At 40.2% G+C, this 139859-nt stretch overlaps 5 protein-coding genes and 1 non-coding gene across 16 annotated transcripts; 1 reads left to right on the forward strand and 5 right to left on the reverse strand.

Annotated features, from left to right (window-relative positions):
• Positions 1–1953: 1953 nt before the first annotated feature.
• On the reverse strand, positions 1954–4957 carry RPS20 (ribosomal protein S20). The gene is made up of 4 exons (XM_027638920.1): positions 4849–4957; positions 3404–3503; positions 2604–2677; positions 1954–2177 (listed from the first exon to the last, which is right to left on the reverse strand). The coding sequence occupies exons 1-4, from the start codon at positions 4849–4851 to the stop codon at positions 1995–1997; spliced, it is 360 nt and encodes a 119-aa protein (XP_027494721.1). The 5' UTR covers positions 4852–4957; the 3' UTR covers positions 1954–1994.
• On the reverse strand, positions 2754–2818 carry LOC113945127. Its single transcript, XR_003526960.1, has one exon. It is a non-coding gene; the product is annotated as a small nucleolar RNA U54 (small nucleolar RNA).
• An 11888-nt stretch (positions 4958–16845) lies between the features above and the next one.
• MOS (MOS proto-oncogene, serine/threonine kinase) lies at positions 16846–24566 on the reverse strand. The gene has a single exon (XM_027638514.1). It carries the CDS (start codon positions 20385–20387, stop codon positions 19338–19340), a length of 1050 nt encoding a protein of 349 aa, XP_027494315.1. The 5' UTR covers positions 20388–24566; the 3' UTR covers positions 16846–19337.
• Positions 24567–24579: 13 nt separating this feature from the next.
• PLAG1 (PLAG1 zinc finger) lies at positions 24580–79997 on the reverse strand. Of its 4 annotated transcripts, none has more exons than XM_027638512.1 (5): positions 79794–79997; positions 39785–39884; positions 35578–35936; positions 33683–34993; positions 24580–32759 (listed from the first exon to the last, which is right to left on the reverse strand). In XM_027638512.1, the coding sequence occupies exons 3-4, from the start codon at positions 35817–35819 to the stop codon at positions 33730–33732; spliced, it is 1506 nt and encodes a 501-aa protein (XP_027494313.1). In that variant the 5' UTR covers positions 35820–35936; positions 39785–39884; positions 79794–79997; the 3' UTR covers positions 24580–32759; positions 33683–33729. The 4 variants fall into 4 exon arrangements, 3 of the variants coding, with proteins under 3 accessions (XP_027494313.1, XP_027494312.1, XP_027494314.1); XR_003526861.1 differs by having other exon boundaries at positions 24582–27279; positions 28437–34993; XM_027638511.1 differs by having other exon boundaries at positions 24581–34993.
• A 218-nt stretch (positions 79998–80215) lies between these two features.
• On the forward strand, positions 80216–85164 carry CHCHD7 (coiled-coil-helix-coiled-coil-helix domain containing 7). 6 transcript variants are annotated; one of them, XM_027638518.1, is made up of 5 exons: positions 80227–80345; positions 81067–81256; positions 83068–83139; positions 83708–83806; positions 84601–85164. In XM_027638518.1, the coding sequence occupies exons 3-5, from the start codon at positions 83086–83088 to the stop codon at positions 84700–84702; spliced, it is 255 nt and encodes an 84-aa protein (XP_027494319.1). In that variant the 5' UTR covers positions 80227–80345; positions 81067–81256; positions 83068–83085; the 3' UTR covers positions 84703–85164. The 6 variants fall into 6 exon arrangements, with proteins under 6 accessions (XP_027494316.1, XP_027494319.1, XP_027494318.1 ...); XM_027638515.1 differs by lacking the exon at positions 81067–81256 and having other exon boundaries at positions 80216–80345; XM_027638517.1 differs by lacking the exons at positions 80227–80345; positions 81067–81256 and adding an exon at positions 81263–81620.
• A 19352-nt stretch (positions 85165–104516) lies between these two features.
• SDR16C5 (short chain dehydrogenase/reductase family 16C member 5) lies at positions 104517–118668 on the reverse strand. Of its 3 annotated transcripts, none has more exons than XM_027638456.1 (7): positions 118546–118668; positions 115240–115583; positions 110752–110883; positions 109700–109799; positions 108604–108748; positions 107911–108039; positions 104517–107307 (listed from the first exon to the last, which is right to left on the reverse strand). In XM_027638456.1, the coding sequence occupies exons 2-7, from the start codon at positions 115558–115560 to the stop codon at positions 107214–107216; spliced, it is 921 nt and encodes a 306-aa protein (XP_027494257.1). In that variant the 5' UTR covers positions 115561–115583; positions 118546–118668; the 3' UTR covers positions 104517–107213. The 3 variants fall into 3 exon arrangements, with proteins under 3 accessions (XP_027494257.1, XP_027494258.1, XP_027494259.1); XM_027638457.1 differs by lacking the exon at positions 118546–118668 and adding an exon at positions 118411–118511; XM_027638458.1 differs by lacking the exon at positions 118546–118668 and adding an exon at positions 118380–118399.
• Positions 118669–139859: the final 21191 nt, after the last annotated feature.

Genomic DNA, 139859 nt, shown 5'->3' on the forward strand with positions numbered 1-139859 from the left:
CCGGGGGTTGAGGGGGGAGACGCGGGCACCGAAATGTTTCCATCCAAACGAGTTACATAAAGTTATTGTGGGTGTTACGTAAAACATTTCGACACTCCCGCGGTGTTGTCGTAAATCAAGCAGAAAACAAATAAATCCCGAAGCGCTCGGGTCAGGCAGAAGCCGTAAGTGGGACAGGTCAGGAGCTGCGAGCCGCAGGGAGCGAGAGATGAGCCGCGCTCCGTCCGGGACGGGACCTGCTCCCTTGCTGAAGGAATCCCGCGGCAGCCGCAGGTCCGTCACCTTCCACAGGCAAGCGGTCTGCTTTCCCGGTAACCCCTGGAAAGCCCGTCCCTTCATACAGTAGGCAGGCAGCAGTACCTCTGCACGGCACAAGCCCCAGATGCAAAGGTGAAGTTGCATTTGTGTTTAAGCTGGAGACAGGTGAAAAGAAAGATACGCACTCAAAAGACCGCAGAAAACTGTGGTCTTTGAAGTGCCATAGCTGCTCAAAGAATATAGGCTTTAGGTCGTTTAGGTATGTTTAAGAGGCACCACCCAAGTCAGAAGTACAGCGGGCTGTAACCCAATAGAAAGCTATTTCATAGCAAAAGGTTTTGACCAACAGGAAAGGCCAAAGACAGAACTGATGTTAAAGCCTGCCAGCTCTCCCTAGATCCATCGAAGTGCCTTCGGAAGGCTAAAGTTAAGCAGAGGGAAGACTACTTAGGTGAAAGTTAGCAGCTAATTGTACACAAAGCTCAGAGGGCTTCAGCAGTAACACTTCTCATCTGTTACTTGTTTGCTCATTTATCCCCACAGAGGACTCCATATAAACACAAATAATTTTAAAACTACAGCTAGAAGTATTTGTCAGGAAACTCATATTTGTAGCATATTACCAGAAATGGACTTCTAGGAAAACACAGGTGTTTGTCGTTTTGTTGTTTGGTTGGTTGGTTTTTTTTCCCCTCTGCTCATGCAGTTCTTCAGGATGTTTCCCAAGGAAGCAGGCTTGATGCAATCTTTACACATTAACTTAGTTTCTCACCTCTTCCTACCAAAGCTCTCAAGCCTTCTAACTAGATAGTTAGAATCTTTCTGAGGCTTTACATTTAATGAAATCGAAAGACCTGAATCCCTTGAGTAAGGAAGCTCAAGTTTTGGCCACTGTTTTAGGTCTTAGAAAATGTAAATAGGAGCTGAAACTACACATTTCCACTAAATTCATTTGAATTCAAATTCTTTCCTATGCTTGGAAGGAGAAACAGCAACCTTATCTTAAACGGATTAAAAGAAACTGTTCTCTTTTATTCAACTCTGGGATTTCTTTGCCTTGTTGGTTTAAGAATTAATCATACCTCCTTTACTTGAGAGCCCTAAGCAGCAGCACTGAAAATAGCTGTTTTGCTGCTTTACATATAAACCTTACTTTTAACATTAATAATCATACCTATGGAAATCTAAACCTGAAAAGACAACTAGAGCGTTTCACAGCTTAGTTTTGTGACTCTACATGCAAGTCTAAAGAATGAACTTGCTAAATTCAATGTATTCACCACAAATTATGAAGTTTTATGGGTAGAGTCCTCAGGATCCTTCAACTGTGACATACTTGGAAAAAAACAAAGCCAAGTAAGCTTAGTGTTAGTTCTGTCTTGCACAGCAAGAACCAAGAATTGAAAACTTAGTAATTTACCTAAACATCAATTTTAATGCTACTGCTTGTTTGGGTATAGACTAAGATTTCAGCCAAAGTTAAACCCTTCATGAAAAATATATTTTTAATAAGTGCTGCATGACCATACAGTCACCAACCTCCATGAAACCACGATGCCCACGTTTCATTTTCCTGATGTTTACAGATACCATATTGTTCTTTAAATATCACACAGCATTTTGATTATGATCTCTGTTGTCCTTCATGAAAATCACAGAGCTACTTTTCTACACACATATGAAAACAAACACTGATGAAAATTTGTAAATCAACTTTATTCAACAACGATGATCATCTAGGCATCGGCGATAGTAACTTCAACTTCTACACCTGGTTCAATGCTGATGGAAGTGATCTGCTTCACGATCTCAGAAGGGCTGTGTAAATCAATGAGCCGCTTATGGATACGCATTTGGAAACGATCCCAGGTCTTGGAACCTTCACCACAAGGTGTCTTCCTGGTAGTGATCCGCAGGGTCTGAAAAGTCAAACATGAGGTATTTAGCTGATGCAGAGAGAGGAGTAATCTAGAATCACATAAAATACAATCACCTAAATCATCTAAAAATACTGTACGGTATCTATGACTTTAGAAAGTTACCTCAAGTTAGAGTTAACTGATGTTAGCACTCCTTCCCCACATATATAATTTCATTTAAAAACCCCATTCATGATGAAAATAAATTGAACAGAAAAGCCCCTTCCACATTAAACATGTTTTGCACTAAACAGTTACCCTTAAGCATCAAAGCAACTTGTGAAATCGCTATCTGTTCACACTGGGTCAACACTCAGTGTAGTAGTACTGCTTTTCATCTCACCTTTTTTTTTTTTTTTGAAAAAGATGTTTCTGCATAGTTGCAGGAAAAAAACCAACTTTTAAGACAAGAAAAATGTTAAGTACCTTGGTGGGCATGCGAACAGGTCCCTTCACCTTAAGGTTCTTTTCCTTAGCACCTCTGATCAAGTCAGCACAGACTGGAAAAAGACAAAATAGCTCAGGTTTGTGACTATTTTACTTGCTTGTTTCCTTAAGTGAGTATTTCAAACGAGATGTTGGCTCAGAATAGCGTATTAAGTGATCACTGCCATTCATTTTAAGCATTATCCTCATAGCCAATACATACAAGTGGAAGTGTTATGCCTGGGTGAGCAAAATCAGGTTACAGCAGTAGGCAAAAGCCATTACTACAAGTTTAAACTGTATTTAAGCTGTTATCAGCCTGAAGATCCTGCTAACAGTGATTCTACAACATTTACATTATATGATTAAACACTGGCAAAGCCAGTTCCTAAACAAGAATAAATAATTTCTTAAAAGAATGTTATGCTAAACTCTCCATAACATGAGTGACAAAATATCGAGAAACTGGTGCCTTTCGGTTCTTATAAATTCAAAGAATAACAACTATTTGAAAATCCCCCATGAGAACTAAAGCGAAGAAGCTGCACTCTCTTACATTCGTCATGATGACATAAGTCTTCAGCAGGATAAACCCCCCCAAAACACTAGCTTTCATTAAGAATTAAATCAGAATTTACTTGTTAGTGTATGAAGCGCTTTGGGTTGACTCAGTGAGCCAAGCAGGCAAACGCTAACCTCTTTAATTACAACTGTTTTCAATACATTTATTTTGCAATGCGTTACGTGACATATTCATTACTTGACAAGCTACCCAAGTAAACAAAAAAAGTACTACTCACCCTTCTCCAGTGATTTTACATTGCGACTTGTCAAAGTAATTCTAATACGATGAATCGCTACCTCTTGTTCCACAGGTGCTTTGCCAGTATCTTTAAACGCCTAAAACATTGAAGTTACAAATATCAGACACTACAGTGAACACCAGCACTATCTACAGCCTCTTAAAAACAGACTTCAAGAGTGTAAAGAACAATTTTGCTATGGGACTACATTGTTCAACTCAGTAGAAGAGATATCTGAAGGGTAAGGTGGCACGGAAGAAGAATGGTGGTGGGAAGAGAACGAAAGAGCAAAGTTGTAACTCTAAGGAAAAGCCAGTTTTTAGTGACTAACTGCATCTCACGGTGGGAAGCTGCAAGCAAATCCCTCCCTGGTTTGCCTATATACAGCTAGCACAAACACTCCTTGTCCTCAAAAATACATTTGAGGCTCCGTGTATCTTACCATTTAACCTCACCACGAATTAAGTAGAAAAGACTTGATCAACAAAACTGCAACTCACACTGCAAGAACAAAAATGGGCACCTGGCCAGAAAAACTAATTCAGCCACTCAGGAAACTGATTTGAGAAGCTTATGCAATTAAGTGCTTGCAAATAATTGGGCATTAATGCAGGCTAAGTGAGCTGATGAAAACAGAAATAAAAATACGGAGAAAGAAAGATCTTGAAAAAACATGGATGATATATAAATATATATATGTAAAACTATATATATGAATAGCTAAAGGAGGGGTTGCCCAGAGGATGGAGTCAGGCTCTTCCCGGTGGTGCCAACCAATAAGACAAGAGACAACGGGCAGAAACTGATGCACAGGAAGTTCCACCTGAATATGAGGAAGAAACTTCTTTACTGTGCGGGTGACCGTACACTGCCCAGAGAGGTTGTGGAGACTCCCTCGCTGGAGACACTCAACAACCGTCAGGATGCAAACCTGCTCTAGGACGACCCTGCTCTAGGACGTGCTCTAGGACGACTCTGCTTAAGCAGAAAGGTTGGACCTGATGTCCCACTGTGGTCCCTTCCAATCTGACCGAGTCTGAAATATGGATGTCACACACCGATGAAGAGGCACGACCTGCCGCATTACAGACGCACACCCCCTCAACATGAGCTGACTCCGAGGCCACAGACACGAGGCCGTGTCAGCTCCGCTCCCGCCGCCTCCCCGGGGCGCCGCTCCCGACGGGAGTTCACGTGGCAGCTCCCGAAGCGAAAGGCACTCTCGGGCTCTCAGGCCGCCCTCCCTGCACGCCGGCCTGGGGTGGGCTCCGGGAGCCGCCCCAGCAGCCGGGGCCCTTCAGGCGCAGCGCCGCGCAGCTCTTTCCCCGGGCCGAGGGCCGGCCCGGCCCGGGCGGGCGCGGCGGCCACGCGGCGCTGCCGGAGCGGCGGCCCCTCTTCCTCTCCTCCTCCTTCCCCCTGTCCCCGACGCTCCTCCGCCTCACCATGGCGGCAGCGGAGCCTTCCTGACCGACTTATTCCCGGGCGCGGGGCGGCGCGGGGCCCAGCGAACAGCGGTGAGCCAGGAGGCGGCGGCGGGCGGCGCGGGGAGAGGCGGGCGCGGCGGCGGCGGGCGCTTATATAGCGGAGCGGCACCGCCTCCATCCGGGCGCCGCGGGACCTTTCACCCGCCCGCCGGGCACGGAAGCGCCGGGGCGGGGAGAGCGGGGTGGCTCGGCTTCCTGCGCCGATGGTCGCCCCGTGGGCTCGGCTGATGGCGCGTCGAGAGGGAGAGGGGCCCGGCGGCTGCAGTGCCCCCCACACTGGGCTCGGCCGCGCCCAGCGGGGCACAGCGCCCTCCCCGCTCGGGCCCCGTGAGCATCTTGCGCTCCTGCCTTTTACAGTGGATCTCGGCGCTCTGCTGGGGGGAGCACCGGGAGTTGACGCACAAGCGAGGCCTTATCGCTTCCGGGGATAGCGAGCACGCTCCCGTCTGAGCCTTTGGGTCTTGTTATTTTTCGTTCGTTACTGAAAGCGACAGCACGAGAGGACACAGTCTTAAGCAGCGCCAGGGGAGGTTTAGGTTAGACATCAGGAATTTCTTCATAGAAAGGATGACTAGACATTGGAATGGACTGCCCTGGGAGGTGGTAGAATCACCGTCCCTGGAGGTATTTAAGAAGAGACTGGACGTGGCACTCAGTGCCATGGTCTAATTGACATGATGGTGTTCGGTCATAGGTTGGAGTCAGTGATCTTGGAGGTGTTTTCCAACCCAGTTGATTCTATGATTCAGTGACTCGGTAAAGTGGTGCTGTGAGAGCAGAAGCTTTAAGTAAAAGTGATGGTTTCATTCATGCTTACGTTTAAGGACTTAAATGAATTTACTTATGAAAGTTCCATTATTTTTTGAGATTGGGTGTTGGAGGGATGTTTTTTTACTGAGCAGAGTCACTGATTTGGCCTGGACAGTGGTAACTGTCAGTCCCAAACCAAGTGTTTTGCTGATAATATGTCTCTTTCTAGTTACATCACTGGTGAACTGGAGAAACAGATATTGTAAAATTATGGCCTATAGTAAGGTCACTGTGATTATCTTTTAAAATTAATATTTTAATTCTAGTTTGGGATTTAGTCCAGGAATCATAGACATGGATAATGTAAGCAAAACTACTGCCACCTCTGGAAGCTCAGTGATTACTAGAGTTATTCAAAGAAACTTGCTTGGTGTTTTAATATGAGCTTACTTTCAGTGATCACACTATTCTTAATATATATTTTTCCTCGTAGCAAATACATTATAGGTCTTCATATTGTCCTTAAACCTCAGGTGATGGAATTAACTTTTATATGCCAGCTATTCCATTTTGATGCTCAGTTTTTAGGCTTGTTTGCACTTGGATTGTTTGTACTTGCTTTTTGAAATCTTCAGTTAACTAATAGCTTCTTTGAAAGGACTAGAGGCTATGTTCTGATAAAGCAGTTCCAATAAACATAGATACAGAAGTTGTCATCCTGTTGCTGCTTCCTGAAATGGAGTGATGTATTTTGCCAATGGAGATCAGTACTTGAAAAATGTTTTGATGATAGTCACGTTTCTTTGGTCTCTTCCTCCCTGCAATGAAAACAGCATTTGGTTCTGGTGGTTTGTTTTCTGAGCCATTTAACAATAATGTATATACTATTTTTGAACTCATGCATAAGGAACCCATGTTTACTCTGTTACCAGCTATTCCAACTACTTCCTGAGGAAGTTTTCCATCTATAAGTGTTTTATATCCATCACTCTTAAATACATGACCTCACACTGATCATGCTGAAACAATTTTCCAGCAATCCAGATGGTTCCCAACCAGCAGTCTTGCTACACTATTTACTTGGAGCTTTTATGAATGTTCTTAGTAAACTTTATTTCGAGATAAAATACTGAGTAGGTTGCTGCCAAGAACTAATTCCTGTGGGATTCAATTAGAAATATGTCTGACTGTGTCCTCATTGGTGACACAGACCTGCAACTTTAGTTTTAATTTGCTTACTACAAGCTGTATGTCCACAACTCTGCCAGTTTCCCTGTGTTCTACTGAACAAGTCAACGTGCAAATGTGTTACATCAACACTTTTCTGTTATTTACCAAATGTATGCTGTAATTGCATGAGGACAGAAAAGTCATTCCAAAAAGATACATTTTCCATACATTTAAGCTGTGTAATTTAAGTAAAATTTGCTCATTTATTTCTTGTTCCCGGATCAAGAAGATGGTTTATTGTTTGGAGTTTTTTTTCCGGAATTAAGGCGAGGTTGACCGTAAGTTCCTGAATTTGTTCCTTTCTTACTTATTTTTCTAGTATTGGCACAACCTCAGCTTGCTTTGAGATTTTTCTTTTTTCCTGAGCTTCCCCAGATTTCTCAGAGCTTATGGAAAATCCACATTAACAGCACACAAGTCTCCTTTGCCAGCTCTTAAAATTCTTGGATGGAAGCTATATAGAGCTGCTGATTTAAAAACCGCCTTACTTCTATTCCTATGTTTAAGGCTTTCCATGGCTATTGTTAGACTTTTCTGATATATGTTGTTTTTCTCCACAAATGTAGAACAGAAATTTATCTGAACATCCTGTTTTCTCTGAAATATGTGCTCCTTCATGCTATTCACATGAGTAAATAGCCATTCTAAATACTTTTTGCTTATCTTCTGAGTATTTTGCCATTCTTAGCTTCTGATTCATATTTTGTATTATGCCTGGTTTTCCTTTGGTTACATTCTGTTTTTAATGTAGGTTTTTCTCCCCAGCCAATGATAACTTTAGTAATGAGATTGTGTGATTCTGTGACTTACCCTGTTGGCCTGTGCTTTTTAGATGAAGCTTCCAGGAGTGTTTCCCTCGTGTCAAGTAATTAAGAGGATAAAAGATTAAGAAGCAAGACATGCTTTTAACATGATTTAGTAGTCTGTAGGAGAAACAATTTAATACCTAATTTAATTTTATCATGCAGATTATCATTCCATGTGCATTCATTATACTTTCTGACTTTTATTTTGGGTTCTACAGATTACTGGGGCTTTTTTTCTCCCTTCTTTTGACTAGTTTGTCCTTCAGAAGACCAGATCCTGGGATGAACCTATCTATGTGACAGAAGAGTTACCTGAGGGAACATGTGCCTATTGTCACTTAGCATCTTCTAAAGTATTGTAATAACTTAGTGACTTGAAGGCTTGTGTTGTCTTCTGGTGAATGTTGAACTGATGCATCTTTGGCTGGGTCAAAGGACAGGTGTATTCCTCAGGCTTTGCCATTTGGGTTGTGAACACCATTTATTCTTTTGAGTAGATTTATTGTACTTATTTCAAATAGGTAACCCATGAATGGTTTTGGTGGGGCTCACATTAGCTTCCTTAAGTCTGCTTTGTCATTTTTCATAGTGGTTATTTGATGTGGGCAGCTCCCTGGAAGCTGTCTTTGTTATGCCAGCTTAATACCTCTAGTATTAGCTTCCAGTAGTGATTAACATATTGCTAAATATTCCTATTTACTTGTAAATCACTTGCTTTTCCAAGGTCTTGGGGATCTGAACACACTTTTAAGGGTTTTGTTTGAGCTTCTGGTCATAAAATACCTGTGAAGCAGTATCATACCTGAGGCTTCTCAGGGAATCATCAGTAGGTGGTGGAGTGTCTAAACCAGTCAGGAGAAATCCAATGAAAGCTATTTTCAAACCTTTTAAGAAAGGCTACACCATCTGCTTGGTGCTAATTGTAGGTATCTGCTGATTATCTTTTGTTAAGTTACTCAGTTGTATCATGTCACAGAACTCTCCTCCAAGTTCTTTGCTGAGCAGTTAGCTTTATCTATACATTCCTCAGCTATTGGAACTTCATAAAACCCACTGAACTAAAAATACTCCCTTTTAAAAGATTGATTTGTGTAGATGGGTTGCTAATTGGCAGTAGTCTTTGCAGGTAGCAGGTGGATGGAGTGCACAGTGCATGAGCACCTGTCTGCAGCTGGAGTTCTCATATTGCACTTAGCCTGTCCATTTTACATTTTCTAAATTTTCATGCCAATTCTGGCATAAAGCTCAGCATATAAAAATGCAGCCCGCTCTTGAAATACTAGGCTCTCTTTACCTTAAAAGTTTCCCATGTAAGCATGGAAAACATGAACTAGGTCCATGACTTGGAAAAAGAGCATTTGTGCTTTGATGGAGTTCTTTACTGTTGACAAATGTTGCTGAAAATATTGATCATTAGGAGTCTTTTTTTTCAAGTGGGCAACTTGAACTTCATAGTTATAACCACAAGCTCCTTCCTTCTAAATATGTACTTTATGCCTGACAGATAATACATGTGGCTTCTAATATCACTGATGTGGTTAGAGCAAAATTTCTCCTTGGTCAGCCTGTTTTGCCTTATTCTTCTGACACAAATCAGAGTGGCAAACATACATAGCTGCTGATATGCTACAGCATTCTAGTGTCACCAAATCTGTGATACATCACTACAATATGTCTTCAGACCCCTGGGACTGAAACAGGATTGTCCATCTGTGCTGCTTTCAGGAGGAAATTATTTGAATTTGTCTTGCTCTGGTTCAGTCTTAAGATTTTTATTTTTTTTTCGAATTGATGATTTATGTCTTCTCTCCTTGTCTGGAAGAATGTTTGTTTCCTCTCCACTCCTTGCTCTGCAGATGTGATGCTTCTGTCAAATTTGTAATAATGAAAAATCTTTTTGCCGAGAATAACTGTGCAACTCACATAGTCTTGACAGCAACTAAGGTCATTTATTGATTAGCAACATGTAATTTGCTGGTAATCAGTGAACTATGCATGGTGGATCAGTATCAGCAATGCAACAGAAATCACATTACTAGAGGCTTACAAACTATTAGTAAACACCTACAAATTTCTTACATATCCTTCTACAACTGACCCCACTTACATATACACACATTTCTATATGCGCTTCCATGCAAGAAGTGTGGGTTACAAATGCACACTCCCACTCTGGGGAGCCTGTGCAGCTATTCCACATGCCAGCAAAAGTGTACTCTATGAGTTTCCATATGCACTCCTGAAAGGTGGGTCCCCACTGCTCTGCCTCATCCTGTCAGCCCCCCAGCCTGTACTGGGAGTGGCATGGCAGATACCATGTCCAATGGGGAGGATCTTGGAAGTGTTCACACCTGCTGCTCTGGTACTGCTCTCCCACCCCAAGGTTTCTGCCACTAACCACAGATTCTTGTGCTGCTTTTCATGCTGCTTTTCAGGCTAACTTTTCTTTTTTTTTTTTTTTTCTTCTCTCAAAAGGCTCTGTTATCTAATTCTCTGGTTACTGTTTAATTTGGGTGCTCATTGTCTTAAGCAAGCTTTGTTACTGCTAATTTCCTCTTAGTGTTATCAGGTTTGGGGCAAACATCCTCTCAAAACATGCCAATTTTGGGTACTCTGTTCACACACACTATTTACACTTACATTCCTACCATATCATCTGTTGTTATCCTGGCCAGGTTACCAAAAGGGGGCATGCAATTCCAGTACAAAAAAACCCCCAGCGTCAGCCCAGTGAAAGCAAAACTAGTGGACGTGCAAATAGAACTGTTTTTGCATCCAGTTTTCATTTTGGAAATCAATTCAGAAGACTTCATGTGTGGAAAGGTTAATCAAGTATAAAAAAATGAACTCTAAACTACACAATTCTCTCCAGATTTGTCCACTTGAGGCAGCACTGCTTGTCACTGTTTGTTGTAATCTCTTTTGCTTTGAAAAAACAGTTCAGGAAGACTGCAATAGTTTGTAGAATATGTTGAAGACTTGCTGCTACTCAGATAATATCCATGAGACTTGTTGAACATAGCAAGCTGTGTTAACAACAGAATTGGAAATGGCTTCCAGGACACAGGTTTGTTTGCTACTCTTACCTCATTGGCTTCTTTATGGATGCTTTGTATTCGTAGTGTTTAGGAACTAGTGGTGTATGCTGGTGCATACAAACTCTCACAGCACTGTGCTAGTAAAAACTTTGGAGTTGTCTTTTTTCCTTATGTCTGCCTACTGCAAAGACTTTGTGGGAAGCTGCCAGCAGCTGGATATTAGCATGTTTGGATGTTTGTCCTTGAGGAAGAAAATGTTTAACTTTACAGCAATTCTGTTTACCAGTATATGTAGCCCACATATATGTTTGCCTGTGCCTTCTGTCTACTGTTTTAGAGCCCAGTCATGAAGTCACTGATCATGCTTTTTGCATCCAAAGACCAGTTTAATATAATCTAATTCTTTGGCGAGACAGAGTAGTAGGGAATTGTTTCATGGTGCTTGTGCTGCTTCTCTATCATGCAGCAGGGATAATTTGAGGAATGGTCCTGACCTCACACTGCCTTATGACTAGAGGAAAAATTTCTCTTGAAATGGAATGCATCACTGCATCATGTGTAGGTTTTTTGTTCCTGAGAAGTTTTTCCTCATCTCCTTAAGATTAGTGTCCATTTCCTGATCCAACTGGTTTTCAGATGATGAAAGTTTCCAAGCACAAAATTTAGCAAATGCTTGCCACAGATGATGATGAGACTTAAAGCAAGAGTTGATCGCCATCTTCATGTTACAGTACAATTAGAGCAAGATATTAGTTGCAACTCACAATTTTATCTAGATTACATCCAGGTGTTGGACTTCTGTGGGACTTGTGAAAAGGTGCCCTTCCCAACCCTGGCATCAGTAAAGAAAGATTAAAGCCAATTCAGTAATGCTTCTGTTGTGATCTGACCCTCTATGACCCAGGCAAGTTAAATTACTCAAAGCCTGACAGAAACAGGAATAACAACATAGAACTTAGGACCTGGAACTAAAGGACATACTGTGGTGTTAAAGATGTGCTTTAGAAACAGGAGTTAGCCACTGAGGAAATCGTTACACTGTGATTGCTCAGAACAGCTGGTTAGATCCACACTGTAACATGAAAATGATCCAAGAGGCATTAAATATGAAGAAGTTTTGGTTTCAAAGAGTTTGCTAACTTCTCTAAAAGGCTAACATGGCAAAGTGGCAGCTGTGGCTTACTGCATAGGAGTTCTGAGGTTGTGGTAGGGGGGCAGGAGCAACAACAGTAGAGTCTGTAATGTCATCTCATGGAAGACCCAGAAGTTTTATTTAAGAGGACAACTTACTAGGAGAGTACAGCAAGTCTATTAAACTTGTCTTTCACCTAAATATATGTCAGAAGTTCCTACTGGTAATGAAAACCAGGCTTGTACATGTCCTTTCACACCAGACTATAAAACATCATTGTAAATGTGGAATAGGTTTTGGAAATTATATAAAACAGAAGTCTTTTTCCCTTGACACAATCACTTAAATGATGTAACAGCAATTATATGTAAATGCACACAATTGCACTTCCAACACTCCTACCTCTGTGCACAGTGAAAACCCTAGCAACAGGTTTTCCAGATGCAGATCAGGGGAAGCAGTATTGTCCACAGGCTTAAAACCAAGGAAAAAATAGTATTACCATTTAAGAGGGTTATGTTCAAGCATTCAGTTTTTAGGCAAATAAAAATAAGTATCGAGGTATACACAGAACGTGGGTTTGAGTATGGTAGCCATGCCTTTTGAAAAAATTCCAGAAATATCAATACTTGTAATTTTTTTCAGTATTATGGTCTCATGTTTTTCTTTTAAATACAAACCACACATGTTAAAAAATATTCTTTCATTATGTGAATGACTGTTGGAAGATGTTTCTGAGAGCACCCAGGAGGTACTTCATCCTATCAGTAAACCCTTACCACATCAGAGCAGGTATATTTCCTTTTTGAGAGTCCCTTGTGTATTCAGAGGAACAACTGATTCTCATATACTCTTGTTCCTGGTGTAAGGTAGAGCCAATAACTTTGTTCTGGCAGGCACAAATGCTTATGCTGATACCTAGGGATTGATTCTCATCTTTCCTAAACACAAACAAACAAAACAAAACAAAACCAACAATACACCTTTGATAAAGGAAGTGTAGCCTTTTACTCTTAAAATTTTCTGTATATAAAGGAAATTTCCACCGAAGAAATCTACTTTGGTAAGTCATTGGTGCTATTAAAGTGTAGCACTCTCAGGCAGTTTGGGGACAGGTAATGGTTTGCAGAACATTTAATTTAGACAGTGTTTCAAGAGCACTTGGGTTTTGGGAGGGCTGGGGCTAAGAGTAGAAGGTTATGCTTCTTTTAACTAAATGGTACTACTATGACCTGGCAGTAATGGGTGACCACTCTGAACTGAATCAGTGGCCTCGGCTAATTTTAAGCACTAGTTCGAGACCTTAGTTTAAGTCATACAGGGTTCTGACAGCCCAGTGGGCAGGTATCTCTAGCATACAACACAGAAAGTCATGTGCCAGAATAAAAGTTATTTTTCAGTGAGAGCTTCACTGATTCACAGGCTTGTAGCAAATAGGTTTGGGATTTGGGGTGTCTCCCCTCTCCCTGTTTCTGGCTTGACTCCTTTCTTTCTCCAGCCACCTCCCTTGTTGCCCTGTGCAAATGGCCCTTTTTCTGTGATTGGTCAGGTAGTGCTAATTTTTATGATCAGGACACTTTTTCAAATGCTGTTTGCAATTCAGTATACAACTTTTTAAACAAACTATGCAAGCATGAAAACATTTTTTAAAAAATCTAACATTTATTTCCTCTGAAAGTCAGCTTTTGGCAAAAAAGATTAATTAAACTTTAAGAATATCCTTTCTTCCCCTTTAAATCAGAAAACATCTACTAGCAATCATTTCAGTCTCAAAAGCTATACAAGGATTGATAACTTTAAGGGAAGTCTGGAGTTCTGTCACTTTCTTAACAAAGAGAAATCTCGGTGACATTCATCTACTGGCATGTCAGTGCAACAATACATTCCTTCAAAAGTTTTGCATGTGGCTTTTGTGTTATCTGTAAAACATTTTATTAGAACTGTTAGATAAGAGAAAAACGAGGATGTGGAAAAAGTATATGATATCTCCCTAAACTTCCTGTATTATATCATATATAGTATTAACTGCTATTAAAAAAAAAAACCAGCTTCCCTCGCCTATCAGTTCCCTTATTTACATTTATCTTTTTTTACAGTCTCTGTTCAGGTGCAACTTTCTTTACTTGTCTCTGGGACCAGCTTCATTTGTGCCATATCTGAATCAAAATCCTTTCCCCATTTTCACAGTAAGTGGTTGAGAAAAATACATGGCTTGAAAATAAAACTGATTTCCCCTCCACCCTTGTGGGGGGAGTAACTTGAAAAGAGCTAGACATTTACGTTTCCAATTTGCAGCCTACTTTGCTCTTTGTAGCCTGGCACATGTGCAGTAGAATATTTATTAAGTTATGAATTACCCTATTATCCCAGGTGCCCTGCAAAGGCAAATGCAATCACCTCCCTGCTCTGCTGAACACTTGAGCTATTGAACCTCAGGCTGGGTTGAGAGCAAAACTCAGCCTCACGCTTGGAGAAGTCCAGGGGCGGATGGTGGTTCCTCTACTGCCAAACTGTCCTGTGGCATCCTTAGCTGATGGCAGACTGGGATAGGTGCCAGTAGACTTTTTTGTTCCATTTTCTTTCTTTAACTGGTTTTAAGGCTTTTCATTTGACAGGCAGACAAATATTTGGCAGCTGGGTTAACTGAAGCATAGAAAGAGGCTCTTTGACTGCTTTATGAAGGTATTTGCAGCAGATAAATGGCTAAAATAAACAATATGTAAAATTTTCCACATACAGTTAATTTTAAAAAATAACCATTCATTTTCTGTCCCTGTTTTCATCTTTGTTCTAGTGGATGGATTCATGAACACAAATGCTAATGCTGCAAAAGTTGATATACAAGTCAAATAATAAGCATCCACGTGACTCCCACTGAATTTACAAATATTAGTGTTATATTGTGTAAAACAGTCTTTGTTTTCTTTGCTGCGGTATATCTTATTATATCTTATTATTTTTATTATTTGAAGATAGTGATGTTGTTACTGCTTTCTTTCTGGGTTGAGATAAAGCTTAATACTGAAAAAAAAAAAATAAAAAAATGTAGCCTTCAAGGAAAGAGGAACAAACAGCAGAACAAGCACGGACCAGGGTTACAGAAGCTTCTGGTTGATGGGAAGCCAGAAGCTCTGTAAAAGAGAAACAGATAAAGGTTCCCCACTTAATTATCAAATATGTTTACCTGCAGTACTCCACCCCACCTCCAAATAAAGAGAGTAGCATCAGAATTGTAGCTTATGCTTCTTTTTTCAAAACCTATTTTGAAATGTCTGTTGATATTTCTATTTGGGAACCAAAGACACTAAACCTTAAGAAAGAGCATGAAGATTAAGACAGAAGATAAAATTCCTGTAATCAACTTAATGGCCCTTTGCTGCACTCCTGGTCCAGTACAGCCATGACTTTCTTGTTCTGGCAGAGTCCTGAGCTGACCAGAGAGCTCCACATGTGTCTCACCAGGGCTGAGTGAACAGCGGGGAATAACCTCTTGTAGCAGCGCTCCAGAAGAGCTGGCAACACCCTCTGGAGTGCACCACAGATGCTGTTGGCCGCCTTTGCCACAAGGGCGCATTGCTTGCTCATGTTCAACCTGGTGTCTGCCAGCAGCTCCAGGTCTCTGCAAAGCTTCTTTCCAAGCGGTTGGCCCCCAGCCCCCTGCATCGGTTCCCATCAGCTGATTTCTCCAGCTTGGTAAGATCTCTCTGAACACCAGCACAACCATCCAAGGTATTGACTGCTCCATCCAATTCTGTATCAACTGCAAACTTGCAGAGGGTGCACCATCCCATCATCCAAGGCTTTAATGGAGGTGTTAACCTGCACTGTGTCCAGTATTGATCTCTGGGATACACCACTAGTGACTGGTCTCCCACTGGACTTCATGCCATTGATCACAACACACTGAGCCCAGCGGCTCAGCTAATTTTCAGTTTCCACTATCTAGTCAGTGCTTCATCAGTTTCTTTATGAGAATGTAATGGGAAACAGCATCAAAAACATCACTAAAATCAAGATAAGCAACAACTACTGCTCTCCAGTAGCCAGTAATCTCATTGCAGAAGGCTCCTAGGTTGATCAAACATGATTTCCTCTTTACAAATCCCCTGTGATCCCCCCCAAACACCTTTTTGTCCTTCATTTATTTGGCAGTGATTTCCAGAATGGTGCGTTCCACCAGTTTCCCAGGGATTTAGGTGAGGCTGACTGGCTTGTAATTTTCTACATCCTCCTTTTTGGCCATCTTGCAGTCATGAGTTAGATTTGTTTTCTTCCAGACCTCAGGAATCTCTCCTGACCACATGACCTTTCAAAGGTAGTCAAGAGTTGCCCCACAGTGACATTGGCAAGCTCTGTCAGCATTTGTGCGTGCATCCCATCAGGTCCTCTGAACTTCTGTAAGTCTTGATTAAATGTTCCCTAACCTCATCCTTCTTTACCAACAATAAGTCTTCCTTGCTTCAGACTACCCACTGATCTCTCAGCTCTTGCATATTTATTATTTACATTTGAGTTTAATCAGGAGCTTCTTTTTTATCCCTGGGGGCATCCTGCCACCTTTGCCTGATTTCCTGTTTATGGGGACTGAATCTTGAGCTTGTAAAAGGCAATCTTTGAAAACCAACCAGCTGTCCTTTGCCCCTCCTCTTCAGGATCATATCCCAAGGAAGTCTTTAAAAAATAAGTTTTCTGATTACATGATTGACATCTGTATAAGATACATTAGCAGATCCTATATTAAAGGAAATAACAGACTCATAGACCTGATGTGTTTAGAAGGAGTATTGCTTTGGCTGGAAGGAGTTGCACTTCACAATTGTGTAGGATTGTATTAGAATTCTTTAGGAGCACTGACAGCATGCAGATAAAGCACTGATTGATATGTTCCCTTAGGGTTTTCCAAAGGTATTTGAAAAATCCTTCACTGCAAACTTTTGAAAGGTATTAAGCAGCCACATTTAGGAGAGAAAATCCTGCACTGGATAAGTCAAAAGAGAGGCACGGGCATAAAAAGTAAAGTGTCAGTTCTCTCAGCTAGAGAAAGTGTCCACTGGTGTTTCAGGGGATCCTGTACTGCCCAGCACATCCATAAATGAAGTGCAAGAGAGTGACCCATAAGATAAACAAATTTGTTGATGGTGGAGTTATTTTGGACGTTAATTACAAGGGCCAGCTACAAACTGGCAGAAAGAAACTCAAGGTATATGCACATAAAGAGAGGCAAGCTCATCACATAGAACCAGGGATTCTGAGCTATTAGGGTTGAGATGTTTCTTGATTAGTATTAACTCAGAGCTCAATAGCAATCAAAAAACCCTCAAAACAAATCAAACCTTGAAGTTACTAAAACTAGAGACCATCATTATTATAACAGAGTATGATGTGTCTACATCTTGAATGCTGTGCAGAGTTCTCTCTCACTCGCTATCAAAAGAGAACCCTGAAAAATTGACAGAGACATCTGCAGAGCTGATTATACTTCAAGAGTGGGTCTTGGCCATCCAGTATCATTCTGTCAAGTACAACAGAGAATTTGAAGGGTGCTTGATTTTTCACAGAGACTCAAGTAGCACTTGCTGATGCTGAAGGATCATTAAGGAAAAAATAACAGTTTTCTAGCAGTATAAGCAACCAGCTACCTAGATTGGCAAAATAAATACAACACATAAGCATCTAGGAACTACTAACAAACTTCAATTCCATTTTTTATTATATACTTTTGAAAACTGGAGAACCACTTCTGTTTCAGGCTTGATGTTAAAATGAGGCATGTCAATTGGCTTTATCTAACATTTTATCTTAGATGCCCTCAGCTAATCATTTCAAAAGGTAACTGACTTATCATAATAACTTCTTTAAGATATCTTCTTTATTAAAATAAGTTATGCTACACACAAAAAAAAAGTTCTGGTTCTATAGCATAATTATTTTGACAGAGAAAACATGGGAGATATTTTCCAGGATTCACCTTAGGTTTTTTGATTCCAGCCAGCATTTTATAGTTCCGCTTAAGGGGGATGGAAGACCAAGAAATAGTTAAGCTTAGATATGCTTTATAAACCATTAATTTCAATTACCAACCCAAATACCATAAAGACCTACAGAATCATCTCAAATTCACATAGTTGCTCATTTCCAGGATTTCACGGGGCTAAGAACAGATGTGTGTCAGAAATCAGGAAACTGGCTCAATTCCTTGGGGATTTTTTTTTCCAGAATGGAAGCAAGGGGGAGGAAGGGTAAAGAAGAGAAACAATTTGACTGAAACATCACTCTTTCTCCTGTCTTAAAAAGAAGCAGAGTCTTTGAGCAGAATGGCAATATCAGCTACAGCAGTTGGCCTCTGATAAGGGCTCAGATGTACAATTATCAGTTCTGATAAATCATGGATCAGAGCTCTTTGTCATCTGCATTGCCTACAGCACTTCCTTTCCCAGACACATTACAGCCAGATTAGGAAAGATAGTAGATAAGACATAAGCAGTGCAGAGGATAGTTCAACAGCGAACACTCTGAGTACCAGCAGAGTATCATTATTACTGCTTTAAGCAAGCTTCCTTTACAGTACTTCCAGTATCTTGTCTAATACTGACCCATGCATTATGAAGCACAAATAATCCTCCCTTTACCAATAATTTTTCCCCGATTTTTTTATTTTTCTAACTCACCCTGTACCTCAAAAACTTGGTAACTTTCTGCTCTACACAAGATGCTCTTACAATGCTTCAGATATTAAAGTCTGCAGTGTCCCAGCTAGCAAGTTGCAACTAACACCTCCCTCGTAGCAGGGAGGTCTTATAAAAGTACAGGTTGTTAATGTATCTTCTTACTCTTGATAGCCTTAGACTGGCAAAAAGTTTCCTTATTTCAAGATGTATATCAGCAGTTCACATTTTCCATATCAAAAGCAGCATACTTACTGGAATTAAGTACATCCAAGAACAAGGGAAAAAAAACCCCACTGACACTCTGTATTTATTTTTCTGCATTCACTGATTTGCGATACATACTCATTCTTTGGTAAATAGAGAGGAAAAGCTCAAATGCACAACCCAAGCTAGTGAAGAACTACTCATATCTGACATTTTGAAAATACTGAAAGGTATTACATATAAAGAACCTTCCAAAAGCAGCTCCTTAGCCCCTTTTTTTCTACTTCACTTACTTAAAACCAACTATTTTTTTGCACATCACATTCCCCAGTTTCTCCCTGAGCAAGACAGCACACAACAGATCAGACTGAAGAAGTTGTATCTGCCAGCATCTTGATCTTGTGTCTATTCCCTCCCAAGGTAAAAGCCCACAGTTTTATTAAATCTCTTTATTTATAGTCTTCTTATATCAAAACAGTTTGGGTTTGTTTTTTTTTAGTACAAAAAAAACCAGCAACAAAACCTTTAGAAACACACAGGGGCTAAATTAATTATGTTCAGAGAAAGGGTTAAGGAAAAGAAAAGTTGACAAAATAAATTTAAAGTGTCCCGAGTTTTCCTAGAGATTCTGTTTGAGGGCCCTGAGGCTGGGAAGCAGCTGGGCTGCACTCAGGCGCTCCTCTACACTGGCCTTCCAGCAGCAGCTAATAATACTTTGGAGTTTCTGGCCCAGTGGTGACTCGTGGAAAATAGCAGCAGCCAGTGAAGGGCGTAAGTTGTAGGCTACCACAGCGTAGAGCACGTACTGCCGCTCTCCCAGGTAGGGCTGCTCCCGCATGACAATTTGCCAGAGCGTGATGGCAAACGAGTAGATGTCTGCTTTGGCAGTGACCCTCTCCCCCTTGAGGAGCTCAGGGGCACGGTGTGTGTATGTGCCCCCTTGCTGGCAAACATGGGGACTGTGGGACAAGCCCTCCTCCAGTTTCTGGGAGCACCCAAAGTCTCCAATCTTGCACACTCCCTGCTCAGTGATAAAGATGTTTGCAGGCTTCAGGTCCAAGTGCACAATGTCCTGTGAGTGGAGAAAGGCTAAGCCAGTCATGATGTCACAAGAATAGCACACAGTCTCTTCCATGCTCAGGGCCTTCCTTCCACATCCTCCTTCATCATCCTCACCCTGTCTCCACGCCTCACCAGTGCCATAAATCACATGGTGCAGGGTGATGCTGCCCACATACTCCATAATGATGGTGCCCAGGCTGTTCTCGCTGGCTGGGGCACACGTGCTGGCAGCCACCACACGTACCACATTATCATGCTGTAGCCAGGCTACGTTCAGCTCAGCCCAGAAGCTCTGTCGCGATGCCAGCCGGTTTTTGCTGCTTTTCTTCACCTGCTTTACAGCCACGGTTGTACCATGGTAGGTAGCTTTGTAGACAGAACCAAAGCCCCCAGAGCCTATGGGCTGCAGGAGGCAGAGTTGCTCCCAGTCAATAGAGCACCAGGCCAGGCGTGGAGGCAAGCGGCGAGTCCTGACTGAAGGAGTTCCCCCCAAAAAGCTTTTGCTGTCTTTGCCAGGGATAACTAAAGGGCTGCTGCAGGGACGCAAATCTGCAGAGGGGGAATACTCAAAAGAAAGAAAACAATTAAGAGGAATAGGTGATGGCATAATAAGATGGAGAAAACCAGAGGCAGTTAATAAGACAGAAGACTAGAAAAATTTCCCCAACAGAAAGGACTCTACAGTGCCTTCCAAAGCCTTTTATCCTCCCTTCACCATTCTCCCTCCCATTCCCAAATGAGCTGCATCTGTCTCAACTAGCTGAACCAAATCAGTCTCACCTGGAAACATTCTTCTCCAACCCTGAAGCAAATCTCTAGAAAGTCAAAGCAAGCGGATTTAAAGCTAAAAAGTTAATAACTCATAAGTATTTCACATCATTTCTAATCTCAAAAAGAAAGATGTTCTGCCCATTGAATGTCTCTAGCTAAATGCCCCAGGAGTTAATAATGCATTTCACCATGACTCCAGGCAGGAATGATCAGCATCAGGTGCATTAAACAGCTCAAAGTCTTTGTCAGTGGAAGTAAATGAAATGGTGAGTGCTAACGTTTGATGAGGCTACAGCAGGCATAACTAAATATAAATGTGTGTTTGTAGAAACCTACCCCTTCAACATGACTGGGACAAATGGACTGGTTTGGCTGCTCAGTTCTGCCCATGCAGGACAGCAACCTTAACAGCAGCATAAATACAAATGATTGCTCTGTATCATCCTTTGGATATAGTAACTAGAATTATATATAAGTATTTGGTAATCTTCCCATCACACCTCATGCAGAGGTGTGTATTTTATTTCTGGATCCTCCTTTGAAAACTTACTGCTGAATTTACAGAGCTGTTCTGGCAGAAATAAAAAAAAAAACAATATGTAATTTCGCCTTGGTGTTTCTTCACAGGGGCTTTTGGAATTTTGACCCTGCTTTCACATATTCACAGTGGTCATTCTAACTGCCATAGTGTTTGGTACCTGCTGTACTGCCCAGGGATCAGAGCACACTTATGGAACCTATACAGCTAACGGCTTTTGAATATTCCAGTAAGTAACTTTCTGTACATGTTGACAAGCATCTTGGAAAGACTGGGCCTCATTTCCCACCTCCTCACCCTTCAGAACCTTCCTCTGGATGTCAGCTTTGTTGGTGTGGATTCTGCCATGGGACCTCAAAGACTGGCAGTGCCTGTTTCTCCAGAGTTTACCTCTGGGCAGTACTGGCTCTGCAGGCAGTTCCTGCAGAGTCTTCCTGGTGTTTTCTGTTCTCTTTCTTTTGCTTCTGTGGATAAGATGCAGCACAGGTCACCGAGGGAGGTTTCAGGGGTACTCAGAACATGTGCAAGTAGAACTGGAGTGTTCTCCACCTTGAGATGGATTCAGTTGCTCACCTCAAGAGGCAAACCTGATGTCCAAAAGGCATCTTCTGATCCTACTTGAACTCTAGAGGGTGAATTCATTCCGTAGTAAATCAGTGATGGAGATGTGCCCCAGTACTGACACTATCAGTAGAAATTTGTCACAGCAATTCACAGGGAAGCAAGCCTGGATCAGAGATGAGTATGAATGGGAAATTTGGGTTATCACCTGGCAGTGTGTGAGACAGACAGGCAGTGAAAGAACTGACAAACAGGTGCTAACAGAAGTTGTTACCAAGGGAGAGTGCAAAGACTTAAGCATGGCAAAAGGCCTCTCAGTGGCCCTGGGTATGACAGTTCCTGCAGATGAGACTGGTTGATAGCACAAGGCTCTTCTTTCCTGGCCCCTCCCAGAAGAGACTCTAACAGTTCAAGAGGCCCCTGGACCCCTCAGGTGCTATCAAACCCTGTGAGCTTTCTTTGTACAGTACAAGCCAGCCAGGTAATATACCCTGTTGCTGCCTGCTCCTTGGAGCAGCTCTCTGGTTTGAAGCACTGCTCAACATCAGTTACACAGGGTTGTTTGGGGGTGGGGGGAGGACCAGAGGATCTTTAGTGTATTTACTTTCCTTTTCTGAGCAGCACTGTGACATTATACTTGTAAATAAAAGTCTTCACTTCCAGTCTTTGCAGAGAATGTTTTCTATGCAGGTGAGCTGTGATGGAAACAAAAAGCTGCAGAAAGCTGATGAAACTACATGGAAGACAGGAAAGATTTTTATGCCTCTTTTCTGAGTACTATTAGGGCTCCAATTCTTCAATGGGCTTCTCTGCCAAATAGCATATAAAAGCACCAGAAAGACATTTCTGCTCTGAATTCTCCAAGAACTTAAGCCTGTTTTCACCAGGTTAAGCTGGCAGTGAAGTTCAAAGGGCAAGTTGGTTGTGGGAGAGGCACAGGTAGAAGGATGCGTGGATGAAGAGACCTGTTAAGCTGACAACTATAGCAGCATATCTGATGATTCAGAATGCTATAGAACACAGCAGTAAAATCTATGTTCATAAAACAGAGGGTTAGAATTAGGGTTGTTTCCAAATTTCTTTGATTGAAATCTCATTCAGAAGGGTATACCAGACCTTCCATATTACTATTTCCAAACTTTATGTCCACTTCTTTCAGTTGTCCCTTTGTTGATAATCTTCCTGTTACCCTTTTCTGCTAGAAACCTTTCTGTTTTGCCCCTGTCATGGCAGACACGTTGTATTGTTCTCAGGGAATAAACTGAATTTTTGAACAGGAACTGTCTTAATGTAACTTACTGTCTTGTCTCAGACTTATTGCTGTGGACCAAAGCAAGGGAACATCCAGTGTCTTTCAATGTGAACACAATTAAATCAGATCAAAATGCAAAGAGGCTTTTATTAAGAATAAAGATTATTTTCCTCTAATCCATTAATGACTTGGCCCAGTGACATCACAGGAGGTACAACTGCTGTATGACATCCTTGCCATGCTTCACAGCCTCGTTTAGCTCCAGCATTACCACAGGCTGGAGTAGGGAAACACAGCAAGGCCTAGGGAGCCAGCTGCTGGGGACAAGGTGCCCCTTCCCTACCAGCCAAGAGCTCTTCCCCAGGAACCCACAGCAACCTCCAACCACACTGTTTCCACTGCACTGCTATTTCCACAAGGAAAAAGGAAGCTGTAGGAACCAGAAGTCACCAGCAGAAAATGCAACAGGAACTTTTACAAGTGACAAGAGGGAAACACACAGTCTGTGTCCCATGGGCTGCAATATGTCACAACTACAATAACGTGCAGCAGCGATGATTTTGTTCCAAGCTTGTGTATTTCTGCAAGTAAAACATACCTGTGCATCCAGTGCTGCAATAGCTGCCCAGCCTAATCTGTGCTTCTGGCTGAGAAGGTATACAGAATCAGTCTCGCTCAGTTCCTCCATTTATATTTCACTTGTTTATCAGGAATATAGAAACTCTTTGTTTGCTGTCGTTAGTTACTACTACTGTTTGTCCGGTCATTGGACAGGAGAAGTCAGGCCCAATACCAAGGGCTCTTTTTAAAGGGCTGATATGGATGTAACACAGGACACATACCAAAAACCAGAGTTTCATTTTGATCGAGGTGCATTACTCTTGTGGTTAACAGCCAAAGTTTTGTCTAAAACAGGTGAAGGACAGAACTGGGAATTGGAACTGTTTTCAGAGAGTTCAGGAGTATATATCCTTCTCCATAATCATTACTTTATTTTTTTGTACATTTGGTTGGTGTACCATATAACAAACCCATGAAGGCTTGGCCGTCCAGAGGCTCCTAAGAACTGCTTTACAATACACTGTGTTTCTAATAAGGTACTTTGTAATCTTGCTAAAGGAGACAAATGTAGCTCCTCAGGACTTAAATTACAGTCCTACTCAAAGCAAGACAGTTCCTTTGCCTGTGCCTTCATGACTTCTGAGAGGTTTTCTTCTCTGTTTCAAATAAAAGTTTTCTTTTTCCTCCATTTACTGTCACTCCCTGTGACCTCAGTTTGGGATTTGATGATGAACGTACAATCTCCTTACACACACAGTGTTTCATGGTCCAAGCGCTGCTTCCAGTCACAACTCATAGATCTCAAACGATATTCAGAGTTGCCTGAAAGGAGTTCTGATATTATCAATTGCACAGGTGTAAGTGATACCATTATCTGAAACCAGTCCCTACAAGGCTTTCTCTGAAGATAGGCCACTGATTAACCACTTTTTTTTTGTTTTTTTTTTTTTTTTAAACACTAAAAACACAAACCAGAAAAGAATTGAGTTCATGTTTCAGAGTTTGGCTGTTTTGGTGAGACAAATGACACCTTGGAACAGCAAATATAAGCAGGTTTTCCTTAAAGCAGTGAGAAGTAAACCCAAATGCAAAGAAAAAACACATCTGCAAGAGCTGTGATGTTATTATACTGCTGAGACATAATAATAATAAATATTTTAAAAGGTTAAACCCTAGTTTATAAATAATAAGATCAAGTTTCAAACACACATTGCCAAACAGCTGCTTGATGCTTTTTTTCCTTCACAGAAAGGTTACTCCATGCATTCAAGAACATGAAGCAAAGGCTCTCCTTACCTGAACACACTGAGGTTTTAACTGGAGACACTGGCAAGGCAGGTGAGGTTTCACAGATAATTTACTGGGGCCTCAGTGACCAAAGTGGATCAGGGATAACAATCTGGGATCTGCTGCTGTAGATTAATATCACAGTTTCAAAAGAGTACCTTGCAAGAAGCTAAGAGAATCTAAACTTAGGGATACAGACAATGAAATGTGACATACAGGCTGTCACCCACAGCAATATTTTCTGGCCATGCAAAGACAGACACCTATGCTGGCAAGTTGACTGTTGTCATGTGGCAGGCAATTTCAGTATTTTCAGCCAAATGGTCCAAGATGGGTTTTGCAGTCTTGCCCCTTGGAGCAAAGCTGACTTTGCTGGGTCACAGGGAGATGCCAAATATAGTAGTGGAATATGGGACTTGTAGCTTAAGGACTACAAAACAGCTTCAGTGCTTAATGAGAAAAATTAATCACATACAGCAAAGGGCCCAAGGAGGTAATGTTAGTGCTAGTCTAGTGCTGGGAGGCTGCTGCCTTCCCAGGTACATAGATCTAATGCTGATGCCTAGGACTGATGCATAAAGGGGTCAGTCTCTCCCAGTAGCTTGCACAATCCCATTAACACAGATCATGCCCAGCCCTGTGACTGTATATTAAATACACTGCCATAGCAAATGTCGTGGTTTCCTGCAAATACCACCTCTTTGCAGAGTTGTAGAGGGGAAAGGGCAAGAGGATCAGCCAAATTTGGTGGCTCTGAAATGATGGCCTGGCTACTCTGGTGGGCCATAGCAAATTCTCAGAGGCTGCTGTAAGTTAAAGGGTTTTAAACCTGACTGATTAAAATGGGTTATACAGTTCAAGTACATTGTTGCAATTCATAAATTTTCATCAGTGAGTAAGCAGAAGCTTCTTGTAAAAATACTGAAGAAAAATACGCCTAAACTGAAGAGAAGAGAGCACATTAAACTATGGGACAACCCTGTAATACTTTATTGGCATAAGGAGCCAGACAGTGACGAAATAAGAGGAGACAATTTTCAGGTGAGGACAGACTTCAGAAAGTTTGCGAGTTTAGTCTGTATTTATTTGTCATGAATGTTTGATATTTGATATTCCTATGTTACATCTCAGACATTGCTCACTTATGGCATGCCCCTTAATCATACAGAGCCTGTATTTTTATTTTCAATGTAAGTACTTGTGAGGGAACTTAAGGATCTACCCATGACCATGTGTGAAACAGTTTAATATAAAAGCCAGTAAGCCAGTTGAGTTTAATTTCAGAGGCACAGCCTACAGAACTTTTCTGCTGAAATTGTATCTAGTACTACACAAGGACAGCTGACAAACACCTTTCTCGTGGGAGTCTGTGCACCCCTTAGATAAATTGCTGTCTCTCATAGATTAATCAAGTATTTGGAAGAAACTCTTCCAGCTTGCATGGGAAACCACACACTGTGTTAACTAGGGGATACTTTAACAAACAGCAGGATTCACTTTGGACTTGTAAAACACAAACACTTAAAACATTTTGAAGTAAGCCAAAACAAAATAATTTATCAAGTTTTTCATCTTACATTGATACTTTCCCATGCATACATTCATACATATCCACATGTACACACAAATGTAGATATATATATACACACACACACATACATACACAAAAGTTGAAGCAGCGTACTGATTTTGAGAGGCTATGACTATTCAGGTTCTCTGTGTTACTTAACACACATCAAGCAGCGATCTGACTGATTTATATGAAAATCACACTAAGTCATTCTTCTTTTTACATTGCACTTCGGTGCAACAGTAAGAATCAGTCCCACGGGTAAACTATCAAGGGATCAATTCAAATGATTTCCAGCTCAGCCATAGACTGCATTACCATAGTCATGTTTTCAGACTGCTCAGCCAATAGCTGATGTCTCTTCAGCTCTATCTGAGGCAAACTAGCTTTATAGCTGATGGGTTTATGATACAAGTATATCTGAACAAGACAAGGTTGTGCAATGATGACACTGAAGAACTGCTCATTGTATTTTTTACAAATACTTACTCCTCTGAAAATGTTAATTTCCTAAGGACACACAGGTCATTACAACAAATAAACAGAATTATATAAAGATAAAAATACCAGGCAAAATGTTACACCTTTATTAGGAGTGGAGAAAGTTTATACTGAATTACCTGGGACATAGCACATAAGCAGGAACTTGAAATCTCACGCAGCAGTTAATCTTCCAATACACTTCTCAAACTATTAATTCAGACAAAATTTTGCAATAGAGTTTATCTTGCTGTGCTACTTGCTGCCTGTTTGTGATCACCAACCCTTGCTGTGCCAACTACGGCAGCTGCCACTTTGTAAAACTTACTTTCTATCCGATTTAATACAATGTTTTGATTTGAAAAGCGGGGAAGCCAACAGCATGTAGCTGCTTAGTTCTTGCTAGTTCAGCAGTAGCTCTGCGTCACAGTTTTGGATTTCTCTGTCAAGAAACAGTCTTTATCCTAGGGCATGCTTATCTGTGGGAAGGAAAAGAAGGCATGAAAAGTGAGGGAGAGTGAAGGGGAAAACTAGCATAGTCTTACTCTTCCACTCCTGAAGGACTGTGAGACAGGTATAGAGGATACTGAAGGACCATTGTTCTGTACTTTCTTATGCGAGTTTTGGAAAGGGGAGGTTACACAAAAGAAAGAAGGGAAGATGCCTGTGGCTCTGAATTTAACAAAGAAACTCTGGAAAGACTGCAGCAAGAGATCTCTGGATAACACAGATATCATCTGTGCAATCACATTCCACTTACTACAGGGGCTGACAGAGTTTCTAGAGGGTTTCCAGAGGCTGTCCATTTGGAAGGAGGACAGGTTAAATAGTAACGGTGGGTGAGACCAGCTATGATGGGATGGTTTTCTCTCGAGGGGTTGTGGGCGAGGGTGTGTGTGTTTGTGGGTGGCTATAAATGGTTTTGCAGAGCATTTATTAACGCAGAGCATCTGTAGAGCTCTTGACCCTCAATATAACAAGGCCAACCCTCTCAAACAAGTTAGAAACCTGTGGTACAGAAGTAATAAGTCAGCTCAGAGGAAAGGGGTAGGTAGGGATTACAAGAAAGGAAAGACGTCTGCATATGGAGAAGGTAAAAGCCAACAACTCTCTCTACAATCATTTCTCTCATACTGGGTTACAGCAACAAATCTAAAAAGTCAAGACTTAAAAAAGAGGGGAACTCAAAAGCAGGGAAACACAGACAAGGCTGAAGATGTTAACAAAATATGTTCCAAAAAGCAATGAAATGTGAAATGCTAGTCTTTTACTTTCCTGTCAGACAGTCTACGCTAGGGAACAACGGCACGGAATGAGCAGAGAGGCAACTTTCTGCAGTTGTGTGCAGGCTGCTTGTCTGGCTGCGAGGCACCTCTTCCCCCACGCATTACAGTCTGACTTCTTCGGCACTGTCATGGGCAGATGGGAGAACTATGGGATCAAAGCAAGGGAGTTTCTCCTGGAAATATTGCAGAGAGAAACCCTCTGGCATGCTTAGCACATGCCACATCCTTAAAGTCTGTCCTGTAAACCATAACAATCGATGTAAATGATTTGGATTAATCTGAAACAATAAGACAATCACTCACCTATGTCTCCCAAATGAGTGGTCCCACTACAGAAATCCCACACTCACCTTCCAGTGTCTCACAGCATTTCAAAGTGTAATTTGATGGCAAGTTCAATTGCTTCCTTCAGTTCAGATCTGTCTTGTCACAGACACAGTAGCATCATCCCATTTGTTCCTTGGTGAAATCATGAAACACGGATATTTGTGCTTTAATATTTTCTGAAAAACTGACATTTTACCAGTCATAAATTGGAAAGACAGTTCCGCTTTGCAAACTCAGAATAGCTACACCCAGCAAAACTGGATGTATTCTGTAATTACTTACTGTAATCCCAAACACGCAGATCAAGATTAACTATTGAAATGCCAGGCATAAGTTATTCATTAACTAAAACCATTCTGTAATTTTATTGATATATTTTGTGGAGTTCACATATTTTTGTACAGCAAACATAACACTGTAGGCCACAAGAAGCTGCAGCACTATTGTTTAATAGCAGCAAGGTATATTTTATAATCAGGGTATGTGGACAATAAATAGTCTGTTTCTTTGGATGTGAGTGTTTAAAATGAAGTTCTGCTGCAGCTTCATAATGTGATTGCTATTTTACAGAGCTTATACACAAAAATATATATGCAATCTTTTTGTCTATATTTTATACAAATACAACAGTAGTTTGTGAATACATTTTAAAGTACATATACATGATAAGCAACTCAATTTCCCATATCACAGGATAGCAAATTTTAAATGCAAGAAACATATACAAATTCAGTCTGGAATGCAGGGTTTTCTGTGTTCTTTTTTTTTTTCTCTATTTTTTGACTCAAAATTTTTATCATTAAAAACATTTTAGCAAACAAGTCCAAACAATTTTTCCCCTAGCTAAAAATATAATTTCAGCAATCTGACTCAGGTTAGGGTGTGTCATCATTCCCCAATATACTTTTCCCAGTTTTTGTCTAAAACCAAAGGCTTTTAATAATATATAGTATGTTCTTCACTCCACACCATATAAAAAGCCCGCATTTAACATTAACTAGCAGTCACCTATTTTTGTGAAAAAGAGCTAGGCTTGTCAGCGTTTAAATTTGCATGTCCAAAATTTTACTTTTGCAAGTGCATATGAATACATTGTGGTGTTGCACAAAGTTCATTAATGACAAATTAAGTCACAGTATAAAAATATATCATACAACTATAGGTCTAGTATAGTCCTCTTTTTCTATGGGTAAAAATACATCTGAATGAGACAGGGAGGTTTGTAGCACCATGAGAGGAGTTGTATCCCAAGTTACATTAGCAGCATGATCCAATATAACAATATTGCAGGAGTGTTTCTGAGGAGATAAACATTCACTCTGGTTCAACTGTACCACTGAAGCTTATACTGAAAAGTGTTTACATATGATTAGCAATAGTTCTGTGTCACTTCCAGGGCTAGATAACTGTTATCAAAAGACACTGCCTTCCAACAAAAGTAAGACACCCTTATTGCATAAAAGCTTTGGGACTACCCAAACACATTTTGAACTACTGTGGCATTACTTGTAAGTTGAGCATGATGCTAAGTAAGCTGTGGTTTTAACTGTACACTGGGAGGATGCAGGATGGGCAGCTAAGCCTATAAGGTTTACTACATACCAGAGAAGTACATATATTTCAGAGGCTTATCTATAGACTGAGAAGAATACAGGAGAAGCTGCTAAACCAGTGTATGAGACAGACATAACAAAGGATGCAATCCTGCTGCCCTTGACGTTTACGGATGCAGGATCAGGCCCTAAGTTAACTTCAGACAGCAGCATAGCAATGATAGGATATGATAAAAAAAATCTGTATCAAATACTGCATGTTAAACATTTTTGACATAGTTTACCATCCAGAACTCCAGAGGACACAGTTTGCAAACGGAGAGGACAAACTCCTATTTGTTTTTGACTGGTATTCAAAATGGCAGTAGAAGACAGTGTAGTTTGAAACATGTAAACCTAGTAAAAACCATTGTAAAACCCTTAAGAAAGACACACTGGTTCTGTGCAATATAGCAAATTGATAAGAAAACACTGTAAAAATGTACCTGTTTAAAATTACAATGTCTACCATTTTGTACACAAAGCATTATACCAAAGGCCTACATATATGTAATCTAATGGCACTTGAAACAAATTATAATAAAAGGTTTTATAATAAAAAGCATAACCTGTAAGAAATTTTCTTAAAAGGTTTAGGTTTTCTTTTTGAAAGTGCTATATCTTGTAATATGTGTAACATAGAGGTTGACCAAGCTTTATTTTAAAAAATATTGGCCTATAATACAAGTTTAGCTCACTAGGCAAATGATCCTGAAAATATGTACTCTTAACATTCATTATTAGCTTAATAAAGCAATCAGCTCTGGCTCATGTTTCAGTCAGTATATGGTTTTTAAAAACCGCTACTGCCAAATTAACAATAAATCACTCTATTCCACAATTTACTACTAAATAAAGCACAAGCAACAAGTACACAAAAATATATATATTTAAAAAAAAAAAAAAAAAAACAACAAAAACCAAAACCAAAACAACCTTACTAGAAGTTTAGAAGTTGCACAAAGAGTGGTGCATGATCAGCCAGCCCTCCCCCCTCCCACCAAGAATCCATCTGAAATAAAAAAACCAGAGTTTAAAAACTGATGGTTTAGTAGTGGCCAATATTGACTCTGCCTAAGTGATGCTCAAAAGCACTCGGTGGCGGTGGTATTGCTTACAGGGTCAGTCTGCTTCCACATTACCCTACATCCTAGTTCAGCTGCAAACATGCCGGGTGCATCCACCCACTGAAACCCTGACTGAATGAGGTTCAATATCTTGTCTGAGGTCCCTATTTCTCAAGTGAAATGTACATCTAACTCCAAAGGGAAATGTCAATCCCTTTTCAGGAAGCTAAGGCACAAATGAAGAAGTAGTAAGGGTTCTGGCTACACAGTAAGAAACAGGTGTTGGCAAAGTGTCTGTTGGGTTTTGTTTTCTAATGAAGTCTTTTGGCAACTGAGACTGATAAACAGTGGCTACAGATTGGAAATTTGTGAGCCAGAGGCTACCCAGGATGGGCAGTGCTGCCTGGTTGCACTGCTGGGCCAGCTGCAGGATGACAAGCACTTGCAGCTTTCCTCTACTGCAGGGAGAGTTGCAGATGCTTGGCTCCACACGGGACATAACCCACTGGGGGAATTAAGTCCATTTATCTTCATCTCAGATTGATTAAAAAGATTGAGAATAAACCCAAGTTTTTTCTAGATGCATTATAGTTGCTCATTTAGACTAAAGTTACATTCGGTTGCATTCACTTTGTGCTCTGTTCATGTTTTTTTTCTTTCCGTTAGAAAAGTGAAGGGAAAAAAAGCAATATTGAACAAATCATTCAACTAAAGATGTAAGTAAGTGAGCAATCTGTTTCACAGAAACCAGAAGAAGCAGTTGTGAAGCAGAGCTAAAAGCCCACTTTGAGATAACATGCTCCTAACCCCAAAATCTAGGAGTAGTTTGCAGAATTTCAAAAGGTATTTTCCTTATTAATACATCCTTATTTTAATGCCTTTGGAACACAAACACATTTATAAAAATGTTATCTTTCAGTAATAAAATTTAAATACACATATGTATAAAATAGTAAAACTACACCTGCATATTGCTCCTAGAATTAAAAAAAAACAGTAGGAGCTACTGATAAAACATCCGGAGCATGAGCTCCTTAAATGGGAGCAACTTTTGTTTCTGTGAAGTATATTTAGTTTAACCACTTAAAACCTTGTACGAATCCTCATTATTGTTTGAGAGATACTAATGTACTTGATTTCTATTTTTTAATTCCTTGTACAAAAATGACAAGGAAAATAATGTTATTGTTGAATTACAGCAAATCTAGTTTGCTCTTATGCATCACAGGGTTGGTTGTTTTTTTAGGTTTTTTTTTTTCCTCTTTTGGTTATTAGGGGTTGGGGAATAGAATATATTGCATTAGGTAAAAGTGGTGTAAGCAATATGCTTTTACTTCACTCCTAAGAGTCCTGTCTTTAAATCTTGGCAACGGGCAAAAAGTCCCTAACCAAGTACCCAGGTGTAGAAAGTGTGATTAACATCTAACTTGTTGCTTAGGAGGACATAACACACCATGTAACACAACTGAAAAGATCATTCCGATAAAAAAAAAATCCAAAACAAAAACCTGGTAGTTGCAAATTTACATTCACTCTCTGACTGCACACTAGTTTTTGAACTGAAAATAGATACACACTTTCTGGCTGGACTTGATCCACCCTTTGGTGGTGGCAGCTGGGAGAAGACTGATGCCTACAATGTGAATACACTACTGGAAGATTCCTATGCAGTACTCTTTCTATGCTACTAAAGAGAAAAATCAGCAAGTTAAGAATTAAAACAAAAACTGCGACAAAATATTCTGCATTACTACATTACAACACTTTTATATTTCAAGATCAGCCATTAATTTTGCCTGTTTCCCTATACCAGAGTCATAAAAGCACAACAACACAGTTCCAAATTCAACTTGAAACATTTGTCAACTAGGCAAGCAGAGATTCTCTGTTGAAATTCTATTCAGCCATAATTTTAGAGAAGTAATTTTTTTTTCTGTTATCCATAACAGGCCACAAAAATTTAAGCCAGAAAATGGCAAAATTCTTAACAACTTTTATAATGACTTCAATACAAGTCAAAATGCTGTATAAATGTACATGTGTATATATGGACTTCTATATATACACACACAAGTTTTCAGAAAAATCTGAATTCTATATTTATTTAAAAAATTTAGATTTGTCATTATAGAACAGGTCAGATGTGTCACCATTTGGGAAGAGGATTTGTTTGGAAATGGACTGGAGATTTTTTTTCCCAAATCTTCAGGAATATTTGTGATACATATTTTAACTGGATTATTTGCAAATAGTAAAATATATTAAAAGTTAAACGTGGCAGTTCTACCACTGACATCAACAAAATGGAATAACTGGTATGGTTAAAAAACTTCTAAAAAAAGGGATGAGTGTTGAGAGTTTGCTTGGGATGACTTTCTGCTGAACATTTTAAATGTGTAAATTGGCAGTGAATATGAAAACAATACAATGAGACTGTTTAAAAAAAAAAAACCAAAACAAAAACCAAAGTAAACACAGCTGAGAATAAACACTTTCAAAACATTTTAAAAAAGTTAATTTAAATTTCTTACTGGCTTCATGAGATTGGTACTGTACAAAAGCAGAGAATTTATAATGTCTTATAGTAGGCACTAAGTTAAAAATGGTCACCTAAGGCATTTCTACAAATAGACAGTAACAAGCCAGCTTTGTACATCCTATTGGAAAGCTTGATGAAATCGTGGTAGGGTGGTGGTTGTGCTTAGACTGCTTGTGAAAGCTGCTGATAATGAGTGCAGAGACCCAAGACCTATACTATTGCTAGGATCTTGTGGATCCTGGGTTTGTGGTGGAAGTTGAGTCATAGAAGAATGTGCCTCTTCTTGCGTATAACTCATTCCGAGGTTTCCCACTGAAACAGAAGGAGTATAGGGAGGGCCATTTACAGGTATGAAGTTGAACAGCTGAGAAAAGTCCAATGATGGGGCGTTTAGAGGTTCACTAATAGGAACAGAGCCCTTGGAAAGGGAAACTTCCCCAGACCCATCATCTAGTGGCCCTACTTGTGGATCCAGCCCTAGTTTTGATGAAGATGCTTGAGAATCCTGGGATGAAGAAGGCATACCACTTTGCAACTCCATTAAGTAACTTTCAATTTCCCCTTTCAATGGCTGTTCTTTTTCAGGCATAGAAATTGCGTATGAGGTAGTACCGAGCGGATATTTCAATGATAGCTGGTGAGAAGGGTGGACAGACTCCATATCTATTGGACAAGGCATTCCCAATGGTAACGATGTGGCAACCATTTGGTGTGCAGATGCAGAACTCTGCATGGACTGAATCTGAGTGTTGTAGAGATTTAATTGCAAAGTGTTTGTAAATGGCTTTGATGTCAGTTCACTGGAAGGTAAAGACATCACTGGAAGCAGCTCATCCTTAATAGGCACAGAAACATTGCAGGTAAAGGGATCTAGAAGGTCCATTGGCTCTGTTTTGACCTTCAGAAGTTCTTGGTTGTGACTTTTCTTCATGTGGCGTGTGAGGTGATCCTTCCGCCCAAATCTCTGTGCACAGTATTGACAGAGGAAGTCCTTTCTTCCAGTGTGCACTACCATGTGTCTGCGGACATCCTTTCGGGTGTAGAACCGACGATCACAGTGTTCACACTGGTGTTTTTTCTCCTTCACTCCACCCGATGACTTGCCTGCATGAGTTTTTAGGTGCTCCAGCAGCACTCCTGTGCTTTCAAAAGTCTGCAAACATACCTTACAGGTGAGGTCACCACTTGTTGCAGCATGCAAAGCCAGGTGACGTTTGAACCCAAGCTTGGTATTGTAGTTCTTTCCACATTCTTCACACTTAAAGGCCTCTTTGTTGGGATTGTGTGTATGTAGGTGATTCTTTAGGTGATCTTTTCGGTGAAACATTTTCTCACAATAATTACACTTGTGGGTTTTCTCAGGAGAATGAGTAGCCATATGCCTTTAAACACAGATATATTCTGTAAGTAATTATTTTGATCAAAAAACACGTGCTCATTTTTTAATGGCAGCTAAATACTACACTAAGGACTGCTTTGCAACAGAACCTTTTAACTGAAAGCATGACACTACAAAGACATTTCGACAAATTTAAATATAGCAAAACGCGAGCCATTTCTCTTAAATTGACACTTTAGTTTTGGTGGGTTTTAGCTACTGTAACAGGGGTATATGGGCAAGTATGAAAGTACTCGTGTAAAAGTCCATAGCCAAAGAACTTTCAGTCCATACTCTTTTTCTTGTGACAATTCCTTACACAAAGGAAAATTCTACGCTCATTAAAAACAAAACAAAACAAAAACAAACAGAAAACAAAAGCAGAAAACAAATTAAGAAACAAAATCAAAGACATTAGCTTGCAAACTTAGGTAATTTAGAATTCTAGAAACAATCCAATGGCTACTTTAATTAACACATCCTCTCTGCAATCAGCTGAAGGCGTACAGAAATATATACTTTTACACGGCTTAACACGGCCAACATAAAATAGATAATATAATCTGAAAGATAAATAGAGTTTAATACCTTAGTAATTTGTACTTAGAAACAAAGGCCTTGGTGCAGTCTTGTTGTGTGCACTTGTAGGGCCTCTCTCCTGTGTGAGAGTATGAGTGAACCTTTAATTTCTCAACACTGTTAAAGGCCTTGTCACACAGTTGGCAAGGAAAGTTTTTTCTTGGTTTGGTTTCACCACGCTTACGTTTCCCTGAAGGGACTTTCTGGGTATCTCTTACTTCTGACAAATCACCAGGAATGACAGTGGCCATCGCAGCCTAAACCAGGCCTTCTTGTTGGACACTTGGGAATTGCCCAACTCCACTAAATGATTTAGCTTTAGATGGCTTCTCAAGTTTCATGTGGTCGTAAAAGAAAGCAAAAGGGGACTGGAAAAAAAAAATAAGAAACAACTAGTTTGTAACTAAACTTAGATTTTGAAGTTTACTTGCTATGTGATGCTTCTGAATAAAACTTAAAAATAAAATTAGGTTCAGCTGGTCTAACGTAATACCTGCAGGTTTCTTTACACTATTTGCTGCAACTCTTAAAACGCATTGCTCAGGATGAACAGATCCACATATGCCCTGAAATCACACCTCACCTCTCCCTCAAACACTGATGGAGAACAGCAAAGTTTCTGTCAGATTAAGGGAGGCATGAGGCAAAGAACCTACCTACCCAGGCACCTTTTGGCAGCTTCGGATTTCAAAGGAATAACAGCCGCGCCTGTGGTGTTTATACAGACATCCGCACGCAGGCACACACCCATGCACGCAGCTATCAAAGTGAAAATCTGTAAGCCTCAAAATATTTGAAAACCTGCACAAAACACAGCAGTACCCATGCTGACAGTATGGGGGACAAAGCTTGTGTTCTCCCTCAGGCGTACCTCCCCCCTGTGATCACTGACATCTATGCACCCACTCTAGCAAAACGCACGCATTGCCAGTGATGGCTAATGCCAGGTGAAATGCTCCTGTTAACTTGCCCTCTGCAAACAGACTTGATGTATTGACAACAGAAATCCCATGGGTTAGAGATAGATTATCAGCCAGCACTGGAGACCCCCAACCTCTTCATGCTATCCTGCGAGACATGAGGGCTCTAAATGTTCTGACTCAGGCCAGCTCGGGATGGAAGCACCTAGTCCTGCCCCTGTGGCATGGCAAACTGTGAACTAAATCAGAGGTTTTCAGTATCAGGAGGTGCATGACGTGACCTTCGTGTCTGACTTGCGGGTAAACAGCTTTAAATTCATCATCTGGTATCATATAGTGGCAACTGGGCACCTGCCATCACAGGGCACTCAACAGCCCTCCTTTGTCAGCGGTGGCTGACAGCTTTTCCTCATCATCGGAGCACAACTGCTACTACAGATACCAAACCCCAGTGCTACCAGTTGTGGTAAGGGTGGAGCGCAAGGTCTGCAGCAGCAGGGGCAAGGAGGACAGCAGGAGGACAGCACTCAACGCAAGCGTTTGGCAGGGTTGGAAAGCCCCAAAATTTGGCCACTCTCCCTCAAAAGCGCCACCACCCACCCCCTGGCCCTGGTGTCAGGGCTGGCAGCTGCTGTCCACTCTGGTCTCTGCCGGGGCAGCTGCGCGAGAAGCGGCCGGGCTGGGCGGCACCAGGGCCAGGCCGCAGCCGGGCCAGGGCTCGGCAGCCAGGCACCGCCACAGCCCCCAGCAGCAGGGCTGGGGAAGCCGCAGCTGCTGGGACAGGTGGAGCTGGGCAGCTGGGAGCTGGGCAGGCACCATCAGGCTGCAGCTGCTCCAGCCCAGCGCCACCTCCCTGAAAAACAAACCGGGCTCTTCCCTGCTGGCAGCAAGGGAGGATGGATAGCTGGGAGGGAGCCTGGGCCTGGCTTAGCTGTCCTCTCTCCATTGCTGAGGCTCAGCAGAGATGGAGGGAGTCAACTGCTCAAGAGGGGAGTGGAGAGCAGCGCCCAGTTGCACAGGGGCAAAATTACAGAGTCGTTGCAAGAGCCCCAGCGTGGTCCTGGAAGAAAGCGAGAAGGAAGGAAAGCTTGTGTTTTCCTCAGTGCATGCCAGGACAGGAAGGCTGAAGGAGCAGGGAGAGGGAGAAAGGGATGTGCCTCTTTAATGTCTGCATTTTATGAAATCTTCAGACTGAGATCTCTACTGGAAATGTGTACACAGACTATGTCTTTATCTATGCCTTTTCTTCCCACCTCACTTAACTTTTCCCTTGTCTTTAGAAGAGGACAGAAGTACTGGCACACCAAAATGAAAATCTGCTTCCTTTCAACCCTGAAGTCCTTGAATGACAGGTTAAACTATGCTACCTTGTTTAAGTAAGTAGTTTTGTAAAACCACCTTTAATCCCTCAAATTTTATAAGGAAACACTAACCTCTTTAAAGATACCCAGTGACAGAAAAGGTGTTTCTTTAGGGACTTTTATGATTTCAGACTTGTCTCGGACCCATTCCCACTCGTGGGATGAAGTCTGGAGACATCAGTTCCATGAGTGGGAACATGCACAGGTCTTCAAAGTATCAGCTTAATTTTATTTTCTGTCTCATAATCAACTATCTAGTTCATAACTGAAAAAGTGAAACAGTTGTTTGGAGATTTGGCAGCAATAATTTTCTTCAATAAAAATAAATGAAGATCAGTTGCTAAATACTTCAATAAAGCCACCAATGTAATCAAAAGGAGGTTCTGATTCACATCAAAGTTGTGATATATTTGTGGACTGAAAGATACTTTTTTTTCAATATAAGCTTTAATTAGAATCCGGTAATAAAATTAATTTTGCTTTTCTGTTAACAAACACACTAGTCTTTAACACACATTGGCCTGAATGTAGAATGAAATTTTGTTTTAGCCTAATCTCTCCTGACCTATGAAATTCAGGAGGGAGAAAAAAATTCAACTCGATCTCCACTCACACAGGCTTTTTTTTATACCACGCAGGCACCTGTATGAGACCCACCACACAGAGCCAGCACAGCAGCCATGCCCTCACTGCATAGCTAGGGCACTTATAGCCTCAAGAGGGTTAAGAAGGTACTCTGGCTCCTTTTGCCTCCCTGCCAAATCCACACTGAGCCTGAGACAGGGCAGTCAGCATTTGCGTCAAAGGGCAAGGCAACTGCCTCCACAGGCAAGGCAACTGCCTCCCCTGCAGCAGCAGGGGAGCGTGGCTACTTTGACCATGCCGGATCCAGAACTCAGCAGCAAGTGGACTCTGTGCCCAGCCAGTGAAAAGGGAAGCAGGCACAGCAGGCAAGATACAGGCAGGGAGGATGAGCTGCTGCAGGGAGGGACAGTGGTCAGAACCAGGATGGGGCTGTGGGGCTAGGGAGGCACAGGGAATCCTGCACAGGGGTTGGAAATATCTAAGGACATGTGGATAGGGGTAAGCTGGTAATGCTGAGGGCTGGTAAGGAGGAATTTAACGTGCATCAAGCTGGGGAGATGCAGGATATTAGGCCACGCAGAAGGGTGATCTGCAGGGTCTGTTGTGAGGTCAAAAGCAGTGTTTGTTGTGGAACAGCATATTAAGCTTAACTCTTAAAATTAACAACTGACAACTTCTCACTTCTTTTCTCAATGCAAAGATCACACCTAAGGCTGGAAGCCATCCTATATTCAGGCCAATATAACATTTTGTTTTCTTCTCCAAAACTTCAGGTAACCTAGCTGCTGTACCAGAAGTAAGTCAGAACATTCACAGGGATGAAGAATTTGGGTTTTGTTCCTCTATGATCAAAATTAATTAAGCTGACTTTGAACTGTGTATAAGTGTCCTTAAAAATGCATCATTAGAACAAATATAGTGTGGATCCAATCTTTGACAATGACAGTGTTTTATTAAAAACCACGTATGCACTATTATCTCAGTACCATTTCTCAACAGTTGAAGCAATTAAAAACTTTAGTATTGATCTCTGAATAGCAAATAACCATTTTTTTTGGTGTGGATATACAGACTGAGCAATGGAGATAAAACTTTAAAAAACACTGATCCTCAAATATTAAATTTTTCAAAGACCAGCTGAAAGAATTTTATGAGTAATATTGCCTGTTTGTGCCTCAACATATTATCACTTAAAATCCCCATTCTTACTGGTGCTTTCACAACTGCAGGATGAATGATTATATGCAGTATCAAATAACAAACACATTACACAAAAGCTCATATATAATACTATTTTTAAATAAGCATATACTTAAAGAAGGATTAAAGCAGCCTCTGTTCAATGCACACCTGATGTTTGCCCACTAAAGTCCTCAGATTTTGCTCTTAACCAGTTCCGCTGACTCTTCTTGGAGGAAACCAGAATCCAGTACTTCCCATTTTTACTGGTCTGAAAAACAAAAGGAAGAATGGACTAGACTCCAGCGAAACCAGTATGTTCATAAAGGCTGGGATGTGACAAGACCAGGAATTGGAAGGAATCAGAAAGGAAAAGTTAAAAGGGATAGATCCAACCCATGCACAGAACATTATATACTGTTAATTATAAACTGTAGGAATCATTCTCGCGTTATCAGTAGCAATTATGCACTTCAATTTGCAGTATACTTACATCATTTCAACTAACGCTATGCTGGACAGTGACACATAAAGAGATAAAATTAGACAAAAGCAAAGGAGTTGTTGTCATGAAGTTAAAACAAAACAAAAATAATCCACAGACCACAAATAATTTAGAAGTAACAGCAAAAACCATAAAATGCTGGGCCCAGATTTGAGTTTCTTACTCAGAAAGGACTGAGTAAGAGAAGATTCTGGATTAGGCCCAACTTTACTAGAACCTAATGCCTTCATTCTGCTTAATTATACAGGAAATAGCAGCTTAAAATGTGACCTGCAAAGGAAAATAAAATTAATTTAAAAAATAATAATAAAACCTCTTAATGATGTACATGCTACAGGTAAATCCCCAGAGAGGGCAAGTCTAGGTATGCCTGAGCAAACCAAGAGGGCTTTTCTGGAATTTCCCTTACATCTCCCTTTTCCCTGCCACCATAATTTTGTAAATTTGCAGCTGGTCTTCCTTTTCTTCCTAGAAGGCCTCCTGAATGACACAGGTATACATGTTCAGTGCCTCATTGTAATGGGGAGGTTTATCCTGTCCAGCTCTTCCAGATATATAAGGGCGAAGCCCTATACAGTGCACATACCCCACGTGGCATAGCAGGCTGAAGTTATTTGGCAGGAGCCCCAGAGTAATGTAACATTTCCCCACAGACAAGCCATTTTCCCTTCTTGCTTCCCATTCATCCCAGAAAGCATTCTTCCTTTTGATACCAAGTTCAGCTTTGCACAGCCCCAGCCTCCTCTGTTGGTAAGAATGAACATGAGCAAACAGGTGTCCTTGAACACCTATTAATGTCAAAAGGGCTTCAGAGCGGCCGACTGAAGCTCTCTGAGAGCCAAGGAGCATTTATCCAGGGCTTTGCACACACAGGCAAGAGGTAGAAACAGCTCCAGTACCCAACGAAAAAGTGGAAGTTCTGTTTTCAACTAATAAGCACAACCCTCACCTCCTCTTTTGGGAGTCCCCAAATCACCTTGTTTAAGGGAGAAAATGCTGACCCCCCTCTCTCAGTAAGACCCTTATAAATCAGTTACCCTGCAGTGCCTATCTCAACACCTTCCACTATCACAGCAGAAAGGAAGAGCTTAATTCCCCAGATGTTTCTGCTAATGTAGTTCACAATAAGGAGACAATATTTAAGACAGCCACATAAATGTAATGCACTAAGTTCTCATGGAGAACACAATACAATTACACTATTTGTATTTACGGACTATTTCCTATTCAGGGAAAAAAAACACAATAAAAAACCCTGAGAAATCCTATCTAAAATATTATAAAGCCCTCTCAACAGCATTTAACATTTTCTCTTAAATGCTTATAGTCCTCAATGTTCACCATACATCTAAAGTTACTCTAGCAAAAAGCACAGGCTCTCAGAAAAAGGCCACTAGAGGCATGGAAAGACTATTGAATCACGGGAAACCAAAGCAATTGGAACAAATAAATAAGCAAGATAAACACCAGATGTAGCAAAAATGCTGAAGAGAATGAAGGAGGACAGTCAGGTACTCTTATTTATTACCTTACAAATACAGCAAAATCACAATGCAGAGGATCCAGATGAGAGCACTGCTATACCTACATTAGCTGGGATCTCAACTTCTACAAGACCATTAGTAGGTAAAGAGCTTAACAACATACACATAAAAGGGGATAAGTTTGTATGAACAATGAAAACATTTGCTACATTTGACAGGATTAAGTGAAAAGATAAAATAACATAATTCCTATGCTTTGCAGCAATAAATATGCTATTGGAGAAAAGATCTTTCCTTATGCACAGAATACACAAAAGTTGTCCACGATAATGCTCATTTTTAGACCACCTTTCTCAGAAGCTTTTGGTGTCAGAAAATCTCTGAGGCAGAATACTGGTCAAAGATGTACGATTCTCCTTGTAACTGCTTAGAGTCATATTGTTCTAAGCTTCTTCTCAATTATTAGATGAGGTAGGAAGAATTTTTAATTAATAACAAAACTCAAATTATTCTCCACATGAAGCGGAGAAGCATCACACTCTAAAATGCATTGTCACATGCACATACCCAAAGCTCACTTAGGTACTAGTAGCAAAATATGACTTCCATAATTTGTCAGAATTCTTAGAATTTACCAGAACTTCCAGTATCTGTGAGGCACTAATTTTGCTAACTTTCCAAACACCCAGATAATTCCAGGTTAGACAATATTTGAATTTCTACCATATAAGGAGTGAAAACAAAAAGCCCCAAAACCCTAATAAAGATAGATCATATAAAATATAAATATAAAATAATTTATTCTTTTTAATAATAAAAAGTAACCTTTTTTCAAAATTCACAGATCATATTTAAAAATCTGAGAAAATAGCTGCACTTGAAAATTTTTTAAAACATTTGATATCTCAGCTACAAGGATAATGAAGACATTACACAAATATAACCAATAAGCCTCCTCCTAACTTGCATATCATACATAAGAGTGTTCAAGCACAGTAAAGGAAAGCAAGTTTCATGGTTATTTTCTTTCAAAATAAAAGAGCAATAATGAGAACACAGTACTGAGAATGCAGTATCTGTCATTTTGCCTTTTATATAAAACAGCAAATCTAGTTTCAATTCCTGAAATCGATCAGTTTTAAACCAGAGGAAGGATCCTAGAAACATTAGAGTCATAATAATGGTGTAACTCAAAAGGATTTATTACAGTCATCCCAGGGTTTAAAAATTTCTTTAGGAAACAAAAAGAAAAGTGGTTACTTACCCTATGAAAACTGTGATTCTTTAAGAAGTGCTGTCCGCACAGATCCCAGGTGAGCACGTACTCACATGGACAGGATCAAGTCCTCTGAAGACATTATGTCCATCCAGGCAGTGGTGTAAGGCTAAGGACTCCCCAGCAGTGCCACACACACCATCGCACCCCACAACACGCTCTGCAGCAGCAACAGCTCCCACTCTGCTCTTCACTCACACCATGGGGCAAAAGCCAATCACAGACACCACTGCCATCACTGTGCTGCCTCGGGAAGTGGCAACCTCCCTCTTCTGTGGTTGCTGTAGTCCTGCTGCTCCCAAGCCTGTGCTCCCATCTCAGGGGGTCAGGTGCTGATGGGAATTGAGCTGGCAAGGTTTGTTGTGGCTGATGAAAAGTCACAGGAGAAAAACATGTGGGCAAAAGTTGATATCCTAGTTGGAAGTGTGGTGAGAGGTTTGGAAAGCTGAAACACAGACTGGCATTCTGGTTTAGGAAGAAGGATGAACAAATGCAGCCCAAGGCAGCAAGGAGTTGCTGCTGCTCAGGGTAGTAATGGAGCAAACAAAGCTCAGGATGCTCTAGTCTAACCTCGCTCAGGTTTGCCAACAGTAAAGAGTCATTTCAGAGTGAAGGACAATAGATGACTTGTGGTGCCTCTATTGCAAATGTACCTGGAAGAGCCACCATTACTGTAGCGTAAGTAATTTTCCTCTTTTCTGTATCAGGGGACTAATAGTCGAAAGAGTACTGACTAGCAGTCGCCTGACCACAAAAAGTACTGACGGATGACACCCGCTCTGTCTGAGCAGTCAGGGATAGCTGGGGGAGCTGAGTTGGTGAAAGAATCAGCAAGAGACAGCTGATTTAGCCACTTACTGTGGCTCAGAAGAGCCAAAGTGACAGACAGCACCTCCATTTACAGAGTGGCAGACTCTGGAACACGATGCCCAGAGAAGTCAGATGCCCCATCCCTGGGAGTGTTCAAGATCAGGTTGGATGGGGCTTTGAGCAACTAGTGGTCTAGTGGAAGGTGTCCCTGCCTGTGACATGAAAATTGGAATCAGATGATCTTCAACGTCCCTTCCAACCCAAACCAGTCTATGATTCCAACTACAAATCTCATCATGTTTGCCCCCTCAGTTGGGGCTGTTAAAATGATGCAAATGTTGCCAGAGCTCCTGAAGATGAAGGAATCTAACTTGCTCAGGAAACGGAAGGAGCACCATTTAGCCTCCTCTGGCTTTCCTTGTGCTGTGGACTTACACACAAGACTCTCACTAGGCAGTTCCACTCATGGAGATGCAGATTTAATCCTCCTTCCTTCAGACACCTCAGCTGATAAAGCTGTTGGAAGGGGTTGAGGGTATAAGTGGCAAAGTGCCTGCACTGCTCCAGGACAGCATGCTGGGACCTGCAGCCCTGCAAGGCTCAGACACTCTCCCTGGATCAACAAGGATCAACGTGCCTATTGCACACTTGTACAGACCTCAGAGAGAGAGCAGAAGGTCTGACTGGCTTTGTAGAAAAATACTAGACTTTTTGCAGCAGAAGCTTCACCCAAGAGTAGCTGCAGTTAGCAGAAGATCTAGTTGCCAATCCGTGAGTTTCAGAGGTCCCTCTTACAGAGAATTAACTTTCAGTAAGGGAAGATCTCAAATGGAGAAGCTGATCCTACCAATGGAAACAGTCAAACAGGTAAGAAAAATTTATGCTTAATTGGCAAAGATGTTGAAGCATTGGTGACTTCAGGGGTGCCTTTCTCCATGTAGAATTAAAATCAGTCTTCTGGCTGATGCAGGGGTCTACATCACTGTTTTTGCATGGCAGGCCATTTGATCTGCATCTATTTGAACGGCTTGTCACTCCTTAAAGGAGGCAGCCAGGGAAACCTGCTCACCTTTGTCCATGTTTAGAAGAAGAATCCTATCTTTGGCAGGAAGGTGCTGATCCTCCCCTACTTGTTCTTGTCTGGATGGGCCTGGAGAGGGAAGGGGACAACAAAAGGAGGTGTCCCTCTGTGGCCTGAATTCTCCTACATCTGTAAGCTCAAGTTGAGACATTGATGCTAGAGGACAGGAAGGAAGAAGAGTGGGCATTGCTGGGGTGAGGCAACCAGAAGGTGGGTTTGATCACAAAGTCTCCCTAGGCCAGGACGGGCTCACACCTACACTTTCACAAAGTGAAATTTAATTTTCCACCTGTTTTATTGTGTAATTTGGAAGAGATCTGAACAGCAAGCACCATGTACCGACGTGTTTCTACCCTAATCAATGAAGACGCCTGTCTACAAACACAGCACTGTCAAATGGCAGGAGGGACAGATCTTACCCCCAGAGCTCCCTGCCCCTTTTGCACGGCAGGCAGGGAGGGGGAGAGAGCTGGCAGGTACTCTACCTGACAGCAGCTGGGAACCAGCCAGGGGTTTACGGCTCCTCTCAGAAGCTGACAGAGAGATGTGAAAAGACAAAGGGGTCCAACACTGAGGCCCCAGGGGGATAAGATGTTACGGAGAGGTGAGTGATGCCACTTGGCCTTCTGCATTTTGAGACAAGAGTTATTGTAAATAACCACTCAAAGATGTAGGCAGTGGCCCTACTGTACAGCAGAGTTTCATGTAAGAACAGATAGTTAGCTGTTTGTTTTTTTAAACACATACAAGGTTGTATTTATCTTATCTTGAACTTCACAACTTCTTATAGCAGGCAGCTGAATTCAGAGAAATTCTGTTCCATGAATTCAAGCCCTAGCCTACAGCATAGAGGGGTGGCTGAGGAAGCGTGGTAGGACAGCGGTGAGAGCATGCACAGGCTGCAGGAAGACACAACCAAATCCAAGCATGCATCAGGAGAACTGCCTGTGAAAGGTGCTGCAGGAGAATGAAATGATGTGGGCAAAACAGTGAAAATATCTCTCCAGCGATCTTAGGTATAAACATAAGAATGACTTAGAGATAATAACACATAAGACTTCACCCCTCAGGGAAACAGCCTAACATCTAGAAAACAATGAAATCGCATAAGCACTAAAACTAAAACCAGGCAATCTTTGTATTCTACACATCACTAATAACTACTGTGTGCAGAGCGATGATTATGCTGCAAAGAATATTATACAGAAGGTAGAAAAATGTAAGATCCATCAATACAAAATTTTAATTAAGTCTTTGTTGGTTATTTTTGTTTGCTTTTTTTTAAACATCCACAAAACAGAGAAACCTACTGAAATTGCATAAAGGAAAAAAAATCCCAATCCTTTCAAATTAGTCTGAAAATTGGGTAGCAATGGAAACAAATCCATAAAATCATTAAACCCATTTCTTTTCTTGTGAGCAGTAAATACACAGATTCCACTAGGAAATGTCTGTTAAATATACATATCTTTTATTAATTAATAAAGCAAGCACTCGGAGGAAAAAATACACTAGGTTCCTGTGAGACAGCAACCATCATACAAAAATAGGTATTTCTATAGATTTGACTATTAAGTTCAACATGTTTTTTTTCATGATCATAAGACCATGCAATTCTTGAAATCTGTACTACAGTCATGAAATTTGGACAACCAGCCTTTTAAAGGAAAAAAAAATCACAATACCATCTAGCATCTCTTTGTGGGCTTTCCATGTTTCAGATTACCTAGGTGCACTTCAAATCTTGAGAGTTCAGTTTTGGTTACTAAATGTTCCAAAGGATTCCTGGTTAAATACTAAATTGAAGGAAACAAGAGCTGCCTAGAGTAAAACCATCTGATGATTGTGGTTTTATGGGCTTTTTAAGAATCTCTATGGCACTGCATTGATGTTTTTCTAAAAGCTTTGGAGAGGCTGTGATACAAATAACATTGTTACTGTAAATACTGTTAGAATTTTTTAAAACCTGCAAAAGTGTTCTCATGTGCTTCAGAATGACACCACGACCCCCACCCCTTCTCAAGAATAATCTGCATCCATTTTTAAAGTGATGATGCTTCCGTGAAAACAAATTTTGGTTACTATTTAATCTGCATATAGGACCATGTCATTTTTATAGTAAAGCCTAGTCAAAAGCAAATCCTACAGATGTACATGTAAGCACAAACACACAACCTTAAGGTGTATGCGAGATAATACACCAATATGATCAGGAATTACTTGATGTTTGTAAGTAACAATATTGTCCTTTGTCACAAGACACCTTAAGTAAGACTGGACGTGTGGGCTAGACTAGCGGTACATCTCGGCCAGTATTCCGTCTTCAGTAATAGCCAAAAGTTCAGAAGAGGTCACAGATGTGTGACAATTCTCACTGACACTCTTCTGACCACCAACTACTTTGATGTCAGGAACTTCCTGAATCATATGTTATTTCTGTCAGTTTAGCAACTTTCAGCACATCACCCTTCCAAGCAATAGTTCATGCTTCCCCTGGAAACCGTATCAGTTTATGATATCTACTGTATATGTTTGACAAGTCATCCCACAGGTCTCTCCACTACTGATGTCATGGAGAACCTCTTCTTTTTGAAGGCTCTGAATCTGCCTTTCCTCCTGTGCATGCTTTTGTTTTGAAAGGAAGTTGCCTTCATCTTCCTTCTCTGCAGATCTCCACGATATTGCTCTCAAGTCATTCTTATCCTAGACCAAAGTCCTAGTTTACAGAAATGTTCTTAAACGGAAGCCACTCCATCTAGCTCATCATCCTTGCCAACCTTCTCTAAGCCTCTTCTAGTTTTAATAAACCTTTGAAAGCTCCAGAAGTATACACAGCACTCAGAAGGCAACTGGACCATACACTCTCGTAATGACATTCTCAAACCTACTCTGAATTTCTTTACTCTGACATTTGAGTTGTGTTTTGGTGACCAATGAGCTCATGATCTCATAGGATCCCCAATCACAATCCCCAAATCTTACTCCTCAATGGTTATACCCAGCTCAAATTCATAACCTAATATATAATTGGGACTGTTCTGCCTAGTTATCCTTCTCAGTTATCCTCATTTATCTAAACTGAATTTTATCACCCATTTTGTTGCACAAACATCCTCAGGACTTTAACATCCTTCCATTGTTCTCCACAATGAACCTGAACACTTTAGCATGTACCATTTAAACAACATAATTAGGTTGCAGAGTATACAGAGGATATAAAGTTCTAAGTTTTGCTTTTTGAGACAGTCACCTAACTCAAACTGTAATTCAAGATGTTTTTAACAGTTTCAGCTATCAGTCAGGTAAATGGTTTCTGGTGCTCTAGTCCCACTAGCTAACACAAGCTCAAATAAGAGGGGCAAGGCAGTGGTTGAAAAAAAATCACAACACCACACAGAAGCTGCAAGGACTGTACTAGGACAAGGCCTTTCATGGGAGATAACTTCCTTCATGACGTTACACTAGATGGTTGGGAACAAAAAGACAACTCGTGAAGGACAGAAATAAAGTGACTGAGAGACAGGGTAGTCTCCCCAGTACATACACTGCATCCTGGCTGTAGGTGGTAGCTATGCAGTAGTCCAAACCCTGCAGTAGAAGCCCAGCCCTGCCCTGAGTCCCACTGCCTGAACAGCATCGCCTGGGTGCAATAGCTGTGACAGGGTTTAGCAGTGCTTCTTTCATAACCTCTGATTTTCATACTATTTATTGGAGCTATTAAAATTAAAATGCTGATTCTGGTTGCCCTGTTTCCTCTGCACCTTATCCCAGCCCTCATAAAAAGGCAACAAGTAAGAAAGAGTGTGCCCAATTTCCAAGCAGCCCCTAACTTCCACTACAGCCTAGAGTAAAGGAACTGCTGTTCTATGCGAAAAGAAAATACTTCATAAATTATTGTAGCTTTATAGTGAATAGAAAGTGTCACATTTAGCCATGACTGCTTTTGCTACTGCTACAGCTGTGATGTTGGATGATTGTATCAATGACCTGATGAGCTAAAACACAAAAGCCTTAGGGAAGGATAACTGAAGATGCAGAATATTTAGGATAACAACAAAGCAAATCCCTCTTCAAAGCTGTAATCAATGAGCCTTTCTGAAGCTGCACAGTAGAGACAACGAATGTATTTCTGACTCTTGTTCATGCACCAGCTTTGTCTACACAGTGATGTAAGCATACACCTAAAAGTCACTAGAGTGACTTCACAGAGTCCCTCACGCCATTTTGCTATGAAAACATCCTTGTGAATGAGTGCGTTTGTTCCCATCTCCCATTCAGTATGTTGAACATTCTGCTCCAGAGCACTGTGATGCTACACATGTCATTTTGGGATGCACATCTGAATCGATAAGAATTCTGATATTGATGCCAGATTAGCGAACAGCTAAAAGCAGTCCCGCATAACTTAGAGCTACATGACTGAACACAGTAGAGGGAGATAAGCCAGACAGTATCCAGAATAGTCACCTGGATTACAATATTTGGATTCAGGTGACCGGCAGCAACGACCGGATCAGTTTTAGGCAGCAAAGCCAGAACCTGCTAGAAGTCCACGCAGATTCTGCCCTGGAGCTGCACCAATGTAAAACCATTTTGGGCGCTCCTGTCAGCCCGATGAAATGTCATAACTGTGGTCACCAAACAACTCTAGTATTAAATCACAAGGTAATCACCTCATTACTGGTAGGGTAACACATCCAGGAAGGCTGATAGTAGCACATGGGGGTTTCTGAATGTCATGTCAAGGCAGAGCAATAGGGTTCCCTGTTCCCACAGGTTGTGAAACACATACCTGTTGCACTACTCTATCCCAGCTCCATCCCCCAAATGTACAAGCTTAAGACTTTGTCAACACACTGTCATATTCTTACACATCTTGCTGGACGCAGTTTATCACATTAAGCATTCACCAATACTAATAATGCACGATCTACGACAAAAGACCCACGTCCCGAAAAGTAATTTTTATTCTCCACAGACACCAGGACACTTATGAGCCCTCCTCTTTTTTTTAAAGCAACTTAGTAGACTCTGCTTCCCTGATTTTCAATCTTACATTAGGTAATGGGAGAAAAACACATGCAAGATGTTGCCTTAAACAGCTGCAGACTGCCAGCGCGACAGGCTTCCAGAAAGGTGGAAGGAAGATGGCGACAAAAAAGATGGAATAAAAATAGTCTTATGATGTATGGTATGCATCAATGTTTCATGTACGTTATGGGAAGAAATCCTGGAGGGCAGATGGAAACATGAAACGAAAATGCTTTTGTGAATCCTGTAGAATGTGTTTCTCTGAAAGTGTTCTCCAACAAGACGCTTGAGCTCCTTTTACGCTGTGGGAAAGTAGCTGTAGGCTAGCAAAAAATTTGCAATGGAAAAGATATGTTTAGTTTAATTTTATTTTTAAAAAGTTGTGAGGAGATGAGTTTTACAATAGTCACGTGTTCCATTTATTTTTCAGATGGGTGTTTAGTAAAATTGATTTATTTACTGATTTAGCTGACAGTGAATTTTTTTCAGTGAAAAATAATGACCTTAAAAACAAAGCAGGTCATGCACAGAGTGCTCCTCTAGATGATGTACACAAGAATCAGAAGAGTCAGGAAGCACTTCAGTTCAACTGACATAGTGGTCTCAATATGGAACATCTTCTATGTTTTGCAGGGTGTTGGAGACAAAATGCTTGAACCATGTTTTGTTACAACTGTTTATGTTTAGCACCTTTGTATTGCCTGTTTCTTGTCCCCTTCCAGAAATGCATAATCCATCACAATCTTCTGGGTATTCTCCAGGAAACCCTCCTTTCACCACTCTGCCTTTGCTGAGCTGACAATTTCAAGGTTCAGATCCACCTTTCACTTATCTTCAGAAATCTGATGGCTATCTTTTAGCTACTAATTCCCCTCTTCACATGGGCTGCAGCTTTTTTATGTGCTAAGAGAAATCAGAAAAAAAATAAAGATGTTACTACTCAACCCACTCATTACAAACTCTATTTTAATACTGCTAACTAGTTTCTTCCCTCATGACCACATTCAAATTCTTTTCTCCCAACTTTTCTTTTCACCGTGTGCCCTTCAAAACTGCAGGATGCCTTCCAAATTACTTCCACATATTACATATGCTGTTGTAGGTTTTTCTGGGACACACATAATGGGGTAAGTTGGTTGCTATTGTTTCAAAAATTGAAATGTCAGACACTGTTGGATAGGCATTTGGGGTTTTTTGTTTTGTTTTGTTTTAAAGAAAAAACTAGTAGGCATTACATATTTAATTGCATACATGCGCAACTAGCTGTCCTTGTCCTACAGGATATTACTCCCTAGAAAATTCCTGAGAGACTTAAGGATCTCACTTATAAAGACAACAGGCAAACTTGTGAAAATGCACTGCAGGGTTACCTACTGACAAGCTCATCCAGCAGTGCTAGCAGAGCATTTCTTTAAAGGGAAAAGAAACCCCAACAACCCAACACCTCCTTTACCTGCACTTTTTGCATCAAACCTCCCTCCCACACACTTTTTCATGCTTTTTATGGCTCCTAAAAATTACACAAAGCTAAGAAAATTCTGTAGACATTGTTAGATCTACACAAGCTCACTCTATTAAATAAAAGTTTTAGAACAGTAACACAGTTCAAAATTCTTTGTGTACTTCACCCTGAGTGAAGATTGAGCACACTAATGAAACTCCATGACAGCACAGCTTTATACTTAAGACTGCATTAAGATGTATAAACACTCTGAGCATGACTGAGGTCTGGAGCAGGGGGGCAGCATAACCAAAGCTGGGGAAGGCTGTGATTAGTGAGGAGGAAATGAGAGGAGATCAAATCAGCTGCGAAAGGAGGCAGAAAAGTGCAACTCATGTTTGGGACTTGGCACAGCAAAGAAATATATCATTAAAGCTTTAAAGTAAGACTGATGAGAAGATGATATTTCAGTGAGGGGAACAACAGCAAAGAAAAAAATGCAAAGGCATCAAAAAGTGTGATCAAGAGCTCTTGTATTTGTAGAGTCGGGTATTGGAGAAACTGAAGGATGTCACCTGGGCAGGGGTGTAGGCAGTGGCAGGAAGAAACACAGTCCTATATAACAACACCCACTCTCTATGTCTGTGCATGCCTTCGTACACATGGCTCCCTCCAGCCTTCAAACTATTTCCCCTTGCACCTACATGAGGAGCAGAGCTCCAGGGAGCGTGGATGTGAGCCATGCCATGGCTTCAGCTCAGCTAACACAGGCAGCTCCTTGCTGTGTCTAGCTGGGCTGGGCTGCTTCATGCCTTCCCCACAGCCCCAGGGATCTCCCAAAGGCAGGGAGCGAGCAGTGTGCTCCATGGTGACATCAGCACCAAGAGCAGGGTCACCGCTCTCCTCCTGGAGATTTCCAGCCAGGGTTTCCAAATAGGGCAAGGTAGGTACGGGACAGAGTTGCAAAGATCTGGACAGTGAAAACGACTGATTTGGGCAGAGAAGATAACTTGATGCTATTCCTCATGGAATGGGTCTTTTAAATTGAGGGTAGAGAGCGCAGAGAATGAGGGGAAGGAGAAGACATGGAGGTACCAGGTAGCTGACAGTGTAAAATTTCTGAAAAGTCCTTCAGTGCAGCTGGACTGATACGCAGGCAAGGTTAGCTGAGTAAAGACCAGGGATAGGGGTAGGGGATACTAACAGTAAAAGCTGATACTCTGGGTGATAGTGTAAAAGAAATGACAGGATGGAGGGACAGTAGCTGGAGTGCAGAAGTTTGGAGGTGGCCAGTGATGCACACAGTGCATCTGTGTGAATGAGGAGCCCACAGAAAATAAATAAAGTAGGAGTCTGATCTAAGTCTGAGAACAGCTAAGTTAAATGTCCAGGGAAAGTCTGCTACCTGAGAAAAAGTAGTTTAAACCCTCCTGTCAAGTTACTGTGCAATTGGGCATGCAATACTTACCAGACTAGTTTCCTCCTCCAGCCTCTGCAGGATCCTGTAGCCGTTTCTTGGGTATTGTTCACAGCTGATGAAACACAGAGCTTTGCAGCAGGCCCAGGTCCAGACAGACACTATGGTACGGGTGAGGTTATTGACCTTTTCTTGCCAGGTTTTTACCCAGTTACCTCAGGCTGTGGCATTGTGCACCATCCGAGAGAAAAAAAATAAATTGATGGTGGATTTGGTGGCAATGTCACTTGCAAAACCACAGCCCAGAGTACATATGAAGGCACTGATCAAGAATCCTGTTGTGTCTCTTTGTCTTCTGCTACATCTTTTGTGGTCCCTTCTGCTGATTCATCCCCAAGGCCAGGTCCAGGTGTGCCTTCTCTCTTTCACTTATGTGGGGAGTGACCTGTACCTGTCTATCCCATAACAATTCATATCTGAGTAGGGTCAGTCATATATGAACTGGAGGCCACCCAGAGCCTTGGCATACTCTTCAAAATTAATTGATTATTCCAAGCAACTTGCTTGCAACCTCCACCACAAAGAGCAGCCACTCTTGCCTACCTGTCAAAATGTGTGGAGCATCCCCTCAGGATGATCCTGGAGTAAAGAAGGACATGGGTAGTGAGCCAAGTAGGAATACAAACTCCAAATACAAACTCCAGTATATTATAAGCAATTAACCCAAAGAAACCTTAAAGTGGAAACTAACTCACCACAACAAGCATTTACTAAAGTAAATAGTCCTTCATGATGCAACATTGAGAATTAAGTTCAGCATGGACACATGATGCTGTAAAGGATCTGAAGTGTGTTCAAGGTAACATCCTACTGTGGACTAAGCCATAGTACATTGGGTTTACTAATTATTTCCCAGTAATCATCAGCCTACACATTCTTTCTCACTTCATCTATTTTAAAGTTCACAAAGGGACAATTCTACCTATTGTCTGCTTGAGTGAATCCTATGTTTCCATACTTCGAAAAACAAAATAGAAGTAAAGAACAGAAAGTGAAGTAAATTTTGCATGCAGTTTCTGTTTGTTAGGGAGAATCTCTTTTTCAACATACAGAAAGAATATCACGCATAATGTAAAGAAAAAAATTCCCCACAATAGGTTATTGCTTATCCTCTACCTTTAAGAGACTACTGCAGTAAATAATACAAACTGGTTCGTAGCAACTGTTTTCAAGCAGATCATCTCAAAGCCACTAAGATACCAAAAGAATGGGTCAGATGGATATATATATTTCAAATCTGCTAAGTCCTGGTCCCATCTCTCTCACATACCCCTCTGCAATTTTGAGCAAAAGCAGCTCACATCTAAGGCATCATATCAACATACACGTTTTTATCAACTTCCAAACTTTGCTTAGAAAAAGAAACAAAACTACTTAACCAAACCCAGCCTACCTCTCTGTCAAGTCTGCCATCCTCTTGCAACCTGACCCAACCACCCCTAGTTTCTAGAGTGCAGCCCTAGCCACTCTGGTCTTGCAGAGCCTCCACTGGCCATGAGCAGTTGCAGAGCCACACTCCTGCTTCCAAGGCTTCACTGCTCTAATGGCAAAACCTGAGGAATCACTTCGGCTCCTCGGTGAAAAAGCCTGTAGGTCACTGTGCACCACGAATCAAGTGTTGGAGCTTTCTGTTAGGTACACAGGCTGTTCGTTATTTACAAAGGCCTGGATGTTAAGAAGACACCACTACAAACAGGAGCAGTATTTATTTACAGATATCATTAGCAATTTACAAGAAAATATAATAAATGGGTCACACAGGAACAGCTGAAGCACCGGATCTTAACTTCAGTATTGCATCAAATGCTGTAAGAGAGCGACAGATCACTAATGCCAAGTTAGTAATTTTCAGTAACAGTTCTCATGGAATTTTTTCCTTCTAAATAATCAAAACAATTGGTCATTGGTCCTTATAAGGAAAAATGCCATACCAAACAGAATTTCATAAAATACAGCTGTTTTAACTTTACGGTTCCTTCCAGTGTATCTGCAGCACCTGAATTTTGGGGTTGCATTTTTATGTTTGATTGTTTAGGGGTTTTTTTTCTTAACAAGATAACAAGATAAAACTATTGACGTTATTGGCAGTAGAATTAACTTGTTCAGATGGTTTCATCTGTTCTTATGACAGAGAGAGATACTCAATAAAACCACAGTATAGCAAATTTTAAACTAATAAGCACCAAAACTTTATTTTTAAACAGCAAAGTACTAGCCTGTTGCTGCCAGAAGATAGCACATAATTAGACAGACAAGATTTACATAAATAACTGGATCATCCAGAATTAATATGATTTAAAGATGGCTTCAGGAAAAAATAATGCCAACCCTCTTTTTCCAGGGCAAAATACAAACCAGCACAGAGTTAAAAAAAAGAGGATCTTTTCCTTTGTATCTTAGGGCTATACCACCCCTTGAAGCATCTAATAGCACCTCATATTAAGACAAAATACAGGACTAGACAGAACAGTAGTCAGAATTCCTGAGTTGTATCAGATCTAGAGAGGATAACACTTTTGTGAACTCCAAACAGCAGCCTCCCATCTCTCCAGAGCATCTTTTGAAACATGCAGTTGAGTTTGCCTCGAGTATAGCAAAGTATATGTTTTAAGACCTCAGGCACTGGGATACCTGCCAAGTCACAACAAATATGTACACATAATCTAATCTACTTATATTTTGAGTGGAAACTCTGTGCCCTTCAGGTATATCCCTCAAGGCTACGAATAGTATGCTTGTCAGACAGGATGAAGTTTCCCTGTGTAAGTAATAACTGAGCTATTCTGGCATCTAACCACTCCTCCTGGCTTCATCCAAACCAAAGATCAGGGAGGGAGGAGTCATGAAGATGAGGGAGAGGAAGTTTGGAGATAGGGGCAAAATGAGATTAAGAAAGAAGAAACAGACAAATTAGAGGCCGATTAGGAACAACAAGGCTCTCTTAATAAAACAGGTATAAGAAAGTATTCTTTTCCATTCATCCCTCCCTTTATCTGGCAGATGACAAGTTGGTAAAAAATTCCTCAAAACAGAGAATGCCGTGAAGAGGAGAAGGAGGCCTAAAGAGTGAAATGAAGCCAAGCAGAGGCAAATCAGCAGTGTTAACAAATTACAAGGCAATGCTCGGTAGAGGATTTTTCACACCCTTGGTATGGTCGCTGTTTAGGAAAAAGTGGGTAGAAAGCAAGCCAGTAAAATCTTTGGGACCCTATAAGGGCTTCTACAACTAAGAACAAAATTAACAAAACAAAAACAGTTTAGAGTACAAACAAATATAAACAAATGGCCATATGTTGACAGCAAAAAGCACTTACTGCATTGTTTTCTGAAATTATGGAATATTACTATTTTTCTTTAAAAGCAGGTGACTATTGAGCTTGAAATTTCATATCACACTCGTTTCTATGGCCTATGAACCTTCTGTTAAGAAAAGCTAAACAAGTGGATAAATTTTAATAACAGATCTTTCCCATTTGGACTCTAAAAAAAAATTCACTGGCAGCCTTACTTCCTACCGCTAATCAATCTCTCAAAATATAATATTTATTAATCCTTTAAAACACTTGGTCTAATTGCACATGATAGTGGTCAGGTTTATCTGAAGCAATCTAGCATTTTCTAGTTTTTCTAGTATGTTCTACACTACCGATTTTAGCAGGTTTTTTTTTTCTTCTTCTTTACTTCTAACAGATAATGTTACAATGGCAAATTTCAAACTGCAACTGCCCTGATTACCCAAATCTGATTATCAGAGGGAGAGAAGAGAGATGCAGAAACTCATGCCCATGCCGTTTGTGTGTAACTGCACAAATGAGCAGCCTTTAAGAAAAAAGAAAAATGTGCAAATACGAAGTGCGGATTCATAACCAGCTAACGCTGACAGCAGCCTGACAGCACAGCACCCACCCCAGCTTTCTATCATTAAGAACACATGAAAGTGTAACACACAGAAACTTGGCTGTAGAAGTTACATTTCTTTCGTGCCTCCTATCATGTCTCAGAAATCTGCCAGAGTAAAGGAAGGTATGTATCCCCTTCTGCAGGAAGGGCTGGGAGCTCATCTTACTAACCCACACTTGTTACATATTATCAACTGCACACAATACACTTATTTATGACCTGTGGCGATGACAACCTTCCATCCCTCTCCCCTGACCCACCCAGCCCTGTCACTGTGCACAAGCTGCCACAAGCATCTCCTAACAAAAAGGGAACAAAATGGTTGAAAAGAGTTAGGTCTATGCAAACAAATGGCTAAGAAAAAAGATAGACTACAAAAACAGGTACAATGGCCTGATGATTTCAACATGCTTGTTTTTGAAATCGCTTGTTTCCTTACCAAAGCAGAGGTTGCTTTTGGAGGAGCCTCTATCCCGAATAAGAACATGAGAATGTATCAGACATTTACATTTTAATTTCTCATTGTTACCACAGTTGTCACCAAAACGTCAAGGTTTGTACGCAAAAGGCTGTACTTTGCTGTACTTGCCAAGACGAGGGCTGGTATTTCCCTTGAATTACCCACAAACTAGCACTGTGAGACATCACCTTTTCAAAACAAAACAGAACACAAAACAAAACACAGAAGAATCACTCAGTATATAGCTATGGTACAGATAATTGCTGTCAGTTAACCTCAAGGCCTGATCCTTCATCAGATTTGATATCTGCCTTGGCAAGCAACTTCAGCAGTTACCTTCTCATCTCTGGATCCAATCCCAAAAGCAAAGCAGCTATCTCCAGAACTAGATAATTCCACCCAAGCAAGTACTTTGTTTACTGGGTCAGCCACAGGCAGACGTGACCATGCTCAGCCAACAACCCAAGCTGGCCAGACACAAGCCACCTTCTTGATGGTGGCCAGGCTATGTGGCAAAAGCATCCATCAGCAGCTCAGAGGCAGGGGTTACAGATCTGGTACAGTGTCTTGGCTAATGCTTTAGGATTGGAGATGGACACATCTGTCCAGCTGTCATGCTGAAGAGAACACATGAGAGCACTCTGTTAGCAAGTCCAGAACTTAGTTATTTTCAGCATGCCCCCACGCTGAAACAGTTCAAGGTACAGTGCTTCTTCCTCCCTCCCTTTCCTTCTCACACCAGTGCTTGTCTGACCACACAGTATACCAGGCCAGAGACCTAAAACATTCATGTTAACCCTAAAGAGCTAAAACAGCCAAATTAACCCTACAGAAAAAATGTTAACCATTTCTGTGCAGTCTAAGTCTTTGGAGTGGCTTAGTGCCAGCACAAGAGGAGGCAAAGAAGAGCCACCTCATGAACACGGATGAGCAGTCTGGGATTCCCACATGCCTAGTCCCCCCTGCACTGACAGATTTCCCGTGGTCTCTTGGTACTAACTGTATTGAGTAGCCAGTCAGAGTCAGGAATAGCAGAAATTTCAGCATCCTTCTAGACAAGGGGATTTGGCACCATCTCTGCCTTGCAGACCCAACATCCAAGAAGAATCAACCTGGCAGAACTGAGCACAACAGACTAATGCAGTATCGTGACACTGTGAGAGGCTCTCACCTTAGCCAGGCTGATGAAAGGCACTAAACGACTAAGTTAATATTATTGGTGAGATGTCTCCTTGAATAAACTTGGTTCAAACTAAGCCTGCCAAACATCTACAATCATAACAGAGAAAGTACTGGGCAACTGTTGGAAATAACTATTCCTAGTAGAGTGAAAATAATGTAGAATTTTACAGTCCTCTGCACCAGAGATGGATGTCAACCACAAACAGCAACACAGGACCTTCTGAAAGGTGAATTTAAAAAAAAAATATATAATCTTTCTTATTGAAATACTATCTTCTGATTTCACAGTAAGCAAGGCTGTGATGATATGGAAGTCTCTCAGAACAGCATCAAATCCAAGTACAAACTTTTTGCCTCATTTCAATATTGAGGAAAGGTGGAGAAAAGTTATCTGGACATGCAATTAATGATGACAGCATAGCCTCTTGCTTGGAGCATGCTTTCCAAGAAAGAATGAAAACACAAAGGTAAAGAGAAAAAGCAAATAAAATGTTTCATGATTCTTAAAAGCTGAACCACATCAAACACTCAACTTTTCTTCACCATTACAAATAGTCTTTATACAAAAGAAGCACACCAGCTCTAGTCTCACTCAGTAAGAAATCTGCTATACTACCACCTGAGCAGTAGTTTGTTGAGCTGAGAAGAAAGGGGTTAGTTCAAGAATAGTACGGTAGGAAAAGCAGCAGATCAAGAGGAGATAACAACAGATTTCTTTCAGAAAAAGGTGGAAGGATTTTAGTTATGGACTTCTGCCAAGACTGGTCTTCAGTATTTTTTGATTCAACATTTTCATTTAGAATTTTTTTGACGTCTTTAAGTGAGCACTACTAAAATGCATAGAAAATATGAAACTAGAAGGTGGCAGAAGTACAGTGCAGACTGAAACAACATACAAGAAAAATGGTAACAAATCTTAAGGACAGAAATAGGATGAAAAGTAACAACAAAGAACAGAGTAACACACTTAGAGACTACTAGTTTCTGCTGAGAAGTGATGAACTGTTAGTTGGAAGCACCAGAAAAGGAAAAAAATTGTGTATAACCTTCCTATAAGCAGATAGTAAAAATCAATAAAACAAGTCGGTTCAGAAGAAAGAAAATATAATGACTGAAAAAAGCTATATTTTCAGAGCAGAAAGGGACATACAGATGCTACTACCAAGATCTTGCTGGGAACACTATGTATAAATTTAGTAATACAAATTCACAAAAAAAATTATCTGGGATAGCATAACAAAACACCTGACCAAAAAAAAAAAAAAAAAAAAGCCTACAGTTCTTAATAAGCACACCAAAGAGACAATCCACAGGGCTGGAGCAAATAATAAGTGTAAGCTTATCAAAAGTAAGTTTAGGCTGGAAATTAAAAGGTTTTCTAGACAACAAAACACTGGCTTTAAGTTTACATGGAAAAAACTTCACTAGTTCGCAAGTGGTTCTCTATAGGTTCACAGAGACAGACATGGTTTCTGTGACAGCAAGGCATCTGGCTCAGCCAGAGTGATTTGTTACAGTTCTGGGTGATTTGTTCCGGTTCGGGGTCCCTGAATATTCATCAAAACACAACGATGGTCCTAGTGGGCCAGAGCAAAAGTCCATCCAGCCCAGCAGCCTTGCTCCAATAACAGGCAACAGCAGATCATGAGGAAGACAAGTATGTAGTATTTTCGGGAATTTTACCATTTGTGATTTAGCGACTTACTGAGTTAGATAGATTTAATACCCCTCTTTCCCACTATTTTGGCAGCCCTCTCTTGTGCTCATGTAAGCCTTTGTACTGACAACATCCCATGGCAAGGAGTTCCACAGCTTAATTTCACATTTTATTAACAACTGCTTTCTTTTAGCTCGTTTTGAACCCATTTCCCACCATTTCTCTTTTCTCTTAGCTAATGATTTTGCTCCCCTTCATCCCATCAATGCCATTCATGGTTCCTTTATGATTCTGCCTATGATATGAAATCTCTATTTTCAGTACTCTCCCTTTTGTAGTCTCATTCCAGGCTGAAAAGTCTAAGCCAACTTAGGCCTTCCTTCTTCACATTCATCACCTTGTCCTGTATTTTTGCCATGCTACATATCTTTTGTACAGCACTGAGGAGACAGACACACCACAGATTGCTGCCTGTTTGATTTCTTTCCTAACAATTAATACCCAAAATCCATCAAAGTACTACAGTAAGCTTGATGTCTACACCAGGCAAGTCAGGATAAACTTGAATAACAACTGGGGGGTGGGAGGATACATGAACAAATACAACATATTGGTGAAGAGGCAACACAACTTGGAAAAAGAAGTCAAGCTCCACAAAGCAAGGGAGCTCTCTGAAGGAATCAATACACAGGTATGCCTGCACTGAAGTGGCTGGAGAGAGACAAAGTTGAACAGACTGGTAGCTACTGCTTCTTCCAATAAAAGGCTAGAGATACGAAATTAAATGAAAGGACACAGGCTTGAGAAGGAAATGTACCTGCTTTTCACACATTTCTGCTGCGTAACTCCTTGCAACAGATTTTAAAGACACTTTAAAATTTACAAAGGCTCAAGAGGTCACAGGAAAAAGTCATGGAAAAAGTCCAGTAAGGGTTGGTAAATACAAACCCATCGTGTTTGGCTCAGGAAGCCTTTGACAAGTGGATAATTGAAGATCAGGATAATACTCTAGGAAAGCCATCCCTACTCCTGTAACTTTCACAACACCTTCGGTTTTGCCAGTGTCAGAAACAGGCTTTGATATGCACACAACTATAATTATTCTTCCTAAATAAAATGCAAACACAGAATTTGATCAGCATTTATCAGGTTAAATAAAAGTGCTATCATCTCAGGCCTTGATGGGACTGCAAAGGCCCGTGGTAACAGTTCTCTTACAACTCTTGATTTAATAGCAGGACAATTCCTCTGTTAATGTACACAGGAACTGACATTGCTTTCACTTGGTACAAATATGAACTCAAATCCAGCATATTTTACTATTGGCAGAATTAGTAGGGTCACATTTCACCGTGCTGCCAAACACTTGCCATTATAAGACAAACTCCTCTATATAAGACAACTTTGCCAAACTGCCATTGTTTTGGCTGAAATTTTACAAATTAGTCTGCTACCCTGTTCTGTTTCTTCACTTTTTATTAATTTAAAACGGTGCAGCCATTTCAAAAACAAAGGTTAATATAAAATAGTTTTGTCTGGGTCAAAAGATTCTGGCAGACTTCTCCTACTTTTCCTTTTCCTAGTGTTTTGAACCCCTGTCCTTTGCGATGGAGACTTGAAATTAGACAGGGATAGTGGTAGAGCTGTCATTCCTGAGAACTCTACCCAAATTTAGCCAATTTTTGATTACTTATTCCACAAGCCCTTTAGTATTCAGAAATCAATGTTTTGAGTCAGAAAGCTGTCCTAGAAGGACTCTGATTCTATTAGAAATCTCTGTGTCATTTAAACTAAATGCTACAGAGAAGGTCATTAATTTTCTCGGTCCTTAGTGTGACTCTACAAGGAGTGATTTGCAGAAATACTTAGTGCCTGAAGCTGCATTGGGAGGCAGTGAAAGCTGCATTCTAAACAGATTATGAAGACAATGGTTTTGAAAAACTCAGCCTAGTAATCTCAGAACAGGTCCTTTCAAAAAATGCCAAAAAGTTTGATTCTTAAAAAAACAAGTCCAAGAAAAAAAGCCACAAGAGTAATTTACTTTATTCTCACTCTGCATTTTATCCTGTGCATGCAACACAGGCTCTCCTCCTTTGGTATCAAGGTGCTTTACAGTACAAGTATCATGATGCAGGTTGGGTAAGAGGTGTCTCTCTATCACAACAGTCAGAAACAACATACAAGCAGCTCAGTGTTTCACCAGGGTATGGACTGTGGCTGTAGGGCAGGTTTTCTGGCTGTAGGGCAGGTTTTCTCACAGTATCCAGAGCCTGAAGCAAAACATCAAACGTGCTAGAGAGCATACCAGAACTCTGTATAAATATGTTCCATTGTCAAAATCCATGCATAAGTTTCCAGCCAGAAAACTGGCTTATGAACTCCCATCTGCAGGATACATACAGCTCTGAGAACTAGCACCCCACTGGATATTTGCCTTCAGTGATTCAGGGCCTATAAAACAGGATAGCATAGGAATGCCCATGGCAATGACTGAGAGGAACATAGTTTGGCTTTGTGTAAATGAGGGACAGCTGAATTTACTATTTGATTTAAAAACAGTAGTGTCAGCCACTGTTGTTAAATTAACACACAAAATTAAACAGGGTGCATACATGCAACCACAAGTACTCAAACTGCATTTTTCCCTTTCTTTTCCACATGTCTTAGTTCTCCTCCTTCGAGTAACACTGTAAGCTTGTCAGGGGAAGGACAGATGCCTGCTGTGTTTTCCTTTACAGCCTCTAGTACACTGAATCCTAAAAATGGATGTTATTTTCTTCTTTCTAAGACATGAACAAAGCAACACAACTCCTAAAGCCTCCTTTAGTTCCATTTATTCTTACCCGGCCATCAGTGCTTAGAAACAAACATTCTTCCTGTCCACTGCTCTCCTGTGAAAGACCACAGTATCTATAGTTACTGGAGAGGAGTGCTTCAGTTATCTAGGCTCCAATCCTTCCCATGCTTCACTTTTCAGCTTGTCCCAGAAGGATCCTCTGCTTTCCTCTGCTTTCTCAGAGGATACCAGAACCAAGATTTCTCTCGTTCCAACAGCAGCTACTGAAATTCACTCTCATCACCAGGAAGCTCATCAATCTCTAAGAGAATCAAATACGAGGATCACATCTGAAACTGAAGAGCTGAAGAGTCACTTCTGATCAGCTTACAGCTTCCAGAACCTTGCCAGGCCTTCCCCAGTACAAGGAAAGAGGTGAGACTGCAACTCTAGCCCTAAGAAATGCTATCAAAGAACACAGGTTGAGCTTTTTTTTTTTAAAAAAAAGAGTTACTAACTTCCCCCAAACCATTTTTCTTCTTATTTGTAGGCCTTCCTGCCAAAGGAAAGCATACTGGGTAGGTGGTACACAGAGTTGACACTGTCAAACTCTCACCGGAAGGATACAAATAGTATCAGAAGCACCATCCCAACTTCCTTCAAAATATCCACGATTTTCTAACAGCCCTGAGAAGTAAATACCATGATAATTTCCTATCCTAAGAATGGAATAGCATGAGGGAGCAGGAGAAGAAGGGCTATACAAAGAAGGAATCTATCCCACTCCTTTCTTAAGCCATGACTGCTTACAAGAGGCAATCTCACACAAATACAAGATATTTTTGTCTGATCTTGCTCAGCTGCTTCTCCTTGGACATTTGGATACCGAATTTATTAAAGACAATTCTGTATTTTTGGTTAAAGGCAGACTAAGAGCTTCCTCCTTAGAATCCATGAGAATTCCTCTTCAGTTCAGTGGAGCAGCACAAACTTGCGGCCAAGAGATTTCAGGCGTTAATTCTGAAAGGTACAAACAAACAAGCCGACATCCAAGTTCACGCAAATATCCTCTCAGGGCAGCTGTTTATTTTATATGATTCTTCCAGCTGTGCAAAAGGTGCTCTTAAAAAGCAGAGCACATTGCAGAAGGCGGCGCAGTAGCTCAACACAACCCGCAGTATGGCAGAGTTCTTCCCTGGGGAGGAGACGGGGCACAGGCAAGAAGTCCAAGCCCAAGAAGCTGCTGTGGCACAGAACACAGAGCAGCAAGACCCAGGACCTGAAACCCTGCTGGCAGATGGACATTTCAGATAGTTCATCTCAAGGAATGTGCTAAGAATCGCACACAAGTATCCACTGAAGCATTCAAGTAGTCAGAGGATCGATATATTTTGCAGGTATGTATATCCTTGGTCACAATCTGCTAGTGCTTTATCTACAAATTACTTGTCAATACACAAATAATACTCTGTCTCCTAGTGATGCTATGTCACAGAGCACCACTGGAACGAGTGGTGCAGAAATAAGCACACAAAAATCTTTCTTTTGCAACTGATGAGTAATATGGGACTGAAAAATGATGAAAGCAGAATAGAAAAGCAATGTGGTACAGAAAAATAGTACATTAAAAAAAGCAGTAACGAAGCATTCAGGAAAGAATGAATCAAAACAAAACCCAAACTGAACTTTTCCTTTAAATCAAACATTTCAAAATACTGAACAATGAGATACTTGATTATGAAAAATCTTAACATGCAAAAATAAAAGGGCCAGATCAACAAGGTGTTTTGAAGTATTATTAAAATGATGGTCCACCTGGAGAAGGTAGTTTTCAGATGCGCTGACTACTCTGGACAATCTTATTTTATGCTCTCCGTGTTTTCTTGGAGATATAAATGAAAACCACTGTTGAAGAAAGCTGCTGAAACTTGGAATAAACATGAAAGAGTAACAAGATGAGAAAAGCCATTACCAGACAGGAAAAGACAGAAAGCAGAAACCTGGAAAACCTGAAGCAAAATAACAAACAAACAGTTTAACCTTGTTGGGGACAGTGGGACATGGATAACTAGGAACACATACTCTCCTGGTCCTCTTTTACTAGAAGGAATTTATCCCAGGTTTGACCTCTTGTCTGACTTGGCTTTTTAAATATAAAAGCTCCCCTTCGGTAAATACATTCTCATCTTTAAAACATAATTATCGTCTGAAAGTTGACACTAAAAATAGCATGAAGGAGCTTCATATTCACGTCTTCTTGATTTCTGTATCAATTTACTTGATTGCAACAGTCAAGCATATGTCCTCTGGTCCTCAAGACTCAAGGGAGTTCTGAACGTTAGTCCTAAAGCAATGTTTGACAGCGTGATGCTTTTCAGTTTAAATCCATGAATAATAGTTGAAATTCAACGTGTAACTGTAAACACATTAGGTATAAAGAACAAAGCAGACAAAAATGTTTACTAACTTTCTTAAGAAAAGCAAGTATCTGAGCAAAAAAAACCCCAAATTAGATTAGGGAAACACAAAAAAAATAAAAAGAATACATATTCCACTAATCCATACTGGCATGCCAGGAAAACTTAAAGACAATTTGGAACAAACTTCACAAATTCTTACAATTAGGAAATACATGAGGAATAACATCATGAATAAGTCTTCAAATTAGCAAGTGACCAAGAAGTATACACTTTGCCAATTTCAGTTCAAATCAAAATACTTCATGATACAAGCATATTTTTAGTACTTTTACAAATAAATGAGTTCTTTGGAATAAGATTCTTAACTCATTAACATTCCCATTTTTTCCCCTGCAGTGTCAGAAACAGCCATTTCAAGATGACTTCTGCAAATCTGTAAATTGAAAGGAACACTTAACATGCAATCTCATATGAAATTAGTCTGAAAAAAAAGGTCAAAAATCTTTTAAATACGAATCTTGGAAAAGTCAGGGCTCTTTTTTTCCTTTACTTTAACGACTGTCTGAACTAACTACTGCACTAACCTGATGACACACTTATTTATTATATTTTCTTATGCCTGTTATTCACTTGTTGGCAGTAATACAATTTCATTTAGCAATAGCTTGGACCCCTCAGTAAGGGAATGTGTACATAGTAGCGCTCTAATCTTGCTGCCCAGCTGCTAAGACAGTCACATGAGTCACTTGCTGCCTTTAGAGCAACACACACCACTTGCTGAATTTAGAGACATTCTCTGTTTCTGCACTGACCATACATGTCAACTGAGTAATACCCTATCCTAACCACACACAAAACTCACTAGGTGTTTGTTGTTGGGTTTTTTATATTTAAATCAGTGAGTCAAAGAGTGTATTTCTTACTAATGCAGTTAACTACCCAGCTCCACAAAGTGATTTTTGTACCAGTTTCCAGCATTATCATTCTCACACCAGTTAGGCTAACTTCAGGAATCATTTCAAATGTAGGTAACCTCATCTAATTGTTCAGTGAAAATCCAGTCCCGGAAGAATGAAGAACTCTGGCTGCCAGGACGATTCAGTATACAGCTCTGGAACAAAACACTTTACAACAATTCCTGCCTTATCAGGATTTTAAACTGCGACTGTTTGGAACATCAACTTATTCAACAGTCTATTTAAAAACAATTTACATAAAGACTGTCAAAACTACTTCCACATAGCACTTCAGTCTACTAATACATATAACTCCTTGTGGAAAATACTCTATTTATTAACATAATCTATAGGTGCTGCGTAGGAAGTGCTATCTCATACTGTTTGGTACGCTGCCTTACAGCAAAACACTGTGAGGAGACAGTTCTTTGGGCTGTCGCTGCATCCTCAGTGTAGGCCTGAGGATGTTTCATTTTACTCTGTATCACGTAATATCCTCTTTCCCACTTCCCACCAAACCCGAGGAGCCTTTTAGATTATACGAAACACACTTCTACAGTCCAAAAATACACTGGCACAAATTCCAAAAGATGTTTCAGTCGGCCTGAAGAAGAAAGCAGCGTATCAAACCTTACCTAACTCTGTTTCAATTACGGCCAAGCTTGCCTTGAAACAATCCTTACAGATTTCTTGCCAGTAGGAAATCACAGTAGGCAATGTCCCAGCTTGCCAGTCAAGCAGCAGCACATTTTCAAGTTAAATACTCTAATCTGTCAGATAACATTAAATAGAGCTCCATAACTAGCCAGAGTAGAGTATCAAGTAATAACAACTAACTAAACTTTTCATTCATGTTGTATCATTCTGAATTAGCATTTTAAAAAATAAACTAAAAGGATTATTTCTACGCTGTTTCAGCAAACTTTGCACTGTAATTTAACTAAATACAAGCAAATTTCTTGTACTGGTATTTATTACCTAAAAAATTCTAGTCACTGATGTACACACTGCCAGTCAACCTCCAGTCAAATTTCAGATTAACACCCATATACATACTGTTCTTACAAGCAACATCTAAGATTTCTGAAGTCAAAAGATAAAGCAGAATTATTTTTTTTGTTGTATTTTTGCACTTTACAGAATTTTCTGCCAAGTCAGTATTCCGGTTTCCCACGTCTGTGTGACTCTTTACTCAGCAACAGTATACTATTACAAACATTGAAAAGACAACTTCAGAAAACAAAGTGGCAGAGGGACATGGGGCAAGATTAGCAATTGAAACAACCAATCCAGACGAATCTCAGTGTCTCCAATCCAGCTGGCATAGATTCGCACACCCCTTTATCTTTCCCCTGATCGGTATAGCATTCTATTCAGGTATTTCACTATCACAATATAATAATCTACATCAGAATTAGGAATTGCTAGCCCCTCACGCTGTGAAAAAGTTTTGGCATATGCCAGTTTTAATCATCAATTTGTCTTGAATAGCCAAAATGCCTTAAAGCAGGCCAAAACATGCTGACGTATAAAACAATTCTTGGAAAAAAGTCTGCAATTTGATAATGAACGTATTACACATTCTATTAAAGAAGTTTCTCTGCTTAAGAATTCAACTTCATGGGCGTATTTCTGGGATGTCCTGAAGCCTTTCAGATGGGCTCTAGTAAGAGGTAGCTGCTTAGGATAAAAACATTGCCTACAGAATGATGTATGATGGCTTAGTGGATTAGCACGTTAAAAGTATAATCTCTTTTGACACAGCTATTTTTAAGGGTTCTTGAAAAAGAGCATAAAATGTTAATTCTGTTTTCCAGTAAACATAACTTTTGATCTGCTGAGTCAGAGGTGTTATGCATAATAATCACAGCAGGAGTACAATGCTATTTGTATTTTTTTGCAGGAAAAAGAATGAGCACAATTCCGTGCAAATAACAAGAAAAAAAATAATCACAGAGCAGAATTCAGTTAAGGGCAAATACACCAGAGGAAAACAGTAGTTCTGGCAAAACAAAACAATTGTTTTCCTAGGTAAAATCCACACTTCTACAGAGTCAACTCCAGAGCCACATAACATTCACATACAGGTTTTATAATATGCACTTTCAACACTTGACTAAAATACTGTGTGCTACTAAGTCAGCACAGTATCACTTTTCTATGTATCACTTTTAATTCTGAATTCAGACCCACAAAACCAACAAACTCACTAACCTTAGAAAGCACTTTATCATGCACTATCTGAACGTAGCAGAAGAGCTTTGTGTTTGTACAGCTCCCAAAAATCATCATGGAAGATTCTGAATACCTATGCATGTCTAGGTACCTAACCTTTTCATCTCAAAAGAATAAGCTATGGATGTACATGGACACAACGTAATTTTTTTCTTTGGTCAAGTTTTGAAGGTTTTGTTATTGAAAAGTACATTCTTCTAAATGTACATTATATATTATTTTAATAAATATACTCGTATAGCACACATTCCCTTATTGAGGGATCCAAGCTATTGCTCAGTGCATCTTTTATGACATCTAAGTATTATTTACTTTGTTGAAAAATATCACCAGGTGAGTATAATAGTTATTTTTCTTTGCTTTCAAGACAGTTAAATATTTTTCAAACACTCTAACTTCATATGTGGTTATATTAATTGCCCTTTCAAGTTAAGAGACTTGTAAAATCATCCTGAAGTGTCCATTTCTGATACTGTAGGAAAAAATCAAAATGACAGTGAGTGAAGGAAGGATCTTATTCCAAATAATTAATTTATTTGTAAAAGCCAGAGTAAAGCAGTTCCCTGTTCACACTCTAGAAAGCACCAAGTCCTTCACTGTTGGTCTGCTCCTTCTACATTTAGGACACTGCAGTTCCATCATTAAGCAGCATCCCCTGCTGAGAAGCACATGACTCTACTGTTCCATGATGTACCCTCAGTGACCACCAATTTCTGAATGAACCTGAAAAAATACTGGGTTTAACCTGTAAAAAAACCTGCTGAACAGCTTGATTCTGGGCAACCTTAAAGATCACCCCTTTTCATGAGTGCTACCTGAAGCAATCTCAAATGCACATTGCAATATTAAAAAAAAGAAAAGTTCATGGGGAAATACCACTTGTTCCCTGAGCAGCACTTCAGCTTTAACACAGATCTCTCATTCTAAGACAGGTTTAATATGTTAGCACTACAGACCATACAGTTACTACTGTCTAGTTACTAATGACCTACCTAGAATTTGATAGATGGAAATGGTGACATTTGGAAAGCATGAAATAGAAGTTTCACATCTTAAAGGTCACAGAGAATTGTTAGCATCCAACTGGATTTTGATAAGCTTTGTCAGAGGAACCTGGGACACTCATTTTTATTGACAGCTTGTTCAATTTAATTTGTTTTCATTTATAGCAAAGCACCATTGAAAAGGCAAAGGAGACTTTCAAATAATCTGGTCAAGATCAGACAGGAAAAAAATCTCCCTCTTCCATCAAAAAATTCTGTAGTTCATATCATTTAATAACTTTGCCAGCAACTGCAACACACTAAAAAAAATACCAAGAAACAGACTTCCTAAGCAACTGACAAATGCAATAAGTTGAGGTGAAAAAAAACAAAGGATTAATTTTTTACCTCCACATAACCAGTCTAAAAATACCCAAAGCAAGAGGATAGAACACTTGCTCTTCAGGCCAGAATTCTGCCATGTATTGGGAGGGGAGTTGAAGTAATTTTGACAACATTTGCTCTCAGATGCACCCCCAAACACAAAATCACATCACAAAATTACTAAGCTGTTAAGTAACAGTTAATTCATTAGACGGATACAAATGCAATATGATCTTTGTCCAGCAGACCTTACAACCTTCCTACAAAGGCCTAAGTTACAAAAAATTTGGATATATTACAGAATTGTAGAATGGTTTGGGTTGGAAGGGACCTTAAAATCATCCAGTTCCAATCCCCCTGCCATGGGCAGGGACACCTTCCACTAGACCGGGTTGCTCAAAGGCCTTGAACGCTTCCAGGGATAGGGCACCCACAACACATCTGTGGGCATTGTGCTTCAGTGCCTCACCACCCTCACAAGTAAAGAATTTCTTCCTAAAATCAAATCCAGTCCTCTGTCAGTTTTACCTCTTCTCATATCACTACATGCCCTTATAAAAAAAAATCCCTCTCCAGAGGCTGTTGTCAGCCAAAGTGGTGGCAAATTTAACATGTATTTGGGAAGGAAGAATTAACAAATCAGTTACGCTCTGTCTTCTTCAAACTATGAGTCTCACTATCCCAATGTAAGAAATGGGATTTAAGTACTACTTCACAGAACAGTTACAGAGCACTTGCAACCTGACAACATATTTCTCCCTGCCTTTTTGCTTTTTTGTTAAGCTGCCTACATAAAACTTTTATGCTAAAAGTACCTTCAAATACCAAACTACCTCCTTTATGATGAAGATCTTACAGAATGGATTATTTGACCTTCAACCACAATTTAACAACTAAAACTATGACAAGAGCAGGGGACATGCATTAAGTCTTAAGTCCATTAAGTTTAGGGCATCCATTAAATCTTTGAGGGTTTGCTCAGACTTGAGAGACTTTCTATTGCTTGGTTCCTATTAAAAACCAGATACAATACTCAAGTACTTATTCAGACATAACCTTTAGGAAATTTAATCTGCCTAATGAAGAATTACAGAGTTCATCTCAAGATAACTGAACACATTATCAGTTTCAAGGTTGCAACATTACTGTGTGACTGATATCACAAATAAAGGACTGAGAGGCAGTGATTTAAGTTGCCAGAGCCCCTTCTTGTTCACACCTCCCTTTTCATTCAAGGTTTGAAGAAAAATTCAGTCTCGTTTTATGTTCAGTATTTTTATTAGTCAAACTATAGAAAAAATAAAAATAATAATACATATTCAACCTCCCCAAACTAAAGCACCTTGCTACTCCAATTAAATGGATGAGCAATCAATGCAGCTAAAAACTGCTTAAATGAACTTTCCTTTCAGTACAAATATTTAAGTATAACGAAAAGCAAGAAGTTTGTTTTACATAATGCAGAGATAAAAACTGTACTAGAAACCAAAATGTATTACTCAAGATGAACTTAACTTACTTGTTCTCAAATATTCTGAAGTGGCCAACTTTTGAAACGTGAAATAATATTATACTGCAGGGGAGACCTCTAAAACTTTTTTTTGTTCCAGGAAACTCATCATTTAACAATACTGAAAGTATAATCTAGATTTCTGTTTGCCTTCTACAGCAATTCATACTAGGAGTGTGTTTGAGTAATTCTTATGAGAAATAGGTATAGTACATATTTGACTAATGCTACAAGGCTACAAAAACTGACATCTTTTCCTCATAAGTTAGTTTAACATTCGTCCAGTTGGGGTCTATTCCCTTCATCCAAACACCATTATGACTAAGTTTCCCGTGTTACTCTACACACAATTTTTATACTTGTAGCATCACCAGCTCAAGTTAATGACACAGTACTCCTCAGTACAATTTTTGTAGTACAAAAATTATCAATAGCAAAACTTAATGAGATACAAATTCATTCCAAGAGAATAAAAGAGCTATAAGTAAGTGAAATTACTGCTGGGTTCAGAAAAGAGTGTATCCAGATGAAAAGATACTCTCATGTAGCTAAGACAAAACCCCTTTAAAATTATAACTGGGAAAACATTACATTTTACAAGTAATGAGAAATTAAACGAGTTTGATATAAATATTTCATATATACTTTTTAAAGTAATTTCAACACATATTAAAACCAGCCTGAATAATTAGGATAATTAACATATTAGGATTCTGGGTTAACTTTTTAAGTAAAAAATAATGTAACTTTGTTGTTTAGGAATAGAGCTGATTTCATTGTACTGGTATGCTTATAACTGTACTTAAACACCATTTAAAATAGCATGTAGCAACACCGTCCTTTGACAGACGCAATAATATTTTTATTACTTTTTCTGAAACTGATTAAAATATAGCCATAAGCTATATGTTTGTGCTGGGGCATAATTAGAAGTGGTTTAGTCTAAACACAATCCCAGTATTCAAAAGAATAAAAGAAAACTGTCAAGACACAGAGGAAAAAAAAAATCCAAATATTTAAATTAACTGGCATCTATTGTGATCAGCTATGTCTAAGCTCTTCTCTAAGCTACGTGGTTCATCGTTTCCTAGTGTCCTAGATGAAACAAATTATGCGAGTATCGACCACAGTAATTTCCAGTGAACAAAATAAGCTTGAACAATGTCTATGTTTAGCTTTTAAACAGAGCATGAAACCCTGGCAGGATTTTATATTTGTTTTATTTTAGTTTAATACTCACTCTTCTTAAAGTACTTGTGAGGAGAAGAGCACCAGTAACTGATAGCAGGTAGCTAACACCATAAATTTACACCTTTGTAGTGTATCGTCTTATGAAAACATAAGAACAGCTGCAGGCAATTTCTACTTTTACATATTTATATTGTATCTATACTTGCATGTGATAAATGCAGTACTACTAAGCCTTGCATGTAGGCAGCTGCAGTAAATGCACAACTAGTATAAATGAAAATTCCACACATGACAGTAAGAGTTTGAAGAAACTTAACATTTACAAACTTGTAAATGTTTTATTACTAACTATACTGGCTTGATTGAAATTTAATAGCAAGCTGCCAGAATCTCTTTTTGCCTTTTCTTCAAAAAGGTCTCTTTTAAAAAAATATTCCTATATCACAACTGATTCAAAAGACATTACATTCTATCTGAACAGCCAGATGTTTCCTTAAAATGTGTCTGTGTATCTATTACATATAAATGTAACATTCATGATAAATACATATACCACACAGTAAAGAGCTTTATTAGAAGTGACAAGCACTTGGGACAGTAAAATCTGATTTGCATACACAGGGTCTTTCTGCTGTTCAAACACTTAGTGTAATGAGATCTCATTAATTCAGAATCAGGTGATTTGCAGGGCTTTTCAGAAAACTCCTGCACTAGCAAATCTGATACCCTGTAGTACACAAATACATACTCGATACATGAAGAGGGAAGGTAAGTTTTCTGACATTCTCCTTCCTTTCTGATTACTTGGCAATTCACAGTAAATGTGCATAAGGCAAAATCAACCATCTACATCTTATTTCATATGAAATACTTCATGCTTTGCAGACTGCCAAATCTGATGTGACTCACAACCATAAAGAAAAGCTCTTATGGTTGGTAATACAGTGTCAGGCTACTAGGTAAATTACCTGTACAATACATAAGTAAGTCTATGTGCAATCTGCAAGGTTAAATGATATCAAATAAAGTATTATTATAGCAATATGGAAGAGACTATTATTAGTTATCCTAACTTTAGTGAAAAAACAACTTTGACAAATAATTCCCTTTAAACACCTTCTAATCTGATTTCTAGGGATATTCTCCTTGAGAGAGGAATTTAGCACATTAAGTGCAAAAGAAGATTATAGCAATTCAGTTTACTGTAACAGACACTTTTTGCATTTTTCCAAGTTCCTTTACATAGTTATTTCTTAATTACTTCTGATGGCAATTCTTAGGTTTTACTTTGCTCATTCCCACTTGACTTTCTCAAATCTGATTTGAGCTGTTTTACTTGAGAGTTTTAAGTTACTGCTCTGTGTATTATAGCCACACTTGCCTATATTCGTTGTATCTATCTCACTTTTTGGTTTTATACCAGTTCAGACCTGTTTTTTCTTTTCCTCTCTTTCCTTTCCTCTAAACAAATAAAACAAAATTATGCACAGTGGGCCACATGCTACTCTCCCCATGCCATCTTGTAAGTCTATCAAAACCACAAGGGCTGAGCATGAAAAATTAGCCCATCGCTCTGGACAGGTATTTCAATGTATTTAACAAGGTATTTTTACAGTCTGGAAAGACAATGAACTAGGAAGGGGACAGAAGTTATTACAGAGAAGGTTATAATAGAAACTGATTTATTCCTTCAACATGAGAATAACCACATATTCTTTTCCACTCCTCACTGTCAAGTATGTACTTAGTCACCTCAAAACTCTGCTATGTACGGGGGTTAATTTTAATGCCATGATCCTACAGTAACTGCTTACTAGACATGCAGGGTCCATTTAAATATTAATAATTTTAATATATTCTATGAGAAGGCCCCATACTTTAAAACTGTTAGCACAAAGCTACTTTAAAAAGCATTTTATATCTTGTCAAAAATTTTTAAAAAACCCTCTCATTCTGTTTATTTTTGCTATTCGTCTTAAGATGATACAATAACAGGTGAACACTGATACTGAAGTAGATAAAAAACACTTTAACAAGCCAATCTAAATAAAAGTAAAGCTGAACCTGCAGCAATGGTGACCAGTTCTGCTAAATATTACGTTTTCTTTAGTTGCATACAATTAGAATTTCTTGCATTTGATATTTGGTGGAAAACTGTTCATTTAAAATGCATTAATAACTGCAATCTATGCAATTTCAGATAAATATTTCTTGAAAAATTAAAACATATATAAGCATCTGTATAAGTGATTATATTGAGAGTTAATCAATGTTTTACATTCAAGTTACAAGATCACACAATTTAAAAATCAATATAAATTAAATTAAATTCTAGATGTGGGTTTTTTTTGATTAGCAGGAAAAATACACAATTCTCTGCTATCAAAATGCTCAGATAAATGCAAAAAAACCCCTTACACTTCAATAATTTAAACATTTTATATTTGATCAATACAAATGTTACTTTGGTCTAATATTTGAATTATTTTTAAATAGTTTTTTAAGGCTACCTAAACATTTGGTAATTGGTTAAAGATGCTTAGAAGTTCAGTGGATAAATACTGCTCATTTTTTTTCAAAAGCTCTGCAAGCTAAATCTTTTCTAGTAGCAGATATTTGGAGAATATCTCCATGAAAGCAAGTGCTCTATCACTTCAGTGGTGATGACTGCTAGCTCCTTTTAACTCTACACTGATTTGAGAACGGTCTAAGTGTTCTAATATATTTTATGTTTTCCAGAATATCTCCCCTTGGTAAACAGATAAAGTTGTTCAAGAACCCTCCCAAAAAGCATTTTGTTCACAAAATCTGGTTTTAACAACATAAGAAGTTATAAACAATTTTATAAAAATTTTTAAAACTTATGTTTTAGACTCTGAAGCAAAACATCCATTTTAACAAAATAACCTTGAACAGTTGCAAACAGTGGTTTATTTAGAACATGAGCAGTACCCTCTTTAACCCATTAATTTTAAAACACATGTAATACCCTGAAAGGAGGAGACTTAAAGGGCACCATTTTGACTAACTAGCTGCAGAGATGGACAACCATTAGAAGTGTCTGTGTTAGTAAGTAGTGCCTTTTGGAATTACACAAACTTTTTAAAGGTTTCTTAATTTAAATCTCAAAAGTTCTATGCTGGGAAACTAATTTTTTCAGGATAATTACTAAATTAAAAGTACACACCAAGAGACACATTTGAACTAAGCATTCAAGGAAAGCTGAATGCATATCAATTTAGATTCGTGTATTTGCTTGTACTGTTGTAGAATACTGCAGTTATTAACTTTTAAACAGTATTGAATAGGAATGATAAGTATCTAAGAAGGATTTTAACACATTTACAGCTCTCCAGTTTACCTACAAAAAGTAGGGTAACTTTACCAACAACAGCCCATAGTATTTGTTTCTTCAGGTGTTTTAATTTTAGAAAATCTTGAAAAAATCATACTGTATCATGTATAGAATCAGACCAACTCATAATACAGGAGATTATCTTAACTCTTAGAACTAAGGAAGCTTTGAAAGTTACTTTCTATTTTTATTAAAAAATAGACTTCATCACTGTAAGAAAAATTCAGTTTTCTACGAAAGAGATTAAGTTTGTAAAAAAAAAATCCTAAACAACATTTATTTTCTGCTATTATTATCACCATCTGGACTACACCTTAAATTAAACCCAGTTTAGAACAGCATCAAATTCTGTGAGAACACCCTTTCCTCTTTCTCCTCCCTATGTCCTGAATTTTGTACTATGGTTGGATACACCGAATTTAATTTGTAATACATAGCTGTAAGTCAAGAAAGATACTGCACTACATGTGCTTCTTTCATGTTGTTATTACCAGTGCCTATACCTATTTTCAGCATTACAATATTAATGACTAAGAAGCTCTTAATTAGGTAAAAATATTAACATAATAAACATATTAAACATATTAAACACTTCATACTGATTGTCACAGATACAGCATTTGAAGAGTTCTTAAATACTGTTCTCAGTACCGTTAACTAGTTTATTTAAGTTAGTTCTGCACATCTACTAGTATTTGTCTATCTACCCTGGTACATTAAAACCACCAACACATAGTGTACTGCTATTAATTTATCAAATTTCTATGCATTCCAAGGTAATGTTACTTCAGTCAATAAAATAATAGATCAGGTTAAGAAATATTCAGAAAGGAACTTTTAAGTCTGAATCTCTAAACCATAAAAGGCAGTTTTGGAAAAATGTTAAAAGTTCATTCCTTTATACAAACTGATTAATCTTTCTTCCTTAATGAGCCTTTTTTTCTAGCCCAAAAGTAGTTAATGTGATTTAATTTTCACACCTGTGAGTCACTGGAAAACTCTGAGATTTCTTCCCAAATTTTTAACCACCAGGCTATCTAGACAATAAGCTTCTTTGGTCACCCTTGTAGCAAAGGTACAGATCATTTGTGAGCACATGCTATTGAACACAGACGGCTATCACAACTGATACTCAACTTCCACAAATTCAAAGAAAACATTTGCTGAAATAGCCTGCCTACAAGTTCAGTACTTCAGCTTTGCTCTCAAGAACCACATACCTGTATTCAACTTTCAATCCAGAATTAAATACAAAGACTAAAAAAACCAACGCAAATGTAAAGGAAACATTGTAACTCTCATAAAGATATAAAATTACCATGTTAAGAGGCGATGTTAATTTTTTTAAATAGGATATTTCACTGAAAATTAAAATACATAGGAGATAATAGGGATAAGCAGAGCATTTCACATCATCACAGTTAAACATTTGCAAGTTAAAAATCAAGCATAAAACTGTATCAGCCAGAACATGCATGCACACACATATGCACACATATACATGAAACTAGACCACAGTTAGGATGATCTTTCTTTCTTTAAACAATGCCAGAGGCAATTCTTCCAAGTGATGCTATAACTACACAGCTAAGGTGTACTTATAAGGAGCCCCTACTTTGGCCAATTAAAACCTACAGTTACTTTCACTATTTTCAAAACCTTTGGGGACTGTTCAGGAGATTCAAGTACAGAACAAGCTTTTCAATAAACTCAGGTGTTCCCAACAAAACCAAATGTATTCAAAGTAAAAATAATGCACTTCACAACTTTTACAAAATGTCTATGAAATTGCCCTACACGCATAGGGAGATCATCTCCTCCCAGGGAATTCACAGCTAGCAGAACAGCACTAGGTCTTAATATTAAACAACCTGAGACTATTTTATTTCTGCAACATGCATTCCAAAAAATGCTCTCCAAAACACAGCATCTCAATTAACACACCAAGAAAACTCCCCTAAAGACATGCTACACACAAAAGAATTGCTTTGATCCCAACGAATCTGCACGTTTTTCCATGTTATCCTGCCTTAATTTATCAGACCAGGGCCAATTTGATAGCTTTCCATTAAAAAAAACCAACAACGAACCACCCCTCTGCTAAAGGCAGAGGTGCTGCAGAGGTGATGATAACCCTAGGAAAAGAGAAGCTGTCTCTTTAAAATGTCCTGCTATGTCCCTGATCCCACGTGGAACCAACATCAGCAGCACTTTCGCATTAACTTCAATGTGAGGTGAGATGAGGCATCATTATTTTATATAAATAAAACGAGGAGACTGCAGAATACATTCTTTGCAGGAGACAAACAGGTGAACTGAACGTGCCAGGGAAATCAGCAACCATCCGCAGAAGAGGTGCCCTGCCCCTGAGCCCTCTCTTCTTTCCCTATGGAGCATTACCTCAACCCCACACTACTCTGAAGAATCCAGTTTAAATAGAGGAGGGAGCTACCAGGAAAACTTGAAATTCAAAGACAACGAAAATGCACTTTATAAACCGGAAAGGTTTACTCTTTGCCTCACACATCCTAATTAGATCAGGAAAGTGACACTACAAAGGCATTACATTCCGGTCCGAAAAAAAAAAAAAAAAGGAAAGAAAAAGACAGAGGCAAAGAAAGGAGCCCCCATCTCCCGAACCCCCCCCAAACATACCAAAAAAGCATTAAAAAAGGAAGTTATAAAGCAGCACATAAAGCATTTATCTTATCTAGGATCACTCCACATTACCCCCAAGTTACACACTTTCTGCACCATCATCTCCCCCTACCTCTCTCTCCTGAAAGGGATTTTCACGTTTTCTCATTGTCGGTGGCGAGTTATAAGAGGCTTTTGCCTTTCCAAAGAATTCATCAACAAAAAAAAAATAATAAATATTAACTCCTTGCTCCCTGAAACCTTAAAACGGTCTCGGGAAGACACGGGTTTTATTCTGTTACCTTGAGGAAGAAAAGGGGGAGCAGCTCCGATTTTTAGGTATTTTTTGGCATTTTTTTCTGATTTTTATTTTGTTATATGCCTCAGTTCTCCCTCCATTTTGGTTGTTTATGATACTGACAACAAGCTGTCCCTGCTCTCTCTCTCTCTCTCTCCGGATCTCTCCTGCTTTCAGTTAGCAAAACCCCCCTCCCCAATGAAACACGACTCAGCACTTACTTGGGTTCACACTTTTCTCTAAACACATACCGATGGGGAAGGGAAAAGCTCCTGGGCCACTCGGAGGGAGAGAGCAGGCAAATTCGTTTCTTTATTACGAAAAAAAAAACTTTTGTCCAAAAAACGACGGGAAAGGGGGGTCGAGTGCCCCAAAGTCACTCCGGATCCCCCCAAAGCCGCAGCCGCCAGGTCCGGGGGACACCCCACGGGTAGCCGGGTCCACGGGGGAAATTTCTGTGCGAAATTTGTCCGGTTTGAGGCGGTGGGCGAATTTATATTAATTTTTTCCCTCATTTTTCGGCACCGCGGTCTCTAATGTCTTCCGCTCCCTCTCTCGCCGCTCTCGCCGCTGTCACTGCATTCACAGCACAGGCTCCGGAGAGGCGAGGAGGGGAGGGGGCGGCCGCGCAGCTCCTGCCCCTGCCCCTGCCCCGCGGCCCCGGCCCCGGCCCGGCGCGGGGGTCGGCGGCGGGCACCCCGCGCCCTCCTGTCGTCCCCCGGGCAGCCCCGCCGCCTCGCCCGCTCGCTCGCGAACCAACATAGCGCCGCGGGGAGGGAGGGGAGGAGTGGAGGAAACTCCTGAGAGAGGTTTTTCTGAAAATCATCTCTTTCTCCCCGCGAGGGAGGGGAAGGGGGGGGGGGGGGGGCCCCCCCCCCCCCCCCCCCCCCCCCCCCTTTTCCCCCCGGGGGGGGGGGGGGGGGGGGTCCGACGCAGGGCGGCGGGGGGCTGCGGGAGATGGCGGGGAGAGGGATGGAAGGGAGGGATGGTTAACACAAACTTTTCCTCACTGCTCGCTGCTCCTCTCTCCTCTCCCCCCTCCTTCTCCTCCTCCCCCTTCATAATTTAAATAACCCTGATATTTCCCTGCTAAACCCCGGCGCCTGCCCCCCAAACCCGCAGCAGACTCACCGCGGGAGCCTCAGCATCCCCTCTGCGCCCCGTTTCCACCCTTTACAGTGTTCTCCGATTTTTCTGTAATTTTTTCCCCATATTTCGGGCTGGACGCGGCGGGCCTGGAAATTGTTTGCTTTCCCGTCTTTCCAGCAGCCATTGTAGTGTATGCGCTGCGGTGCAGCCCAGCCTGCCGCACACGCCGCGCCCACACCGCCCGCCGCCCACACGCACCGCGGGTTGGACGCCTCCCCCAGTCAGTCAGGGCCGCGGCCGCGCCCCGCCGCCGGCGCCTGCGGGCCGCGCCGCCCGCCCCGTTGGTGGAAGGAGGCGCCGCTCACGGCCGGGGCGGGCGCGACGCCGCCGCCATTGGCGGCTCGGCCGTGCCACTCAGCACCGCCGGGGCGTGGGCGGCGGCGGCGCGGGGCCGGGGGGAGCCGCGGGGCCGGGAGCGGGGTAGGCTGCGCCCGTACTTAAGCGCGCTGCCCGAGCCGCTGACGTCTTTCGAATTGGAGACGGGCTGTCCCCCTCCCGCCCCGCGCTCCCGCGGACACGGCCGGGGACGGAGAGGTGAGTGCCGCCGGCGGCGACCCGCGCTGTGCCTGCCGCCGCTTCCCCTTCCCGGCCGGCGGAGGGGAGGCTCTCTCGCCCTTCGCCTCCCGCGGGCCGGGGCAGCTCCGCTCGGGCCCGGCGGCGGCGCGGCCCGGGCACCGCTCCCTGGCGGCAGGTGGTGCCGGGGGGTGGCAGCGGGACCGACCGCGGGCACCGACCCGGGCCGGGGGAAGGTGGCGCCGGGAGCCTCAGGCCGCTCCGCCGGGGGCGGGGGACGGCAGGGGCCGGGCAGTGGGCACCTGGATGGCCCCCGGCCCCCCTGGGAGGCCGAGTTCGGCCAGGCAGCAGCTCGGCGGGGCCGTGTGCCCGGGTCCGCAGGCTGCCGCCTCCCGCCCCCCTCCGCCGCGACAGCGGTAAAAGCCGTGGGGTTTTTAATACGGCCTTGGCTTCAGGGTTCAAAGTTTAATAAGCTAGTGTGTATTGCAGCATAATTAGCGATTTTGCATTCGTATATGTGCATTTAGAACAGACCAAGCGCTTTTCAATGGGAGGGAGCCTGTGGAGAAGTGCCCTGATGGGTTTATGAACTGAAAAAGCCCAAGGGCTAAAGAGTGCCAGCAACAGCCCTGGTTCTCTGTGGTACAGTTAACAACTGTTAATGTGTTAAAACATAATTATGAACTGCGGAATAGACAGGCCTTTGGTTGTGGTTGGGTTCTGACCTGTGATCTGAAAGCAGGAAGGGAAGCCTGTGCATATGCAAAACCTGGGAGGAGGGGGAAGCTCGCTTCCTGCCCAACTGCTCATGCAGTCACACAGCAGCATTTCGGCGAGACCCGCCTGCCCTGCCAGCTGATAATGTTTCAGGTCCTGAAGTACTTCGGAGAGGGGGAGAGAGGAACACGCGCAGGAGCTATCAGACCCTTTCGGTAGTACTGAGAATGTTTAAGCACTTGTCTGCTCTGAGCTAAGCAGCTTCGTGAGAACCTGAACTGCCTGTTCATTAGTAGGTATTTAATGCATTGTGCGCATTGTTCCTTAAACCAGGCAAGGTAGCAGACTCTGGTAGTGTAATCATACTGAAAGCGTTAAGTGCAGTTTTTATAATGAACGCTGGTTATGACAACGGATCCTATGAGTCACAGACACTCTTTCAGAGAGTAAGTCTGAAGTCAGGCTAATACTGTACACCTTAAGGCATGTCTGCTTAGCTGGTAATATCAATGAAATGCAGAGTTATAACACAGACACAAACGAACATCTAAAAATGTTGTGTCTTTTATGCTGACTTAGGTGAGGCATTGTGATGTGCTGCTTTTGCTTTCTGCTGCTTTTCCTCTCCCTCCTCCTTGAAGTCTGGGCTGATACTAGTATACCTGCTTGTGTTTCCATTTGAGTTGGAAGTGCTGGATCAAAAATACTCTTGCACTCACAAAAAAGGCAAACATTTGCCTAGCTTGTAAAGTTAATTTAAGCACTGGATAGTTCTCAAAGGCAGGTTGAAGGGTTTCCCGGTGCTGTTCCTTAAAAGGCCCATTTGCAGAAGACTATCCTATGGAATGCAGAGAGTACTCTAAGCATCAGGAGAGTATACATGCACAGGATGTAAAATCTAGGGCTTGTTTGCCGAGAATGGCTTACTTTTACCCAAAGAAGAAACCCCGTCTAAAACACTGTTTTCTGTCTGTGAGTTACAAAGAACAGTATTTGACTTTTGTTCGCTGATATTAAGCAAAACTGGCTTTTTACTGCAGACTTGCATTATCTTTCCCTAATGTGAACAGAAACAAGTTTAAGTTTAGAGCTTTAAGAGAAAATAAAAAAATGAAAGATGCAGCTCAGTTTCCTTCATCAGCAGTATTTGCTTCCTCAGTCCTGTTCCTGCTTGCATTGCCTCAAACAGTCATCTGGTCAACATTAATTTATTTTTTGTTAGATTCAGTATTTGTTTGGAACAAATACCTGCATGGCCATATGTGTGCCAGAGGCAATGTATAGGAAGTTGTAAAGGGAAAGGGAGTCTGCTCTTCATCTTGATGTCATCATCTTGGATCAGTGTAGGTTCTTGGCACTGAATTCTGTGTCTCTTAAGCTTACAGTTCCTAGAGTCAGTGTCAAACTACTCAAGTGCTGAAAAATGTGATTCAAGCTGTCACGCAAGTGTAAGTGCGTCGGGTCCCACCTTGTGGGGAAACCATTTCTCTTTCTATTAAATATTTGGTACAGCATCACAGGAAGTAGTTGGGCACTTGTTGTACCTGGGAAAGCTCAGTGAAGATACAGATGTGATTGAGCTAAGGAGTAGGCACGAATCTAGAAAAGTTTACTTGCACATTCCTCCCACACACTATTAATTGAAGTGCCTACAGTGTGTTGGCTGTGAACAGTTTCTATGGAGCTGTTTCTCCTAAATGCAGTCACTTCCTTTGTGATATCATGGGCTAGTGTGAGAGTTACTGCACTGACTCCATTCTCTGCAGAAATTCATCAGGGAGTAAGCAGTCTTGGTGATGGGCTAAACTTGCCTGAGTTTTCTTGCTGTTACTGCTTTTGAAATAACATTTTTGCAAAAGAAGTTTGGTAGTGGTTTGGCTTTTGCTTGTTGGTTTTTTTTTTTTTAAAGACAACCAAACTCTGTGTGTTATTACAAGGCCTTTATTATATGTTGAAGTTCAGACTTAATCCTGAGTTACTAATAAAAGTAGATAGTTAACTTGTTTATTTTCTGTTTCTATCCAAGGTACAAGTGTCTGTCTAGATGTCCAGGCATGCACAAAAGCTTAGAGATCACGATATAAATCCATGTGTAGCGGTAAGATGATCAAATTGAGATTTCTGTTTTGATGTTTTGATGTTAAATAATGCAATTTCTAGAGGCCTTTTTCAGGAATACCACTCTTACATTATAGCATTTTGCGTAAAGAGTTTCTTAAGACTCTGAAGATGGAAGAGCTGAAGATCATCCATTATAGTAAGCGTGAAATAATGAGTAATTCCCAATAAATAGGAGTGATACAACTGATAGCAATCTCTTTTAATTTTCTGTCCTTAAAACCAGAGCCTGAAATCCTGGTTAGACCAGCTTGGTTGTTTTTTAAAAGTCTTTTATGAGTTACACTAAGCATCATTGTAAACAATTATTCTGTGGACTCTATCCTTACTGTTTAAAGAGTACTAATGTCTGTTACCTCCAAATGAAGTCACTACTTAGAAGTACTGATTATCCTTTGTGATAGATGTTCCTTTGCTCTCTTTGATAGTATTCTTTCATCTGAGAAGCTACCTTCTATCTTCATAGATATTCTGGGACTTGTTGAAATATTTAAACACTGAGTACAGTAACTTCCCTCAGCTCTGAAGTATATTTTCCCCTATTAAAGGAAACAGATGCCACTACAAAATGTCTGGATGAAAACAACTATAAGAAGGATATGTGTACTGCTTATTTTTTGAAGTACAAAAACTGCAGAAAATTCTGGGTAAGCACAGTAGACTTTCTAGTTTTTACTCCCTGTTTTGCTTTAAGTACCTGACACACTGGTTTCTGAACCCTTCAGACTTAGCTAATGCTGACTGCTGCTGTTTTTATGATAACTTACAGGTCTAAGTAGTCTCAGTATGTGTTGCTGGAAGACTTAAGCAGATGCACATCAAAGCACTTCACTCAATTCTTCTAAGTTTACTCTCTTAGGCTGTGTGTTCCTCCAGTACCTGATGTTTCCCTCTCAATTTGAGTCAGATATTTCTGGTAATAAGTTTTCTTTTAAACGTAGGCATTGAAAAAGTTCTGAGGTAAGGTAAGGTTATCTGGTTTTCCATTGTTTTGGATCATGTTTGCTTTAACTTAGGATAAAGCTTAGGAAGAGATCATTCTTATTTGGTGGTTCATTCTTAGGAAGAGTTCATTCTTATTGCCTTCTCTCTTGTGGTAAAGAAGTATAATGAGGAACTACGTGTTTTTGCTGTTTTCTTTCCTTATGCCATAGTAGTTTTTAGCTTAGCCTTTAAATATTTGGCAAACTGCAAAAAAACTATTTACAGGCAGTTGTGCATTAGTCTGACAGAGTGTAATGGGAATATGGATTTCACTGTCTTCTGAAGCAGCAGGGTAAACTACTTAATCTTCAGTTAAGTACTAGTAAGCATAGTTATAGAGTATCTGGTTCTTGATATATTGAAAGTTTTTCTGTTAAAGAATCTTGTTAGTTTGGAGCTCTGAAGCAGAGATTCTGAGAAATCTGTTCTCATGGTCATTTTTTTATTCTATTTTCAGCATGCCATTATGATGCAAAGGAGAAGAAATGGTGTGAAACCAGAGATGCCCTCAGCAGACGAGAGAAAGAAAATCTTGGAATCAATGGGGAAGCCCTACTGACTAGAAACTTGAATTGACTGTTTTCTCTGTACATATGAAGACTTACCAGCAGCAAGTTACTGTTTTATGAACTGAACTCTACAGTTGTCATATCTTGGATTAAAATAAGATCTTAAGTTTTGAAATGTGTGAGCTTTCTAGGATAGAGCTTCCTGGTTTGATTCATACTTCCTGTCATGGGAACTTGGCCTTTTACTGGAAGACATGAGTATCAACACAACTTATGTCTAGAAGTAGAAACTTTTGGAAGTAGAAACTAACTTGCTGTGAGATGCTAAATATAAAATTAATAGGACCTGCAGAAAGTCTGAGTAAAAAGAGGGGGTGATGAGTGTTGCAGTGTGGTTCTAAGACTGGAGCAGGTTGAGAAGCTGGTACATGCAATGTGTTTCGTGCACCCAGCTATTCTGCCCACCAGTATGGATTTACCATGTGTGGTCTTGTCACTCTTTCCACGTGTGTCGAATTCTGTGTCCTGAGTTTAAATAAGACTGTTCATAAACTAAAATCCTAAATGCAGCAAGCTTGTAGTTAGGTCTGCCACTGTACTTGTCAGTGACAGCAAAAGCTTGCAATAAATCAGATCTGTAAGCTTTGCTTGTTACAAGGTTAGAGAGGTTGATGAAGATAGTTCAGACCTGAGGAATTCAGTTCTGAATAGTACTTTCTGTGGATAGTAAATAGATACTTTGCTGGTGGGCAGGCGGGGGGGGACGGACTTGCAGACATGTAAACAAATACTCTGAGTGACATGGCAGGTTTAACTATAGTACATCTATCTAAGACTCTCTGGACAGCTGAAGCTCTGGGTTTAGAAATGCTTACTCATACAAGGCTACAAGCTCAGTTTGAACAGGTACTGTAATCTTAAGTAGGATTGATTCCTTAACTAAACGGAACAACTAATAAGTGTAAACAGGTTGCTGTCTAGTGGAAATAGTGTCTTCTTACCTTTTGCCTTCTGATGTCGTGGCTTAAAAGCTTGAACCCTGTGACAAAACAGAAAAACTACTATCATGAGCTCAGGTTCCATGTGAAATCCTTTAGTACTTACTGGGATCAAGTTGGCAGAACTCTGGCTGACCTCATGGAGGATAGTGTAAAAGTGTTGTCTCTATTTAGACTGTTTGGAAAGTCTTCATGGCTTCCTGTTTCCCCTGTCTGGCTTGCCTTGTTTCTTTCCACTGGAGGCCTATTTCTATGCTTGTTGGGATTTTTATGTTGTTTCCACCTGCCCCCTTATTTGATCTGACTAATAACTATACAAAATCTGCTTTTGCTCTTCCTTTCTGTTCTCCATCTACATCTGAGTTTTGAAATGGATTGCTCCTACCCTTTCTGTTATTGGAATAAGTGTGTAACTCTATGCCTTTTGAGTATGCAATTCTCTGAGCATAGCTGTGCAGCCTCTAAGCCATGTCACAAGTTTTCTTGTCAGTTCCTGGCAAGGAAAATGGACTTTCTTCAATCAAGATCATAAGATTCTTAATTTCAAAGTACTTTCTCTGCACTTAAATGCAAACTTTGACATTTTACTTTTTTTTCCTAGTGTGGAACAGAGAAGAAATTTTCATTCTAGATTCAAGGACTTGCTTTTGTCCACTGCTTCCTTGCCACCTTCTTCCAATACCCTCCTACGTACCAGTCTTTTTTTTTTTTTTCCCATTTGGCACCAATTCATTTTTTTACTTATTTGAGCGTTTTGGTCTGTTCTTATTCCATCTTTTTTCTAGCACCTTTCTTTTGTCTCTGATCTAATGATGTAGTGTTGCAATAATGTTCTAATACATCTTCTTTTGAAGGTCTTGTTCTCTGTTCTTGTCATAGTGAAAGAACTTGCTTTCGTTGGTCAGACTTAGCCATAGTACCTCCTCATTGGCCATGCCTCTCTCAGCTGCAATTTTGGTACAGCTATTGTCCACTTTTCCTTAGGGCTGTGTCTCTCTGGACTCCTAGTTTTGCTGCCTTGCTTGCCTAAGGGCACCTTCTCTCCTACTTGGCACGGGTTTGTCATTTGGCACCTCTGCTGTATCTTTGGGCATGTTCTTTGCTCCTATGGCTTTAGCTACTATTCTAGTGATTGCTGTTTTTCTGCTGCTGTGCTCTTACACTCTGGGCTCACAGTAATTAAAACATATATTAGATTTTATACAAAAGAACTTATCCTAAGTTTTCCTTTCAGGTTTTTTTCAAGTATAGAAATTCTTTTTCCTAGGTAAACTGTTGCATTTACTTTTTTTTTTTTCCTGCCAGTATTTGCTTGGAAAGTGTCCACTAGTGTTCTTTTCTTTTGAAGGTTGACTGACTTATCTTTAGACTTTGATAGGTACTGTGTACTGCTTTGTAAAGAACTAGTGCTGGACTTCAGAAAGTCAGAAAAGGAGGTGCATTCCCTGCTTTCAAGTATCATTACAAGAATGTGGGATCACAGGTTAGGCTAAGGCACATGTAATGAAAGAACAGTAGTCTAATATTAGACTTCTTGATCATCAGTGGACACACATGGTAAGCTGTCTGTGGGTGTTACAACAAAAATGAGTTTAGTGTAGAACTGAGAGCAATTTAAGCAGGGAACTTGTAGATTTAATTCAGGTGATCAGTCATCTGTTGTAGGGAATGCCACTTATTTCCATTGCATATGCCTTATAGTTACTGTTAAGTAACACAAGTTTACGAAAAATCTTGGAGAGCAAGAAGTTTTCTTCCTTGTGTTATAATGTCTCAAGAGTGATCTGTTAGTTGAGTATGACTTTTCATCATTTTTTTCCCTCACTGGAGGTTGCTGTTCTTGCTGTCATTACTGAAGCTCAAGTGGTAAATTATGATAGCTAAAACATAGGCTCTTATGTATGAAATGGTTGAGTTTTTTCCATTAATTTCTGTAGTATGATTAACTGTCTTTGGTTGTGAGCCAAAGATAATGGTCTTTTCCTCATACCTGAGAGCTTATATTCCACACTTCACTGAAACACTGAGGTAAGCTGTAGCCTGCCAGTCTTACTGGGCAGAAGTAAACTGGGCTGAATTCTTAGCTCGCTAAAGCACACTTTTGTGTACTAACACAGAAAACATGACACAATGGATCAATATAATTAATTCAGAAGCAAGGAAGGACCTGTGAGTTGGTTGTGGGTTTTATTTTGGGTTTTAAAGGTTTTTTGGTTTGGGGTTATTTGGGGTTTTTTGTTTTGGGGGTTTTTTTGGTTTTTTGTTGGTTTGTTTGTTTTGTTTTGGTTGGGGTTTTTTGGTTTTGTTGGGTTTTTTTTATTATTTTTTTAGTTTTTGGGTTCTTTTAATAGGTATAATTATTCATTTTGTTTGTGGTACAAGGACCAAATCTGGATAGTAGCATGAACATTTGATAACTTTTTTGTTTGACAGCTGGATGGTGCTGTTGCACAGCAGACTGAAAACAGCAGCACTCCACCCACTACTGTCTCTTTCAAGCTCTTTTGGCCTCTTCCCACAGAGGTAGCAGAATTCATGCAGGAGAAAGGAAAGATTGGTGCTGTCTCTACACTGTAAACAGAAGAGGACAAGAGTCTAAATCACTGCTGGGAAACAGGAGGTTTCTGTGCAGCCTGGGAAGCTTTGAAATAGGGTCCTTGAAAGAATATTTTTTTTTTTTTCCACAGTGGTCATTTGATCACAGCTGGGCACAGAGCAGCAGCTACAGGCTCTCTCCCAGGCCTAGGTGAATATCCAGACTCTCACATCTGTACACTTTTACCATCTCATTTTTCCCATTACCCTACAGTGCAAGGTCTTTGTCTGGCTCTGGGAGTTAGCTGCTGCCACAGTTGGAATGAGTCTGCTCTTGAAGATGTTAGAAGTGTAAGTTATCTAGCTCTAGAGTCCTGACCATTTCTTTGGGTTTATCTAAAGCTTTTGAAAGGCAGGGAGTTGCATCTGCTGTGGCTGTGAATCTCTGCGAAACTTCTGCGCTCGTGATCAAGGGCATAACAAGATTTTGCTAAAACTTCTGCAGGACAGGCAGGATAAATTTACAGTATAAAATGTTATTCTGCTCTAATGCTTTTGTAGACAGCCCTTAGGTTAAAAGTATCTGCATCTGTAGAGTTAGTCTTCAGAAATAACCATTAAAAAAGTAATCATAGTGTGAAAAAAGATTGGAAAAATAGTACACTATTGCAGGCTTTTTTTTTCCTCTTGGAAGAATCTGAGGCAACTGGAGGAAATAGTTCGGTAAGTATCAAAGTAGTAAAAAGTAAAACAAGCACACTACTTCAGAATTTTTAAATTTTTAATGCAGCCTATTTGATATGAAGAGGAGGGAAGTACTGCATTTATATTAGCTAAATGCAGTGGGTTCTTAAAACTTTAGTATATGTTTTACTACATATATGATATCATATGTAGTAACTCAAACCATCAGATTTTTGAATAAGTAATTTTTCTCCATCCTTTAGGCTTCTGCCTTGATGATTTCTATCTCAGAATCCTTTTTTTGAGGATTTTCAGCACTCTTCTTCCAATCATTACTCACTCTTAAAAGTCCCTCTACCCTTGAGCTACCTCTTTACGTATTTTACTTCAATAAACAGCTATGCAATGCAAACACTCCCTTATATCAAGAGACTTTGGCAGAACACAACAAAATTCAGGATACAACAAAATTGAACTAGTGTCTTTGAAAACAGAAGACAATTGCAATATAAGGTGATGTCTAATGACAAAAAAGATTATGCTCAAGGTAGAAATGCGGTACTGACTAAATACAGTAAAAGCAGTTCACAGCTGTATGACAGCATTACACTTACAGCAGAAATAGGGGCCATCAGTTCAAGCTTCCAGCCATAAGTCTTTAAAGAATCCAAATGCTTTAATGGATGATAAAAGATGCCAACTGTTTGGTCAAAAAAAAAAGATTTTTACAGCATTTTCACAGAAATGGCCTGCTGGTAATATTTTGTTATTGTATTGCATGTGAATCTAAAATTTTTTTTCTTGCTCTCTGTGGATCTACCTCTAAGCAGTCCTTGGTGGCAGTTTCATGCAGCTGGTGAAGTGAATGTGCTGCATATGACAAGTAGGGTGACATTTTCTCCTGATTTTTGTTCAATAGTGGAATCGAATGAAGTTGCTGCATTGGGCTGTGTTAGTCATACAATGCTTGCTTCAATGCATAAGTAACAAAAGGATGGAATGGAGATAAGAGGATAAATTCTTAAGGTGGGGGGTGCACTATGAATTTGCCATATCCTGCAATATCAGTCTTCAGAACTTCAGCTCTGTTTCCTGATGCTGAGTGGATTTGAACAGGTGTTACTGATAGCCTAAGACATACTGTATTTTAGTATTCTTCCATTTGACTGTCAAACAACTACGATACTTCTTAAGTTAAAGATGACAGTTCAAGGTCTTGGGCTGGTCCTATACAGGATTGAAGAACCACTTTGACTCTCAGATTTAAAATGAACAGACCCTTAAGGACCTACACCTGTTGTCTGTCTTGGTGTTTAGACATCTAGAGCCTGTGGCTGCCAGACTGTTTGATATTAGAAGTCCCTGGTGCTTTATGTTCTACCTTGCACTTTGATGCTGACAGTGCTGATGGACTGTTTGTTCCGACCTCAGCACTGCTGGAATTTATGGAATAAATATTTCACTCCCATCAGCCTTGCAGACTGACTGTGAAGTCTGCTAGTGTGTGGGTGACCAGAAGGAAATTTATTTTTCTTCAGGGTGTTGCTTGATGGTCATCTTTACAGTCCTTCCCTTGAGCAACTGCCATTCCATCTCCCTTCTTCCTGCCTCCACCTGGTGCCTCTGTGTGATCCCCACTATCAGTGCTAGTGCAGAGCTCTAGTATCTGGGGTATGTATCCAGCTGCAAAATAGCAAAGGGAAAAGGAGAGAACCTCTGGGCATCTCTCTGGAGTTGCTGCTACACCCTCGTACCCCTTCAACAAATGCTGAAGTCACAGCTGCTCTCACAGGTCAAAAAGACTTTCTATGTTTGAAGAAGCAGCTTAGCTATTAAAAGCTGTGAGTACACAAGGGCTGTGATTCTTAGAATCATAGATTCTATTTTCCTGGAGGTATTTCAAATACCTCCAGGAATGGTGACTCCACCACTTCCCTTGGTAGCCTGTTCCAATGTTTGACAACCCTTTTGGTGAAGAATATTCTTCTAATGTCCAATCTGAACTTCCCCTGCAAAACTTGAGGCCATTTCCTCTTGTCCTGTTTGTTACTTGGGAGAAGAGACTGCTTCCTACCTCACTACAAGCTTCTTTCAGATGGTTGTAGAGAGCAATGAGGTCCCCTGCTGAGCCCACTTTTCTCCAGGCTAAATACCCCCAGTTCCCTCAGCTGCTCCTTATTAAACTTTTCTCGAGAACCTTCTTGAAGGATGTCTAGCTTTTCTGGCCTCCTTTGCCCTTCAGGACTGCCTCCAAAGAGATTGTCAACCAGACTTCTTAACAGGCCAAAGTCTGCCCTCCCAATGTTGAAGGTGGCAGTTCTGACAAACCTCTCCTCTACCCTGCCACCTGCTCTCTTACTTTGAGACTTGAAAACTGTCATTTCATTGTCACTGTGTGCCAGGTGGCCTCTAACCATCATGCCCTTCTAGCATCCCCCAACAGTCCTTCTTTGTTCACAAACAACTACACTGCCTTCCCTAGTTGGCTCCCTCACCGGCTGTGTCAGGAAGTTTTCTTCCACACGCTTCAGGAACTTCCTGGACTGTTTTCTCTCCACTGTGTTATATGAGGTGTCAGGCAGCTAGAAGTAGATAGAACCTAGAAGGAGCCACGATTTCCTAGCACTTTCAGCTAGGTAATTAAATAGTCTTAATAGTGTGCCCATTTTTTCATCCTAGATATGATCACATTGCAGTTAGGTGCTGCAAGTATACATGTACGAGGAGCAGAAAAACACTGAAAAGGCTCACTGGTAGGTTTTTATCTACCTCTGTGTTAAAATGAGTTTACAGGTTTCTGCCCTTTAAATTTTAGTGTTCAAGACCCTGAAAATCAATTATGTTAATAAATACTTTAGCACCTCAGCTCTTTTAGGGTTGCTGTGGGACAAGAAGAGTTCACAAAATGCTTTGGTTTTCTGCAGTGCAGAAAAATTCCCAGCCAGGAGTGGTGGAGAGCATCAGTATATCTCCTGGTCTCTTCCAGTTGGCAGCTGGAGGAGGTCAGCCTGCCAGAAAAGCAGGTGAATATTTCCAAACAGCCAGCTGCTCCTTGAGTCACAGAAATTTCGTTCTCTGACTCAAGTGGGTACAGATCAGCTCAATTTTATACAGGTCTGGAAATGCAGGCTGATCCTTTCTGGTTGTGCTAGGGAGGTCATTTGTGGCTGATTGTGACTGCCAGTTTGCCTCTATAAAGCCACGAGAAGCTGACACTGTTCCTAAATCAGTCATTTGCTAATTTCAAATGTTAATTGATTAATTTGTTTTTGTTCACATCCTCTATTGGGTCTAGAATTGCTGTTCCCTTGTAGAGAATGATTTTTTTTTTTTTTGTGCAAGATTTTCCTCATTATTTATTTCCAGTTCAGCTTCCATATTGCTAGATTCTGCACCAACCCAAGAGAAATAATATTCGCTTTTCAGTAAGGGATTAATACAGTTGATGAGATGTTTCTGACACAGGAGGTTCACAGATGTTCTTGCACAAGCCTTTAGAAGGACATTCGACATGTGGCGATGCAGTAACATATTCAGCAGATTTTAGGTAAGCAAATTAACTTAATAAACCACTTTTCATCGAACTAGATGGAGCCAAATCAGGTACTTTGCCAAGAAATCTATGTTTATTAGTGCAGTATAATTTGTTGCTTACAAAGCTCTTTGGCTCAGGCAGGGTTTGTGAGGGGAACGAGCGGTGGTGTTGGGAGGTTTCCTGCCGAAAGAGGGCGGCTCCGCTGGGAGCACAGCAGCAGCGCTCACTGTTCCTTCTCCGGGTCCTTAAGGAGGGGATCAATACTGTGCCACACGACCCATCCCTGAAGCTCGAAAAAAATCATCATTTGAAATGAAAACCAAAGAAAGGTGAGCTGCTTGGTATGCCAGTTTGCTGCTAAGGGGGGCTGGACTAGGAAATCGTCACAGCACCACAAGGCATCTAGGACTCTGCTTCCAGTTTCACGGTAGTTTCTGGGGTTTCTAACAAGGGCAACCATTCACTGAGTTAAATTCACATGCATAAACTCTTTTGTGGGTAGTGAATGCATTGGCATATGCAGAGTTCTTCTTTTAAAAGCCTATATTCAATAGAGATTTAAACATCTCCACAGCAAGTCATCTCTCTGTATCCCCAAAGACTAAGAACCATGGAAGCTGGGTACTTTTATAGTTTAAGTGTGATTTCTCTAAAGGGAGATGATTGTGGAAAAGAAGAATTTTTCTTTTGCCAGAAATCACCTCCCTATATCACTATCTTTACTGGAAGGTGTGTGTGGTATTTGGGATATGCTGTATCTTCACAGTGGGTCTTGGATGTGCCTTGCATTTTGCCCAACACAGAGCCTATCAGGCAGCTCACAGATAGTGTTGACTCCCGCAGTATTTATCCAAATGACCTTAAAATTACTTAAAGAAAAAAGAGGTCATAGTCTTTCCCACGTCAGACCCCTGAAGAGTTGCATAAATATCATATTTCTTTAAGAGTTATATAGGAAGAAGACTTTATTTATATTCCCCTTGTTTGTAGTACAGGAACTGTTTAATATGTCCTGCTGTTTCTGGATAGGTAGCACTCTCCCAGTGTCAAACACAGCTTACTAGACTGCCAGTGACAATTTCACACCTTATTATGAAAGTCCTTAGCATGGCTTTTCTCAGCATAAGGCATCCAAAAGCCCCTTGTTTCAGCACCTGTGATCCCACTTTATTATTTCTACCCTTATTACATCACCCAACATATGCTACTCTGTTTTGTTAGGTGGGATCTGATAAGTCTTTTGTGATGTTATGTGAAATAATAAGGCAAACCAATATTAGGTGTCACTACTTCAGCCACTGGAATAAGAGTTTTGTTAGCAAAGTGAGATAGAAATTAATTTTATTTTGAAATATTAGCATTTGGTTTTGAGGGTATCTGCTTGCCAAGTTAATTTTATGTTTCTTAATATACGTATCCCTTACACTGTACCATCATTTTAACAAAAACTATGTGACTACGAAGAGTACCAAATTTGTTTCGGCTTTACAAACCAGGAAATGGAGTTTTGATTTCGTTCTCTTAAAATTAGGGGCATATTTTGATTCAATTTGATTGTTTTTTAAATTTTAGCAACTCTGAAAACAGAAAAAACTTCTCAAAGAGACTTCTTAAAAATATCTGGACACTTCAAAATAAATGAAACAACACCAGGTAGTTGTTCTTCAACAGCCTCATTGTATTTTAATCTCTTCTTGTAACAGTATTATCCACTTTTTAAAAACCAGTATTATCAAAATAACTCAATAAAGACATTTCATCATTGCATCCATAAGCTAATCTTGATTTTTTGAGGTACATCTATAGAATCTGGCCTAAAAATCTGAGCCAGCAACTTAAATGCATGTGAATGCTCATTAATTTTACTGGTGGATCTGAGCTAAGCTGTGGGCAGCGTGTATCTCTGAGCTGCAGTGTTGAACCCTTCTGGGTGCCTGATGAGGAATAAGTTTTCTTGTGTGAGATGGATGTGAAACACTTGAATTATGAAATACTAGCTACATGTAAGGAAATGTATTGCTTGTGTCAGTGAGTTTAGAGATTATTTTTCTTTCAGATGAACCTCAGAATGTCACAAGTTGCTGTACATTAGGGAAGCTTTTTGAAATGTTCCCTCTGTGCTCAACAGAATCAAGACTGCTGGAGAAAGACTCAAACATGATATCATACTGATTAGTAGGGGTGTCATCTGCTCCTAAAAACTTATCTAGGAGTGTAGCAAACAACATCACTGAAAATTAGCTTCACCTATAGACGTTGAAAGAAATCCACAACCTCTAGCCCCCAGAACAAAGATTATTTTGATTCAGTAAAGACAGCAGTAGGAAACTAATGTAATTTTTTCTATTCCCAAGAAGCCAGATCACAAAACTGGTACTTTTCTTCCTCAGGTATTACAAAAACCTAATTCTTGAGAGGAAAAAAAAGATATCTAACAAGTCTCTCTGTGCTCCTTATATATCTGCCGTAATTTTTGCCTTACTGTCAAGGACAGCTAAGATTTAATTGACCACAAGCAGAAAAACAACTTCTAAATTCCTCACAAAGACCACATTCTACCAGCTGGTAGAATGAAAAAATATGAAAAACCAAAAAATATGCAAGTAATGGCACTTCCAAATAGGCCATCTCCAATCCTATTATGAAGACAGGTAATTTCCCAGGTAAACCTATGCTAATGGTTTAGTTGTTCAAACTTCTAGGCCTCATTCTGCTAAAAAACAAACAAAAGATGAGTCCACCAAAAGGAAAAGTAAAAAACCAAAACCAACCAACCAAACCCTGAGGGGCAACTAGCACACATCTAAGTAGGCATTTCCATGTCAGAGTTCACTGCATGTGTATGATCATGTGCATATTTTCCCTCTGGTGAAGCAATCACATTTTAGCTCTCAAAACTACAAACGTTTTCCCCCTGTCTTTGAGACTTGTTTAAACTATTTGGATGTTATTAAGCTAAGTATCATTTGTGAGAATAATTCAAGCAAGCAGAGAGAGAGAATGGGAAAAAAAAGAATATTTGACAGTATTTACAGACTTGTTTTAGTATTTAATAACTTAATTATGTTTTTATCTTAAAAAAATCCTCTAGAAGAGAGATTTTATTGCCAATGTAAAATCTGGGTTTTAAAAAAAAAATGCAGAGCTAGGCCATAGATACTTCACTCTTTTGAATAACTTTTAGAAGTTCATATGCACTTCTAGTATCATAGTTCCCAAGTCAGCAAGTGGCAAAGTCTGGAGCCTCGATCACCAGTTCTATGTTCCATTAGAACACACGGATGGGGAACACTGCAGCCTGTGCCCTATTTGTGGTAGACCTGTGGCATCCACAGAGGACTCTTGTAGTCACAGACCCATGCCCAGACATTATGACATTTCAGATAAGGTTTTAAGAATGTAAATATGTGATTTTAGGTATTGTTTCTTCCTTATATCTGTATAGGGAGTGTCTCAGGGTATACTCATAGTATGGAAATGCCCAACCACTCAATACATCTTAAATCCTGACCTTTAACTGTTCGTATCACACTCCTGATGTTCTTACACCTTCAAGTTCCTCAAGAACCTGCATCACATGCTAAATTCTGCCTCCTCCTCCTATCTGGAGAAGTTGGGACAAAAAAAGAAGATATGGGAATATTTTGCCTCTACTCATGTTGTCTTGGGAAACTGAGCTATTTCTCGGAACCTGGAGCCTAGTTCTAGTCCAGTTTTCTTGTCCTGAGGTAAGCCAAAGTTTGCCTTTGAGAAGACAAGTATGTCCCCTCCATTCACCCTCACCTGTGATGGCAGAAACTGTTTTCAACCCAGGCAAGTGCAGTGGATGTTCCTGTTCTGTGGAAAGTACAGATCAAAGTGATTTTTGAGACTTGTTTTGACTGTACCAAAAATGTTCTAAAGCATTACACTGTCTGTGAATTTGTTCATTAACTCATGGTGCAGGAAAAACAATCAACTGTGTACCTTTATCTTGCAAAATTTGATGGTTTAATTGTTCATTGCAGCACATGGAAAGCAACTAATTATTACCAGTTTTCTTTTTTCTTTAAGTAGTACCTGTCATCAATAAGCAAAACGTTTTTAGATGAGTTAAACTGTAGAGCTGATCTCTCTAACAGCTCACCATTGTCAAATAGGGAGACCCCGCTCCCTTTACCCCATCCCATTGCCTAGGGACATTTCATCTTTAGCCTTCCACAAGTTCTCACACTTGCTAGATCCTTCACTGAACTGATCACATTGCTAACCAAGCAGCTTAAAGGGTACAGCTTCTATGTTGTTAATGGCTGCTCTTAAGTAATTTCACACTTAAGCAAGTGATTGTGCAAGCACTGGGACTCATGAACCTCAGGCACCAAGCAGGATCTGTTTACAGATAACCATTTGTGATTGCTGCCCTTCTGTTCAGTTATGGACATTCAGGCCAAGTGACCTCCCTGGGTTACCACCAACCAAAGTTATGAGTCAAGACTGCAACAGCTCATATCCTCTATGGCTCACCAGAGAAACCTCTAGCACCAAAAGACTCCAGTTGCATGACAGTGGGTTCAATTCCAATTTTTCCATGTAACTGTTTAACAACAAAAGCCTGCAAAAAAAAAAAAAAAAAAAAAAAGCTTGACAAACCAATCTTATGAGTACTGCTTCCTGTTTTCTGAAACTAAACTCAGAACAACAGTTTGTGTAATGATGATGAACTGTTAAATAAAATTAAGTCCCTTTCCCTATGGACTTTGTAATAAAAATTGTAAACAATATTTTGCAAACAAAGCTGCAGGACTATGGGCTGTCACTCCCAGATGGCATAAATTAGTGGAAGGTTTGTTGTGCTTCCCTTCCCAAGCCATCCACCCCTCCCTGGGTTTTGTATGTGCTAGCCTTGAACAGGGATGACTCAGCTGCTGGTGAATCACCTGCTGAAGTGCTAAAAGTGCTAGCTTGGCTGCATTTCCTCAAGCAACAGTGAACTGTCAAGGCAGACTAGCAAGAAAATAGTCTTCTGCAGCTGGGAGAATTTTCCTGCTTGCACATCTCAATGTGCTGCAATTACAGGTGGTTGCACAGATATTACTGTGACTTCAGCAATCCCTGTTGAGATGTTGCTTGCTAAAATCTTCCTTGTGCAATTGCTTGTTCATGACAGGGCTTTTCCACAGGCATTGCTCTAAAGCTTTTTTTAACAGAAAACCAGTTGGTTAATAGGTCTTGTACACTATAACTGGAGAAATATTGGTCAGGGATGTTTCACTGTTTTCCTGTTGCTGACATGAAAAGTAATGGAATATTCCAACCAGAGAGATTGTTCCAGAAAAGACATGAGGTCTAGAAAAGCCTTCTGAAATCTTGCTGTTTCAAATTACTGTTTTCTGGATTGATGATGCTGGAGAAAGACAGGAGGAAAAGTAAAAACTGCATGGAAAGCTTTGCTGGACTCTACATCCCCACAGGACTGCATATATCCAACCAGCTGCTAGAGAGAAAAATATGGAGAACCTATTGTTACTGTGTGGTAAGTCTAAATGTCTTTTACAAACAGAGACAGTTTGAGAGATACAAATCAAGGCTGGCTTGCCACAATAATTTTTAACTAATGTGATTGATGGGCCTTTTTGACTATTTTGTTTAGTATTGGTATCTTCTTTGCCTTAATAGTCAAAGAGTTACAAAATCATTTAGGCTAGAAAAGACCTCTGAGGTCATCGAGTGCAACCTTTGACCAATCACCACCTTGTCAACTAGACCATGGCACTAAGTGCCACATTCAGTCGTTTCTTGAACACCTCCAAGAATGGTGTCTCCACCACCTCCTGGGTAGTCCATTACAATGCTTTAAAACCCTTTCTGTGAAAAAATTCCTCCTGATGTCCAACCTGAACTTCCCCTGGCACAGATTAAGACTATGTCCTCTCATCCTGTTGCTAGTTTCCTGGAAGAAGAGGCTGGCCCCCACCTTGCTACAAACTCCTTTCAGGTAGTTGCAGAGTATGATTAGGTTCCCCCAAGCCTCCTTTTCTCCAGGCTAAGCAATCCCAGCTTGCTTAGCCACTCCCTATAAGATTTGTGCTCCAGACCTTTCACCAGCTTCATTACCCTGCTCTGGACACACTGCAGCACCTCAGTTGAAGGGGCTTGAAGTGAAGGGGCCCAAGACTGGACACAGCACTCGAGGTGTGGCATCACTAGTGCCAAGAACAGGGGGACAATCACTTCCCTGGTCCTGATGGTCACATCATTCTTCCCACAAGCCAGGATGACACTGGCCTTCTTGGCCGCCCGGGCACACTGTTGGCTCATGTTTAGTCAGCTGTCAATCAGCACTTTTCCACTGGGCTACTTTCCAACCACTCCTCCCCCAGCCTGCATAGGTAATAGCAGTGTATACTATATAGCAGTAGTGTATAGGCCAGCTGCCAGTTCTCAGCAACAGCAGCACCAGCCTCCCCTGCTGATAAGCAAGCAGACAATGGAAGGAGATCATGTCCAAACCTGTTTTGTGGCCCTAAGCATGAATCAGCATGTGAAGAGTAGCAGTATCATGGCCCCTGTTTAGCTGGTTGACCAGGTCAACCTTTCCCAACAGATATTTCCTATCATCATCTTTGTCAGGGTCCTCTGAGTCAGAATCCTCTTGCAAACCAATGGTTGCACAATGATGGTTAAATTCTGAGTCATGTAGGATACAGAAAACAGTACCAAAAAGGATTATTCAGGTTACATATCTGTGTAATTTCTCATTGTGACAAAGCCAGAGGGTTCATCACCTGGCAGGACCAAGGTAAACGAACAAGTCTATTTCTATCAATTCTTATTTTTGGAACAAGTCTGATTAATATTAACATTCTTGTGGGGGAAGATCCAAGGATATAGCAGAATCCCCACATGAGCCAGGTTTGCTCATATAATGTCTCAATAAGCCTTCAAACTAGTCTTACAATAAGCATATTGTTTGAAAAACAGACAGGAGATTTACTCGAAGGCCCTCCTTCCTTCCTTCGAGTATTCCTTCCTTTCCATATTTTTTCATGAACATTCCATATCAGTAATATTAAAAAATATTCCACTGTCTGGAAAAGCAGGCATTGGTCTTGGTGCTGTTTGAGGTTCTTACACGCAGAGGGGGTGTTCCAAAACATAACTGCATGCGGAATGCAAATATCAAAATATTTGCAGAAAAGCAAATGCAAGGGTACATACACATCTCTAAGTGCTGTGTAATACTGCCTATTCTAACACCATTCCAGCTTCAGTGGAAAGCCACTGCTAACCTGTGTGCTTAGTTGCATGACAGCACACACAAATCTTAGGTACAAACAATTATCAGCATTGTACTGACTGTGATTTGCCTTTTCTTGTCTTTCTACCTCAATTTATTTTCAAACCATAAGCCACTTTAGTGTTGAAAGTCTTCATATCACTGAAGCTAACTATTTATCATTCTGTCAACTTTATTCTAAAGTTAAGCATAATATATGAGTATGTAAGTTTACAGGTATTATGTTTTTCTCCTAAGATAATTGCTTTTGTTAAGAGGGATCTTAAGGGATTACAGTCTGTTTACAATCAATCCATTTTGCTAATCTTTAAAAACCTCTAAGATAACTGCTGTCAATTTATATCAGTCCTTTCTCTACTCTCACAAACTACAAAGGTTCTCAATATTTTCCATCCAAGTCTCCTTACAGTCCAGCTTGGGAGTGGCAATAGGATGAGAGCCAAGGAATTTCCAGAAATCTTGAAATGCTACTAAGTCATTACTGACGCAGTGCCATGAATACTTACTTGATGAAAGTTAGATGCAGGACCATTCTGTCCCTAATTAGCAGATATTATCAGTGTATCCCGTCAAAAGTCAAAGCTTACAGACTGGGGAAAGAAAAAGGGTAGTTACTTCCTCATTTAGGAACAAACACAATCTTTCAGCACTCTCTGACCTCAAATAGTCTCTGGAAGAGACTATTTTAGCTACCACCTTTTCTGAGTCCCTTTCTCACCTCCAGTCATTCTTCATTTAGGTTATATTTGGTTTGCAGTTTAAAAGATTAATAGATCTATTGATGTTAAAATATCCTTTAAAAATATTTGTAGGTGTATTAAGTCTGGAGACCAGCCTTGTGGGAGAATGTCTTCCAAAATAGATTTAATGGAATATACAGACATGAAGCCCTAACGAATGCCGAACTTGATAAGTCACCACAGAAGCTCTAATGGTTTACATGTAGGAATGTAAGAATGGACATTGTAGATTTCCTCAGGGTGATTTTCAAAGTGGCAAGATCAAATACTTCAAAGTAGTTAAGAGAATTTGTATTTGGTTGTAAAGGCATAATTTATTGCTTTATTACACCTCCTCCAAAATCCTTAGCCAAGGAATTGGTGTGATCCCTGAATTTCTCCCTCAGCTTGTTCTCTTGATCTGCTTGTACTTTTCAAGCTCTTTTCTGACTATTAAGAGAACACTATTAAAAAGGAAACAATCAAATAAACAAATCAATCTATAACTCAGGTGGAGAACATGGATACATATTCACAGTATGTCTTTGTGGTTTTGTCTGCTGTAACAGAACAAAATAAAAAACATATATACAGACAACACGAGAGAGGCCTTCACAATGGAAATAATGCAACAGCTCTTTCTATGAATGTGAAAAATCCATTATTTCTGCACCATGTTCTGAAAAACTATGTTCAAAACACTAGGCTTGTGGCTGGCTGAATAAAGAAAAGAGATGTGAACATGCCACTGTCTCCTTAGTCCAGGTTCTTAGCAGTCAGGGTGCTGGCCCATAAAATGCCTGCTATTTTGAAAGAAATTATTTAATCTGACAGGGAAAGCATTGCACAGGCAAGTCACTATCTGGCTTCAGATGTAAATCTCGGATCTGCTGTAGCATACCAGATTGCAAAAACTAGTTGAAAAGACTTGTCTGCCTCAGGAAGGAGGCATATTGCTCCTTCACTCACAACAGCTCTGATCTACCTCTTTATATCTCTGTACAGGCAGAATCCAAATAAAACCTAAACATTATAATTAATATATGTATAATTGAAGCATATATATATATATGTATGTTTATATATGTCCTATATTCCGCTTTTCCAAAGTGCTTATTCTCTTTTAAAAAATACCTCGTTTGAGACTCTAAAACACAATGCTAGCCTACCATTATTTCAGCTAAGGAAATTCTCTAGACCAGTAAAACAGGTCCAGCCTTCAAGAATCCTGTGGACCAAAAGGAAATTTTATGGTACTTCCCATAAGGAGACTATTTACCAACTAATTACTCATCACTAATATCACCCTTCCCTCTTTCCTTGCATCCTCCATGTATTTAGTGGATTCCCATTTGAACTGGTGAATTAAACTTCCTCACTGTTTTTTCATGCATCCTCCCATCTTTTTCCCTAAGGTGGTTTTCCACTTTGGATACCGTAGTTCTGTCCCAAAAAATGTAGCTGCCTCTCTCCAAATCTAGGAAAAAGCAGATGACAGGACATTATTTCTTGAATGTGAAGTGATTGTTTAAGTGCTCTCTCCCCTTTGAATGGAAGCTGAAAACCAGACCCATTTTATATGGGCAGAGTTAAAACCACACACAAATTAAAAGCAAAGATACTTTGTTTTTTTTAATTATCTGAAGACTAAGGACCAATCTGTAATCCTTAAAATGTTATTATAAATATTATTGTAGATAAAATTATCTGTATCTAAAAGCATGAATGAGGGCAGTCAGCCATTTCATTGGCAATGTGGGAAAAAAAAATTGAATAAACTAGTTTCATAGCTCTTTTCCAAGTCCTTGGCTCAGAAGCAAGGTTGGAAACAGACTTCTGCCTCTTGCTGCAGATGGAGATAATTTCAACAAGGAGACTCTACCTGCTTCAAGTCCTACTTTTTTTTTTTTTTGTGAAATTAACTTGGTATTCCTTTTCTTAGGGAATTGGAACACAGAAATTTCAACTAGATACCTTGTCATTTTTCTCCCATCCTCTGTTACAGACTGACTCAATACTACAGCATGGAAATGACATACTTCCTGAAGGCAACACTTCAAAACAGCACCTCACCTGGCTATCCAGGTGAGATTTGTTCCTTCTGGATACAACAACCTTTACAGATGTGATTGCTTGGAATTGATAGCTCTCTCTTAATTTGTTAGAAGCTCCCCCAAAAATGACAACGATATTCTGCAATAACTGTAGCATGATTCAAATCAGTTTTGGAATTTTATTAACTGTCCATAGTGCATTGTGTGGTTATTTTTCAGGGTCAACCATTATCATGCCAGAAATATGCAGACAGACCAGTAAGTAATGCAAAGTGTATTTTCTAAATTAATATAGAGAAGACTTTCCATGTTAGCCTTCCAACAAGAATTCCCACTTCTTGGCAATAATAATTAAAAACCATGTGCTGAATAGATTCTGCAGCTATCACAAATCACCCTGCATTAATCTCTGAACAAGCTGCTTCTGCAGTGAGGTACTTAATACAGGTGATGCAGATACCTCCCCAGCGGGACTGCACCATTGCCCAGGTTTCATAGCCTAAATCCTGGCACCTTCTGGGCATGAAGTTTATGGTGCCAACAGGCCAAACTTGTTCAGTAAGAACCTCTTTTTTTGCTGTTGGCTGCATCTGCTGACAGCGTTGTTGCTGCTGCTCATGTTCTGGCTCTGTTGATTCTTATTTCTATGCTAAAGCCAGGAGGAAGTGTCAGAATACGTCTCAGGGTTCTGCCTCTTCTGCATTTTTTTTGTTGTTCTTCCCTCCTGGGCAGGGATTCTGGAACATTACTCCAATACAAGGCCTGCAGAACCACATTTCCTGAGATAGATGTAGTTATTTGCCACCTTGGACAAAGGCGACATCTCTCAACACAGCTATACCAATAATCAAGGTTTGTTTTAATTGAACAGTAACTACCCAGCAGACCAAATACTGCAAGGCCCCTTGGCATAGAACTTCTGCCTTTGTCATACCCTTTTCTCGAACATCTGTGTCCCAGTTAAGAGGATGCTCATACTCCTAGTGTGAATGGTGCCAAGGGCAAAGGAAAAAGGTGTGAAGATTTTGTCCCCTCTCTTCCCTAGACAAAACTATGCTTTCCTCAGGCATATGCTATCTGCACAACTTCAGGTTGTGAGCTAGGTGGCTTTGGCAAGAAGCTAAAGTATGGGTCAAGCTGGAGACACTTAGGATTGCAGAGAATGTGTCATAGACTGAGTGGACAAAAGCCACTGTTTGTAGTGCTCCTCCACCTATTGAAGCATTAATAACACTTTTAAGTGTCACCTGAGAGACAGTAGTTCTGCATTCTCCTAGAATATCTGATAACTGTAGACCCAAACCCACCTCTCACAACTGTCACAGCAAAGAAAAAGTCAGTAAGAGAAGCTATTTTGTTCAAGCATTTGTTTTATAAAGCCCATAGTTTTGAACAGCTGCTTAGCAAAGCACGCAGTCCACACAGGTGTCTTTGGAAGATCAACTGCCCCTAGGAAAAGTTACCAGAAAAGAGGTACCTGCTTGGTTCCTTCCTGACGTGAGACCAGACCACCATGAACACCAGCTTCCAAGGAGGTGCATATAGCTCTTGGGTATGATTTCCAAATTCATAAAATAAGTAATAATAGAACTTGTATCTCAGCTGCTGGTTTTTTGTTTGTTTGCTTTCTTCCTCAGTCTTGTTCAGAGAATCAAGTTAATTTTTCTTGGCACTATGTCCTCCATGTTCTGAAGCATTAAAAGAAATACAACAGGCAACAAAATACCATATGTTGTCTTTGAATCACCTTGGCACTAATTTTTAGGCCAACACAGCCATCCCAGCCAAATTTGGGACCCAGTCATTTTTGTTAAGAGACTATTTAATATTTCAAGCAGTGGTCATGAAACCAACAATTCTTTTGTGGGAGCTGCCCGACATACCATTCAGCAGTCCTGAGCTACTGTCAGACATTATGCTGTCACAACTGAGTTGCTCTTTCTTTTGATGTTCTATCTTCTTGTTTGGGTCTGACAGCTATCCTTCCATGAGTTTTCTTGCTAAAAGCAGGAGGAAAGAGTCTCTCTTAGCATCAGGAAAGTAGTCAGTCAAGACCATTATTATGCTGGAAGTAAACCATCTTTTATCTCAAAAAGTTCATATGGCAGTTGAAGATCCAAACACTCCATGCAACCTTCTGAACACAGGGAAGCTGTTTGTGCTGTTTGACCTCCAGGATACAGCTCCACTTATCTGTCATGCCATCTCAGGAGATGTGGAAGATCAAAAGTACCACAGGACAGGCTATTATCCTCCAGGCACATGATGTAATTTGACAGTGACAACAGTATTCAAAGTAGCAGAAGCACACTTACATAAAAGCAATATTTCTGTACTCCTACCAGCAGAGCAGAAATTTTCTAGTGAAGCTCTGTATGACATATTGTACGTGCTCAATCTTCCACAGAGCTTGGTCTCTAAAAGATACGAATATACTGGACTCAGGCCAGCAAAGGGCTGCAAAGATAATTAAGGTACTGGAACACCTGTCATGCAAGGAGAGGTCAAGATTGCTGAGATTGCTCAGTGTGGAAAAAAAGGCTCAGGCCCAATGTGTACAAGTACCTAAAAGGAAGGTGTAAAACACAGAACCAGACTCTTAGTGGTATTCATGTAAAAGAAAAGAAAAAAGAAAGTACATTCAATATAAACATAATTTTATTTGTTTTTAAGAAGAGTGTGAACAAACACTGGAACAGGTTACCCAGAGAGATTATAGAGTTTTCAACCTTAGAGATATTTAGAACTTAACTGAACACAGATACTTTCCAAGCTTCATGATTCTGTGAAGTCGTAGTCCCTTGGAGATGTCCTTCTCTAGCACAGATTATCAGGTAAAATCCTCCTAGTGGTGTGACAAACCTGAACCTGCTGAGAACCCACAAATCCCACTGCCTGACTCACTGCTTCTAATTTCGCTCAGAAGAACATGTCCACAAAGACACTAAAAATGAAAAGCTACTTGCTCTGGAGTTTGGTACTCATACTGTTTACATGCATAACCCACTTTTCTTCCCCTTTGCTCCAGAATTCTGCATACCTAGTATTTCATAGCCAGGAGGGAAAAATGTGGTCCATTAGTATAAAAAGGTGAGGAGTCTAAAAACACAGATACATCACGCAGTTATTAGTGGTGGACTTTGAGAACAGTGAGATGTGTGTATGGACACCACATTTAGACAGCCTCATTTTTTACTTGCTAACTTTTGTTTCCTCAAGCGTAAAATAAGTGGAAATTCTGAGGTAGAAAAGCTGCAGAACTGAGAGTGAAACAAATCTCTTCTTCATCAGTCTGAATTCTAGCTCTCATCAATCCCTCATAAAGGTAAGACTTTTTAACACACTTGTTTTACTCAGTGTTTCGTGCTCATCAGTAGTAAAGTAAATCTTTCTCTGCTAGTATATTTCACTAATTGTATAGACAAGAGAAATGAAATAGTTTCTAGGCCATCATGGTAAATTAAAAAAAAGACCCACCATTAAAAAAAGTCACTCTTTTCTCCATACCCTTCCAACTGCTGTACCAATTGCTAGCAGAGTACTGTGACATGACATGGGCTTAGCCAGCATTTACATAAATGACATACATAAAAGATTCCTGTTTCTTGTTTTGGATTACAAAAAGCCAAGGGAGCTTTCAGCTTTCTAAGCGTCCCTTTTCAAAAGGGCAAGGCCTCCTCAGCATATGTCCAAAATAAATGGATGGTCCGAAGAGTAAAGGGAAAGTAAAACAAGTCTCTGTAGACACAAGGCAACCTGCCACCCAACTCAGAGAACCAAAACATCATGCCATTACTCAAGCTATGACTGTAATGAGACCATTCACTCCAGTTCCATCAGCATCATCCCTTTCTGAAGTAATCCCAAGAGAAACCCCTATTATTCAATACACCACCTCTGCTTTTAGTAGCTTGTTGTCTTACTTGACAAGACATTATATTGCCCACCTAGACTGGCAGTCTTATGCTTTATAGCTACAAGTTCATTCTTTTTAGGAGATGACAATTTAAAATTGTTCTTAAAATACTGCACCTAAATGATACAAAGACTTCTGTTACAAAGTTGCATAGTATGAGCTTTTAAAATAAATTAGGCAAAGTAGATCAGCAGCACAAATACATAATTTAAATCCTTCCCCATCCCTGTTCCAACATCCATAGTCATCTGTGAGTTCAGAGACCACCACCTCCAAATATTAATACATGTCATTAACATATTTCATTGTTTTTTCCATCAACACAGCACATATTTTCATTTCACAAAAACTTTCATTTGTATGAATTACAATCTCGTTTCAGGAAACTCTTGAATTCTTCAGCTTACCAGGGAATGATACCAGCAGTACAGCTCATCCTCATGGTTCACTGAATGGCAGCAAGAAGTCAGGTCCACTAGAGCCTTTTCTGGCTCCCTGCTGAATACATGAGGCTTCTTGCTCCGTTCTCCCCACAAAGTTGCCAATTAGTAGTTTGTGATGGAGGATCATATTTAAGGCATTATAAACAGACATAACCAAAGCAACTAAATTCAATTAATGTATTTTCATAATGAGATGAAAAGAAACCAGTTCACTGGATTAAAAAAAAATAGTTTAAATGAAAGCTGTTAAGTGCCAATTAAAAAGCAACTTTTCTAAATCTTGTTACTAATGAGAAATGAGGCACCCTAAGTTCACAGCTGCTAGAGAAGCAAACCTTTCCCATCACCACCTTTAGCAAGGTCCACTTTAGAGTTGCTAGTCTCTGCATTTTGTGCCTTTTTTACTCCTTCTTTGGTCGACCTTTGAAGGTATCCATTGCATGGAGTACTCCAAAATAGTCCATAAGGAGAACAGTTGCTTTCACTGGTAGAATGCTGTAAGGAAGAAGATAGAAAGGAACAAAACAGACATCAGAGGAGTTGTGCAGTTTTATCACAGAATTAGTTTTACCTGGCTAGTACTGGCAAAGGCAGTATACACTTTAGAATATTGACCCACCAGTCCTCTCATAATATCTGTTATACTTGTTTGGCAGCCTGAGTTATTAGACAGATTGGTATCCCAACCTGGCTTTTAACAGAGTCATAAATGCCCTAATGCTGGAGCAAGACACCAGATAGGTGCTGGGTTAACAGTTGCACTCAATGATCTTAGAGGTCTTTTTCAACCAATGATCCTATGACATGCAGTTACGGAGCAGCAGGCCCAGTCTCTACAGCCCACTGTAAAACAGCACCCCAATGGAGTCAGCAAGTCACAGTTAGACATTTCTGTCATTGTTCTGTGGTCCAAGGGTAGACTGAACCCCTAAAACAAAACAAAAAAGAAAACGAAGAAGAGAAACCCTCCAGAAATATGTAGAACCTAATGAAAAGTCACAGCAACAAGTAGAAGTCTGTTTGGTACATTTAGTCAAACATGCAGCTGGAACATCCCTGGACAGAAAAGAGAGAGAGGAAAAGAAAGTCATAACTTACCTTTTCAAAGCAAATAATGCATGAAGGATGGTGTGTGGTATCAGCAACAGTTCTTGGTTCTGCCGAACAGCAGTGACTATCTTCTCAGCCACATACTCTGGATCCAGCACAGGAAGCATACGTGGCCACCTGAAAGAGAAAACATCTCTTACTGTAATATAAATTGGTTTGAATTCACATTTAACTCAAAATAAGTCTCCATTTTACAGTTATTCAACTAGGAAAAGAAATAAATACCACAAATCCTATGAACAACGGAACCTTCATTATGTTAGAGTGAGTGGACATTGTTATTTTCCCTCTGTATGATCTCTCACAAGAGAAATCAGAGTCCTCCTATTAAGACACACCAGGCTTTTATTCGGCTCATAAATTTTGTCATTATACACACATACTGAGCAAACCTATGACACTGGTTTCAGGAGGTGAATGGGGGTTTAGAAACCAGACAGGACAACTGGAGCATTTGGCTTCTGCAGAGGAAAGGACACTAATTATTCACATTTCAGCTTAAATGAATGGTAAAGTACTTAGGCTTTTGACATTTGGGTTGCCCAGTCACTGTTAACACCCATCTGAAGCCCTAAAAACAGCACAAGCAGAGAAAAGCCTAGCTCCTGATTTTCATAAAGGAAATAGGGGTAACACACTAAACATGCAACTTGCATAAAAACCTCACAAGAGTTTACTCACTTGGTTTTAACACCATCAAACATTCCTGTGTTTATGACAACAGGACACACAATTGTGGTTTTAATACCAGTCTTTCCCAGACTTCTCATCTCTATATCAATTGACTCTGCAAAACCAACTGCTGCAAATTTACTTGAACAGTAATCTGTAAAATAAACATTAATTGCAGTTTAATATTTAAATTTACAAGTTCAACTTTACTGAACAGATTAACAGTTTTTGACAGAGAACAAAATTTTGCTCTAGTAAGTAAACAGACTAGACACCTATTCTTTTTTTTCAGTGTACAACACCACAATATAGTATCGAAATGCTATATACATAGTACCTGCAGGAAATTACTGTCCAATAATAAAACACTTCACAAAAGAATAGGAACGGTTTTCAGGATTAGGTTACTAATAAAATTTGCCTTTGATGTGATTCATTCCATTACTTTCCCTCTCCTAAATTAACAGTTGTTCTAGACTGGCAGACAGAGGGTCTCTCATTGCATCCCTGCTATCACTTTTCCACTCTCTATGGAGCAATGGTAAATGAAATTACCTTTTCATACCAGACCTTATCTTTGAATCCATGTACTTGCTTCTTATATATCAAACTCAAGTTTTCAAGACTCTCTAATGTGGTTTCAACTTGAAACACAATTTGTCCTCATTATCACTGCCTTGAGGCTAGATTTCTTTTACTGCTATGTTACCTTATTTCATTTTCCTCCCCCTTTGTATACATTTTCCAGAAATGCCTTCTGAGTTTTCACTAAATCTAGAGTGGCCTCTTCCCTATCAGAGATGCTCAAGTTAACTTTATGGAAACTGAGACCCTCAGTGTTGAAAGTTCTATATGGCTTCTAGATCTTCTAACTGCCTTGGCAGAAAAACCTGTTTTAGAGCACAACTGAGCTTCTGGAAAACTCTTTTTAAAGAAATTGTCTATTTAAGGTCAGCTGCTTTGAAAGTATGACTATTTGCTGTACCTATAAGGAAATATCCAGAAAACTCAAATTTAGTTTGTGGGGTTTTTTTCCCCATGAGTACTGATTGCAGAATTTAAATCAAACTAATTGTCTAAATGAACATTAGCTTTAATACACTACCTGAAAGACGAGTGATTCCACATATGCCTGCAGCGCTTGCCATGCTAACCAAGTGTCCATGGTTAGTGGCAATCATTGCTGGGAGGAAGGCTTTGTAAGTCTGCAATATAAGTCAGAGTTGCAATGTAACATTTTACTAATTAAGCCACACGTGATAATATTATGAAATTGCTGTTTTTAGAGAAATTCTCCCTAGAGAAGCTCTCCCCCTTCCATTATGGAAAGGGGGTGTGTGGGTACGTGGAGTTTGTTGTTTGAACTCTAACCTTCAGGTATTTAAATGGGGACTTTTCCAGCCACACAAGTACTACCAAAGACAGACGATAACTTGCTGAAAGCTAACTATATAGATTCAGCTAGTTGTGGAGTTTCTTCCAGCTCACCACTGCAACATTTCAAACGAGAATGAAGTGTTCAGTGCAAATTTTCTAAAATGGCAAAAGTTAGAATTTCACGTTTTCCTTCTACTGAGGTCATTAAATCTTTGTTATTAAATTTATTTATAAATAAACCGAAACATTTTAATATCTTCTTCACAATTCTTTATGATAGAAACACCACATAGGTGATCTGCCTTGCCTGGAAGGAAGAAAAAGCACATAAGCTTATTAATTTCAAACAAAAGCTCCACGTATTATTAAGAGCATTATCTGAACATGTGGTATTTCTTACTGAAACTATCACAACCACAAAACAACTAGAACACTAACAGAATTGAACATTTCTCTGTGACTAGGGCAGCAACTATTCAGATGGGCCTGTTCATGTCGCTTAATCATATGACTACACTCCGAATTTAGAAGATGGTAAACTTTGGTTCTTAAGAGCATTTCTAAATGTGAAATACTTCCACCTACCTACACCAGAGGTTCTCAAATGATCCACTCTTCCACCTTTTCTTTTTAAACAGACTCCAGCGCATAGAAAGCAATTTCTTGTACCATTTCTAACCAAACTTCCTTGCATATTTCCCTCAATTCCAAAAGGCAAAATTAACACTGAAAACATGTTAGAGGGATGTTTTATATATACATGGAAAATACGGGTATTACCCAGAAGTGTGCCATTGTGTTCACTTCCATGGTTTTTTCTACCAGTGAATCTGGAGAATCAATAAATGTCTTCCCAGTTACAACACCAGCATTGTTGACTAGGATGCTAACATCGCCAACTTCTTTTTTAACCTAAAACAAAAAGCATCAAGAGATTACAATAAATAAGAAACATGCTTTCCAAGTATTATATAAGAAAACTTAAACAGAAATATTAAACATTTCAAATAAGTTAAACTTATCCTCTTATGGATCCAAACACCTCAGGTCCCTGCATATTTTCACCTGACGCCCTTTTAAAATCTGAGTTTTCTACTGGATTTTCTTTGGAGATGTGGAGTCCAACAGCTCCATACAAGCTTCTGCTTTCAGCACCTCTGTTTCTGGGGACAACTGTTACAGATAAGTGCCTACTGCAGAGAGCTTAACGAATGCAACAAGTATTTTTCTACGGTAAATCCATCTTAAAATCAACAAACAATTCTGGACTAGAAGCTGGTACACTCTATCCTAGAAAGTAAGTTGGCTAAAAAGCAATACCTATACATTTAATTCAGTAGGAGGAAGTATAGTTCTCATTTTAGCTCCAGACTGAAAACATTGATGAACAGACTCACTTGAGAGAACAACTACAGGCCAGCTGATACCAAGATACTGTACCAGCCCTCAAAAGGAGAATGAAAATATTCAATGTAGTATTTGTAGTACAATTAATTCATCTGAGCTATCTGGGAAAAAAAGAAAAAAGTACTCTTTATGTTGTTTAATTTGTGAGTTCCAGATTAAGTGCTGAACATGTACTGATCAGTAGTTTTGGGAAACCAGGTTGTTTTTATACCATTTTGCCATACAGCTGGAGATCACAGAACCTTAACTTCTTCATGCTTCTTTTGCTAGATGCCTACAGTGACTAAAGAAAGCCCAGGCAGACCAGACAGGCAAGCCTATATAACAGTAAAGAATTAAAGGGTAATTTATCAGCTACTCTTTAGTCTAGCTTAACTTTCTCATCTTCCTTAAACTTATTCATGTTTGTTGACTAAGCAAAGGTTCAAAAAAACAAACAACAAAACCCAGAGAGCATCTTACACAGAATTAGGATTACACAGAATAGCTTATGTAACAAATTCAACAGCCAGAACCACTGTCCACTTCAGTCATTGCTCGAATATTCTTATCTGTCTATTGCTCTCTCAAAAAGTTGTAGCAATTTAAATACTCTGAAGCAGTGGCACATGATCTCCACAGGCAGCCTCAGACAAGCTGCTCTAGTCACCAACCTGAGTATGCACCCCTCATCACAAGTTAAAAATAGCATAGACTCATAAATGTATTTGTTAGTAAGGGATGTTTTAATACTGCCTCATGTCAGATGATCTAGCAATTCTGGAAACCTGGACCAGTACCTCAAATCTACTCTTTGGGGTAAATAAATACCTGAATAAATGGTCATGCTTCTTCTGTGCAAACAAAAAAAGGACAGAGTTGGGGGATGTGGTACATACAGTTTGTAACTTGGTGACTGGGGCACTCACATTAGATGAGCAGAAGGAACAGCAAACAGAACTTTTATCATGCCATTTCTTACTGGTGGTGAAAACCTGAACAACCTCTTTTACCATTTGGCTCTGCTGAGTCTTACAAAATATATTCACATTTTGGATGGAATTCAAAGCAGATTTAAGTGCCACACTTTGCAACCCAGACAAATAATTCCAGCTTTACAACACCTCTGTTCATGCTGCTTCCCTATTAACTAGATGTGACAGCTTTCCTCAGCAAATCGGCTGTTTTAATTCACTTCTCTCAGCCCTCCCTTGTGCATGACAGTGCCATGATACTCAGCACAGGCTTCCACACTCTGCTTTGAGGCCGAGTATAAGAGACCTTTATCAAGCCTTTTCTCTAAGTACTGGGGGTGGAGGAGTGAGTGTGTGTGTATGTGTAAAAATAATGCCAACTCTCCAGAGCATTAAACCTCTCAAATCATGCAGTGCGAGAAATTATGTTCCAGGTGTTTTAGGCCTCAGCAAAGGAAGCATTATGCAAACAGCTGGTCTGATTAAACATCTTTTTCAGGTATAAACACTTTTCTGTTTGTTTCTGCATTTATATTTAAGCATTTACATTGAAGTTTAGTAGTGAGCAATTCCCATGATTCTTAACAGCATTCCAAAATGTGTACTTTCTAAGAACCATGAGCACCTCCATAACTGCTTACAAGAGGTATTAAAAAACACTGGATATTTTATAGGCAGCATGAAACACCACCAGGAAGTGTGTTTCTACTGTTGCTCCTCTGCACAGGAAAGAAGATTCTTAGAATACTGGAAGACTGACTGTAAACTAGCATCTTGACTAAAAAGAAACAAAACCAGCAGATAAGTAAAAAAGTACAATGCAAGAGAGATCCTGAAAGTAACTGTGACCCATGATGCAATTTTGCAGCATGACTAAGAAGAGGCTTCTGTTTCTTTACAAGTAGGAGGAACAAAAACCAGAGTTACTTCCATCTTTCAAGGTCCTAGATTCTTTAAGTTTAGCTGAATTTGGGGGAGGGGTAGACAAGAGAAGGCCACATTCCTTTATGACTTGGGTACTTCTGGAACAGGGACATTAGAAATAAATTTTAAGCTATAGCTCTTGATAGCCAAAAGCTGTCCTTGATCCTGTTAGTACAGGAAAGGAACAAGGACCTCACATGTGCAGGGCCTTTTGGTTCTCTTCCTGCTGAAGTAACTTTTTTTCCTGGTGTCTCTGGGTGGCTGATGAAGCAAGTATTAAAGGTTCATATAAATTTCTTTTTGGCTTTGAGATTTGGCTTTTACTGTGGGCAAAGTTTTCAACCACATCATGCCCCGCCTGCATGAATTTAGTTCACTATAGTCTTGCAAAACCCCAAGTCACTGTATGAAGCTAAATCACCAGAAGGGGAAAAAAACCAGAATCTGGAACCACGATATCTTATTTTGCAAAGGATGATGCTGAGCACTGTAAGCCAAAGTCTACTATGCTGCATTAGGTAAACAGTGGCACAAGGCACCAACTACTACTAAAGTCTTTTTGTCACTTGTAAGATGGGAAGGTTGCTAGCATGATTCTACAACAGCACCACGACGTGACATTTCTGGAATAACATTAGTAGGGTATTTTTTTTTTCTGGGATCAGCAGGAGGATTATTAGTGAATCTGACAGTTAGTGAACTACTGACAAAGTTATAAGTGAGGGATCATGCACCAAGACCGTATTACAACTTCTTTGCCCCTGTCTAGCTCTGTTTGTATCATCTGGAACCTGTGTTACACACAAATCTACATGTGCTTGTCTTTTTAAAATTTGGGCAGAATGGCTCAATTACTGCTTTTCTCCATGGGACTGAAGTGTTAGCCCTCAAGTCTTCAAAACTGAAGGTTAGTTTCCATCTTCTTCGTTCCAGTGTCCTTCACTCTACAATACTCCCTCCTCCTCCAGTCCTCCCAGTTCAGCAGGAAGCACAGCTACAGGCCTGTGGAGAGACATGTGCAGCTACTCTGCAGGGATAGCAGATGTCCAGCTCAGCTGGTGTAAAGGAGCTGCGAGGGGGACCAAGGATGATCAGAATTACTGGAATAAAAAAACCAATAGCACCAGCCTCTAACACGCTGCAAGTTATGCATAAGCTTCACTTATCAGAAAGCTTGTTGTAATCATTTTCGCAGATAGAAAAAGAAAAAAGGCTAGAGCTTCTCAAAGAGCACCAAAACTTGAGTTCAGCCTTCAGTCAATAGATGTTCCTGAAGACAGCAGAACTTTTTTTTTCTTTTAAAGAATTTATCCCCAGGCAAACACTCACTGTGGAAACTTTTTAGTCCAACAGTTAAGTTTAGCAAATTTTAAGCAAATGAGAACATGTTGTTATACTGGAAACTGTTAAGCAATTTTAGCTTTGGCAATGCTACTATGCTGCCCAAAATATCTAACTACATGCTATGTTTACAAAGCTCTTCAGAAATTAAAGAAAGAAATATTTAAGACCTCAAGATATATTTATTAATTCAGACAAAGTGAGTTTGCAAAAATCTATTCACAGCCATCGAATTATTTGATAATTGTCTAAGCAGTTAATCCTTTTTATGATGTATGGTCTTTAGGGTTTAATTTTGGCAAAAGGCTGCCAGAACTTGAAATACTGCTTTAGCTTCAATAAATTGATTTTCTGCACTTCACGAGTAAGTGCCTGCTCAGTAATTGAATGAATGATTGAGAAGTGACCCAGCTGAAATGAGCTACTGAAAAAGAGAACCAGCTCTTTTTACTTTTTAAGGAATAAAGATACACAAGTCAACTCTAAAAAACAGAATTCTTGAACTAGATAACGCACAATACATTCAGAATTAATTAACCTTAATTTCTTGCTTTGAAGCCACTAAAAAACTCAATCATGCATCTAACACAGGCGCATACACTCATCTTAGGATAGTGTCAAAGCTGCAAATAAGATACTTTACCTGATCAGCTACTCTGTAGACATCCTGCCTCTTACTAATATCACAGATGTAAGAGTGTACTCTTTCTGCTCCATTTTCTCTGGCCAGTCTGACTGTCTCCTTGAGCCCCTCTTGATTAACATCCCATAGAACCAACGTGGCTCCAAGTCTGGCAAACTTTAATGATAAGCATCTTCCAACGCCACTTGCTGCTCCTGTTATTAATACTATTTCACCACTAACATTCTTCTTCCGTCTAGGCACAACCAAGAACACTAGTGACTCCAGTAAGTAATAAACAAGAAGTCCGATGACTTTTAATGTTTCCAGGAAGAAGTTCATCTTGAGGCTATTTATTCAGATACCTGATGAAAAAAAAAAAACAACCAAACATTTACCAAATAGGATAAACCATAGAGAATAATCAAACGCCAAGATTTTAAAACTGAAAACACATTTTCAGGTCCATTCTAAATATTTTCTCTAGCCCACTTTTGGTCTTGTTTCAAAAAAATGTATAGGCTTACACCTGCATATCTGACCCAATTTTTCATGGTCTGTCTCATCTCCAGGTTGTTCCTCCAGAATGCAGTACACAATTCATTTACAATTCAGCAGCAGTAAGAAACAACTGCCCTTGTTTGGTTTAGAAATTCCCCATTCCTGATGTTATGGGTTTCATTCTCTGCTCAGACAGAATGTGGACTCAAAATAAAATAGAATAAAAAAAAATAATAATGAAAGTGATATCTACCCATTGAACATCTTAAACAGAAATGTATGACAAACAACTTTAGTGCTCATAAGCTAGTACTTCAGTAAGGAAAAATTCTGCTTTTAGAACCACAATGTTTTTTGCTTTCTAGGCACTCCTTGTCATCATAAAATATGTAGCACAAGTCACAGTCTCAACTCTGCCAAAAAAAACCCAAAAACCCATGAGCATAGGGACAATATCCTTATAAGTCTCCAAAACCCAGCAGGTAAACAACTGGCTGTCACTCCTAGCTTTTCAACTACCTGTACTACCATTATTGAGGAGAGTTTGCTTTTGCAGTTGAACACAGTGCTGTAAGAACTCACTGCAAAGCTGTTGGGTTTCTTCTCTTCAACCTTCCTGCACGAAGCAAATGTCATAGGCTTGAATCATACCATCTCAGATACGCTTTTAACCTCATAGTCTGTACTCATCCAGTAGTGATGAAAACCAAGCAGGCATTGAAGCCCTTGAAGAAATGTTATTTTATTTCCTAGTATATGAATGCTATGCAAGAAATGCACCCTTTGTCAAAGGAGATCTTTAATCTCTTAACTACAGTATGAAGGATTATTATCTTCCTTCTCAGCTAAATGTAGAGTACACTGGCACTTACACTTCAACCTTTAGCATTACATGCCCACTTTGCTTACATTCTTAGTGAACTTTGCTATCTATGTATATAGGTAATCGTGTTTGACAAGTGCCAGGAAATAAGTAACTTAGATCTCTGCTACTCTGAGCAAAGTTCATGAAAGTTAGCATGTGGACGTAAACGTGTTATCACAAGTCAGATTTTGTACATGGGAAACAAGGGCAGTCTTGAAAAGAGATAGGCTACTGCTAGAACACAGCTAGTTATTTCAGAAAGTTTTCTGGCAGAAACATTAGAACATCTTAAAAGTATTCCAATAACAGAAAAACATTTGTCAAAAACATAGTGGGTAGGAAAACAAGTTCTTCTTTCTGGAGAAGTCTTAGGGAGAATGCTTTCTGTTGAATACTTTCTATTTCTCATTCCCATTCAAACGTGACAAAATGTACATAGAGGCAGTAACACCAGTAAGAAATGGAAGAAATATCAAAGCAGCACAGGAATATTTTTCTAGAGATAATATTGACATGTCATGTAATGGGCTCTCATAGCTATAGAGCTACTACAGATTAAGCAAAAGTAGAGTTATAAAAGTGTCATTAAATGTCACGTACATATATATGTATATATAAAAAAACCAGTAAGTTTTTGGAAACACAAGTTCTTTGTTGAGTTTAAAACAGAAGCAACAAATCTTTAAAATAAACACAATTGCTGAATTTAGCCTGATTACACTAATTTAATGCATCAAACAAAACACCTTCCACTTACATGAAAGGGGACTGGCAACTCTGGAGTAGATAAGGATATTAAAGTTAATCCCTAAGGAAAACTGAGGGAGGCAATTGCCTTCAGAGGCAATACACGATTTGACTTAAACCCAGTTTAGAACTCAGGACAGTAATTCTTTAAATAAAATAACCATATATTAGGTTTGTATAGAACAGACAGACATTAGATTTTTCAGAAAAGTACTGACTTTCACTTAATGAAGTAGAATTGTTTAGGCATACAGACCACAGGATACTTCCGGTTAGAACATCAACTCTGCATCCTTCAAAGAGACAATTTCCACTGACACATTTCTCCCCCAACTCAACTTCGACTGGGGCAGGAGTCCTCCATTCTCACTCACTGCATTAGAACTGCTAATTATACCAGCTACTGTAACCAAGCATATCCATACAGACAGTTACATTTACCAACTCACTTGGCCGATTTTGCATCCTCAACTTAAGCAACCAGGGATTTATTTCCAGGTGAATTAACCAAAGATGCCTTTGGCACATATAAGAACTCAGATCACTTCTGATGCCATGAATTATTTTTTAATATGTCTACATCCACACAGACATAAGTGTGGAAGGCTGTTACGCAGTAGTGAAGTATCAGAGGTTTTACAATGGCTTATCAGACAGATCTCGAGTGCAGATAACTTTGCTAACACAGGCTTCTTGGTACCTGTGACAAAACTCACAGTCGACAGGCTCTTGCAGACCTAACAGACTCCTAAAGACTATCATCGCTCACAAATAACAAGGGCAGGACTGAGGCTGGCAGCTGAACGGCAAAACACCTCTGCTAGTCGAAGGGACTAAAGGTTGATCACGCAGGCACCTGAGCAGGACTTGGCATGCATGAGTTTTTCTCACTGCATCTGGAGGGTTGCGATCCCACAAAAATATAGTGGTCCTGTAGCCAAGGCTGTCCAAGAGCTGAGCAATACCTTCCTCACCACCCGGAGGATGTCGGACAACCTCACTCTCACTTAGCGCCTGCTAACCCGATCAGCATCATAACAAAACCTACGGGCAGCTTTCAGCTGCGGTAACCGGCTCACTACTCGCTCTCAGGCCGCCTCCCCGGCACTCGCCGCTGCCCGGGCCCCCCGCTCCTCCCGCCGAGCGACCGCACAGCCCGTCCCGTCCGCCAGCGCCCGCCCGCCCGCCCAGAACTCCCCCAGGACCGTGGGTACCTTTGTCTGCCCGGCGTGGCACAGCGGCTCTGATGAGGGAAACAGCAACGCGAGGGAGAAGAGAGATCTGCAGGGCGGAGCGGAGCAGCCCTGCTTTTATGTCGGCAGCCCGCCCCGGCGCGGGGCTGACCGGATGCCCGGGGGCGGGACGAGATGGAATGGCATAGGATAGCATAGTATGGCATGGTATGGATGGCATGGTACGGCATGGCCCCTCTCCGCTCCGCTCTGCGGCGGCAGAGAGCCGGGCCGGGGGCTGCGGTTTGCCAGGGCCTGCCGGGCGGCGGGACAGCATTCAACCAGGCGGGGGGAGCGGCGGAGGGGTGCCTGCCCTCCGCGCCCAGCACGGAGCTGTGGGGTCGCCCCCGGAAAGGAGAGCTGCGGCCCCGGGGGGCAGTGAGGACGCTCGGGCCCCTGGGCTGCTCGCTGAGGCCGCGGTAGGGCCACAGACTCAAAGGACGGAGCAGCTTTATGGGGCAAAGGCCCTCGGGGCGACGGCCCCATACTTTCCCTTGGGTTTTTTTTTTGTTTTTGTTTGTTTGTTTGTTTGTTTTGTATTCATAATGTCTTTTTGATTTTTATGAAGGAGAGATTTTTCTCTTGGAGAGATGACCGACTGGGAGAAGATGGATTTCGCACAGCTGGTCTAGAACGAGTGCGGGTGCTGGAGGGCTCCTACTGAGCAGAGGTGGGTGCTGATTATGGCTTCAGAGGAACTCTGAAGAAAACTGTTGGGCAGTATTGGGCTTCGGACGTGTAGGATTTATGGAAGCCTGTGTCAACAAGTCACTACACATGTGGTGGTTGTAACTCCATGTAGAGACCTGCACACCTGGTTGTTGTGAAGAGATCACCTGACCTGTAGGGCCAAACCCTGTGTGAAGCCATAATGTGTAAAAGGGGTTTCACCAGGGTGAGTGTGACCCTTTCAGGGTGGTGTCCTCTCAAGGGAATGAATAACACTCCAGCTTGCAAAATGTCTTCTGGCTGTGGTCAGAATAAAGTCTTGAGTTTGCTAATTCAGTGAAATGCTCTGCATTTACTGCTACATATGCTTGAATCCCTTAGGGCAGCATTGTTTTGGAAGGTTTTTTTTTACCTCATGCTCTTCCTTAGCCAGCAGAACTCTGAAACTGTAAGGTACTGAATATTCACAACTTCAAGGAAAGTTTGTATGAGGAGAAGATGTTTAGTACCCACAAATAAATAGAAAAAAATATGACTGAAGGCATTTGCTTGGCAAATCATTATCATGATCATTAATATGCCTCCTTTCCAGACTGGCATGTTTGTGTTGTTGTTATACTTCTGTAGAAGTATGAGAACACAGCTTTTGGAGTGTTATTTTCATCTGATGAATTAAGCAAATATTTATGAAACACTAGAATTAATATACTGCTTAATAATGGCTGTGAAACAGCAATTAATAACGTAAGCTACCTTGAGAAACTTTGAAAATCTGTTGTTTGATCCAGTATTCTTTAAAAAAATTTGAAAACTTCATGTGCACAACCACTTTGAAGGAAGCACACTTGGCAATACATACTGTAGAGGGAGCAGGTTGCTTTAGTTGCTTGCTTGCCTTGAAATAAATGGGTTCCCATAGTCAAAAAGAGTAGAGGCCTGTAAGGTGCTGTGCTGTTTCAACAGATATGTTTCTTGCTTTGCCTACACTTTCTATTTAAATTATTGTTGAAAGAGGTCAAAAGGTCTTTTATTTCAGGTATGCAGCTTTGGATCAGAGTCTAGGCTCTTGACTATAAACTCTGCTGCACCCTAAGAGCTAATCACTGAAAAGAAATAAACTGCTGGATTAGAATATTTTAGTGGGAGTTAATGTATTGTATTAATACAGTACATTCAGGAGGCTAATGATAATCAAACAGTGACACTGGTGGCTGCTCCTTTCTTTTTGTGGATTGTATTGTTTACAGTGGCTTGCTTAAAAACAGGAAGCATAAAAGACCCCTGTTCATTTAATTTTAAAAAGGTTTAAATATGTGCTTTATATGAAAACTTGGTAAGTAATAGCATTTAACATTGAGGCTGACCTTATGATTGGAGTTGGAGGATAGAAGGTGGGAGACTTTTCCTTTCCCCAGCTTGTACAAAGATTTCCTGCATGTAATAAACTCACTGAACAAAACTTGCTGAAACAAAACTCACCAGATAGCTCGACTTTGCGAGTCTGTGTTATGAAAAACTAAAATTAGTTTGTAGAGAAACCATTTTTAAGATGTCAAATGAGCGTCTTCCGCAGTTTTGGGTCAGAGAAGACCCAAGTGGAATCATTACTCTTGATTCAGGTCTAGAAATGGAACTACGCTAATTTGTATCAGATAAGGATGTCTCCCTCTTGCCACATGTTACTTTTGGACCAATTTGTGAGTGCTGTCAGCATTCCAGGAGTGTACAACCCCATGAGATTGGTGGTGTTTGTTTGTTTTGTGTAACATCCTGGTGGATGTTTCCAAAAGAACCCAAGATATTCAAGTCATAAGAACACATTGAGGAACTTTGTAAGTGCTCTCACTTTTGCTTGTCTGAAGTACTTGTGCTACATAAGTGTACTGCTAGTCTAGCCATTTTTTTACTGAGGACTGTACTGTATTTTGGCCTACCTTAACTTCAAGAAAACACTTGGCATTTGTTGTAAGGCAGATATTGGCACCTCTGCTGGAACAGTAGCAGAGGTGTAACCTAAAAATAGCACTAAAAATAGCACTGAAGTGCTATTTGTGCTTCATGTGAGCCTTTGGTAGAAGCTTTATTACATTTGCCTTACTTCACCACTATTTAATCTTGTTTATGGATGTGTCAAACAAACGTGGATAAAGCAAATAGAGAGTAAGGATTGGTCTGAGCTGGATAAATCCAATTGCATGGTGACTAGGATAGTCATCCTCACTTTAGAGTAATAAAACCAAACAACACTATCTTGTGTTGCAGCTGTATTTTCTTGAGTTCTCATACTACTTTTTTTTCTACCAGAACACTCAAAATGCAATAAATGTTTTGATATTAAAGCATCAGTTATCCCCCATGTACCCCAGGTGCTGAAGTGGAATAGTGTAATATGCTTGTAAACAGTCAGATCTTTCTGCTTTCTTTGAATGCCTACTGTGAAATTTGTGGAATCCTAAGAAGACCTCATTGCAGTCTTCAGCATCCTCACGAGGGGAAGAGGAGAGGCAAGTACTGATATCTTCACTTTCTTGACCAGTGACAGGGCTCGAGGAAACAGCAGGAAGCTACATCGAGGGAGCTTTAGGTTGGATATCAGGAAAAAGTTTTTCACCCATAGGATGGCTGGGCACTGTAATGGGCTCCCCAGGGAAGTGGTCACAGCACTAAACCTGTCTGAGTTCAAGAAGTATTTGGACAATACTCTCAGGCACATGATGTGATTCTTGGGGTGTCCTGTGCAGGGCCAGGAGTTGGACTTGATGATCCTGATGGGTCCCTTCCAACTCAGCTTATTCTGTGGTAAGTGGCACTGTCAGCTGCTTCAGCAATTGCAGGTATGTCATTGCACTTGCAGCCTGAACAAGCTTGCTCTTCGTCACACATTGCAACTGCTCACAGAGAAGTGGGTCTTCCTTTGAAAAACTAATGCCTTGCTAATAGAAGTCAAATGTCTCCTGTGTTGCCTCTGAACGAAGCAGGGCAAACACCACTGAGCCAGAGTTCTTCAAAATTGACGTTTTTTTCTTATTCCAGCAGAAGAAAAACAACTGAGGCAAAGGAGATTCCAGTCAAACAGAAGACTCATCATTCTGAACACAAAAGACTGAGTTGAATTCTGAATTTTCATTTACCATATGCATTTCCTTTGAGTCATATTTACCATCTAACAGAGGTTTATTGAATTCTAGTTCCCCCTATCATCAGATTTAAAATAGAGGAATTAGAGAAGTGACAAACTATTACCCACTGGTGCCCCATTTACTACATCTGGGAAAAGTGCCAAGTCCTGTTTAGTGAGGGTGAGCAGGTGAGATATGATGCACTAACATCTCTTCAAAGTATTTACTAACTACATAGCAAATGTGAGCAGCAGCTTGGTGCACTGAATAGCATCCCTTGCAAATCAAATTGAGAGAGGGACAAATTCTCATCAGAAGAGGAACATGCCAGCTCTAAGTATCATCATGACTTAGCCTTTGGATGCTCAGGTCCCAGAGTTCACTCCCTGTTAAACTGTGCTTACAGTATGATAGTCAGTGTCAGGACCTGATACATTGTTTTTCATTCCCTGAGCATTTTACTGCAGTGTGGTAAACCTTGTCAGAACAGATAAGTAAAGTCCTGGAAGAAAATATTTTGATATGGGCTAGCTCTGTAATCAGATTTGTCTTATGTTCACACAGCACAGAGGATTGTGTGGGAAGAGGAGTGAAAGCTTGCAAAACAAGACTAACTTAATTGGAGCTCCCATGGGATGAGAAAGTGTGGAATGGACTCTCTTACCTCTCACCTTGGCAACAGGTAGTATGATACACAGGGGCGTGTGTGAAATTATGTTCTTTACTCATGCAGGAATGCCCATTATGTCAGTCCTGTAAGAAGGTAGCATTGGCTGAGCTTTCATCTGCTTCCAGAGCTAACCTACTTTATTCAGAACAGCGAGCTGAATTAAAAAAAAAAAAAAGGTGCATTCTAGTGTGATACAGAAATGTTACATCATATGGTCACACAGTAAGTATGTGACCAAGTGCTCTTATAAATCAGGGCTTTGTCTAGCAGTGCATGTTTTCTGATCCCTCAGTTGGATTTTATTTGCAAAAGCACAAACTGTAACTTTGATGCACTATGAACACAGATAATCAGTAGCCCGTCACAGTCAGGTGCAAAGAGATTGCTGTTATGTAGCTCTTGGCTCTCTGTTTTTACAGGCTTCCCTATCTGTGCATGATGTGTTCCCCATAGTATCCTTATTTGTAAGAGAACCTGCCTGTACTGCCCGAGGAAGTATCTCACAAGAGATTTTTCTCCTTTCTTCATGAAAAAAAGCCCAAACCAAACCCTGTATATTTGTGAATGGTTACTTGGGGAGTTTGGGCTGAAACATCATTTACAATACAGATGTGTACAGGCTGTCGAGATGGATTTAAAGAGAGAAGTTGAAAAAAAAAAAAGTAATTTGTAATCCTTGCTGAACAGTAAGCAGAGTCAGGCAGCTTCCTACTGTCTGGAACTTAGAAAAATTTCTTCCTAATAAAGAGTAATGCAAGGTTTCCGACATGGAAAAATTAGACACAGCAGGGAAGCAAAACTAGCAAAAGAGATCAGAGGTCTGGGAAATGAGGCAGCAAGGCTGTTAACCAGCTAACAGAAAGAAAAGTTAGCAAGATTTTAATTGATTAATTGAATATATGTGAAAGCAGTGGTGGGAGAGTGTATTCTAGTACAGGAATAAGCAGGGATTGGAGGAGAACATGGGATGGAAACAGCAGGGTAAAACCAAAGAACTAATTTAAACCTCCATGTGTTGGAGGGAAGATGCCAGGTAAGGCGGTCATGAATACCTCATATGGGCTTGCAGATCTGTGCCCTGATGGAAAACTGGAGCAGCCTTTCATGGTAGGGGCTACAAGTGAAGATAAATGATAAGGGGAGAAGGAAACAAAGTAATAATGATACTGTGCCAGAGCTAGTCTTCATTTCTCTGCTTTTCCTTCTTTTCAGATTCTGTTGCTTTTTGTCTCATTTCAGATGCTAAATAGCCTGGGGACAGTGAGGTGCAGAACTTCTAGCATACTCTAATGTACTCTGTAACATGTGGCCACTAATTGTCTGAGTGTTCAGGCTCATTCCATACTTGTATCACTGTGAGCTACCATTAAAATAGGAAACATCCTTTGCTCCCATGTCCTTTCATTACTTAGTTTTTTTATAGGCCTAAAGTAGGTGGGAGTTCCCAGCTCTGCACCATACGTTCTAGGATGTCAGCTCATGTGATTATTAAGCATCGGAATTTTTTGCTATTCTGAAGTGCCTCTCAACAAGGCAAAAAGTACCCTCTGTCCCTCAGCGAAACTTTGTGAATGCCAGAACATACTTACATGTCTTGTGATGCTCTATTTGCGATGCTCTATTTTGGATTGCTGTATATTTCTTACTTGAGATAATGCTGCAAATGTCCGTGATGGAAGTAAAAGCTGCTACATTTCTCTGCACTAATTGTTGGCCTGCAAATTGAAGAAAAATGCTATGAAGGGAAAAACTGCCGGTATTTTTATGCTAACTTTTATGTCCTTGATATAGTTGTCAGATGCAATGACATAAACCCTCGAGTCTCTGCTACATGGAAAAGTGCAGCATTGGTGCTTTTGGATTTTAATTTGCCTTTTCTCTACAATTTCTAAATTATTAAGGTATTCAGTTGCACAGGAAATCCACACATAAACATTTTGGTGAAACTGTTTTCTCAGAGAACATGTACATTCATGAACATTGATCATGAAGAATTTACAGGAGTGTACTGGCTTGGACAAGGTTTCACTGTGTTCCCCTGGTTACTTCAGAAGAGCCTCAAACCTGCTACTTTCCGAGTGATCCAGCTGATATCTGATGAATCAGAGATTAAATAACCTTTGCTTTGCCAGGTTTGAATCAGATGTCACTCTCCCTCATCTGCAAATTTGGATTTCTATACATAATAGTTTATTTAGGTTGAACAACTCCCCAAAAGAAGATAAGGGTGTACAGGCCTAATTTCCACACGGTGGTTCTGGGTGTGCCTCAGGGCTACCCACTTGTGCTGCGTGGTACACATGACATGACATGCAGTGCAAGCTGCTGTATTCATGATGTAAAATTCTGATCTAAACTAGGGAGGAGATTTGTATTCAGGACTTTGAGGTCTTGAGTACTGTTGAGGCTACTGCAGTGCACTGTGGGTTAGAAAGTTAGGGAGTTCAAGGAAAATTAGAGAATTTAAGGAAAAAGACATTTCAAATATATAAGCAGGGGGAAAAAATCCTGTCCAGCTCTTTTAGTCACATTTCTCAACCTTTTTCTAAGTTGTACTATATTTTTGTTGTATATTAGTTACTATATTTACACTTGGATGATTTTGTTACATCAGCTTGCCGTCATTTGTTCGAAATGCATCCAATACATTTTTCCTACAATAAAATGTTGTAATTTTATGTATTATATATAAGAGTCTTCTTTTAAAATTCCCTGTTGTCACACTTCAGCTCTGATTGTAATGCCTATGGCTGGCTATATAAACTGGCTATATAAAACTGAGCACCATGTTGTTTGGTGGCAAAGGGCTGATATATGTGATACCACAGCAGCACAAAGTGGTATGATGAAAAAAATCTGAAGGAAGTTTGTAAAGAAAGAAAACCTGTCCAGGAGATTTTTACTCTCAGCTAATCCCAAGGAAAAGCTTGTCACAGAAAAGTTTTTGTACTCCTTTATTGTATTTGTATTATCTTGATGTATTGTATTATCTTTCATTGTGTTTTATACTAGAAAACCTAGAAACACAGTGCTCAATTAAAACATTTTTCCACAGCTGACTTCAAACAGCCACAGGAGATTTTGATTTTGTGATCTTATTTGTCCAGACATCACTTGCTAAGTGTGAAACTTCACCCTTAGAAATCCTAAGAAATCATCTCAATATTACAGAGGCAAAACTTTTTTCCACATTTTGGTTCCATTGGAATGCAGGATATGATCTTAGCACTCATAGTGTCATTTCTTATCTATCTGAATATGAAGTAAGTCCCTTATATTTTCCGAAAGGTCTGCATTTCTCACTATTGCTCATTTAATTTCTGAAATATTTTTCTGTACTAGACTTGAAATCTCTTACATGTTAATTCCATCGCTCAAAGCCAAACCAAACCATTCTTAAAATGCTTACCCATTTAACTTCCTGTAGTTAAAGGATAGTTCCACTAACCTTATCTTTCTCAGCCTCCTTCCTGTTCCCCTAAAATTACACTTGGACAAAACATGATCACTGAACCTGGTTTTAGACTGGACTTTGTTTTAAAATCTATCAGGTTGACAATTGCTTGCTTTTTAAACCCAAATCAATGGTCTCTGAAGTAGGGAATGAGCTCGGAAAACGTTGGGAAGTATGTCAGAATAACATGTGAAGTGACATAAATGTTTTTCAGGGAAGAAAGGATAAGAAAATAGAAAGCAATAATTACACCATCATGCACTCACATCTTTCAGGCTGAGTGAGGGCTAATTCCCATGCATTTTACTCCCTCTCGGATAAGATATAGAACAAAGAGTGAGCAGGCTGGTTACACTGTGCAATAGTTTTTGCTTAAGAGAAATTTCAACAGCTGGGAAGAGTTGAGAGGGGAGAGATGTGATGGAGGAATACAATATCTCAAATGGTGTGAATGAAGTGAATGATTATTCAGTTTCTCACAATACACAAGTAGGTGATAAAAAGTGACTGGCATCCTCAAACTATAAATGAAAGAAAAGAAATTGCACTTTCCCTCAAGACCCTTAGTCCTGGAAATCAGACTGATTTTCATGCCAAAAACTGTAATCCTTTTAAGCAAATTGTTTATAAATATATTATGTATTATATAAATACATACACAAAAAGGTGTACTTAATAACCATTGTTTCCAGAAATTGCCTACTAGAAGTCCCATTTCAGAGACCCAACAGTCAGCTATGTATGTATGTAACAATTATTGGACATTTTACAAAGTGATTGTGAAGAATGTTGTTATTGCTCAGAGCAGCAGTTTAAAGAAAGAAGCATTTCATTTCAGAAAGCTAAATTACACAGCTGATCTGACATGACTGATTGTTGTACCTATACAGTACTGGCAGTGACATCATTTGTTACGGAATAACAGCCATACTGCGTTAGTCAAAACATCTATTTAGCCTTGTATTTTACTTCTCAGGTAGCCAGCAGCATGTACGTTGTAGGCAAACAGTGTAAAAACAGGGAAACCATACAAGTGCTCTTTCCCCAGTGTGTATGGACACATTCAGTCCAGGGACTTCCCGAGCCACAGAAAATAGTCTTGTGTTTAATGGTCCTGATGGATAAATGGAGCAAATGTAATTGGCGTGCTCGTGTGCTACAGCAGTTTCTGAATGATTATGGAAATGTTGCTTTTCTGCCTTTTGATCTCTGGATAATCTGTGTGGATTTCCCCTTAAAAAAAAAAAAAAAAGACCTATTTTATGTAGGGTGTATGTTTCGGTTTGCCCATGTTAGTATGTCACAGCTACAATTAAAATTTTAGGATTTTATCTATCTTACCTGCCTTTATAGGCATTAGAGTATAGGCACATAATACTTATACTGTGCAATTAGGGGAACTATTAATTATTGAAGGTACCACTGAACTGGAAAACAATGTATATCAGCCTCTCTGCTGCATTTGAAACTGTGATTTATGGATTGTTTCATCTGTGGATCATGCCCAACATATGACAACAGTAACTAAAAAAAAGTAAACTTCTTCTCACTGGGCTTAAATTTGCCATATCGGGACATGTGGCAAATTTCTAGACATTGGAAAATTTCTAGACACCTGCAAACTGAGATGGAAAAATACATTAAGAAAGGAATATCAGTAAGGAAGATGGGAAAAAGCTTCCCATCATGTTCAACAGAGATCTTCATCCTTTCATTTTTATGTTGGTTTTTTTTTTTTTAATTGACTGATCATCCATAGTTCTTAAAGAAAAACAGCGATCTACTAACTTCTGAGCAAAGAAAATCCACTGGCCAGCTTGTGCACCAAAGGCTTTCAGTTAGAAGCAACCAAAACCAAACCTGAGCTTTGAAGATTCCATTCTTATTTTCATGTTGTCTGTATTTGTTTGTTTGCACTCTCAAATACTTGTGGGTACAGTTTTGGCTTTTTGTTTACATGATTTCATAGACTGCCTTTCTGTGTTTGGCACAACACTGGTTAATAAAACATTGGTCAGGAAGGTATGGCCAAGGAGATAGCCCAGATGCCAACCTCACATTACCAGTCTTTCCTAGAAAGTCCGAAAAGCCATAAAAAACAAAAAGATGGGTGATATATCTGCCAATCTCAGGTTATGTCAGAAGTGGTGTAACAGCCACAGCCTCGCAGTGACTGAACTTTCTATTTGAAACAAACGCCCACAAACACAGTCACAGCCCGTAGGCATCACGATCCTCCAAGAGCTGTTCCGCTCTAGGATGTCTGTGAAGTGATTACAGAAATAATAAATTTAATAAATGAATTTTAAACCCTAGCTCGGAAGTGCCACAGTCATCGAGAGGAACGAGCCGCTTCTGCAGAACGAGCTGGGGGCCAGCTGAAAACCCACTCCTGCGCTAGCTGGCGGTTACGGTGGTTTGAGGCTGTTGGGCTTTCCTCTTTAGGCTTGCACCTACAGCAGCAACAAAAAAACCCCACCCAAACCAACCCCCACCTTCCTCCGGAGTACCACGCCGCTGGCGCTCCGGGAAACCGGGAGGGGAGGCACCGGCCCTCCCAGCAGCCCCACGCCGGGCCCGCCCGCGCTGCCGGGAAATGTAGTGCGGGCCGGGCCGGCGGGAGCGAGCGGGGGCGGCCCGCGGGGCCGTGTAGGGGGTCTCCGCCGTGCCCCGCGCCCGCAGCCCCCCCGCATGGCTGGGCAGCACCCGGGGCGCGCCTGCGGGGGCTGCCGGAGGGGCTCGGGCCTCTGGTGCCACAAAATGGCACCTGCTGGTTCGAGCGTGTGGGCTCGGTGCACGGCTGAGGCCCGGCCCTGAGGGCACATGAGCCCCGTTGCGGCAACGGCGGCACTTGCGCAATGAGGACTGATAGAGCAATAGGCACCTGATACAGCTGCATGGGCCGCGCAATGTTTTCTCTGGGCCTCGAGCTTAGGCGTACCCCTGTGTCAGGATGTTTCCATGGGTGGGAAACACACTTTTGCGCTTACATGTGAGCAGGTTTCCACCGTGCACTCTGGCAGTGCCAGGTTTCAGTGTTACAGCCCATGTTACAACCAGACCTGCTTCTCCATGTTACAAGGACTGGAGTCTCTTTTTCCAAGTCTGTGATGCTTAAAGCTCAAGTCATCCACAGTTCCTGGCTCCCCACCTTGTCTTCCCCATAGCTTTTCCTTTGTCGGTGGTGTGCTTTCCTCAACTCTTCTGGGATCAGAAGCAGATCACAGTCCCTTCTCCCTCAGGAGAATCTTACCTACGTCCACCAAGGAGATCCTTAGCCAACCTATACTTACTGCATGTTGTAGTTCTATCAGTCTTCCAAGCACCACCTCTTTGACATTTGGACATACCTCATATACACACCATTTTAAGGCCAGATTCTCAGCTCTTCTCACCGCTCCATTTTCGTGTGTTACTAACTTCCACACTCCCAAAATCTACAGTCCTTCCTACTCAGCAAGCTGCCCACTGTCTTATTCTTTCCACCCTTGACTATTCAATGTTGGTTTTATTTCATCTCTTTAAATCTTAAAAATCAGTCCTTTATTTATCTGTTGCGTCATTAAAATAGTATCTATGTCTCAGTCATTCGTAGTTGACCTCAGAAATCCAAGGAAAGACTTTCCACAGAGGAAGTTGCCCAGACATTTGACTATCAGGACAATGAAATATGTATGAGATTATGAGAGGCTGGTGGCAGATCAGTTCCTACTACAGCAAAGCCAGAGAACCTCTTAAACATCAGGGATGTGGGAACAGAAAATGCATTGTTAATGACCCACAGGATCTGTTTCTTTCTTCATTCCTCCTGTTAGGTCTGGAAAACTGGGACAGGAGGAGCTCTGATGCACAGGCTAGCTGTTCCCTCAGCTAAGCCTCTTCTCTGAGGTGAAACAACAGTAGTCAAATCTGGGATAGTAAAGCACATAGGAACATGCTCAGCCAGCCAATCTTACAGAGGTCAGGACTGCAGGATAAGAGAACTTTCTGCTGCATGGGCCTGAAAAGGAGCTAGTGGGGAGCAGCAGTGTTGTAATGACACCTGTGCTGTTTGACTTCTTTTCCTTGGCACTGGGAATGTGCTGGCCTAAATGATTGCCGATCATGAAATTTACCCACTGTAACCTACTAGAAGGTTACTGTGAAGTGCAGAGCTTTTCTCACAAGACATTATGAGAGAACTCTCAAAACCCATACAAAAATGTCTGACTTATCTACTCTTCATACATCTTAATGAACATTCAAATATTTAGGTCTGTCTCCACAATTTGCTAATATTTGTTGTCCATGTCCACCTCCTAATCAGTTCTGTTTCTGTTGTGTCTAACTTCCATATGACTCTTTTTGCATGTAATAAATCATGAATGAAATTTGGGTGGGAGGTAAAGTGCTCAAGAATAATTCACTCAGTGACTTGCTTGCTTTGTTTGGGTGTTTGTTTGTTTTTGCTTGTTTATTTTACAGGAAGAGACCTGTGTTTCTTCATCTGCTAAATATTTATTCTGCCATCACAGTATTCAGATGTGATAGGAAATCAAACTCACTGGGGTTTATTTCATGTATTTCCCTCTAAACCTCCTTCATGTTTGGCAAACTTGCTTTGCATGTGGAAAATTGAACTGTAAACACTTTGAAACTAGCTTATCTTCTCAACTTTTCCTCTGAATCATTTAACATGCTCCATTGAAAAGTTTGTAATACTGAACATTATTTTCTGATGGCCCTATAATAAAACAAAGATAAATTAAAAGTGTCCTTATTCAGACATGGTTGTTGTTTGAAGAGGTGATGGTCATTAGGTGTTGCTGGAAATGACTGGACCATTGAGTGTACAAAGGTCAGTACAGTACAGAGGTTTCAGATTTGACAGGTTAATATGATTCACAGAACAGTCTCATTTTAAAGAAGATATATTTATGCTAGTGTAGAGAAATTTCATCTGTCTGTAATTTTAATACTGCTAAATCTCCTATGACTGTGAAATCTAAAGTGAAAAACCTATGCAGTGAAGGGCATGTGACTCCTTGAACAGTTGAGCCTGAGTTGTCTATCTTGAGCCAGTGCTGCCTGGTTTTCTAATGCCCTCACTAATTAGTCCTTCCAGTGGAACCATTATTTGTCTATATGTTCTTATCATCTTGTCTCTGGTGTCCCTTTGTAGAAAGTCCTTGAAGCAAATTTCCACCTTTCTTTAGTTTATCCTGTTTCTTCTTTATCAATGTATCCTGTGAACTTCTTCTTGTGTGTCCTGCCAGCTCCTGCATAGATGTAATTATGCATTCCTTCATTTGTTTAGGACTTGTAGCAACCACAGTAAAAGGTACACACCAAGATATTTGATACATAATCAAATGACACCTCAATTTGATTTATTACCAAGAAAAATAGGACAAATGTAATAGGGAAGTCACGGGCTTTTGTATTTGAGCAATTATGTATATGTGGAATGGAGCAAGAATGATTGTCATCCTGCTGTGTTCAGTCTTACCTAACCTCACTATAGTTCCAGTTGCCAGTGACCATCCTTCACAGCCTGACAGAACTGGAGTTGAATGGAAGACGTCAGAGATGAGAAGGCTCAGAAGTAAAATATGAACTGGAGCTCCCTGTGGGCAGAAGTCAAAAGGCCGCCTCAGAGTTGGAACACTTAGTATGTTGCTTCATACAGATAAGATAATTTTATCAGCAGTAGATATATTGTACTATATCAGCAGTAGATAGATTTATTTACCTCATAAACTTCCCCCATTTTCCCATGTCTGTTCAGGTTTCACTTTGTCTATTTTGCAACTCTTAGGAGCACAGTTGCAGGTCAAAACTAAAAATGGCTACCATCTTTGCAGATGTTATTTTCCAATATTCCATGTCAGTTTCAAGTGCAATCATATTTCTTTATATGGAAAAAAATATGATACCTTATTTGTACTCTATAGAATTGTTTTCATGGCTAAAATAAAAGCTTATTAGGCTTATGACTAAGTTTACAGCACATAAGAACACCATCCATAAGCTCTTATAACCAGAAAAACAGGGCCAACAGTGCATCGAAGACTCACAAGAAATAAACTCTCTCAATTTTTCTGAATGTGATGGTCATATGAGGGAAGAGACGATTGCATACAGAAGGGTGAGGAAGAAGTGGCTGAGCTTGTGATTTAAAAAGCTTGGCCATTAACTTGATAATCCTACTAGTTTCACTGCAGAAAAATGTGTTACCACATTGTCAAAATTGCTCTGTAATGTCTCATGCTCTTTCAGGATGTGCAGTTCAACAGCATTCTGATCTCTGAAAACCAAAGTGAGTAATCTAGGTACATGCTAATGCAACCTTAGCACTTCCTCATTGATCAGGTAATAATCACTTGCAGTTGTCTGATAGTGTCCAGTTGTGTTCCCATTTTTAGATGATGCTGAACTGAGGTGTTAGGGGATTAACTGGAACAGCTTTAAACAGTTAATTAGGGCATGAGATGATTCATCCTTCAATAGAAGATGAAGGGTGAAGGCTCTCCTCTAGATCCTCTCTAACTGGAGATCACAAAGATGATTAGAAGGATGGAACACCTCTCCTATGAAGAAAGGCTGAGAGAGTTGGGGTTGTTCAGCCTGGAGAAGAAAGGCTTCAGGGGGACCTTATGGCAGACTTTAAGTGGGACTTATAAAAAAGATTGGGACAAACTTTTTATTAGGGCTGTTGCAATAGGACAAGGTGCAACAGTTTTAAACTGAAGGAAGGTACATTCGGACAAGAAATAAGGAAAAGGTGTTTTACAATGAGGATGGTGCAACACTCTCCTCATTGGTTGCCCAGAGAGCTGATGGATGCCCCATCCCTGGAAACATTCAGCTGGGACAGGACTCTGAGCAACCTCATCTAGTTCAAGATGTCCTTGCTCATTGCAGGGGAGTTGGGTTAGGTGACCTTTGAAGATCTTTTCCAACCTGGAGTCTTCTATGATTGTGTGATCCGCCAACTAAAGAAAAGAGAGACTCCCTAAGCAGTCCAGAATGACCAAAGCCAAGTTTTATACCATGTATCAGTGGTGGATTCCTGTAGTCTTGTTGGAACTGCTGATGCACAGGGAAGAGTGTGTCATGGGGGTCCATGGGAAGCCTGTGAAAGTATAACTTTGTGTAAGAGTTATGTGACTGTGAACAAAATAACAATTTATAAAATTTAACAGGGTTAATTCTGGGTACAGGAGTAAAAGTTTGAGTGCACAACTGTGTGGGATGCTTTGATTTAATGTATCTCATGTAAACATAGATTTAGCAGTGAGATGGAATCAGTATTAGAGCCTCAATTCTAGAACAATATAATCTGCACAGACAAAATACATTTTTTGTGAATTAAGCTACAGATGCTCAAAGAGAGCAGAATTTAGGTGATTTTGATGTGTATCAACTCATTATTGCTCATCTTCAGAAGTTTGAGTGATAGTGAACATAGTTGGTGTGTAATCCTATTCCAATCCTTCTTCTTCCCTGTACACCTCTGTATAGTAGAATTGGGCTAATGATCAGACTTCAGTATACCTAAAATATGTCAGGTTCAGTGAGAGAAATAAAAAAATTGATCTAACTGCCAAATCCCTACAGCATATTGGCACATCCTCCTCCTTTCCTCTTACCTTCTCACCTTTCCCCCTAATACACCATCTTTAGGTCAGGCAACACTCCCAGCTTATCCTCTTTAATTTCTGTTGAACTTTTCAAGTGGAAAAGTTACAAATGTGCAGCAGATGCTTTCCATGTCACATTTTCTGCTGCTGGACACACCATAGACATCAGTTTAGTTTAGGGTTCAGTAATTCTGGTCTACCTGAGGTACCTGATGTGCTGCATCTGGAGACACCTCTTTATAATGGCATGATTAGCTTCATTATTTTTCTTTGAAAAGGAAAGGGTGAGACTCTTCTTGTATTCAGCCTAGTGAATTTATACCAAGATCTGATCAAAAAAGAGAATACATAGCAGCAGTTAAATCACTGTGTTGATCAGGATAGACCAGTGCGTTGGGTGGAAGATGAGCCCAGATCATTGACTCCTCAATAATTTATGCACAGCTCTGGTATGTTAACAAAGAGCTTGTGATCACTATAGTCACCCAAACCATGTATAACCATATGGGTATAAAATGCTCTTAAAAGAAATAAGAAGTCAAGATTTTCTGGCAGCAGTCTCTGTAAAGAGCAGAGCCGAAATCCGCAATTTGCTCATGAGAGCTCTGTTTGTCTGTAGTGAAGAGACTTATTTAAATCTTATGAAAGCGGAATGTGCTGCAGTTTTGCCCTTCCCAGTCTGAGGGTTAAATCTGCATTCCCTTCGATGTCTTTCCAGCTAACATGAAAATAACTTCCATGTGTCACTTCTCTCTTTAAAAATAGTTGGAGTTCCTTCTAAATTATGTTCAGTATTCAGAATATACCTCCAAACTGCAAATATCCTCAAGCACTTGAATGTAGTTTTAATTTCTTGATTTCAGTGTGTTCTTCAGAGCTACAAGACCTACCCTGTTCTTTCTTCAGTGCTAGAAACAACAGTCTGCAATATGCAACCATTGTTTTGAACTCCCAACACCTTTCTGAACATTAGTTTTAATAGGCTTTCACGTTATTGTTACATAGACAAAGCAATGAGGAGTACGGTCAAATCCCTTTATGGGGAGCACAGTAAAAGGGCAGCTGGTTCTTAGTATGTGTTGATAGCCCAGGACTCTTGTCTCAGAGACCTGGTTTCTGACCACAACTACACATTACTAACCAAGATGTCTTTTGGCTGCCCTGCTGGTAATATCATCAGGAATATTTGGCAGAATGGCATAGAAGTTACATTTCCATACATTTGGGAAGAATTGTAAGAGAGAAGAGAGTTGAACTGAGAGAGGTGTAGGAAGAATTGAGTCACTGCCTGCTCCAAAGCAGCCAGTGCTTGGCCAGTCCTTCAGGGCTGTCTGGAGAGGGTGCTCTCAGTCGCCATCCAAACCAGCAGGAGCTATGGAGAGGAGACAACATGGATGTGAACTAAGTAGACAGAGCTAGGCATGCAAGGGTGAACTGAAGGTGTGGCAGGGTCCTGCCTTGGTAGGGAAGAATTGGAAGAGTTGGGAAGGCATATGAGAGAGCAGAAAGGGATGGTGCTGCTAGGGGGATGGAGGGTGTTGTGCTGGACCTACTAGCTGTACTGCCCATGGAACAATTTATAATTTAGGAGCTCTGATTGCCATTCAGAGAAAGACATGAGAAGAAAACAAGGGTGGTAGAGAATAGCTGTTGAAGTGGGATTTCAATGAAGGGTGCAAGATCACATTTAGGGCCAATATTATAGTTTGCAGGCTCTTTCATCAAGAATGTTTGTGTTTCTTTGAAGATGAGATTACTTAGGTGTGACAGAGCTGTCTGTCTCCATGGTAGCAGAGCAGGCTATGGAGGGGACAAATACAAACCAAAGTTTTCATTTTGGGTAATGTTTTCTCATGGCTTGCCTGCACTAGGACACTTTGGAATGTTAAAATGAAATAAACTAATGCACATATGCTAAGTTGCACTAAACTTCTACATGGATGGTCTCATTCATTGTAACTTAGGTCACCATATATTAGCCTACTGTGAAATAAAACTGCCTTTCTTCTAAATGAAAATGTAATAAAGCCCCACTTACATACGTTGTCTGGTTGATTTGTCTTGACAAGACATTTTTCTTTAGTGCCCTATGTAAAAGAAACCTGAAGTAAGACAGTACTGGACTCACATTATTGGGCAACAAAGATCATAAGTTTAGCTGAAGGTGATGTTAGGGCATGATAGGATCAGACATCAGCTTCTCCTTAGGAAGCCCTTGTTAACACAAATATAAAAATATATCCTTCTTGATGCAGGCAGGCACATCTATTATAGGACATTTCAATCTGATTTTTTGAAAAAGTTTATAGTGAGGCAATTCCGGAAATATTTGGAGGCTTCATATTTCCTTGATCCCCGCCAAATTGGTTTCAGGCCTCATTATTGTAGAGAAACTATAGGACTGTTTGTCTTATTAGCTTACTGCCAATAGTCAAAGACTGAGTTTACGTATCAATTATCTTCAAAAATCAGCTCAGGAATTTTGGGGACATCCATAATAGACAAATATACTTAACTGGCAAATATTTTTCACGAATACATGGGCACTTTTTTCAGTGCAGGAAGTCACGGTGAAAGTGTCAACTGATCTTGTCTTGCAGGATTTATTACATGATGTTTGACAAGGTAGAATGAATATGAAGTCTCATCAAGACAAAATATTATAGAAGTGACTCCACTATCTGGCAGAGCTCAGTATTTCTTATTTTGTGATAATGGGTAGATACATGACTTTGTATATGTGTTAAATACTTGCATTTAGTTTGTTTTGGTCCTTGAAAATAGAAAAAGCTGCCAATACTTTGTGACAGTGATCCCAGCTATAGGTAGTCTTGATTACCCAGAAACCAAGAAGTGTTTCCCGCAAGAACAATAAATAAGATAATTAAGATCTTCAATCAGTTAAGAGTTCAGTTTACACTTTTCATATCAAAAGAACCTCCCTCTCTTTATCTGAAAGGGCATTCCCACAGGATGATGAATGTAGATGACACCCTCGTTCATAAGCGGGGGCTGACTGATTCCCAGAAGTCAATTATGCTTTGAAGGTGTAGATGTGGGAGAACCACAGGAATCAGCCACAGTTCTTTGAAAGATCCAGAGCTGAAGACTCCAAGGATCTGCTCTGTTTTTGAACCCATATATCTGTTTGGACCTGGATGATATTCACATTCTCTAAATAAAATGGTTTTCTAAGCCCCCAGGAAAATAAGGGATAAAACCCAGGAGATTCCAACTAAGAAAAAATTGTTGCAATGAAAAAAGCAAGACAGAATCATTGAAAGAGGAGTACCGAAATAGATTATACGCTGAGGCCACCTACTGGGTATTGTTGAATTTGCAGAATAAATGGTAGAAAAACTGGAGAGTCAGTTGGCAGGACTCCAAAACAAAATAAGAGCACTGTCTTCCTCTTAAAAACAAAACCAACCAACCAACCAACAACAGCAAAACAAAACAAAAAATATAAAGAGGAGGGGCGGACCAACCGAAAAATCCCAGAGGAAAAAAAAAATCTTATGTTTTGGAAGCTCATAATTTTTTTAACTCTTTGAGAAGTTTCAGAAAAAGAAACAACACTTGTAACAGGATTGCTTTTATTTCTTTCTTTCCTTTCTTCCTTTCTTTCTTTCATTCTTTCTTGCTTGCTTGCTTTCTTCTTTGCTTTCTTGCTTTCTTCCTTTTTTTCATCTGGAATCTGCTATCCTAGCTCGAAAGCCTGTCTTCATCTTTCTCCTTTGTAAAATCAAAGTAAGTTGTAGTAAAGGAATCTAGAAGACCACTCATAAAACAGTTAATTCTGGTGCTTTAAACTCATCCTGTTCAAGCCAAATAGTAGAGTATGTCTACAATAGTATGGTAGGAAAGGTGCATTTTTATCTTTTAAAGTGTGATATTAGAAGCTGTGACTGACCATTATATACTCAAGTTATTTGTTTTAGCTTATTCATTGCAATGAACTTAGTATCTGGATTTGTTAATGGCAATGTAAAGCAAAGGTGCTCTGAGAAGAACGTAGCGATAAAATTGGTATGCTAATGCTTCTTAGGATTTGTAAAAAGGCATTGCTGTTACCTAATTCTGTGAAAATGAAGTTTGTTTTTCAAGTTTAGTGTTTATTCCTTGGCTTTAAGATACCATTGTTTGTGAGCAAATTCATCAATCCAGGAAAGTCTTTGCACCTTATAAATGTCTGTGCAGAGTCAGGGGAATATGAACAAATGTAACACACTTTCAGCACTGCCTTGAGCAGAGCTTTGTATAAGTGTAGCCTGGTGGTAAAACTGAATGATTTAAATGAGCTGAAGGTTCTTGATTTTTTCTACCACTTGACTTGCAAAAACCTGTCTAAGAAATAAACTATTCTTGGAAGATGGAATGCTGTCACCAGAAGATACCTATCTTTTACGCACTTCTTCATTCCTTTTCCTTTCCACAGCCCTTCCCTCTGTTGGCATGGAAAAGTGTGAATGACTAATGAATGTATAGAAATCTGGCCACTGATTTCAGTGCAAAATTCACACTGAAACATAATCTAAGCAGAAAACTCTTAATTCTACCACCTGTATCAATGCAATCTGTAGCAATTAGTTATCATAAATGTGCTATGGTAATACCAGCTTTTAAAGGAATCAGGAGCAAATTATCAAGGATTTGGCAGAGGAAGATTTTCCTTCATTTCAGTGTGGAAGGTGGCATTAAGCTGATTCAGACATTAATGTGTTGCAGGTAGTGCTATAGGCTGCAGGAGGAAGGAGGTTCCACACAGGGTCCTGCTAATGATTCCCCATTGGTGGCAAGAGCAGTGCTGTGACCCCAGTCCTGCTCTATGAGCCCTTGTGCAGCTGCTGGGATCATGGCATAGGAAAGATGTTGTGGTGCTCTGCTGTAAACATGTCACAAATGAGCTTTGGTGTGTCAGAGGGTGAAACGGGAGCAGGCAATGCTGTGTGGAGCTTGGCTCCTCTGAGAGAAATGGTTTTGAGTGGGATGAAAAGGTTAGCTTCCAGGCTGGCCCTTCTAGGGACTGTAAGAAGAACTCTTATTTGGTCATTGCTTAATACATCAAGACGAACTGAGTTATGGAATTTAGAAAAGAACTGAACTGAGTGGAAAATTAGAAATTCTAGCCTTCATGACAGGGATGGCCGAGGCCTAATGGTGTGATTGCCCCAAGTAATGGCATTGGACACTCCTTTCAGCCTATATGCACAGCTCAGTTAGACGTGAAAAACTCAATTCAGTAGGAAGACTTTCCATCCGGTAAGACAGGGCAAGAGACCACCTCTATCCAGCAAGAACTTGGACAGTTTTGGCCTCAGCTGTCATGACTTCTGCTTCTAGTTGTTTCATAACTAAATAGGAGTGGAGAAAGAAGACCTCAAGAGCTTATTTAACAATTAGAATAGAACAACATGGGCATGCTACAGACATGGCTATATTGATGAGAAGAAGTCTGAGCAAAACCATGCTACCTGGACAAATGATACGGAAGAGGCTCCATTTTTCATTCAGAGCATCTGAGCAGTGTCCTGTGCTTGCTGATGCTGAAACATCAGAATTGGGAAAAGCACTGTCAAGGCTGAAAATCTGCTGTGTGGTTTTCCAGGCATTTCACTGCAGATTTATGGTCGGTAAGCTTGGCTTCTGAATTGCAGGGATGTATTCAATTTTTTCCTGGCTTCAGTATGCTGCTGATCTTTTATGCACTATTTTTCCTTCAGAAAATTTTCCAGTTCCTAATGAAAGGATTGTAGATTTAA

This window comes from Corapipo altera, unplaced genomic scaffold (assembly GCF_003945725.1).
Source record: "Corapipo altera isolate COAL_440 unplaced genomic scaffold, ASM394572v1 49, whole genome shotgun sequence".
NCBI lineage: Eukaryota > Metazoa > Chordata > Aves > Passeriformes > Pipridae > Corapipo > Corapipo altera.

What these genes read in the sequence shown, in the direction of transcription:
- MOS (XM_027638514.1), bottom strand. Translation starts at nt 20,387, where the DNA reads ATGCCATCACCTATTCCTCTTAATTGTTTTCTTTCTTTTGAGTATTCC.
- PLAG1 (XM_027638512.1), bottom strand. Translation starts at nt 35,819, where the DNA reads ATGGCCACTGTCATTCCTGGTGATTTGTCAGAAGTAAGAGATACCCAG. An exon ending in TCTAAGTACAAATTACTAAG is followed by an intron (nt 34,994 to 35,577) that starts GTATTAAACTCT and finishes CTGTGTTTAAAG; the next exon opens with GCATATGGCTACTCATTCTC.
- RPS20 (XM_027638920.1), bottom strand. An exon ending in TGTAAAATCACTGGAGAAGG is followed by an intron (nt 2,678 to 3,403) that starts GTGAGTAGTACT and finishes GTCTTTTTCCAG; the next exon opens with TCTGTGCTGACTTGATCAGA. An exon ending in CTGTTCGCATGCCCACCAAG is followed by an intron (nt 2,178 to 2,603) that starts GTACTTAACATT and finishes TTGACTTTTCAG; the next exon opens with ACCCTGCGGATCACTACCAG.
- CHCHD7 (XM_027638515.1), top strand. Translation starts at nt 83,086, where the DNA reads ATGTCCAGGCATGCACAAAAGCTTAGAGATCACGATATAAATCCATGT. An exon ending in ATATAAATCCATGTGTAGCG is followed by an intron (nt 83,140 to 83,707) that starts GTAAGATGATCA and finishes CCCCTATTAAAG; the next exon opens with GAAACAGATGCCACTACAAA. An exon ending in AAAACTGCAGAAAATTCTGG is followed by an intron (nt 83,807 to 84,600) that starts GTAAGCACAGTA and finishes TTCTATTTTCAG; the next exon opens with CATGCCATTATGATGCAAAG.
- SDR16C5 (XM_027638456.1), bottom strand. Translation starts at nt 115,560, where the DNA reads ATGAACTTCTTCCTGGAAACATTAAAAGTCATCGGACTTCTTGTTTAT. An exon ending in TGGAATCACTCGTCTTTCAG is followed by an intron (nt 108,749 to 109,699) that starts GTAGTGTATTAA and finishes TTTATTTTACAG; the next exon opens with ATTACTGTTCAAGTAAATTT. An exon ending in TTTGATGGTGTTAAAACCAA is followed by an intron (nt 108,040 to 108,603) that starts GTGAGTAAACTC and finishes TTTCTCTTTCAG; the next exon opens with GTGGCCACGTATGCTTCCTG.